Raw genomic sequence first — 144,179 nt, 5'->3', positions numbered from 1 at the left:
AAATTCCATGACTTCTAATAATATATACACTGAGCAAACTTTGGTGATAAAAATGTTTATTATGTTGTAGCATGAGGAACGAGCATAAAAGAATTTCAATTCAATCATAACTGTATTCCAAGCTGAAGTGTGATGGTAAATTCAGAGACGAAATGAAAGATTAATTCATGGAGATGGCAGTTTGGCAGCCACATATTATTGCCGTATTGTTCATCTTGCAGCTTTCAGAATAGTGTTTTTTTTTTCTTTTTCCCTTCATGCCTTTTATACATATAAATTTGGGGGGTGCTTTCCAAAAATAGAAATTAACTTTTTCTTTTCTTAAATTTTGTGATGAGCTTGAGGTTGAGATTAGGTGGAATTAATTAAGCAACCTATTAATAAATAGTTACTGAGCCTCGACAATGTGCAGGATATTGTTTAAGTCATTCTGCAGGGGGGAGGGTTCAAAGAAACATAAATTCAGGCCTGACCCTTAAACAATTTATAATATTTACAATAAATGTAGTGCTTCCTCTAATCATGTTTAATAATTCTCAGTGACTAATATTGGAACCTGAAATATAGTAGGTGTTAACAAAAGTTTCCTTTTGGGTTGAATTTACTTGCCAAAAAGGTGGTGACAAATTAGTCGAACATTAAATAAATTCCCTAAGGTAAGAAGAAGAAGAGAACCCCAAAGGCTGGAATGATTAGGTAAAGCTTTGAGTAGAAGGGAACAACCTTTTACATGTTATATATGGAAATTGCTGTGATCACCTGGACATTTTTCACTCCTTGAGGCCTATGACTCACTATTAAAAACATCTTCTAGGGAAACTGAGGAGAGAGTTGAAGGTACTTTAGAAATGTATACTTTTACTACATGAACTCTGAAGGTCAGAGACAACCTTCCCTTCTGTTTTCAGAAAGCATAGTTCTTCATTCCCCTCAATTTCTGTCTTAAGAAAATAATTACAATAATACTTGAAAAGTCTTTAGTAGAATATAACTCCTTATATGGTCTTGGTTTAAAATAAAACTTAAAATACAAATAAACCTGAACCAGGAAATCTTGAAAATTTTCTACTAGAGGTCAAAATGACTTCTTATCAGGTCCTTTCGTTAGCTAGGGTCTCGATGGTAGTGAAGGCAGTATGTGCCTGAAAAGACTGTGGTAGGGGAGGTGGGGAAAGCGGAAACTTCATCAGAAAGCAGAACATGGGGTACTTTGCAAAATATAAAACATTGTACAAATGTGGGCTGAATTTGTACATGACCAAAGGTACACAGCTCAGAATATGGGTATGCAGATGAAAAGTTTCATAGAAGGTTTTCAGGGATAATATTCAAGATTTATTTTACTTTTAAATATTTTATCACATGGCCACATGAACATATATTCTGATTGAGGGTAGCATGGCTTTTGCCTGGAATAGACTATTGGGGAATTATAAGGTAATAGGAGACATTGCTCAAGAAATTAGATTTGAATGGTTTCCAGTTTTGTAATGTATATGTGGTCCCAGGTCTATACCTTTGCACCATAGAGAGTTTGGCTCAATGCTTTATTTTGGAACAATTTTGGAATAGGATCTATCAGTTAGCCAATATTAGCACAATAAAATTTCAATATTGTTCCCATTTGACTCAGTAATGCCCCATGAAGCCTTCAGTTCTTCCTACAAGCTAAGTTCCTCTCACATACATCAGAAGCATACAAGATTACATGTTAGACAGGACTACAGAGATAACTTTGTTCAAAAGTCAATTGAGTATTGATACTAAACAAGTTGTTATTCAGGGAGACATGATAGATAGTATATACTTACCAGTGTCACTAAAGCTGTCTTATTCCAAGCCAACAGAAAGGCTTGGGCTACTTATTTTATACTGCATTCCACTCAATTTGACATATCTTTGTGCTCCTAATCATATAAGAGAAAAGGAAGAGGAGGAAGAAGAGGAGGAGGAAGAGGAGAAGAAGGAGAAGGAAGGAGAAGGAAGGAAGGAAGGAAGGAGGAGGAGGAGGAGGAGGAGGAGGAGGAGGAGGAGGAGGAGGAGAAGGAGAAGAAGGAGGAGAAGAAGGAGGAGAAGAAGGAGAAGGAGAAGAAGGAGAAGAAGGAGAAGAAGGAGAAGGAGGAGGAGGAGGAGGAGGAGGAGGAGGAGAAGAAGAAGAAGAAGAAGAAGAAGAAGAAGAAGAAGAAGAAGAAGAAGAAGAAGAAGAAGAAGAAGAAGAAGAAGAAGAAGAAGAAGGAAGAGAAGGACAAAGCAGAGGAAGATGAGGAGGAGGATGAAGAGGAAAAGGAGAAGAAGAAGATGAAGAAGAATTATATAGCATTATATAGCACTTTGAAGTTTGTAAAAGCACTGCATATGTTATCTCATTTTAGTCTCATGACAACTCTATGAGGGAGTTGTTGTTATTATATCCATTTAACAGATGAAGAAGCAAAGGCAGATAAAGGTTAAGTGACTTGCCCAGGATCACACAGCTAGTAAATGTCTGATGTAGCATTTAATCCCAGATCTTCCTTTCTTTGAGTCCCATGCTCTTATTTATATTCTACAGGGAGAAAGGGAGATACAACATTGAGTCATACATTTAGAGCCATTAGAAGTCATCTAGTCTAACTGCTTCATTTTATGGATAAGAAACCTAAAGCTCAGATTAAGTGACTTTCCCAAGGCAGCACCTATAATAAAGAACAGAGCTGAGATTTGAACCCAGATGCTCCGTTGCCAAATCCAGCATTCTTTCCACTGTAGGATAATGCTTCCAAGCAAAAAAGTAAATCAAAAGCACATTTAAAGTAATACAGAGTATTTTCAAAAAGAAAAATAGGGCTAATAGTGGGGGACATAGGGAAATCAGGAATGACCTTTTATATGAGTTGCCACCTGGGCTCCACTTTGAAGGTAGCTAGGGAATATGGGAGATTTCTGGGAAATTGCATATAATATAGGAATCATATAAAGTTCCAGAGGGAGTACCCATCGAAATGAAATTGTGTATCCTCCCTAGTATGATTCCCATGTCTTTAGGGATTATGGCCTATGTTATATAGTGAATAACAGTGTTTGCGAGTAGGGGTGAGAGGGCATGAATGGAGAAAGGTTAAATGTCCTCTGCCAGGCCACCTTGCTTCTGTGTAACTGCCCAAGGCAAAATACTTGTGCTTTAGCTAAGTGGACCTATTATTTTTCCTCCTGTTGCCATAACCTGTTACAGGAACAGAAGGGCTAAATTTAACCAGGACATTGGGGTTAACAACTCCTTTCTCTCAAAAGAATGTCTATGATATATTTAGCTAGGCCATGCCTATCTACGATCTCAATTTCTGAAATATAACCCTTGCTGCAGTACAAAACTAGTGAAGTGTCATTTCCCAGGGCTACTCTTACTAACGTAAGGCTCCAATGGGATTACCTTTTTGGCTGTCTCAATCCAAACAGAGCTTCTTCCCTGGGAACTTGCACCCAAGTTATCACAAGGTTGGGGGGAAGTAAGTATCCCTACATAACTGACAAGTCTGAGGAAAACTAGTCCCAGAGCTCCAAATTGTACCCTCCTCCTTAATCTGTCAATATCAATGTCAGAAAGGCTGCTTTGAATTTATATAAATATCTCTCATGAGCTTCCCAGAGGTGAAATACCCAAAGCATCAAATCTTGTTTTAGGTTGTTGCTAGCTAAATACTGGGGAGGGGAGGGGTTCAATAGACCAAAGAGAAATGGGCCCCTGTGAAGTAAATGAAAGCAGATGGGACTTGTGGAGAATTTTGGAATGGCTTCTCTAAATATTATTGCAAATCCCCCAGCCCTGTTTCTGCATCACAGAATACCAAATGTGATTACTAGTAAGTGATATATACATTAGATAGATAAATAGATAGATAGATATAAACACACACACACACACACACACACACACACACACACACACACAAACATATATTTGAAAGATCCCAATGATCGTTTCTTTAATATTTGGATTCAAAACAATAACAATTATGTTCCATTATCTGTGGCTGTCCAGGAACAGGTACCAGCTTTGACAGCCTCACTCTGCAGGACTTCGTTTTCTTGATCAGAAACATACTTCAGTTCTTTAGTTCTTTAATCATTTTTATGGTAGCTCAGGGCCTGGTTTGGCGGCACTTTCAAATTTCAGCATTCTCACCTTGTGGCTACAAAACAGACCCCTTTTATTGGCAGAAGCTGTTTTCTTCAGAGCCATTTTTTATGCTTCTGAAGTGTTTGAGAAAGGTAGTGGATTTGATGATTAACATACTTTTGAATAAACCTTGACAAGTGCCAGTCTTCACAATGCACAAATAACCCTTTCTTCCAGGACGTGGATTACTTCAGAGTTGAAATTTGACCCCTTTTTTAATGCCAAAAGTTGGAATGGACTGGAGATAGTTTTCCTTCACAAATTTGGCCTTTCCTACCAAACTGAAAGATTTTGTTTGTTTGTTTCCTTTTCACATTAATGGCATTCTGAAGCTGGGAGAGTACTAAGAAATGGCAAGCAAGGATCTGAATTTTTTTTGGATTTGAAGAAGTTTGAAATGATTATTTGAATTCTGTTATGATTAGCCCTTCTGCCTCTATTGGGAAGCAATGTTCTTCTGTACTAAAAATAATCCTTTTACTCATTTGCCTTTGGATGTTTTTCTCTTGAATTCAGATCAGGTATGAATCTGTGTTATAAGTAGTAATAGGAATAATCTGTTGCATTTATATAGGGTTTTTAATACTTGCAAAATGCTGTCTATCTGTTTTTTAATAGTCACAACAATTCTGATAGGTCCTATTGTTATCTATATTTTATAGATGAGGAAACTGATTGTGTATAAGTGACTCCCAAGGTCATAGAGCTAGAGTCTGAAGCAGGACTTGAACTCTAATTTTCTTAACTCCAACTCTAGCATTTCAAGCCCTGTGCCATCTCTTGAAATTCTGGAGTCATAAGACTGAGGTCTTGAAGATGATGGAGTCCAAATAGAGCTGCCCCAGCCCCAATATTCTAACTTCATTATAGGCCCCACTATACCTACCTAGCCACCCCCCACCCCAGTGTCCTAACTTATGCCTCACTGCTCCCTGGAACAACAGGTGTATCCCTGAACTCTTAGTTCCCACAGAAACAGCAGGCATGTCCATGTGTTGGGAACCCAGCCACTGCCTGTACCTAGCTACTTCCCCCAGACCCATTCCCACATATGGGGAGGGGTGTGTTTTTGTATTCAATCACAATCATGTCCTCCATCTAGCCCAAGACAGGACCACAATACCTAACTATCTTGACCAGAGAAGACCACAATAGGTAGCCAACTGGAGGGCAGCATGACCAGAATATTTAACCACCGAACCATAGACAGGACCCTTCCACTATTACCAAATCCTTTAACAAACTCTTCCTGCTTTTTTAATATTAATCATATTCCTGTATTCTGTGTAAATTTTGGTTGTGTAATTACAACTTTATCCTATAAAAATCCATCTTGTTTTCTCTGAAATTTCTGGTTCTTCTTGGAACTTAGCCCACTCCATGAGAGGCATCGATCTCAATAAATGCCTATACTTGGATTAGAGGTGGTTGGACTCTGAATTCTTAGAGATGGTTCCACCATAACACATCAGGAAACTGCAACAGTTTTTGGCTTTGGGTGGGCAGAGACTGAACCTCACCAAAGGGACTTAAGACATAAACTAATCTTCCTCATAGACTCCATTTTATAGATGAAGAAATTCAGGCTCAAGAAGGTTAAATAATTTACCTAGAATTATTAAGGGAGTGACAGTCACAAGTGGAACATATGCCCTTTAGCACCAAATCCTGTGCTTTTTCCACTATCTGGCCATGCTTCCCAAGCCCTTCAAGGAAAAGTAGTAACTTTTGTTGAGGATAAGAGGAATAATAACATTATTTTTCATTTGCATTTTAAGTTTTTCAAATTGTTTTCATATCCAATATCTAATTTTTTCTTCACAGTATCCACTAATATTTTCATTTGGCATAAAAGTAAACAAAGACACAGAAGTTAAAGAAGTCACAGTTTTTTGTTGTTGTTGCTGCTACTCTTGTTGGGGTTTTTTTGTGTTGTTTGTTTTGATACAGACCCACTATGAGAGGGACCACAGCATGGTGAATGGCAAGCCATCTCAGACTTAAGAGGACTTGGACTGCAGTTCTCCCTTTGGATATGTGAGCCCGAGCAAGTCTAGGATCTCTTAATGCTCCAGGAAAATTTCTAAGCTATAAACTATAGAGCAGGTGTTGATTTCTATTGGTAGAGGGAATCCTCATACTGGGATTTCCCTATACAAATAAAATTCTTTTCATTGTTAATGACTCTATTCCATTCTCAACAGCACTGATCTCAAGCTTTCTTTTCTCTTCAGCCTGACCTCCATCCCCTCCCTCCATACTTTCAGCAAATATCAAAACTTCATAATTTCCTAAGAAGACTGAAGCCATCTGAAGGGAACTCTTTCTGTCACCACCTCCATTTATCTAAATATCTCTGAAGTCTCATCAAGTCTCCAGGAGAAAGTCAAGAACCTTTTCGTCTTATCTTCTCCCCATCAATCATCCCATTGAATGAATTTTTAGCCTCACATTCTCAGTCTGTTCACATTTTCCACCCACAAAAATAAATGAACAGAAAAACAAAAGCAAGAATAACCTTAGATATGTTCTATTTAACAATAGCAACAGCAACAATAACAAGAAAACCTCTTGCCCTTGACCTTCTAATCTCCTGACCTATCTGATGGGATCTTTCTTCTTTCTTACTGCCCAGCTTCTAAAAAGAGAACTCTACAAGTCATTCTTCCACCTGCTGAACACCACAGTCTTCCAGCTTTTAAATCTAGTGTCTTTTCCCAACACCTTGCAAAAAACTCCTTTATCCAAGAGTCAGTGAAGTAAGTGAAGAAAACTAATTCTAGAATGGGATTGTTATTTAGTCACTTTCAGTCATATCTGACTCTGTGTGACCCACTTTGGTTTGTTGTTGTTGTTTGTTTTGTCAAAGATACTGGAGTGGTTTGCCATTTCCTTCTCTAAATCATTTTAAGAGATGAGGAAACTGAGATATATAGGCTTAAGTCACTTCCCTAAGGTCACACAGCTAGTCAGTGCCTGAGGCTGACTTTGAACTAAGGCTTTCTCGACTCCAGGCCCTGCACTCTTTCCGCTGTGCCACTGAGCTCCCTGTGTCTAAATCACAACTGTGCTATGTAGTGCCAGTCTTGTCTTGTGTAAGCCACTTCACCTCTGTATTCCTCAGTCACTTTCTCTGTAAAGATAATTGTTTCCAGAATCAATGCTATAGTTCTCTAAGATTTTTGTTGATGGTGTTGAGTCTTTTCAGTCATGTCCAACTCTTTGTGACTGGCAAGACAATGGAATGATTTGCTGTTTTCTTCTTCAGCTATTTTTTTAGAGATGAGGAACTAAGGCAAACAGAGTTAAATGGCTTGCCCAAGGTAACATAGCTATAAGTGTCTGAGGCCAGATTTGAATTCATTAAGACGAGTCTTTCTGATTCTGATGTTCTGTCTACTGTACCATCTACCTGCCCTCCTATATGTTTATTAATGATCATAACAAACATCACCGATCTCTTTCAGTCCTCATCTTCCTTGACATCTTTGCAGCATTTAATCTTCCTGTCCACCACTCTTTATTATTTTATCTTGGCTTGGCTTCTTCAAAACACTGTTCTTCTGGTGCTAATCCAATCTATTTGATTCTTTGTCTCTCCCTACTTCACGCCCCGGCCCCCAGTTGCTTTGCTTATATCTTAGTGGCTACATAGGTTCTTTCTTTGCTTCATCATCCTAACCTTTCTGTTAGCGTTCTAGTTTTCATTTCAAATGGTATCCCTATCTGGAGATCCTGATAAGCCTTCAAACTTTGCATATCACAACTGAATTCCTCATCATTTCTGCTTTTCTAAAACCTAGTCTTTCCTTGAATTTCTGTCTCTGATGGCAAAATTAATATCCCTCCACAATCACCCAAGCTAGAAACCTCTGAGTCCTCTGACTTTTCTATCTTCTCTCCTATACCCACCCATTCAGTTACTTAGTCCTATTGATCCTTTCCTTATGATATCTCTAGCATTGTCCCATCTTTTCTCTCCCAATTTCTACTATGACCACCCTAGTAATATTCTTATCACTTCTCCCCTATACTACTGCAAAACCTTGCTAAAAAATCTCCTCACCTCGGCCTGATTTTTCTCTCCTTTATCCTCCCAAATGTTTCATCCCTCTGATCATGTCATTCAGAGCTCTAAAATACCAGAGGAAGGAAAGGAGGAGACAGAAGAAGAGGAGAAGGAAGAGGAGGAAGAGAAGGAAGAGCAATAACAGCATCAGCAGCTGCAGCAAAAACACTTTTATATCTTGATAACCAAAGTATGTATTCCTCACTGTGGACTTCAAAGCCTTCAAACACTTGTCTTCAACCTACCAGCAATGGGAGGAAAATCTATGAGTCTACTACCATTTGGGCTGGGAGTTATTTTCCTTAAAAGAAATCATCAATATCCTTGAAACTTAATTAGCCCAGAGAATAAAGGCTTACACCACTGATATAGTTTCATGGATTAAAAGTGCCAGGAAATGGAGGTTCCAACTACTCCCTAAGGCTTCTGACCAGTAGACTATCATGGGCAAATCAGAGGCAGGAAAGCTGTACTTAACTGAATCAAACTGTTTCTTCACTGAATATCCTTCTCTTGCTATGGCTAAGTGAATTTCATTTTATTAACCATTATGTGGTCTATGAGTCTGTCATTTTGCTACAGTCTCAAATATGAGGTCCTAGCCCATTTGTGCAAGCCTAGCCAACTTCAATACCTTTTTAGCATTATTTCAAATTACTCTCTTTTATGCAATATATGTGCCGACCAAACTAAATCAGCAGCATGTACCATCACCATTTGACCTCTGACTCGCTATGCAGTTAAGATCAAAATTAGCAAAAAACTATAAGAAAAACAACGAGAAAAAAGATGCAGCATAAAATTCAAACAACTTAATGACCTTACAAATGAATGGAAGAAAGGTATAGACAGAATTATAGATATAAACCATAGGAATGTTATATGGAATTTTAACTAAAGTAAATCAATTGCCACAACAAAGACACTGAAAAAGTTCAAGAAGTGCCTTAGTCAACAAACATTTGACTAATTTGTCAAGTAGAGAGGGGTGACAGCCAATGACAATAGTAGTTAAGAATATACTCATATATAAAATTGTATGGAGGAGAAAGATGAAATATTATATGTGGTATTGCCCTGGAATGTAGAAAAAACAAACTTTAAATAAAATTAGATGAGACCCAATTCAGCAAAGTTATCCTAAGAGCATTTAAGCCTGAAAATGGAAATACAACAAACAGAAGAAAAATGCAAAAGAAACGCAATTTTTTGTTGTTGTTTTGTTTAATAATAAACTGTCTTCACCATCAATGACATAGAGTCACTACAATTGGATTTATCATTACAGTTCCAACTGTGCTTCTAGAGGAGGCAAAAATGTCGCTAAAGAGTGAAAATAGAGGGAAAACACCTAGCTTAGTGGAAATATAAAAATAGGAGAACCAAGCTAGATGGAACCCAATTATGAGTGTAAAGGGACTCATTCACAAGTTATCCAAAAGATAAAATACAAACAAAGACATGGGGTGGGGGGAGGAATCTCAGACATTTTGAATAGCCATAAAAGATAAGAGAACATCACCAAATTCCAACCTATGTGACTAATTTCCCATCTAATTAGAATTTTTATGAGAATCATCTATTCACACATTGAAAGCATCCTTGATGAGAATATCAGTAGGAAACAGACATCCATTTACAGCAATATTACATGGTAGGATATGTTTCTACCATCACACAATTGATTAAAAAATATAGACTATACAAGTTTACACTAGCCAGATTATTTCATGATTATCTTTTAAATGACTTCGTAAAGAAAAACACAGCCTTAATGGTTCTCTCAAAAAGGTACCACCAATCTAAATATCAACATTATTTAAAATTCCCTACAAGATTTAACAAAAGAGACAAACTTGTTCACTGACCTTCTTTCTGATTATAAACATTAACCTAGTAATAAAAAAAAAGCAGATATATGAGTTTTCTGTTAAAAGTCAACAGTGGGAGGAGATCCTTATAGGGGCAGGTAATAGGGTTCTTCTTTCCATCCTTGCTTTCCACCAATAGGTTAACAGTGCCAAGTGCACCCATGTTAGGTGTGGCTGTGGTCAAATTAAGTCCCAGCTCAGGTTTCAGGTTTATGCTTTAAGGAAAAGGAGCACAAATGAGTTCCCATTTGGATCAGGGAGAATGAAATGGATTTTTGGATTCTTATCAGAGAAGATCATGCTAGCAGCAAGAGGGGAGTATTACATCAATCATGCTTTAATAAGGCACAGAGAGTACAGAGGCAGACAACAAATGGTTGTCCAGGGACTAGGGTGGGTGAGAGAGGCAGATCGCAAGAGAGAGAAATGGGGAAAGGAGAGAGGCACATAGTCACTTATGTAATTCCAGATGGAGTTGGGAGTACTCAAAGGGTAGGGTTTTAGATCCCATTCTTATAGACTTTTAGTGAGGGGGCATGACCTTCCTCTTATCCATACAACTTTGGGGTTAACTCATCAGCATGCCAATATCATCTCAATCAATAATAACTTATGTTTACCTAATTAACATAACATTTTGTTAGTTTTACTGCATGTCTGGAGCTTATCTGTAGTTTACAGACCTAGGGCCTATAATTAGTGCCTACCTGGCTTCTCATAATTTAGCACATAGTGTCTAGATGTGGGGCAGCTGGGTGGGGCAGTGAATAGAATTTTAAGCCCGGAGTTAGGAAGACTCTCATCCTCTTGGGTTCAAACCTGGCCTCAGACACTCAGTAGCTATGTAACCCTGGGTAAGTCACTCAATCCTTTTTGCCTCCGTTTCCTTATATGTTAAATAAAAAAAAAAGCTGCAGAGGGAAATAACAGGCCACTTCAGTATTTTTGCCAAGACAACCCAAAACGGGGTCGCAAAGAGAGTTGAACACGACTGGAATGACTGAACAACAGCTCTGGATGTGGCTTTAAGTAATTTAGGAGGCAGCTTTTGGAAGTGTGCTCTATGTTCCCCGTTATACTGTTGGTTCCTGTTCCCTGTTTACCGTTACCTTACATTGGCTACTTAGATACACACTTACTATACTGACTGGTAGGGTGGGGGCAGGGGGTGGAATGGACCATAAGAAGAGATGATTTTAATGCACATGCTCAACTCATTCCTATAGCTAGTATCTGTTTGCGATAGTAATTGAATCCAGATCATCTTCACCTCTTGGCCTAGTCTGTGTATATTATTCCATGATGCTTATCATTAATCCTCTCTTACTAATAGAGCTAGGAGAAACTTTAGAAATAACATAGTCTAAACCCCTTCATTTTGCAGATAAGGATGTTGAGGCAGGCAAGCTAAATGATTTGCCACCAATTTTAACTAATAACAAGTATGTTGTTTCATAGTGGAGGGATGATTGGATTGAAAATTACAAAGTCTGGGCTGACTTTTCAGTTTAAAAACTGCACTTAATAGCCATATGACACACTGAGCAAGTAACTAGACTTCTCTCTTAACCATAGTTTCCTTATTTATAAAGCAAAAAGGGCTGCCTTTGATAACTTTCTTTAAGCTCTAATTTTCCATCATTCTAAATAGAAGATCTGAGTCCCAAATACAGATCTCCTGACTTCCAAACTCAGGACATTTTCCATTACACTGCACAGGATACATCCAATTGATGAACAGTGATATTGTTCATGAAGGAAGGGCCCAAATATTCTCCATTAACAAAAGGATGAAAGAAACCCCTACTCAGCATGAGATCTTAGCTCGGTTTGGTTTGGTTGCATGAAGCACATGCCATCTTTTCCCTCAGAGGGCCATATTTCTCCCCGTTGGCTCATTTTAACCGTGCACTTTTCCTTTAATCCCCGGGAGGGTCTCAGGTCGTCAGCAACACATGAATCCATTTTGCTATTTAATCACGCAGTCTCCTCTGAAAATCATTAATACAAAACATTGAATGACATGCTCTGGAATGTTTAAAAAGAGCACAAAGCCAAAGAAAAAGCCTATTCACATCATGTTTTAAACATATGCAGAATATGTTGAGTTTTCAGGTCAAAGCTGTATTCTACACATTAAAAGAAACATCTGTGTCTCTTTCTTTTATGAGTGGAATCCCATAGGTAACTTAACATTAAAGACATCTCCAAGTCAAAAATCTTCAGCACAAGAAATGGAAAGGCTGGATAACTTCAAACCAAAAGTCTTGACCTTGTTCTTTTGAAATCTCAATAGGAATCTGGGTACTTCATCCTAAATCAAATGAGTTTGATGGTCTTTGCCGCATTCCATATGGAAGCCAGTGCACTTCTTATGTGTCATAATGTTATTTCAATGGGAAATTCATTCCAGAAAAGAGGCAGCCCCAGTAGGTCAAGTCCATAGACATAATTTTTCACTTGCTAATCTGAAGCCAGGAAGGTAATTTCTAACTGGTACTTCCTTGCATCCCTAATGGCAAACGTCACACAGTGCAACAATAAGGAAGGCTTTCTAAAATATACTGTCAGATTCCATAAACTGAGATGCAGTGGCCCAGCAATTGCTAAAGACCTTCAGCAATAAAGATGTGCTTCTTCATTTCCTGAGATGGCCTGTCCTTTGACAGGTTGATGATATCCTCCAAGCCCTTCAGACTATTTCTTACTCTTCTTATAAGCAAGTCTGTTTCCTGATATTAGAAGGCCCCTCTGAAAGTCCAGGCCAAGATATCTACACACAATTTTTTGAGCTTAGAATGCCATCCCCATTGGTTTCATTGGCTCCCTACTTATTCTTTCTAAGCAGGGGACACAAGGAAAAAAAATAACAAACTTTTAGTTTTATTAGTGCCTCTCTATTTTGCTTTTAAAAAATATGGTTCTTTTTATGATGTATGGTATTTATTTGCTTTAGTTTCCTGCCTGTAAAAGGATAAAATGCATTAAGTTGGTCTATTCCCTTTGTTGCTACAGCAATAACATTCCTTGCATTTCATGTGGCAGTCTACTGCATTTATGATAGAGAAGAAAAATTTTCATGATAATGAAAAAAGAAATAAATCACCACTTGTATCTTCCTGACATTCAGATTCCTTAATCTCAAATTTGCAAATGCTTTAGAAGCCAAAGGCCCAGAAGCTTTTGGGCCTGGAGCAATACATGAGAGTTAATGAGTAGGAATGAGAGGTTGAAGTGGAAAGATATCAATGTCAAGATAAAGCCAGTCATTCTTTGAAGTTTTAGATCAATAGAAAAGGAATTTATTTATGTATGTTAAATATCTATTTTTTTAAAGTATCCACCATAGTAAGACAATTGAAATGTAGCTGTTTCCTCAGTATTTTAATTTGAATTCCTCCTTGAAATCCCCTTGCCCCACCCTCACATAAACATTCCAACAGTTTGTGGACAGCTTTTTTTTTTTTTAATGTATTCTTGTTTAATGTAAGGGAAACGATATTTAAACTTGGTATAAATTGAAATTGGAATGTTTAACATCCAACGGGTGTTCAGTTTGGCTTCATGGTTATACATATTTATTACAAGGGTTGTATTTTTCTTTTCTTCCCCCCAGGACAAAGATGGGAGGAATAGAAAATAAATGTTTTTTTAATTAAAATAATAATACTTTATAAATAATTGGTGAAAATCCCTCATGCATTTGTTGGGGGTGGGCAGAATGGAGTGACTTTAGCTACAGGGAAAGTTTAAGATTTAGATAATAAGTTATCTTAGACATAGAATAAACTCTAGGCATCTAGGTATCACAGTTGATAGACTGCTGGGACTGGAGTACTGTAGACCTGAATTTAAATAAAGCCTCAGGCACCCGCTAGCTGTGTAACCCAGGGCAAGTCATTTAACTTCTGTTTGCTTGTTTCCCTGACTATAAAATCAAGATAATAATTGTTGTGAAGATCAAATGAGATAATATTTATAAAGTTCTTAGCACTGTGCAGGGCACATAGTAGGTACAATGTAAGTGCTAGTTGTTGTTTTTGCAATTCCAGGGTCAAGTGAAACTGAAGTAATGCCTGGAAAGAGAAGTAACCTTTATATGTGTAATACCTTAATATATCGAAATTCTGTGATTTCATATGTGTGAGTAATCCTTCCATTTATACAGAATACAAGACACTTATATGGTAGAAAACCATCTGTATGCATTGATGTGGCTAAAATAAAACTCATCATCGACCTTCCTTTGTCCCTATTCCTATTCTTCTTCTTCTGCACCAGAATTTAGGCTAGTTATTCCTTCCTTTGGCAGCCTGAGGCCCTTTGTTTTCCCAGCTCCTCATGTTGAAAGCAGACATTGCAGACATCTGATTAACTTGGCTTAGTACTCCTAAGCTCAAGCTATCCAACTTCAGGTTCCCCAGTGGCTTGGGTTACCACCCTGTGCCAGTATGTCTTCCATTTGTGTCTCTTTGAAATTAGATAAGATGGTCTTTTGATGACAGTCCCTCATGAGGTTCATATTTGAAAGCTTTCTAGCTTGATAGGACCTGTTAGGCTTTTTACTCTGTTTATCTAGCTTTTAAGAACATCCTTATACTGATGAGATAAAGTCATAACTAACAATTTAGATGTCTGGGCTAATCAGCATGAGCCATTTCCTGAAACAGACTTTTAAAGCCAAAATTAGATCTTAAATTCAGCAGGAGTCAGAGACACAATGCACTAGTCTCCACCAACAGTGAGCCTGGGGGATATTGTGCTTGCTAGAAAGATCATGGGTCAGGGGGAGGTAGGATTGGACTGGAGAGGAAAGTTGAAGGGAATGAAGTTGGCCAGCTTCTTTAAAAAAATAACACAAACTTATACTTGTTGATATCTTCTGTTTTTAAATCAGCTTCATTTCCATATCTATCCTTTCTTCCTTCCCTACTCAGAAAAAAGATCCCTTGTCACAAAGATTTTTTTTTTTGGAAAGGGGGAAAAAAAGCAGTTCAGCAAACCAATAAAGATTATTATATTATATTATATTATATTATATTATATTATATTATATTATATTATATTATATTATATCATATATATATATTATTATATTACTCATTTGTAGTAGTATAAGTAACATTCCGAACCTATAGTCCCCTATCTTTTCAAAGTATGAGGGGGAATATATTTTCTCAGCTGTTTTCTAGGTCCCATGCTTAGCCAAAATTAGCTTATTATTTTCTCTATATTTCTTTTTTTGTTGATTAGGTGTTAAGCTCAGTAGTTACTACGTTGAAAGAGCAACATAAGATAAACCATCAGCACTTTCTAAATTTCTGTCACTATGCCCCAGATTATAGCTCCTTGATGAGACAACAGAGAACTACTCTATCAGGTACAAAAGAGTCATTGTTGGCACAAATAAACACACGAATGAATGATCAAGTGAGTGAATGGATGAATGAATGAATGGACAAAAATGAATAAATTAATAAATAAACAAATGATATAAGTGACAGAAAACTATTAATAGCTAACATTTATGTGGCTCTTACTATGTGCTAGGCACATACTAAGTGGTTTATAATTATTATCTCATTTGATCCTCACAACAACCCTGGGAAGTAACACTACTATTATTCCCATTTATAGATGAGGAAACCAAAGCAAATCTCCATTTAAGTGACTTGCCCAGTCACACATCTAGTAAATGCCTGAAGCCAGATTTGAGCTCACATCTTCCTAATTCCTGATCCAGCACTATATCCACTGTGTCAGCTGTCTAGATAGATCGATGGATGATAGATGAATAGAGATAGATAAATAGGTAAATGATAGGTAGTAGGTATATAAACTAATTCATGATTCTTTTACAAGCTTCAGAAGTCAAATGAGTGATGAAAAGAGTCAAGGGCTTAAACTTTGTCTTGTGGCAGTTACTGCTCTGAAAATGTTTGTCATTGGTATTTGCTTTTATTAATTAACAGAGATGTCATCATTAGCAGATCCAGGAAAACAATTATTTCACTGTAGGATGGAATTAGAAGGAGGGGCTGAATCATTAGATGGGCACAAATTAAACGCAGAAGAACACAACTCTTTGCAAATAGAGAAGGGAAAAACAATCTCCCAGGTGGAGTTTTCAAAATTCTGAAATCCCTGTAGGAATTAGATGGGATCATTGTTGTATTACAAACAGATGGACAGGGAATGGATAGCTGAACCCACTCATAATGATATTTTACCAGAAATTGGCAAGGTAAGCACCAACCATATTCTGTGTGGGCTGACCAAAAGAGAAGCCAAGAGTTGTGCTGCTTGTTAAACAGTCTACTATCAAGTTATGCTTTTCTACTTTACCCTAATGTAACCAATTAGATACCTATAGAGGAAGGACAATAAGGTGGACAGAAAATAAAAAAAAATACTGAAGTGGGAATTGTTAGATCACATATTTGTAGCTAGAAGGTATCTTAGAGGTCAACCAGTACTAGTCTCTCATTACATAGGAGGGACAATTAGGACCTGAGAATTTAAGTAACTTGTCCTAAATCACACAAGTAGCAAAGGATAGAGCCAAGACTACAGTTCAAACCACCTCAGTAAAATCAGCACTTTTGGGAGCAGAACCAAGATGGAGGAATTAAGGTATTCCCCTCCTAAAAACTTTAAAACAATTCCTCAAATCAAATTCTGGAGTAGCAGAGCCAACAAAAGGTCAAGGTAATACATTTTTTTTCTAGCCTAAGATAGCTTAAAGGTGGGCAGACAAGAGCTACAACAGTAGACTGACAACAAGCCAAGACTACTCACTGTGGCAACACCAGCTATGGGACTTGGAGACCATGACAGCTACAGGTGTGGGAGTTCTGAGCTCAAAGATGGTAGGTGGCTTGGATAACTGGTAAGGAAAAGATTATATGTGGCCCTTTGCTGACACTTCATGTAGGGCCTAGTGCACTTTGGCTACTATTTGCACATATATAGTTCTGGGTCGCAGTTCCAGGGTAGAGAGTCATATTTCTGATCAGTCACAAGGAAGCAAGGGCCATGGACGTAGGTCCAAGGCAAAGAAGATCTCTAGTACTTGTGGCTGCAGGGTAAAGGAGCACCTGTTCACAGTTCCATGGCTCAGGGACCACTAGTGCTTGTGACTACAAGGGAGTAGGGCCCTTCTTGGGTAAAGAGTAGTGCATGAACCCAGATAGCAGTGAACACAACTCTTCCTTGATCATACCATGTTGGGAGAATCCAAATTCTTACAGAGCCCAAGAACTAGCACTGAAAACTGCAGCATGAAAAATCCTGAAGCTTGGGACAGTGCCTCTCAACCCCCAAGTGATCAGAGACCAATTTTAACATACAGATCAAAGTCAAGAAATAGGCTGGAAAAAAAATTAGCAAACAACAAAAATAGAACTTGAAGATAAAAAGCTAGTATGAGGTCAGGGAAAACCAAGACACAAACTTAGAAGAAGACAACAATCTTAAAGTAAATCATACCATCCTGGAAAAACCAAAAGCTTAGAGAGTCTCCAGAATTATCTTTGAAAATAGCACCACAAAAAATCTGAAGCTTGGCACAGAGCCTCTCCACTCTGGAAACAGAGCTCCACTTTAGCATAGAGTTAGAAGTCAAGAAAAAGCCTGGAAAAATGACCAAAAAGCATAAAAAAAGATCTTGATCATAGAAAGTTAATATGATGACAAGGAAGATGAAAACAATAATTCAGAAGAAGACAATTAAGTCAAAACTGTCACACTGAAATAGAAAGGAAAATATGAGTTGGTCTCAGGCCATGGAAGAACTCAAAAAGGATTTTTAAAATCCAGTAAGAGTGGTAGAGGAAAAAAAATGGGAAGAGAAATGAGAGTGATGCAAGAAAATCATGAAAAAATGAGTCAACAGCTTGGTAAAGGAGACACAAAAAATATTGAAGAAAATTACACCTTAAAAATGGATTAGGAGGGACAGAACCATTTTGGCAAAGTAAAAGTAAGGACTTCCTTGAACTCTCTCTGAAATCCCTCCAAATACCTGTAACCAAATGACTGCAAACAAATTCTAGAGCAGCAGAACCCACAAAATGACAAAGTGAAACAAATTTCAAGCACAATACAGCCTGAAAAGTCAACAGGAAAGGTGTATTGCACCAGGCTGGGAGAAGAGTATAGTCCAGTGTGAGCCACACCTGCACAGACCAGAATGCAGCAACACCCTGAGTAGGCCTTAGGGGACTGAATCACTGACAGCTGTGGTGGTTTTTGGCCTTCTCAACTTGCAAACACCAAAGACAACACAGAAGGTCAGTGGGAAAAGTCTGTACAGCCCTGAGAGGAGCATGGTCTGTTTCTAGCCCCAGGATGGTGGTCATGGTGGTGGAAGCAGCAGCTGCTTCTGGAGCTCCAGGCACACAGACAGCGGCCGGGGATCAAGTGACTGATCAGAGGGGCTTTACAGGGATCATTTTGCTGGTGCTGAGGCAGGATTCTCTTGCTTTGCCCTTGCTTGGATGTGGGACTCAGTGCAAGGTGGTAGACCTATGGCTAGCAGAAGAGCTGACATGGAATGGGTGGTGGTGGTAGAGAGGAAATCCTCCACACAGTTCCAAGGCAGGAAAGAGTGCTTTTGGTCACACACAGACCAGAGCACAGGCCAGGAGAGGAATAAACACCTCTCCTTTGATCATCCTACCTTGGAAGAACAAATATTTTACAGATCCCTAGAAATATCTCTGAAAATAGCTGCACAAAACCCCCAAAGCTTGGGACACTACACTCTCCATTCTGGAAGCAGAGTCCTACCTTAACAAAGTGCTAAAAAGTCAAGTAATTGACTGGGAAAATGAGCAAACAGTGTAAAAAACTCAGACTGAAGAGTCTGACTTTGGTGACAAGGAAGATCAAAACTACAACCAGAAGAAGACAACAAAGTTAAAGCTCCTATATCCAAAGCTCTCAAGAAAAATATGAATTAATTGCAGGTCAGAGCAAGTAAGAGCTCAAAAGGATTTTGAAAATAAAGTAAGAGAAGGAGAGGAAAAATTGGGAAGAGAAATGAGATGATTGATGCCACAAAATCATGAAAAATGAGTCAACAGCTTGCTAAAGGAGACCCCCAAAATGCTGAACAAAATAACACCCTAAAAATAGACTAACCCAAATGGCAAAAGAGCTTCAAAAAGCCAATGAGGATAAGAATACCTTAAAAAGCAAAATTGGCCAAATAGAAAAGGAGATCCAAAATTTAATTGAAGGAAATAATTCCTTAAAATTAGAATGCAGCGAATGGAAGTTATTGACTTTATGAGAAATAAAGGAATAATAAAACAAAGCAAAAAGAATGAAAAAATGGGAGACCATGTTAAATATCTCATTGGAAAAACCACTGACCTAGAAAATAGATCCAGGAGAGATAATTTAAAAAATATTGGACTACCTAAAAGCCATTATCAAAAGAGCCTGGACATCATCTTTCAAGAAATTATCAAGGAAAACTGCTCTGACATGCTAGAACCAGAGGGAAAAGTGAAAATTGAGGGAGTCCACTGATCACCTCCTGAAAGAGATGCCAAAAGGAAAACTTCTAAGAATAATGTAGCAAATTCCAGAGTTCCCATGTCAAGGAGAAAATATTGTAGTCAGCCAGAAAGAAACAATTCAAGTATTGTGGAAACACAGTTAGGATAAAACAAGATTTAGCAACTTCTTCATTAAGGGATTGGAGGGCTTGGAATATGATATTCTAGAAGTCAAAGGAGCTAGGTTTAAAATCAAGAATCACCTACCCAGCAAAAACCGAGTATAATACATGCAGGGAAAAAATGGATATTCAGTGAAATAGGGTACTTTCAAGCATTCTTGATGAAAATACCAGAGCTGAATAGAAAAATTTGACTTTCAAATACAAGATTCAAGATCTGGCTGAAAGAGAGAATAACATACACACTCAACTGATTATCAAAATCTATCTTACCCTACAGAAAAGTAGGTGGGAAGAGTATAAGAGGTGGGGGTGGGGGTGATAGAAAAGAGGGCAAATGAGGGCAGGGGTAATCAGAAACAAATACTTTTGAGGTGGGACAGAGTCAAAGAAGAGAATAGAATAAGTCGGGGGCAGGATAGGATGCAAGGAAATGTACTTAGTCTTTCACAACGTGACTATTGTGGAAGTATTTTGCACAACTACACATGTATTGCCTACATCAATTGGTGGGTGGGGAGGGAGGAAGGGAGAGAATGTGGAACTCAAAGTTTTAAAAACAAATGTTAAAATTGCATTTACATGGAACTGGGAAATGAGATATACAGACAATGGGGTATAGAGATTTATCTTACCACACAGGAAAATAGAAGGGAAGGGGATAAGAGAAGGGGGGGGGGGTGGGATGATAGAATGGAGAGCAGATTGGGAGAAGGGATAATCAGAATGCATATTGTCTTGGGGTGGGGGGAGGGGAGAGATGGGGAGAAAATTTGGAACTCAAAATCTTGTGAAAGTGAGTCCTGAAAACTAAAATAAATTAATAAAAAAAACAACAGATGAGGCCAAATAGTTGAAGAGGCACAAAATCCAATGAAGAGAATACCTTGAAAAGCAAAATAGGCCAAATGGGAAAAAATCTTCAAAAATACACTAATGAGAAGTACTCCTTTAAAAGCAGAAATTGAAAAATGGAAAAAAAAAAGTGGTACAAAAACTTCCCTGAAGAAAAAAAAAAACTACATGAAGGACAATTGGCCAAACGGAAAAGGAGATAAAAAAGCCAAACAAAGAAAATAATTCCTTAAAATTTTGAATTGAGCAAGTAGAAGCTAATGACTTTATGAAACATCAAGAAATAATAAAACAAAATTAAAAGAATGAAAAAAAAATGAAAAATATTACATATCTCATTGGAAAAACAATTGACCTGGAAAACAGGTCCAGGAGAGATAACTGAAAAATTATTGCATTACCTAAAAGCATGATTAAAAAAAAGCCTTGACATCATCTTTCAAGAAATTATCAAGGAAAATTATCCTGTTCTAGAACCAGAGGGTAAAATAGAAATGGAAAGAATCTATCAATAACCTCCTGAAAGAGATCTTCAAATGAGAACTCCCAGGAACAGTAGAGTCAAATTTCAGAACTCCAAGGTCAAGATGAAAATGTTGCAAGCCGCCAGAAAGAAACAATTCAAATACCATGGAGCCACAGTAAGGATTACACAGAACTTAAAAGTTTTTACATTAAAGTATTGGAAGGCTTAGAATATGATACTCAGGAGGACAAAACAGCCAGGATTACAACCAAGAATTACCCACACAGCAAAACTAAGTATAATCCTTCAGGAGGGAAATTGGATATTCAATGAAATAGGGGGATTTCAATCATTCTTGATGAAAAGACCAGAGATGAATAGAAAATTTGACTTTCAAATACAGGAATTCATTAAACTAAAACAGTATTCATTCCTCCATGAGAAAATACTTTTAAGTACTAAAATTTTTGTCATATTAGGAAAATTAGAAGGAGTATACATAGGCAGAGGACATAGATGTGAGTTGAATATGATGGGATAATTATATAAAAAATAAATTAAATTAAGTGTTGGGAAAGAGGGATGCACTGGGAGAAAAGGAAAGGAATTGAAAAAAAATGTCTTACATAAAAGAGGCACAAAAGACATTTTACAGTGGAGGTGAATATAGGGGAGGTGGCAGGGAATGCTTGAAGTTTACTCTCACTGAAATTGTCTCAAAGAGGAAACAACACACACACTCAGTTGGGTATAGAGATCTATCTTATCCTACAGGCAAATAAAAGAGAAAGAAAATAAGAAAGAAGGATAGAAGGGAGGGTGGATTGAAGGAGTAAAAGTCATAAGCAAACACTTTTGAAAATGGACAGAGTAAAGGAGAGGAAGTAGGATAAACAGGGGAAATAGGATGGAGGGAAATATGTAGTAATCGCAACTGTAGAAAAAATGCATCAAGTTTCTCTGATAAAGACCTCATTTCTCAAATACATACAATTAGGACCAGAATTTTTTTTCAGAAACCTTCAGGTTGCCCAATCTCTGAAGGGGATGATTGATGAATAATATTGCCCAAATCCCAAGGGCGCATACTTTTTTTTATTTATATTTTTACTTTTCAGCATTGATTTTCACAAGAGTTTGGATTACAAATTTTCTCCCCATTTCCTACCCTCCTCCCCCACTCCAAGATGGCATTATTATGATTGCCCCGTTACCCAGTCAGGCCTCCCTTCTGTCATCCCACTACCCCCCAACCCCATTTCCCTTACTTTCTTGTAGGGCAAGATAGATTTCTATGCCCCATTGCCTGTATATCTTATTTCCTAGTTGCATGCAAACCTTTTTTTTGAACATCTGCTTTTAAAACTTGGAGTTCCAAATTCTCTCCCCTGTTCCCTCCCTAAAAAGACCAGCAATTCAACACAGGCCACATGTGTATCATTATGTAAACCCTTCCACAATATTCATGTTGTGAAAGACTAAATATATTTTGGTCCTTCCTATCCTACACCCCTTTGTTCAATTTTCTCCCTTGACCCTGTCCCTTTTCAAAAGTGTTTGCTTTGATTACCTTCTCCCCCTATCTGCCCTCCCTTCTATTGTACCCCCTTTTAATCTCCTTCCTCCTTCTTTCCTGTGGGGTAAGATACCAATTGAGTGTGTATGGTATTCCCTCCTTGGGTCAAATCCAATGAGAGCAAGATTCACTCATTCCCCTCACCTGCCTTCTCTTTTCTTCCTACGGAACTGCTTTTCTTGACACTTTTATGGGAGATAATTTGCCCCATTCTATCTCTCCCTTTCTCCCTCTCTCAGTATATTCCTTTCTCATCCCTTAATTTGATTTTATTTTTTTAGATATCCCTTTATATTCAAGTCACCCTGTGCCCTCTGTCTATATATATATATATATATATATATATATATATATATATATGTGTGTGTGTGTGTGTGTGTGTGTATATATATGTGAGTGTGTGTGTGTGTATATACGTATATACACATACATATGTATATATGTATATATATATATGTGCATATATATACATATATGTATGTGTATATTCCCTTCAGCTACCTTAATACTGAGGTCACATGAATTATACACATCATCTTTCCATGTAGGAATCTATACAAAACAGTTCAACTTTAGTAAGTCCCTTTTGATTTCTCTTTCTTGTTTGCTTTTTCATGCTTCTCTTGATTCTTGTGTTTGAAAGTCAAATTTTCTATTCAGTTCTGGTCTTTTCACTGAGAAAGTTTGAAAGTCCTCTATTTTATTGAAAATCCATATTTTGCGTTGGAGCATGATACTCAGTTTTGCTGGGTAGGTGATTCTAGGTTTTAATCCTAGCTCCATTGACCTCTGGAATATCATATTCCCAGCCCTTCAATCCCTTAATGTAGAAGCTGCTAGATCTTGTATTATCCTGATTGTGTTTCTACAATACTCAAATTGTTTCTTTCTGGCTGCTTGCAATATTTCTCCTTGATCTGGGAGCTCTGGAACTTGGCAACAATGTTCCTAAGAGTCTTCTTTTTGGATCTTGTTCAGGAGGTGATTGGTGGATTCTTTCAATTTCTTTTTTACCCTGTGGCTCCAGAATATCAGAGCAGTTCTTGATAATTTCTTGAAAGATGATATCTAGGCTCTTTTTTTCTGATCATGGCTTCAGGTAGTCCAACACATTTAAATTCTCTCTCTTGAATCTATTTCCCAGGTCAGGGATTTTTCCAACGAGATAGTTCACATTGTCTTCCATTTTTTCATTCCTTCAGTTCTGTTTTATAATACCTTTATTTCTCATAAAGTCACTAGCTTCCACTAGCTCAATCTCATTTTTAAGGTAGTATTTTCTTCAGTGGTCTTTTCGACCTCCTTTCCATTGGCTAATTCTGCCTTTCAAGGCATTCTTCTCATTGGCTTTTTGGAGCTCTTTGCCATGTGAGTTAGTCTATGTTTTAAGGTGTTATTTTCTTCAGTATTTTTGGGTCTCCTTTAGCAAGTCATTAACTTGTTTTTCATGGTTTTCTTGCATCACTCTCATTTCTCTTCCCATTTTTCCCCTACCACTCTAACTTGCTTTTCCAAATCCTTTGTGAGCTCTTCCATGGCCTGAGACCACTTTATGTTTTCTTTGAAGAATTTGATGTAGGCTGTTTGACTTTGTTGACTTCTTCTCCTTGTATGTTTTGGTCTTCTTTGTCACTAAAGAAAGATTCCAAAGTCTGAGTCTGAATCTGAGTCTGTTTTTGCTGCCTGGCTATGTTCCCAGCCAAACTACTTGACCCTTGAGTTTTTCATCAGGGTATGACTGCTTGTAGAGTAGAAAGTACTTTGTACCAAGCTTGAGGGGCTGGGGCTCCTTTTTTCAGACCTTTTTCTACACAGCAAGTTCTGCCACAGCAGCACTCCTCCCCCGCCAAGAACCACCAACCTGGACTGCAACTCAGATCCGAGCAGGCTCTGCACACCTGCTCTGATCCGCACTTAATTCCTCCCACCAGGTGGGCCTGGGGCAGGAAGCAAGTGCAGCTGTAGTTCTGAAGCTGCCCCACCCTCCGCTGTCCCCCGGGGTGGTGGCTGAACCTTGAACTCCTTTCACTCTCTCCTGGAAGTTTTTTTCCCACTAACCTTTTCTGTTGTCTTTGTTGCTTGTGGGTTGAGAAGTCTGGTAACTCCCACAGCTCAATGATTCAGGGTGCTAGGACCTGTTCCACCAGGCTCCTGGTCTGGTTGGTCTGGGCACAGCTCATGCTGGGCTCTGCTCCTCTCTGCTCCCAGCTACTTGCGATAGACCCATGCATTCTGCAGTTCTAGAATTTGTTTGGAGCCATTTTTATACGTGTTTGAAGGGTCCTGGGCGAGAGCCCTAGGCAGTCCCTGCTTTCCAGCTGCCATCTTGGCTCCACCCCCCTGGGTGCATGTTTTTGATCCCAGTAGGAGACCCTACCCAAATAGACAAATCTTACAAATAATTTAATCTATGGTGTATATCAGACTAGTTGTGTTTTATTCAGCCAGGTTGGAGTAGTGGTAGACCTCCTTCTGTCTAGATTGTCCTAGTGGGTGTAAGTCCTGGATAAGAGATAAGTCTTTTTTAAATCAAGAATGAATGATAGTGTCATGGCCCCCAGACCCTCATTAGAAAATGAACCCACTTCTCATTATAATTGTATTCTTCCTATTAATTGTTACCAATCAGAATTGATTGCTACCATCTTGAACACTCACTCTTCAAAGGGTATGAAAACATTGAGTATTTCCACGAGGTGTCTTGGCATTACAGAGTGTGATTCATCCTTTTATTAATTATTTGTTTACGTGATTAATAAAATGGTTAATTTCCTAGAAAATGTTTCTCAAGCTTTTTATATGTCACAATGGTTTCAGAAAAATCTGGAGAGACTTACGTGAACTGATGCAAATGAAGTGAGTATACCCAGGAGAACATTGAATCCAGTAACAGCAATATTGTGAGGGTAATCATCTGTGAAAGACTTAGTAACTCTGATCAAGACAATGATTCATATAATTCTGAAAGACTTGTGATGAAAAATGTTATCCCTCTGCAGAAAAGGAACTGATGTAACCTAAAGTAGAGTAAGGCACACTTTTTTTAGCTTTCTTTGTTTTTATTGGATTTTCTTTGTGTCTTATTTCACAACATGACTAACATGGAAATATGTTTTCTAGGACTACACGTGTATAATCTACATCAAATTGCTTGCTTTTTAATGTGAGGGACAGGGATGGAGGAGAAAAGGGAGATAAATTAGAACTCAAAATAAAAAACACACACCAGAAATATCGGAAGTAAAATAGCTTTTAGAGGAGGCATGAATAATATATATATATATATTATATATATACAGAGAGAGAGAGAGAGAGAGAGAGAGAGAGAGAGAGCCAAATAGGAGAAAATAGGATAGTGGGAAATACACCCTCAGTAATTACAATTGTGAATCAGAAGGAATGAACTCACCATAAAACAAAAGTGGAAAGTAGAATAGATGAGAAACTAGAATCCAACAATATGTTGTGTTACAAAAGGACACACTTGAAACAGAAAGCTATATACAAAGTTTTAGAATGGGGCTGGAGTAGAATCTACTATGCTTCAGTTTTAAGTAAAAAGGCAGAGGTTTATCATGATGTCCTGACAAGCAAAAGCAAAAATAAACCCAATTAAAAGAGATAATGAAGATAGTTTGGTAAAAGGCACCATAGATAATGAAGTAAATGTCAAAAATTTATCCAACAAAGTTCTCTCTGAAAAAGGCCCATTTCTCACTATGTAGGGAACTGAATCAAATTTATAAAAATAGAGCCATTCCCAGTTGATTAAATGGTCAAATATTTGAACAGGCAGTTTTCAGAAGAAATCCAAACTTTCTCTAGCTATATATATATATATAGATATATATATATATATAGTGTGTGTGTGTGTGTGTTTGTGTGTATGTGTATGTATATGTATTTATATATGTATATACACACACATATACATACATATATACATACATATCGATATCTATCTATCTTTCTATCGATCTATACCCTGGTCATCCCCAGTCATCCTGACAAATATCTGGTCACCACATCCAGATGGCTCTGGAGGAGAAAGTGAGACTGTTGACCTTGGCAGCCCTCAGTCACTGAAATCAAGTCAACTGCAAGTCATGTCATCATTTCCCTCTCCCTCTCCCCTCTCTTCTCCCTCTCCTTCTCCTTCCCTTTCTCCTCTCCAAAGGAAGGTAATTTGATGGCCAGGAGCTGCCCACTTAACTTGCAGTTTACTGGCTAGATTTCTCTCTCTCTCTTCTTGTCTTTCTTTCTGAAAACCTTGAACCCAGTTCACTCTGAAGCCCATGGAGTGGACTATAATTAGTTCCTGCCCAAGCTCCACTCAACCCTCCTGCCTTAGAGCAAAATGTCAATGGTAACTGTTTCTCTTTGAAACAGCAACCCTGAGGGTCTTCCCCACCCAGCTTGATTTTTTTTCTAATTAAAGGGGCCATCCCTTGACTCACATTCTTAAAGAGGCCTATTCACTGAATGGGTGTTACCTTACTCTAGTTAGTACATTAAATACATCTTACCCTAAGAGGGCAAGGGTCTCCCCTTGCATCCTGGGTCATCTCCAGTCATCTTGATGAATATCTGGTTACTGATCCAGATATCTCCAGAGGAGAAAGTGAGACTGGTGACCTTGGCAGCCCTCAGTCACTCAAATCAAAGTCAACTGCAAGTCACCTCATCATTTCCCTGATGTCAGGTCCTCTTCGAAAATGAATGACAAACAACAACAAATGCATTTAATCACTACTGGTTAAGAAATTAAATTAAAAGTACCACTTCTGAACTGCTGCCAAAGTTGTGAACTGCAGCTCTTTGTGTGTTGACAAAGAATTGGAAAAGGAGAAAAATGACCATCAATTGGGAACGGCTGAACAGTTATGGTATATGATTCTGATCGAACACTATGAAACACTATGATGCATGGAACACTAAGATATGATGAGGGAAATGGTTTCAGAAAAGCATGAGAAATCCTGTATGAACTAATGCAAACTGAAATGAGTAGACCAGGAGATCACTGTGTGCACATTAACAGCAATATTATAATGAATTGACTGTGAAAGACTACTCTGATCAATAAATACAATGATACAAGACAATTCAGAAGGATTCCTGATTAAAATAGTGATCCACCTCCAGGAAGAGAACTGATGAAGTCTGAGTTCAAATTGAAGCATATTTTTCTCACTTGATTTTCTTGTTTTTTGTGACATGGCTAAGATGGAAATAGTTTTGCATGATTTCACAGGTATACTGATTATCATATTGCTTGCCTTCTCAGTGGGCGGAGGTGGGGGCAGGCTAGAAGGAGGCAAAGAATCTGAATCTCAAAAAAAGTGTTAGATAAATAATACATTTTTTAAAAAAGAAAGAGAAGAAGGGAAAGCATTACAGGTGCAAGGAAACCTTTAAACAAAGGAAGGGAGCTGAGTCATTACAGGGAATAATTGAGAGGCAAAATTTGTCTTTTTTTTTTCCAATCCCAACTCACATACCACCTTGTCTCTGAAGCATTCTTTTATTGGTATCCATCTTCCTCCAAGATATCCCATAGCATTTTGTTTTGTAATGCCATGCAATGATGTGTATAGTTATCTGTATTTGTGTTTTATCCCTCTGTTAGGACAAAAAGAGGAAGTGTGTTTTATTTAAACTTTGTAGGTCCCACTGGCCCTAGCATAGAACCCTTACATGATCAATGTTTAATGACATTATTTTATTCTTTTCCAGACTTTGAGTGAGGGAGAGATGTGAAAAGTTAGACAACCATAACCTCTGTTCTTCTCCTATCTCCTTCCACTTCCATGCCCTTGTTCATGCAATAGACATACTTAGAATGAAATAGGTCCATCTCCACTTATTTTATTCCTTTTCCTTCAAGCTCCATTTAAGGTACAAATCTTTCATGAAATATTCTCCAATCACCATCCCCCAATTAAAATTAATCTCCCATTCCTCACATTTCTCATAGCACTTTTCTTCTAACTCTCTCTTAAACTTAACATGTCTCTGACCCTTCCCATCTCCAATCTTTGTTGCACCTCCCAACCATTGGATTGTAAACTCCTCAAGGTCAGAAAATGGCATTTCTTTGTCTGCATCTCCAGCACAATATGTAAGCAGGTTAGACTCCCAGTAAATGTTGTAGAATTAAGTTTGAAAAAATTTATGCCATAGCCTCAGTATACATATTAATTTTCTTTCTTCGGCTTTTTCCAAAATAGCAGATTTTGAAACTGTTCTAGAAAGCTTTAATATCATTTCTACTTCAATTTCTTATAACTGCAAGTAGAAAATCAATCTAGCCCTAATATTGTACTGAATTTGCCATTCAAACAATTCAAAATTGTTAACCTGTTAGGTTCAATAAACATTTGTTGAATTGAAAGAACAACAAGAATATCACTCTTCCCAGTGTTCCGTGACTCAAAGGTCTTATATTTCACTCTACCAATAGCTTAAAAGAGCCAAGGTCTCCCATTACATCCTGGGCCATCTCCAGTCATTCTGATGGATATCTGTCCATTGGACCCAGATGGCTGTGGAGGAGAAAATGAGGCTGGTGACTTTGCACATCCTCCCTCACTCAAAGTAAAGTCAATTGCAAGTCATGTCATCATCTTCCTGATGTCATAGTCCTCTTTGAGAACAAAGGACAAACCACACACAATACCAATACCTAGTTTTATGCCTTTGGACAAATCATTTTTTCTCTTTGCCTTGTTTTCCTTCTTTGTAAATAGTGGATTGGATGAATATCCCTAGTATTTTGTTCTGGCTCTAAAACTGTATGAGATAAGGAGAAAGGAAAATATTCATCCTCTTCTTTTACACACAATTAGCTGGAACATGTCTAAAGACTGTTAAAAATATCTCTTTTCAATAGATATAGAGAGGTATCTGAGCTAAATGGACTGGAAAACATCAGATTTACTCATTCGTTCAGCCTGCCACTGAATTGCTATTTGATAATATAATTGCTGAACTTTTTTCTGTCTTTTCCCCTTTGCAAAAGGAAAAGCTCTAAAATACCAGGATAAACTATGGAATCCAAAATGGAGAATCAACTTTATCTGGACAATGATGAGAAACAAAAGGAAAAACAATTCCATGGATATTTAGTAAACCAATGAAATGCTCCATGTGTCTTTATGTTTGGGGTATATAACAGAGAACTCATTATTTGGTTGCCTTAGCTAGTCTCTAAATCTACTTTGGGTGAGGAAGTATCATCCAATTCCTCTAAGTATTTTATGTGGATTTTCCAGATCATAGGGTGCCATGACCCTAACTCCCCACAATGTGGAAAGGATAACTGTACTAGTGTGTGGCCTCAGATTGGATAACAAGCCTACAGAACTCCATAAATAGCAATCATTTTGCTACTGGAAAATGTAGATTTTCAATTTTTTCAGGTTCCTAGCTGCTGCCATTTTCTTTCTATTGCCAGAGTGGGTCAATTTCCACCTCCCATGGAGAAGAACAGAGCTTTCTTCTTGATTCCTTTGTATATGCAAATACAGCTGGATTCTTTGTCTAAAAAGGGTGTAGCATTAAACAGGAAAGGGATAAATAATAACAAAAAAGGGGGAAAAACTATCAGTTAATCTTGCTTCTACTTAGAAATACTTTGGGAGATAGGCCTTACTCTCTCTTAGTTCCTTCCCTGTCTCATTTGATCTAATTGTGAACTCAAATCTTGCTGTTCCATTTATCTCTTAGACTGGACTTTCTGGAATCTGTTTAAACTCCCAAAGCAGGACAACAGGTGTAAATTGGATCAGACCATGGAATAAATTATTTACAGCCTGGAGGGTCACATAGACAGCATCACCCAGCTCAGTAGAAAGAAATATCTTAGCCCGTTTCTCTAGAAACCTTGAATTAGACAACTAGTGACTGATGTTAAGGTTAGGCCTGGCTGAATTGTAAGGTTCAGAAAGGGTATCTTATTTGTCATTCTCCTGTCTTTTCTGTGTTTCTACCTTACCTCCTTCTTTGAGAAACTCTTATGCACTTAATTTCTTTTCTTTGGAATCTGTATGAAGTTATGACTATGATTTTTTGAAATATGAAAAAATATGAAAAAATATGAAATATGAATAAATCTCCAAAGGCAGAATTACACACATTGTGACCTGACTGGGGAGTCATACTGGGGAATAATATTTTCCTAATTCTCTAAAAAGGAATCAACTCTAAGTTCAGTAGTAAAAAGTAAAATGCAGTTATCAAAAGAAGGAACAACTTAGAGAAGCTGTTCATAAAGTAAAAATGCTCCTGCCCATTGCTATTAATGTTTTTATCATAATTTATATTATAATTTATATATATATGTATAAATTATAAAATTATAAAATTCAATTTGCAAGGTTTTTTGAAATTCTATCCACCTTAGATTCATCTAGGTGAGCTGGCATCTACTTTTAAAATGAAATTTCAGGAGAGTATGGTGGACATACTGTGGTTAGTGTGGAGGCTATCTGTGGTCAGTCTCTTGAATTTCAGTTCTGAATTGAAGCAGGAATAAAATTTATCAAGTATCCAACATGGTAAAGCCCTAAGAAGCTGGGAGCAAACGAGATACCCAAGAAGGGACAAAGGGAGTCAGAACACAAATATGGAGCAAGTCGAAGCTTCCATGCCAATCAGCCAATCAGCTTGTGGTCTGATCCATGAGTGGTTGCAAGACAGAGAGGCAAGAGAGAGACAAAGAGAGAGAGAGAGAGAGAGAGAGAGAGAGACAGAGAGACAGAGAGACAGAGAGAGAGACAGAGCCAGAGAAAGAAAGAGAGACAGAGAGACAGAGACAGAGACAGAGAGGGGCAGACAGACAGAGACAGAGACAGAGTGACACAGAGAGAAACAGAGACAGAGAGAGGGAGTGAAAGAGGGAAAAGGAAGGAAGGAAGGAAGGAAAATTCTTGGAATTTTGGAATTGAGAAATTAAAAAGAGAATCTGAGGATACGAGTTTGAGTCATGACTAGTTGTACTAGTTGTAGGATTCAGAGTATATCACTGAAACTTTTTTGATCCTAAATTTCCTCATGTAGTAATGATAATAACTTTTCATTTTGTCTCTCAGAGAACAGTGAGGATAAGATGACATAATGGATGTAAAAATACTGTGTAAATATGGACTTACCTGATTATTCAATTCGGTTCCTTTTCTAATGCCAACTCTAGCCTAGGACATCTTTGGAGCATACTCAGGCCTTTCCTGGCTACTATGCAAGGTTTTTTTTGGCCATACTTCTTTTTGTGTATATGACTATTGCTGAAGAGTTTGTACTTTGAGGTGAGCAAGCAGGAGTCTTTGACTCAGTGGACCTTTGAAAAAGAGAGAGATTGTAGCTCAGGCTTTCTTCCTTTGGCCCTCCAAATGTCATTAAGTAAATCTGAACTTCCAGTTCAGTATGGACAAAGCTGGTCTTTTTCCACCGCATCATCACGTTGATTTCAACAATGTGGTAGCAAATGCAGGGAGATTCAATAGGTAAGTTTAGGCATGGGGCCCTGGATGCCTTTTTTTTTAAAATTGTTATTTCTTAGTCTAGATACATGAGTTTCTATCAGAGGTGAACATATCAGTATTTAAAGGATGAATTCTTATCTATGAGTCCAAAGAGCTGGAGCTCCCAGGTCCTTTAAGTCAGAGCAGAGACTAAGTCAATTAATAAATATTTATTAAGGACCAACCACCTCCCAGGCCCTGTACTCACTAATGGAGATACAACTAAAAAAAAAAAAAAAAGGTCAGCCTCCTAGCCTCCAAGGAGTTTAAAATATAATGGAAGAAGACAGCACACAAAAGGAACTGAAAAAGAAATAAAAAGAGGGTCAGGAGGGAGACTAACCAGATCTGGGACTGAGTTGTGAAATATGGCAAATGAGGAGATACATGACCTGGATACCTTCTTTAAATGGAGATTTTGATAGGAGATCCCCTCTCAGACTTTCAATTAGAGGCTACTAATGAGGTGTAAGTACCAAGGTTTATGTGATCTGGCCGGGTGAGGAGGTTCTTGGTAGCCTGAATACAAAGGTGGTAAAGGGAATAGTATTCAGCCAACTATTCTTATGCGTGGGAAAAGATGGCTACAAGAGAATTAGCACCCATCTCATTTTATTGTATGTGTACTAGATAGAGCCAAGGAAAGGCAAAATTATAGTAGTTAGAACAGTGCCACAAACTACGTTATATTCAAAAGATTTTTGTTTCTTTTTTTTCCCAGCCTCCTAGAAGGTGGATAATAGTAGACATAAATTATTAATCCTGCTTTGTTTATTTTTGTCTCTGGACTATGTCAGGAACCATGGTTAGAGTCCATCCCTTACAAAATGCAGTGACATCAGTATCAAAAATACTATGGTCATTAGTACTAATAATTTGTTCAATAGCCCTTGAAAGCATGTTGTCTATCAGAATGTATGCTTATCAGCTCCCTACTAAAAGAACAACCTTTTTGACCAATTCAGTTCTCTTCCTCCTGTGCTCCTGACTCCCCAGAATTTTCCCACCATTTCATTCCCCTTCAAGCCCTGGAAGATCTTCCACTTCTGTGACCCCTCTGTCTAATATCGCTGAATTCCTTCCTGTCACCTCCATTCCAAGAAAGTGCCCAGGATAGCTACCCTTTATGAGGTCAAATGAGAAAATATTTATCAGATTTTGTGTGAAAAGTATCAGAGGTTTCTAGCAGACTACAAATTCAATATGAGTCAACAGCAAGATGGCATAAACTACCAAAAGTTAACATAGTCCTAGACTTCTTTAATAGAGGTCTAGTGTCCAAAGGAGACTGATCATAGTTCTGTCGTACTCTTCCCTATTCTGTCCATAGTTTGGAATATGCTTCTCAATTCTGAGTAATACATTTTAGGAAAGATATTGGCAAACTGGAGGGTCTGCAACTTACTTGCTATAACCATTCTGGATAAATCATTGAACCTCTGCCTGCCTCATTTCCTCAATTGTAAAATAGGGATAATAATAGCAACCAATTTTCAGTTGTTAAAAAGATTCATACATATCCATATCCATAGTATATATACACACACATATACATACACACATACATATATATGAACACATGTATGTATATGTTGTGTGTATCTTAACATAGTGCCTGATACATAGTAGGTGCTTAATGTTTCCTTTGTCATCATTAAATTTTTACTTATTGGGGGGGGTGGAGCCAAGATGGCAGCGAGTAAACAGGGACTAGAGTGAGCTCCATACCGAGTCCCTCCAAAAACCTATAAAAAATGGGCTCTGAACCAATTCTAGAATGGCAGAACCCACAGAACAGCAGAGGGAAGCAGGGCTCCAGCCCAGGACACCCTGGATGATCTCTGGGTGAGGTCTATTCCACACGGAGCTGGGAGCTGGGAGCTGGGAATGGAGTGGAACAGAGCCCAGCCTGAGCGGCGTGGACGATCCAGAACAGAAGCTGGGCGGAGGGGGCCCTAGCGCCCTGAATATGTGAGCTGCGGCAGTTACCAACCCCTTGACCCACAAACACCAAAGACTGTGGAGAAGGTTAGTGGAAAAAGCTGCGGGAGTGGAAGGAGTTCTCGGTTTGGCTTCCAGCCCCGGGGGCAGTGGAGGTGGGGCAGCTACAGCTGTTGTTACTTCCGGCTCCAGGCCCACCCTGGTGGGAGGAATTAAGTGGTGGATCAGAGCAGGAGTGCAAACAGCCTGCCGAAGATCTGAGCCCAGTCCGGGTTGGGGGTTGGGGAAGGAGCAGTGGCTCGTGTGGCAGAGCTGGCACCTCCCCCCAAAACGTGGAACATAGAATTCGTTAGTCTACAAGCAGTCATACCCTACTGAAAAACTCAAGGGTCAAGTTAGTTGGTTGGGAATATGGCCAGGCAGCGAAAGCACCCAGATTCAGTCTCAGATTTTGGATTCTTTCTTTGGTGACAAAGAGACCAAAACATACAGCCTAAAGAAGACAAGCAAAGTCATAGAGCCTACAATAAAAGACTCCACGAAAAACATGAACTGGCCCCAGGCATAGAAGAACTCAAAAAGGATTTGGAAAAGCAAGTTAGAGAAGTAGAGGAAAAATTGGGAAGAGAAATGAGAAGGATGCGAGAAAACCATGAAAAACAAGTCAATGACTTGCTAAAGGAGACCCAAAAAAATACTGAAAAATACACTGAAGAAAACAACACCTTAAAAACAGACTAACTCAAATAGGCAAAAGAGCTCCAAAAAGCCAATGAGGAGAAGAATGCCTTGAAAGGCAGAATTAGCCAAATGGAAAAGGAGGTCAAAAAGACCACTGAAGAAAATACTACTTTAAAAATTAGATTGGAGCAAGTGGAAGCTAGTGACTTTATGAGAAATCAGTATATTATAAAACAGAACCAAAGGAATGAAAAAATGGAAGACAATGTGAATATCTCATTGGAAAAACCACTGACCTGGAAAATAGATCCAGGAGAGATAATTTAAAAAATTATTGGACTACCTGAAAGCCATGATCAAAAAAAGAGCCTAGATACCATCTTCAAGGAAATTATCAAGGAGAACTGCCCTGATATTCTAGAGCCACAGGGCAAAATAGAAATTGAAAGAATCCATCGATTGCCTCCTCAATAGATCCCAAAAAGAAATCTCCTAGGAATATTGTCCCCAAATTCCAGAGCTCCCAGATCAAGGAGAAAATACTGCAAGCAGCCAGAAAGAAACAATTTGAGTATTGTGGAAACCCAATCAGAGTAACCCAAGACCTGGCAGCTTCTACATTAAGAGATCGAAGGCTTGGAATGCGATATTGCGGAGGTCAATGGAGCTAGGATTAAAACCTAGAATCACCTACCCAGCAAAACTGAGTATCATGCTCCAAGGCAAAATATGGATTTTCAATAAAATAGGAGGACTTTCAAAGCTTTCTCAGTGAAAAGACCAGAACTGAATAGAAAATTTGACTTTCAAACACAGAATCAAGAGAAGCATGAAAAGGTAATCAAGACAATGGAAGTTGCAAGGGACTTACTAAAGTTGAACTGTTTTGTTTACATTCCTACATGGAAAGATGATGTGTATGATTCATGAGACCTCAGTATTAGGTAGTTGAAGGGAATATGCATATATATATAATATGTTATGGTATGATAGTAAGTGAATGTGTAGGTATGTATATTATCTATGTGCTATATGTATGTAAGTGTATGTATGTCATACATATACTAGGTGTTATATATATGTATATATATATGTAAAAGAGAGAGAGCAGACACGGGTGAGTTGAAGATGAAGGGAATATATCTAAAGAAATAAAATGAAATTAAGGGATGAGAGAGCAACATTACTGAGAGAGGGAGATAGGAGAGATAGAATGGGGTGGATTATCTCCCATAAAGGTGGCAAGAGGAAGCAGTTCTGTGGGAGGAGGGGAGAGAGGCAGAGGTGAGGGGGGAATGAGTGAACCTTGCTCTCATCAGATTTGGCCTGAGGGGGAATACCCTACATACTCAGTTGGGTGTCTTACCCCACAGGAAAGAAGAGGGAGGAAGATAAAAAAAAAAATAAAAGGGAGGGGGATGATTGAGGGGAGGGAAGATGGGGGTGGAGGTAATCAAAACAAACACTTTGGAAGGGGACAAGGTCAAGGGAGAAAATTCAATAAAGCTCGATGGGTTGGGAGGGAGCAAAATGTCGTAGCCGTTCACAACATGAGTATTGTGGAAGGGTTATACATAATGATACATGTGTGGCCTAGGTTGAATTGCTAGACTTCTTGGGGGATGGTGGGTGGGAAGGGAAGAGGGGAGAGAATTATGGAACTCAAAGTTTTAAAAACAGATGTTCAAAAACAAAAAAAAAAAGTTTTTGCATGCAACTAAAAAATAAGATACATAAGCAATGGGGCGTAGAAATTTATCTAGCCCTACAAGAAAGGAAGGGAAAAGGGGATGAGAGGGGAGGGGGGTGATAGAGGGGAGGGCTGACTGGGAACAGAGCAACCAGAATATATGCCACCGTTGGAGTGGAAGGGAAGGTGGAAATGGGGAGAAAATTTGTAATTCAAACTGTTGTGAAAATCAAGGCTGAAAACCAAATATGTTAAATAAATAAATATTTAAATAGAAAGTTAAAAAAAGTAAATAAATAAAAATGTTTGTAAAAAATTAAAAAAAAAAATGTTACTTATTTATTCAACTCATTGCTCTAGTTTGTCAAGATTTTATTGTTATCATTATTTTCATTTTATCTGTCATTGTGCTTATCCTTCTCAGCTCCATGTCATGTAAAGGGTTGGATAATATACCATCCATGTTTTTGTGAAAATCATTGAAGAAAACAAGATCAGTTGATGAATACCCGGATACTGCCCAAGCCAAGACCTTCTCCCCTTACCCCAAAACATTGTCTTATGGGCCCTGGGATCCCCTCACCTTGAGTTCTGCCTGAATATTCCCATTTGAACTGGCTTTTTCAAGCCCAAAATGTGTTAATTTAGTTAGCACTCCATTGTCTGATTACCTCCTGATTGCCTCTGGCCACTCCCCACTCTTAATCCTATCAAAATATCTATGCCTCAATCTGTTACCCTTAAAATAGCCTAGCCATTGTCTCTTATCTCCAGGTAGCCTTCAGCTACTTCCCACCCTTAATCTCATTGTCTTGGCTCCTGGAGTCTGACCTCTAGTTCCATCAAGATCCTCCTTAGACTCCTCCTCGAGCCCCTCCCTAAACCTCTCCTCTAGTCACCCCAAACTACTTGGACAACACTACATGCTCCCATAATCTTTCTGTATATGTCTCACCTTGCTTCCACGAAGGTGCTCAGATTACTTAAAAGTCTAGCCCAGGGCTGTCCAATCATAGGTTTTATTGAAAAAATTGACAATATATTTTGATTTTCCATTTTAGTGAGAGCTCTGCAGTAGCTTGCCTTCATTTACTAAAGCATTTATGTACATTTCTATGCTGCCACATAAAACACCTCTGGCCAGCATGCAGTCGCATTTTGGACAGCCAGTGGTGAGATTTCTTAACAGTCTGGCCAATATGGTGGATCTTTAATAAACTTTGTTTTTTTCTTTGGCTGTAAGAAGGCCAAATGGTTGAATTCATTTAGACAGGACCTGGCATGTGAGTATCATGGGGCCCCTAGAGCTCTCCCTCTAGGTAAAACAAAAAAAAAGGCCAATCCATTTGATTCTTTGGATGGAATCATTGATCTGATCCCAAAAGGCATAGTATTCTTCTCCATCCCTCCTCTCAAAATGCATATATATGTATATGTTTACAGATATACATGTAGGTGTATATCTATAAACACCCTCATATGTAGGGCGTAATAGAAAGTATGGGCACTCTTACTATCACCTAGTAACTACATAATTTTAGGCAACTCCTGGTGTTTAGGAAGTTATCTTTCAGTCTCTCTATGTCCTTGCAGTTGATGATCTGCAATGTTTTGTAACTTGTTTTTGTTCCCATGTCTTCCACATATATACACTTTAATACTGTAATAAAAAAATAATTATATATATATATATATGTACATTTGTGTGTAAATATTTAAATTATATATTATTACATATTGATGTTAGAAAAATAGTTAAGTTTAATAGGAATTTCAGTCATGTGAAAATTACATGTACATATGATATGATATGTGTATATACATATATATAGTTTAAGACACTGTAAAAAGATCTATAATTGTTCTCCTCTGTGTGTGTGTGTGTACAGAGAGAGAAAGAAAGGGAGATACATACATATATGAATTTTCATTTACTACATCTGAGTTTCTCAAACTCATTTGTTCACATATCATTTTGGGATCTTAAAAATGTATACTAAACCCTTAATTAGTAGTTCAATATTTTAGGATGGAGGGAGAAAGTACCCTAAGAATAAAGAAGTGGGTAAATTTTAGAATAATCAATAAACATGATAATTAGCTTAAAGGGAGAGTGATTTTTATCTCTATTCCTTAAAATCCCCGGAAGTGACTGGCAAATAGGGTATATTAGACACAAGGTATTAGGTAAGACTATAAAGGGTTTTCTAGTAAGCACTACGTGAAGAAGTGGTTGTAGTGATTCTAGTAGCCTCTGTGTGAATGTTGTGCATGAGAGTTCATATACATATCACAGACACAGGTATAAGCCAAGTAAAAGGAATATGTTTTACGAGAATAGGATGAGAAGGGAAAAGGAAGACTGAAAAGTAAAATGCTGGGTGATGAGGAAGACTAGCTGTATTATAGTAAGAAAAGGCAATGAGGGGGAAGTATGGGCCTGCAGTGTGGTAGTAAATGGGTATGAAACTACGTGAAGATGGAGAAAGCATCATTCCAGTTCAGCAGATTGATGTCATATGGCCCAAAACAGTTTGTCTTGATTTCTTGGTGGTCTCTCCCCTTGTTTTATGTTTTTTTTAATTGATTTTCTGGGAGGTAGCTAGGTGGTGCAGTGAGTAGAGCTCTGGCCCTGAGTCAGGAGGACTCGAGTTCAAATCCATCCTTAGACACTGGACACACTTACTTGCTGTGTGACCTTGGGTAAATCACTTAAACCCCAATGTCCTGCCTTCCTCCCTCCAAAAAAAAAATCGATTTTTTGTGGCATAGAGCCTTTGTTCCACACTCTAAAACAAAAAGTTCTCACAGAATGCATTTTGGGATATGCTATGCTAGGATTCTATGGTCCTGTAGGAATATTGGAATGAATTGGAATGAAAATTCAAGTATAACCTGCCTAATATCATTAATTGGTTCCAAGAAAATGGTTATAGATAAACATTCGGAGAGGCTATACATTTCATGGAAATTGTGTGATAAAAAGAAGATACCTTCTTTGATAATCAAAATTATATTATCAAAGCTTAATCACTCAGATACCTGAGATAATAACATCAGATGGCCTATAGGCCGGGGCTATTTAAATGTGCTAAAAGAATGGAGCGGAAACTCAGAGAGGTTTGTGCCTAAAATACAGGGGAGATGGTGGAGGGACAACATTCTACAGAATAACATGTGCAGTATGCCAGGGTAGTCTGTAAAATCATACTTTTTACCAGATCCTGGTGGTATAGACATCATTTCTCCTAAAGGAGGGAGCAGATGCTGTTGCTACTCTGCTAGCCTTTCCTCCCACATCCTCACACTCTCTACACCCGGGGAAAATCTGCACAGTTTGAGATATACAAATAAATGGGTCCTCTTCATCCTTATAACTTCCCGTTCTCCTTAATTGTTTTGACCAGCATAGTTCCCCAGTCACACGTATCATTTATTCTCCCCTAAAGAGGAGGGGTTGCTCTCTTTTACTCTCAAATCCGTGACCAGCATAAATACCACTACCAAAAAAAAATGACCTGCTAATTAGGAATGATTGGCTTTCTCATCCCTGGGTGACTGAAAAATAATTTCAACTAAGAATTCATAGTCAGGGATCATCAAGTGATTGCTCTCTGGATTAATTTCCCCTAGCAAAAGTGTACCCTGCCTGTATTCTGAACATGGAGCTGCATTCTATCTGTCCCTTCCACTCAATAAGGAGACCTTATTTTCTCACCATTCTAATTCATTCAATGCAATTTAATTATGCTTCTTTGTAAAACCCCCTGTGACCTTGCATTTGGTAATGAAATCTACTCCCCAGCCCCACATTGCAGATAGCAGCCTGTTTGGGGAACAGCAGTGGGAAACAAGAACTATGACCTTTGCTAACAAGTGGTGGAAAGAGCTACCCCCCACACACTCATCCCCACATATATACTCTGTCTCTCCTCTTTGGTATGTGCATTTGACTCTTTTTTGAAGTACATCAGAACTGTGAACTGTCCCTTTAAATGAAATGAGAAGTTCCTGCTATTGGGGAAATAGAAAAGGGACCAAAATAACAGTTGTTTCTGGAAGAGAATAAATGAAACATACCTTTTCTCTATGAACTGTACAGAAGGGGCCTTTTAAGGCTGTTTCTTTAAAATATAAGTAAAAGTCCATCCTTGTACCATTTTCTAAAAATGAATATGAAATGAAATAATATGGCATGTAATTAAATGCTATTTTTGTGTATATCTGGGTCATTTGATATTCAGTCACTAATTGGAACCTTTATTCAGAATGTAGTGGAAGTCTCGTCAGTTTTTTTTTTTTTTTTAATTTCAGTTTCTGTTCAATCAAGGTAAGGGAGACGTTGTGAGAGAATTGTTACCAGATAGTTTGGGATGCGAACAACACACACACACACACACACACACACACACACACACACACACAACACACCTGACATCCTTTGATAGATCTTAATGGCCATAAGCCTCAGAAATCAGTTACCAATGTATTCGTTTTAGTATGGAAACAAACAGAGATGTGTGCTGCCTCAGTACTTTCTAATCTTGTTCATAGCATTTGGAACTGAAAAGGACTTGGAGAATGTCTAATCCAACTCAGTCAATCAATAAAATATCTTTACTAAGTTCCAGGCACCATGCTAAGTGGTGTGTATATAAAGAAAAGGTAAAAGACAATACCTCCTCTCAGGGACTTAAATCTATGGGAGAGACTAGATACAAACAGCATATACAATAACACTACCTAAAGTATAAGTCTGAAATAAGCACTAGATGAATGGTTTTAATCAATTGAGGAAAACTCCACTTTATACCAATGCTTTCAAGTGATATTTAAATAGAAATGAATGTAAAATTTATCAAAAGTCTTTCTGCATCTCTTGAATAAAATCATACATTTTTAAAACTTTTATTATGATGTAATCAATTATGTTAATAGCTTTCTTATGTTAAAACATTTCTACATTCATGGCATAAATACCACTTTATCATAAGTATAATTTTTGTAATATATACTTGTAATCTTTTAGCTAACATTTTACTTAAGATTTTTGCATCCAAAATGAAATTGTCTATATTTTATTTTTCTGTTTGATTCTTCCTGGTTTAGGTATCAGTATCATATTTGTTTTATAAAAGGTGTTCAGTAGTAGTTCAGTTCATAAAAGGAGTTCCCTTCTTTACCTTTCAAATAATTTATTTAATAATGAAATTGATTGATCTTAAATGATCAATAGAATTCATTTATTAATTGATCTAATGCTATTGTTTTTCTCTTAGGAAACTCATTTGTGGCCTGTTCAATCCTTTTTTTTTTGTTCCTAAAATAGGTCTGTTTAGATACTCTATTTTCTCTTCTGCTAATCTAAGCAATTTATATTTTTGCAAATATTCTTCCATTTCATTTAAATTGTTAAATTTATTGGCATACAATTGGGCAAAATATCTACTTATAATTGCTTTAATTTCATCTTCATTAGTGGTATATTCTCTTTTTTTTTTCATTTTTGATGCTATTGAGTTGGTTTTCTTCTCTCTCTCTTTAAATCAAATTAACCAATTGTTTATGCAAATTTTTTCATAAGACCAACTCTTATTTTATTTATCAATTCAATGTTTTAACTCTCAATTTTATTAACCTCATTTTAATTGTTAGGACTTCCAATATAGTTTTTAATTGGGGATTTCACACACACACACACACACACACACACACACACACATAGATAGATAGATAGATAGATAGATAGATAGATATACACACCTATTTGTGTCTAATGGTAGCCATCTCAAGGGGGAGGAGAGGGAAGAATGAAAAGAAAAAAAATAATTTTACACAATAATTTTGTTGTATACTTGAAAGGAATAGCAAGTTGTGCATGATAGATTCGCAGTTTCATGTGCAATCATCTCTTTTTTTATTGTATTATGTTATGGAAATGCTTGTTTATTCCATAAATTAAAGTGAAATAAATAAATAAAAAACAAAGATAAACAAGTAATGGAGAATAGACACCAGAATTAAAGAGGGTCAGGAATGATTCCCATTAGAAGAGGTCTTAGTTAGGATTTGAAAGAAGACAGGGAAAGGAGAAGGTAAAAAATAAGGAGGACAGAACATTCCAGGCACTGACAATGGCCATTGCTAATGTTGGAGATGTTGTTCTAGGAAGTGGCAAGGGGGCAAGTGTCACTGGATGAGAGAGTATATGGGTTTTGGGTGGTAAGGTTCATTTTGTAGCTGGGGAAATGGACTGTAGGAAACCTTTTTGTGATTTGACAAGTTGTATTTCAAATCCAGGTTATCTAAGTCTTAAATCCAAGATACCTCTAGATTATGTTCCCTCCATTTTTTGATAGTTCAGTTGATTTCCATATTCAAAGTTACCTTAAATTTTACTTCTTCCATGAAATCTTTGCTATATCAGAGTCAAGTTTTCTTAAACTAGCCAAGGTATGTACTTATTGTTAGTACCACTCGTGTACTCATCTTGTTTTGGCTAAATCAGTGGTCATACTGACAAAAAAAAGACAACTTACATACGCGAGACTAAATTTATGGGGTGGAATAGCATTTAGAATGGGCCCATGAGTACTTTATTTAGGGAGTGTTTCTGTAGGACTGTATTCATGATGCAGAAGAGGCAGTGATTAAACTGATTTTGGGTGCACAGCTGTTCCTGAACATTGTAAGAGTTAACAGGATGGACATAGGTCCTCAAGTTCAGAATGGCTAGAATGTGGGACAATTGATGAAGTGATAGAATCATCAAATATGAAAATTTTAGACAAATAATTGGAGAAAATGTATTACAGATATCAACATGGTCTAAATCAAGTAAGATAAAATGTCAAGAAGAGTGGTGCTGACAGAATATTGACTAGGAAAACTTGGCTTTGTCATTGTAGGTCAGGCTGGAAAGATTCCACAAAGAAATATGGTGGAAGAGTGAGGTCAATTATGTTGGGATGGTGTTTAAGAAAGGATAGGTAAGAAAGAGGGATGTCCTGGGAAAAGAGAAAAGGGAAAAAGAAGAACGAGGATACCTATCTCACATAAAGGAAGTTCAGAAGGAAGAACATTTACAGTAGAGGGGAAAATGGTTGGGAAGGTAGGCAAAGCTTGTACCTCACTCACATTTTAAATTATATACATATATATAAATATATATATATATATATATATATATATATATATATATATAATACACACACACACACACACACACATATATATATATACACGCATATACGCACACGCACTATATATGCAATTGGTAATATAAATCTATCTTATATAACAGGGAAATAGGAGGGGAAGGGGAAAAAAGAAAGGAGAGAGTGATAAAAAGGAAGGCAGATAAAAGAAAGCAGTGGTCAGAAGCAAATTGGCCCTTAGAGGAGGGACAGAATAAAAGAGAGAGCTGGATAAATATAAGAAAATAGGATGGAGGAAAAAGCACAGTTAGTAGTCATAACTGTGAATGTGAATCAATAAACTCATCTATAAAACAGAAGTGGATAAGAGAATGGATTAGAAAAATAGAAACCATAATGCATTGTTTACAAGAAATACACACAAAACAAGAAGACCATACACAGTGTTAAAACAAGGAGCTGTAGAAGAACCTATTATGCTTTAGCTGAAGTAAAAAAGGCAGAAGTAGCAATCACGATTTCAGACAAAGCAAAAGCAAAAATAGATCTAATTCAAAGGAATAATCAGGAAAAGTATATCTACTAGAAGGAATCATAGACAATGAAAGTAATATGAATACCCAAACATATATGCACCAAATGACAAAGCACCCAAATTCTTAAAGGAAAAGTTAAAGGAATTAAAGGAGTGAATAGACAGTAAAAATTATAGTAGTGGGAGAACTCAACTTTCACCTTTCAGAGCTAGATAAATATGACCAAAAATATACAATAGAGAAGTCAAAGAGATGAGTAGATTCTTAGAAAAGTAAGATATGGCACAACTTTTGGGAAAAAACTGAATAGAAGTTGAAAGAAGTATACTTTCTCTTAGCTGTACATGACACCTTCTCCAAAATTGACTATGTACTAGAATATAAAAAACTCACAACCAAATGCAGAAAAGCTAGAAATATAAAATGAATTATTTCCAGACCATAATTCAATAAAAATGACATTAATAAAGGGCCATGGAAACATAGATTAAAAACTATTTAGAAACTAATAATCTATTTCCAAAGAATGAGTGGGTTAAAGAACAACTCATAGAAAAAATGAAAAAAATTTCATTAAAGAAAATGACAACAATGGAAACATATTCCAAATTTTCTGGGATGCAGAGAAGGTAGACTTAGAGAAAATTGTATATTTCTAAATGTGTACATCAATGAAAGAAAAAAAAAGAGATCATTGAATTGGGCATTTAAATCATAAAAATTTGGAAAAGAACAAATTAAAAAAATCAAATTAAACACCAAATGCAAATCCTAAAAATGAAAGGAGAGGTGAATAAATTGATTTTAAATGAACTAGATAAATTAAATTAGGAGCTGGTTTTTGAAAAAACCTAATAAAATAGATAGCCCACTGACTGATTTGATAAAAATAAAAAAGAAAGAAGAAAGACAACTTCTCAGAATCAAAAATGAAAATGGTCCATACACCCCCCACGCATTATGAAAAAAAATATTTGGGATTATTTTGCCCAATTATATCCAGTAAAATTGACAATCTCAGTAAAATCAATAAATATTTACCAAAAAATTAAAGTGCCCAGATTAACCAGAAGAAGAAAGAAAATATTTAAGACGTCTGTAATAAGAAATTGAAAGAGCTGCCAATGAATTCCCTAAGAAATCTCCAGCACCAGATGGATTTCCAAGTGAATGCTCTCAAACATTTAAGGAGCAATTAATCCCAGTGCTTTATAAAGTATTTGAAAAAATAGTTAAGTAAAGGAGAATCCTTACCTCCTAGGTAAAGGAGGATCCATACAAAATTTCTTTATGACACAAATATGGTTTTGATATCTAAATCAGGGAGAGAGAAAAACAGAGAAAGAAAACTACAGACCAATGTTCTTCATGAATATTGATGCAAAAAAGTTAAATAAAATACAAGCAAAGAGATTGCAACAATATGTCACAAAGATTATACACTATGACCAGGTGGAATTTATACCAGGAATACAGAACTGGTGTGATTTTAGGAGAACTATCAGTATAATTGACCATGGCAATAACAAAAACAACAAAAATCACATGATTACATTAATAGATTAAACCAATATACTGTATGAGCTATGTATGGCTTACTAGCTTTCCTTTCCATTAGTTGTACACAACATGGATAGGAAGTTTAAAAAAAAAAACAGTAAGTCAAACCTTGATTTGTAGCATTTGCTAATTTCTGAGGTATAATGTTCATAAGGAAAATTTCATTTGACTTTAACGAGCTGGTAAAGCTGGGTCCAGCACACCTCTAATCCCACATAATTCAGGCTTTAAGTTTCAGAGAAAGGGCCAATCTGTGTTATAGAGGAAATCCTTCACTTGAGGTTGCCTGTACCAGTGAAACCACAGGTCCATTAAAAAAAGAACACAAGTTGCTTGAGTGCAGGGATAATTATTACTCATCTTTTAAACCACTCAAAATCCAGCAGAGTTACTGTGCATTGGATGAAGGGACAACAACAGCAACAAACTGTTAGATAGCTCTACTAGAGTGTAAGCTTTTGAAGCCAGTGACACGATCTCATTCATCTTTTAAAACACTTAGGACCTAGAATGAAACTATATCCAGTATATATTCAGTATATGGTAGGTGGTGCAGTAGAGTTTTGAGCTTAGAATCATGAAAATCTGAGTTAAAATCTGGTCTCAGATACTTACTAGCTTTGCGACCAGGGGCAAGTCACTTAACCTCTATTTCCTCCATTTCATCATCTGTAAAATGGGATAATTATGGCACCTAACCCCCAACATTGTGTGAGAATCAAATAAAGTAATAAAGTGTTTAGCACAGTTCCTGCCACCATTGAAAGAGCTATATAAATGTTAGCTATTATTATACTGAATGTTTAAAATTGTATTCTCTTTGCGGAAGCAGTGTGGAGGAGGAGAAAAAGAATACTGAACTTAGAGGCTGGCAAATCAGAATTCCTAGTCCTGGCTCTGCCACTAAACTACTTATGGCAATTTATTCAAGCCATTTCTGTTCTCTAGGTCCTCAGTTTATTCGCCTGCAAAATAAAATGTCGAACTAGATGGTCTCTGATACAAATCTGTTGCTAAGCCCAGAACCCTCTGAGTTTAGGTTTGATGTTGGGATGAAATGAGGCACTAATAAGTCATTGAACATCTGACAAAAGAAAAGGTTTATTTTGACCTAACACAGCAACAATAGCACTTAACATTTTGGGACCTGGTCCTCATCATCTCCATCTGGAGACATATTTGTCAGTAAGTTTAGGCCATGGTGACTCATGTGCGTTTACTAGGAGCCACTAGGCACTTGGTGCCACTAGGATTTTTATACCCTTGATGAGACCTGGAAGCTGAGTCAAGGAAGTTGCTGTCAATCAGGCCCTGGTATAATTTTTTTTTTCTTTCAGGTAAATCCTGATCATACTGTGAGGGGGAGGAAAGGAGTTAAGTCAAAGAAATATTACTCCTATAATAATCTCTAATATCAATTCTAGTTATATGTTGCTTTCTTTATATGTTAAGAGACATATTAAGACTTGTAACACCTACCCAAAAAGGCTAATTTTGAGGAAAGCACTTGGTAAACCTTAAGATGATATACAATTGTGAATAACTGGACTTATTGTTTGGAGGGAGACATAATTCTTCCACTTTACTATGGAACCTCATGCCCTTCTACAGGGCATAGAGTTCAGAAGATTTTGAGCTGAGTTAAAACTGCTGAGATTGTCTTTTGAAGGAACCAACTTCCAACTTCGAGGTTGTTATTGTTCCCCAGAAAACCCTGGTACTTGCAGTCATTGTTCTAATACTCCAGTTTTGTGAAGTCAACCATTCAACTTAGTGCCAAAGCCTGAAGAGACAACCTCTCATAAATTAATCACTTCAGTTTACATGACCCTAGCGCCAGAGTCAGGGTTCAGAAGTAAAACTAATGCCATGTTCTGTTCTGGAGGAAATTCAAGAGCTACAGACAGTCAGAAAAAGTTTAATTATATTCATTAACTTGTTATAAATCCACTAGGGTCTAAATAAAGAATGTTCAAGGACACATCCTTAAACTTTGGACGTTGACTCCTGAAAGACAACTCTGTGAGAGCAGAAAACATCCCTTGGTTCCACTATCAGAGACCAATTCCTTGGTGGGATGTCCATCAGTCAGAAGCAGGTGACCTTTCTTATATTATAGAAGTATGTTCAGGTGACAGAAGGAAGATGGGAACATGCAATAGCCAGTGACTGATGAATCTTTAGGGGAGCCACTGAACACATAAGGAATTGTATCAACCCCTGTGTGTATCCTTAACAAACTTACTTTTGATTCATGTATTTAAAGGTGCCTGGGAATTGCTTACTCCAGATTTTAAAGGGCATTGATTTTATTTATTTACTCTTAATTAAAAATTGGTGTCAGCTCCAGTACTAAGGAGTCATAGAGATGATTCTGCTGTCTTGGCAGAACCCAGATCATTACCATTTTTCACCTTCAAGATTTCAACGTCAAACAAATAGGACTCCTGCCTTCTATTCTCTGCTGTCTTTGATGCACCACCCCATACTCCATCATACTAACAAAATACTCTTGGCAAAGCACAAGTTCGATCAAATTTCACCCCTCAAGAATTTTCAGGGACTCTTTATGTCTTCTAGAATAAAATAAAATCTTCGCAGATTTATTTACATTGAAGTCTTTACAATGTGGCACACTATCTACCTTTCCAGACTCAGAATCAATGAAAGATCAAACATTATTAAGCATGTTTAATTAAGCTCACATATAACAGTCCAGGGTCCCAGGGACCATGTCCAAATTACACTGAGAGGATAAAGATGATGGGCAAAGGGTATGCTTGGAATGGCTTTGAGATGTAATGTAATCAGGGCAAGATTTTTTGCTATCAGTGCCTTCAATGAGTCTGGCCTTTGTTTGAATGGGGCAGGTAAAGTGGGATCTTGTTGCTTAGAATGCTTCGAGAGGTCATTGATTTATATATGTATGGTGGCTTCCCACACCCTAGTTTCCCACAGGAATGATACTAAGTTTGTCTTCAGAGTCCTGAACAGGGGTATTGTTGGAAGATTATCAGTCACTTTTGGGGTACACTAATTGAAAGAATATGGGTAACAAGACTCTGGGCAAGACTTTGAAATCACCCGCCTTCCCTGGCTTTGTAATCCAAAATGTTGATGCTTGTCTAGTAACTATGAATTATGATTTGATCAGAGAAGGTCTGTGATGTTTTGTAATTTCCGTATTTGCCCTGAATTTCTGGGGGCTGGTTTTTCTCCTCAAACTAAGCAAATTATACACACACACACAACACACCACACTCCCACACACACTTATATATATATATATATATATATATATATATATATATATAATAATATATATATATCTCTGTGTGTGTGGGAGTGTGTGTGTGTGTTTATGTTTAATCAAATTGAATTATTAACCCCTAAAAGTTGCTTTCCTTAGAAAAACTCATCAAAGAACTTGTGTTGGCAGCCCTTCCTGAGTGCTGTTGTTGTTGGTCTACACAGCCACAGTAGCTGCTAACAACATTGTTGTTACAGAGACATATACTATGTCTGTCTTCTCTAAAGGTCCAAATATTTAAGATATCTAACTTAAGACATCCTAAATCCATTTGACCTACATGTTCTTGATGAAATAAGCACTGTAGTCATTCATTAGTAGGTATACGGCTTTTTTTCCTGAGTATTATTTCTACATTGTCTAAGCAATAGGAAGTGTATACCTCGAGTTTAAGCATATACTTGTTAGAGGCCTACCATGAATGTCCCTTTTCTTAACTTTGGGTGGTGTCCATAGTTATCATGTCATACTCAAGAAATTGTGGGTCTCTCTACTGTACAAAATTATCTTGAATGTCTAACAATAAAAATAGTCCATTGTAAAACATCTTTTAATTTGAAGACTGTGAGAAAACTAAAGTAAGCATTATGAATGTATACCCAAATGTATTATATGTCCAAATTGACAGGTGGAGATGTAGGTAAGTAAGTAAAATCACTTCACAAAATAATATAGTGTGAATTTGCTTCAAAAATTAGCATGGCAGATGTTAACGGCACAGTGCACACATTTGATCAAGTTTCCTACTAAAAACAGATGCCATTCAGTTGTGAAATTCAAGGGGTGGCATGATTGTTCTTGTTCAGATCCACTTTTTTTCAGTCGTGTCCTGACTCTTCACGACCATATTGGGGGTTTTCTTGGAAAAAGATACTGGAGTAATGTGCTATTTCCTTGTCCGGTTCATTTTACAGATGAGGAAATTGAGGCAGACAGGGTTAAGTGATTTGCCCAGGGTCACAAAACTGGTAAGTAGGTGAGTGCCAGGTTTTGGTGAAAGAAGGTGCATCTCCTAATGCCAGGCCTTCATCATCCTTCCACGGCTTCACCTAGCTGGTCTTTCTGTATAAACAGCCATCATTATTACCTGATGATATTTATCAAACCATTTTACATATACTGGTTTTCATTTTCCTCATTTGAAAAAATGATGTTATAACAGGAAGATTACATTTTTGGTGAAATATAATGCTAAATTCAGGGCAAATTCTTCTTTGATATCCTTCCACTATCTTCTCTAACACCCTTTTTCTCTTATTGTACCTCCCCTTCTTCCTGGTACTCGAGTCCCCTCATGAGAATCTTTGTTTTCCTCAGGCTCTCGTATTCTAGTTCTCTTCATTGGAGACAACCCTACAGTCATTTAGAGAATGTTTTAATCATTCTTGGCTTAGCAAACCTAACTTGTAGGGATCGATCTCTCCATCATCCTAGGGCCCACTAGAGTTAAAATTAAGATGTTCACAGCTGAAATTTCACTTGTTATCTTCTTGGTAACATGAGACAGTAGGTAGTACACAGGGATAGAATGCTGGATTTGGAGTCAGAAAGACGTGAGTTCAAAACCTGATGCAATAGTGTATTGGTATTATAAAACCACAATCATCAAAATTATTTGTTACTGGCTAGGAAGTAGAGTGGTAGATCATGGAATAGGTTAGTACAGAAGACACAGTAATCAATGACTATAGGAATCACGGTTCCGTAATCCGAAGACCCGGCTTCTGGGGATAAGAGCTCACTATTTGGAAAAAACATTGCTGAGAAAACTGAAACATCAGTATTGGCAGAAACTAAGCAGAGAACAACCTTTCACACCGTATACCAAGATAAGATCAAAGTGGGTACATGATTTAGACGGAAAGGGTGATACCACAAGCAAATTAGGAGAGCATGAAAGTGAAGCTGATGACTTTGTGCAACTCTGCCTTACTTAAATTCAATTACCCGTGAGTCAGACATTATCCTTTGATGTCATTGGTCCTCTTCACAAATGAAAGACAAACAACAATAATGCTGGTGCCCAAACTGTTCTCTTTGGATCCTATGTCCCTGGGGAATTGAGACCAAGTTTGTTTAATTTTTTTCTCTATGTAGTGACCAGACACATATCACGGATGTATTTGATTACTGTTTTCCATTTGTCATAAGAATATTTCACCAAGACTCTCTAGAGATTCTAAAGACACTTCTGAGGACCTTTCACAGAAGGACTAACTCGATGTGGTTGAAGACACACACAACACTTTGCAGCATTTGACAACCTAGACATTTCTATAATGTGCTTAAAGAAATAATGAATATGTAAATCAGAACACAAATTCGCAGGGTTAGGGGGTTCATTTTTCTTTTGGTTACATAAATAATCCTTAATTATTCCACCTATGACATTTGCATACATTAATTAAGCACAAGATTACAGCTCAGCCTATAAGTATAGTTTAATATGCAAGGGTTATTGTTAGTCCTAAATTCTGCAGGGGGGGGCTGGGGGGAAGAATTATCTCCACAAATTTCGTTTTTGACACAGATCACTTGGGGACAGGAGGGAGAGAACTTCATAAAGGTGACATATTGGTAGTGTGAATCAGGAAAATGCACAGTTTTCAGAAAGATAGGGGTCCAGCTGCTTCAGGGCAGAAACAAAGCAACAGTGCAGATTACTATGATAATGATGATGAATCCTTAGAAGGAGACTACAGAACTCCACCGTCCTTAACTAAGACACCTTTGTTTGCCATGTGGCAAGAGGACATGTGCAAGTTACGGCAGAAGCAAAATTGGTCTTTGGTATTGTTGCCCCATTCCTTACTTACTCCACCCAGGGACAGGAAGATTCGCCTGTTACCATCTGCGAGGCTGGCCGTGAGGGGAAGACAACGAAGAAACGTGATTAACTCAGAATTGAAAAAAGTATCATCTCTCGCTAGAAATAGCTCTAAATTCCTACAAAATAAATACAGGAAGCAGAGGCAACCGGTGAGAGAAAAGTTATTGCAACACAGAAGAAGCAAGTTGCTCCCCACCACCCTCCAATGACACCTGGTAGTAGCTACCTACTTTCCATAGGCAGAGGCCTATACGAACCTAGTAAACATTAGTTCTGGAAAAGAAAGTCATTTGATTCTTCCTCAACACCAAATCATTTGGAGTGTAGTAGCGGAGCCTTCTTCCACAAATTCTTGCTCTGTTTTCTTATTGTTGGCATGGAGGGCATACTGTGTTCTCAAAAGGTTATGCCAGCATAGCTACAGCTCTGACAATTTGCCACCATATTTTGGAAGTCTTCCACCTCTTTTCTAAAACAAGCCTAGCTCAGTATGGATGGACAGGACAGGCTTATCATTATTGGCTGGTTACTTTGGTGATGAATTCCTTAGACACTGGTTCATCACCACATTTCTGTCACCCAGACCCACAGCATGAGCCCCATTTCTTGACTTCTTACTGTTTCTCACCTCTCTATCTAATTAGCCATTAAATCTTGCTTCAGTTTCATATTAACAATTGCCTAGTTGCTGTTTTAAACTACATGCCCTAGTAGATATCTCAAACTCAATATTCCCAAGCTAGAAATCTTTATCCTATTCCCCCCAAAATACGTCCTTCTATCAAATTTCCCTGATCAATCTAGGCTGCAACAATTGTCCAGTCTCCAAAGTTTAACCTTTGTAACCTCAGCCTTATACTGAATTCCTCATTCTTCTTCACCCTCCTATCTGACCATTTGAGAAGTATTAGCACTCCTATTTCTACAGACTTTTTAATATTTAGATTCATCTTTAGACAAGCAATCACTATCTTAGTTTGGACAGTTACCATCTCTCTTCCAGGACTGTTGCAAAGTTCCTCGTACCATCCTCTGTTTAAAATCCCTCCCTGTCCAGTCTATTTCTCCATACCTCCTCCAAGTGCTTTCCCTCTCGCATCAGGTTGACCATGTCAACTCAATAAGTCCTTTGGCTTCTGTTGCCTCTAAGATAAATACATCACTTTTCTTCCATACTTTCCTAATCCAAGAAAAATAAAAACAACATAACAAACACACTAACAACACAGCATATGCACCAACAATCCTAAGAAACAAACAAAATATGGTCTCCCTGTAACTCACATATACCCTCAGTCTCCTAATTCAATAATGGTTTTTCTTTGGTCCTCCTGATTTCTTGGAATATTCTTGTTCCTCACTTCTTCCTCCTAGAATCTTTTCTTCTTCAAAACTCCTATCAAGAAGCATTTCCCACATAAAACCTTTCCTGACCCCCACAATTACAGTGAATCTTTCTTTTAAGCTATTTTTGATCTAACTACCAGGTTTTTTATCATATTTGTTCTGGATATATTTATTCTATATATATATTTACCTATGTTCATTTTACCACCCACAATAGAATCTAAGTTAGTTGAGGGGCAGAGATTGTTTAATTTTTTTGTCTTTTGTGTCCTTAGTGACTAGCACATCGTAGGTGTTCAATATCACTTGTTGGTTGATTAGTGACAAATCAAAGAAATTTTTAAAATGGTCCTTTGTCTTTTGTAACTCCTTTGCATTTCTGCAATGGCTGCGACAGTTCAGAATTGTGGCAAAGGAGGGACTAGTTGCTTAGAATCAGTCAATGTTTAGACCAGGCCTGCACAACCTGCAGCCAGTAGCGACTTCACTGCCCTAGGCTTGCCTGTAGCACACCAAAGTATTTTGGGTGTCCACTGAAAAATATAGAGGAAAACATCCTATGTATGTAGAAGAAGTCCTTTGGCAGGACACAGTTTGTATAGCCCTGGTTTAGAAAAAAAAACTGTGTAAAACTTTAGCTTAGCTGTTGATATTTTGAATTGACATTCTCTCTTTAAATGGAACCAGAAAAAAGAAAAAAAAATGCAATAAATGGAAACAAAGCTCACAGACTTTCTTTCATCAAACTCTTGAAGACAAGAAGAAACATTATTTCATGGAGGGAATTTGGGCACATGTTGCACTGTATCTTGTGATCTGTAAAAAAGAGTTTCATTAAAATCATTACAGTTTATATACCGTTTGTCTCACAGAGCAGAGAAATAGAGAATTCTATTGAGAATCAAACAAAAATTTCCAAATTCAATTAATATATACTTCGGTACCCAGCGATGTCTATACAAAGACAGGAATAGGAAACAAAGGCTAGAAATAAGTGCAAAAGCCTCGAATATGACTATAGAGACTTGTACATATAGAAATTTCATGCCTTTATAGGTGAATGTTTCTTCCAGAATGAATTGGTAGGGTTGGAGATGATCAGCAACGAATGATACGACATAAATTCAATTGATTTTACTTAAACAGACCAGCAGACTTATTATTATTGTCCTTGTACATCAGATCACTGCTAGCTAGAATGAAAAAATAGAATTAAAGCCAGAAGAAATAATAATAATGAGGAAAATATGCCAGGCAACTGAAGCAATTCAATTGTGAACTGTTAAAATCAGCAATTTACATTAAAATAGGAGAAATGTCATCAATAATGATTTTAATAATTTTATAAAAAAAGGTGTCCAATGTAAATAAATTTCATTGTAATGGCATGAAGAGTGTAAATGATACATTAGTCAGAAAATGCATGGCTTACTTACCAAGTCAAATAATGTATAAGCCAAAGGCATGGCAGTGCCACCTTAGACTATAAACGTATTTGTAAAATCTTATGAAGAAGGATGATGGATGATTATGAGCAATATCACTCATCATCTAACACAATCTAAAGGCATAGTGAAGTGACACAGATAAAATCAGCTTAAAGTTGGCAAAAGATCCAACTAAGGCAAATATGCTCTAAGGCATTTAAAAGTAAAAATGGAATAAGCAAACAGAGATTAAATATGGAAATATATGCAAAGATCCACATGTTTCAATATTAAAAAGAGTAAAGCCATAAACTTAGGGCACTATAATCATAATCTTAGACTTCTCCTAAAGGAGATAGGGTTAGCCCTAAGGAGAAAGGGAAATATCAGATGGATTTTGCTAAGTGTGCATAAGACAATGCTATAATTCACTTTAATTCAATGACCATTTATTAAGTGCCTGCTATTTACCAGGCACTGAGCCGAACCCTGGTGATATAAATAAGAAAAGGGTATACTGTACTTGCCCCTCAAGAAGCTTATAATCTAATGGGATAAGACAATATATAAAAGAAACTGGAAAGCAATCGGTTAAGGGGACTACCAGACCATCTTGTTGCAAGCAGTTGAAACAGGTAGAGCAGCAAATACAAAATGGAGCATTTATTGAATTAAATTAAAAATTATGGCAGACCTTTTGTCTTTCAGAAGACAACATTTTGTTCAGAAGACAATTTTCTTTGTCAACATCATAACAACCTGGGGGGGCAGAGCCAAGACAGCAGCTGGAAAGCAGGGATTCACCTAAAGCTCTCCCACAAGACCCTCCAAACACCTATGGAAAATGGCTCTGAACAAATTCTAGAACTACAGAACCCACAAAATGGCAGAAGGAAGCAGGGCTCCAGCCCAGGAAAGCCTGGATGGTCACTGGATAAGGTCTATCGCACAGAGCTGGGAGCGGAGAGGAGCAGAGCCCAGCACAAGCCACGCCCAGACCAACCAGACCAGGAGCGGGGCAAAACAGCCCTAGCACCCTGAATCAGTGAGCTGTGGCAGTTACCAGATTTCTCAACCCCCAAACAACAAAGACAACAGAGAAGGTTAGTAGAAAAAGGTGCTGAGACAGAGTGAAAGGAGTTCCTGGTTCGGCCACCACCCCAGAGGCAGCGGAGGTTGTGCAGCTCTGAGGACAGAACTACAGCTCCAGTTGCTTCTGGCCATGGGCACACCTGGTGGGAGGAATTAAGTGGCAGATCAGAGCAGGAGTGCAGAGCCTGCTTAAGATCTGAGTAGCAGTCTGTGTGGTTCTTGGGGGAGGAGGAGTGCTGCTGTGGCAGAGCTTGATGTGTAGAAAAAACTCTGAAAACAACAGCACAGCCCCTCAAGCTTGGGACAAAGTACTCTCTACTCTACAAACAGTCATACCCTGATGAAAAACTCAGGGGTCAAGTAGTTGGCTGGGAACATGGCCAGGCAGCAAAAACAGACTCAGATTCAGAATCACACTTTGGAATCTTTCTTTGGTGACCAAAAGATACAGTCAGAAAAAGTCAACATATCAAAGAACCTACATCAAAAGCCTCCAAGAAAAACATGAACTGGTCTCAGGCCATGGAAGAATCAAAAAGGAGTTGGAAAAGCAAGTTAGAGAAGTAGAGGAAATATTGGGAAGAGACATGAGAGTGATGTGAGAAAACCATGAAAAATAAGTCAATGACTTGCTAAAGGAGACCCCAAAAATACTGAAGAAAATAACATCTTAAAAAATACACTAACTCAAATGGCAAAAGAGCTTCAAAAAGCCAATGAGGAGAAGAATGCCTTGAAAGGCAGAATTAGCCAAGTGAGGTCCAAAAGATCACTGAGGAAAATACTACCTTAAAAATGAGATTGGAGCAAGTGGAAGCTAGTGACTTGATGAGAAATCAAGATATTATAAAACAGAACCAAAGGAATGAAAAAATGGAAGACAATGTGAACTATCTCATTGGAAAAACTACTGACCTGGAAAATAGATCCTGGAGAGGCAATTTAAAAATTGTTGGACTACCTGAAAGCCATGATCAAAAAAGTGCCTAGATATCATCTTTCAAGAATTATCAAGGAGAACTGCCTTATATTCTAGAGCCAGAGAGTAAAATAGAAATTGAAAGAATCTGCCAATCACTTCCTGAGCAACATCCCAAAAAGAAAACTCCTAGGAATATTGTCACCAAATTCCAGAGCTCCCAGATCAAGGAGAAAATATTGCAAGCAGCCAGAAAGAAACAATTTGAGTATTGTGGAAACACATCAGGATAATACAAGATCTAGCAGCTTCTACATTAAGGGATTGAAGGGCTTGGAATATGATATTCCGGAGGTCAATGGAGCTAGGATTAAAACCAAGAATCACCTACCCAACAAAACTGAGTATCATGAGATTTTGGCATGGGTAAGCTCCATGTTGTGATATTATGTATGGAATGTTTTACTGCTCTGATAGATTGGATAAATGGCTTGTGGGATATGGCTCCCTGGTGTCTGAATAAATGGTTTACATCTTCTACCTTCTATGTGGAGGGTCTTGTATGCTTTGTGATACAGAACTTTACCGGCATTTTGAAAATTATCATCTACATTGTTATTACTGCCTTACTGATACACTTGATTCTGTTTTGGAATTGTACCACTCCACTCAATTCCCTACATGATAACCCAACATAACAATATAATCTCCTGGGATCATCATTTATTCCTCCACCAGTGAAAATGGGTTTGGGGGTGGGAGAAGCCAATTTCAAAAATGTTTATGTTATACTGTTGGAGCCATAGGGAAGGCTGGAAAGTTACTAGGGACCTTCAGAGTTCTCTCTCAGGATGACTGAACAACTTTGGCAAACTGCCCTCTATCCCAAAGAAAGCTGATACTTTGTGAATTCTCTCCCAAATGAAAGTTAAATGACCAAAAGCAGTTTAACTGATTATCTTTCTCTAAAGTGGCTTAAAATTTGCATATAAACTTAATTTCTTTTCTAATTACCCTGAGTAAAATGCCCTCATTTTCACTTTGATTATCTGCCTGGTCTTTCCAAACACCTGTGACTGCCACAAATCCTAATGTGATATTTATTTACTTCAAAGCAATCTTATTATCTAAATGGTAGGAGCATCAAAGGCCTTTAATTATTGATAGTCAATTTGATAGGGTTACACTTCCCCTGTCCCTTGGCTTGGAGATTGTTTTTATTTCTCCTCCCTTCCTAAGTATGCTCTCATCCCAGTAAGTGGCCAGAGGATCCTGCTATCGAGAGTATTGCAAATCACATTCTTAACTAATTAGAATTAGATTTCCACAATATGGAAGAACAGAGATTGACAGCTGCAATCTACAGGCTACAGTCATGCTATTTTTTTGTCAGTGAATTCTTTTTCCCCCCCCTGTAAATCTCAAGATAGGTAAAGTGTCTATAAGAGTGGTGTTTAAGCTATCCTTAAGCTCTGAGATTTTGGGTGTGCCCCTCCCCCCTTTTGTGCATTCAGTTCTTGTGAAACTTGCTTTCAGATTCTTTATTTATGAAAGAGTAAATGATTGGTGATAACTTAATGCGTTACCCTTTTCAGAGCTATTTTCATTCTTATCAATGCTCAAACCCTTAAATCAATGGGTTGAAAATCAATCATTTATTAAGCCCCACCTACTATATGTGTCTGCCACTATGCTAATCCCAGCGGATGCAAATACAGGAACAAAAGTCTCTCCCCTCCAGAAACTTACAGTCAAATGGAGGCGACAATATATAAACAAATATATACAAAGCAAGCTATATACAGGATGAATAGGAAATAATTAACAGAGGGCAGGCACTAGGAGTTAGAGAGGTTGAGGAAAGCTTCCTATAGAAGGAGGGATTGTAGTTGAGATTTAGAGGACACCTGGGAGGTCAGTAGAGAGGGTCGAGTAGGGAGAGCATTCCAGGCATTAAAGATAGCCAGAGCTGCGAAGAGCTGAGAGATGGGATGTCTTGTCCTTTGAACAGCCAGGAGGCCAGTTTGAATTGAAGAGTACATATTGTGGAGTAAGGTGTAAGAAAACTTAAAAGATAGGAGGGGGCTGGGTTATAGAGGACTTTAAGTTTTGTTTAGCTAACAAAAGAACATATTAAGTTTTTGACAATTTTTTATGGAGGAAGTTTATAGACTGAGAGTTCCTTAGATTAACAAAAATTATATTTTATTCACACAGATCACTGTGGGAAGAGTCTGGAAACTTCCTTCACAGGAGCAGATCACAACTGATCTATACCCCATAGTCAGAGCTGAGTGAGACCCAGAGGAGGTTAAATTATTTGCTCCTGCTTCCAGAGGCACTATGTCCTACAGCTAATGTGCATCAGAAGTGTGAGGAGAGCCTCACCCTTCCTAATTCAAAGTCAAAGGCTTATCATGTTGCCTCTCCAGTACTGTGGAAATAATTTTACTATTATATTGTTCTGTGCTCAGAGAATGTAGTGCCATTTTTTTATTCGAAAAAAAAAATATTGATACATTTCATTTTCACATCACATTCATTTCACATCACATCCCCCACATCCCAGCACTCAAACTCCCAGAGTGCCACCGTACATAACAAATAATCATGTTAATAAAGAAAAAGAAGAAGGAAAGGAGTAAAAATTATATCATTTCATAGAAAAATCCTCACACTGTATTTAATGTTACACCCCTTTGGACCACCCTACCCCTCAGCCTCACCTCCTCCCTCCACCTCTGCAAAGGGTTGGGAAAGAAGAATTAAAAAAAAAAATGTTTTCTTTGAGTCCATGTGTTTGGTTTTGTTTTGGGTTTTTTTTGCAACTTTGTAATATTTAAAAAATGCTTCGTAGTGACTATTCTTTTAATCTTTGTTGTGGTAGTCATTGTGTATATTGTTTTTTTGGTTGTACTTATTTCATTTTTCATCAGTTCATGTAAGTCTTTCCATGCTTCTCCATGTAGTAACAATTAGATTTGAAGATCTTTCCCACCCATTAATAGGCCATGTGAACTGCTTATGTCACAGGAAGCCTAAGACACATGTGGTAGGAGGAGCTTCCTGACAGGAAAAGGCAGTTATGTCACAGGAAATGCTGAGAGAGAGAAAGATGTCATGGCTACTAATGGCTGCTAATGGCTGCCCTCATGATTCTTAGAGCTGAACAGGATGACTCAGCTGTACTGCGAGTTTGTTTTGCGAAAGACCCCAGCAGGGGGTCTGAGAGGTTTTGGGATGGTGTTGCAACAATTGGGGTAGCAGCTGCTGTGGGGGTGAAAGATCAAAACAAGCCCAACAACAAGGACGCTGCCAGCACAGGTTCTTTTGATCTGCTTTACTAAGGAAAGTAATGTTAGGGGGTTAAAAATCTTATTTCAATCCAACATACAAATATCATCACTTATTTCAGGGGAAAAAGCCAGTACCCTTAACTTCAGAGCAAATACAAACAAATTACAAACATACATTATAAACAGACTAAGTATAATTCATAATTTACCAAGAAAGCAGCTGCCCAGAGTCCCATACCAACACTCCTCCAGGAGTGAGAGCTTCACATGAATAGCTCTGTTCTCTCTTCTTATACAGTCTTTGGATGTCATCAAACATCATCTGAGTGACCAGAACCTATGCCCTACTATTGGCTCTGGTCTTAGCAGCTCCCCTCAGGGCCCTGAGGGCTTCATGCCCACATAGGCTTAACACCTAGTAGATAAGGGCTTGGGCTGGGGGCTTTGTACCTAGTAAGGCTCAATCAAAGATAATTCATTTAGCATTCTAAAACAGTAAGAAAGTCCCAGCTTAGTTGCCAAAGCAGATGGCCAGATTCCAGGTTGTTATATTGTGTATTGAATGTTTTGTGCTCCTTGCGGTTATGATGAAGTGGATTGACTGGATAAATGGTTTGTGGGATATGGTTCTCTGGTGTCTGAATGAATGATTTATTTCTTCTGCCTTCTATGTGGAGAGTCTCTTATACTTTGCAATATAGAACTACATAGGCATTTTGACAATTATCATCTACATTGTTATTATTGCCTTACGGATGCACTCCATATTTATCACATTTGTTATTTCTCAAAGCGCAGCAACATTCCATTATATTTATGTTCTGCAACTTATTTAGCCATTCCCCAATTGATAAGCATTAACTTTGTTTTCAGTTATTTATTATGACAAAATATGCTGCTATGAATACTCTGATCAAAATGGCACTTTTCTTTTTATCAATGACCTCCTTGCTTAGCAGTGGAATGTCTGGGTAAATGTGTATTGGATATTTTCCCCCAATTCAACAAACATTTTTTTCTAAATATAAATTTATTTAACTTCAGTTTTCAACATTTATTTCCACAAGGTTCTGAATTCCAAATTTTCTTGCCATTTCTCCCCTCCCCCCACCCCATGACTGGGTGCATTTTGATTACTCCTTCCTCCAATCTGCCCTCCCTTCTATTATGCCCCAACCTGTTCTCTTATCCTTTCCCTTCTATTTTCCTTTAGGGCAAGATAGAGTTCTATACCCCCATTAGCTGTGTATTGTATTTCCAAGTTGCATGTAAAAACAATTTTTAACATTCATATTTAAAGTCTTAAGTTCCACATTATCTCCTTTCCTCCCTCCCCACCCACCCTCATTAAGAAATCAGCAATATGATATAGGTTATACTGTGTAGTCATGCAGAAGACTTCCATAACAGTCATGTTGTGAAAAAATAACTATACTACCTTCTATCCTGTCCCACCCTCCATTTATTCTGTTCTCTCCTTTGACCTGTCCTTCCACAAATGTGTATGCTTCTGGTTGCCCCTTCTCCCAATCTGCCATCCCTTCTATTATCTCTCCTCTCTTATCCCCTTCCCACCTGCTTTCCTGTAGGGTAAGATAGATTTCCAAACCCAATTGAGTGTGTGTGTTATTGCCTCCTTAAGCCAAATCTGATGAGATTAAAGCACACTTATTCCCTCTCACCTCCCCCCTTACCCCTCCATTGTAAAAGCTCTTTCTTGAATCTTTTACATGACATGATTTACTACATTCTACTTCTCCCTTTCTTTTTTTTTTCCCCAGTACATTCCTGTGAACACTTAAATTTTATTTTTAGGCATAATCTCTTCATATTCAACTCACCCTGTGCCCTCTGCCTACACACACACACACACACACACACACACACACACACACATACATGTATACATATATGTACACACATATACATATACACATGTATATTCCCTCTAACTACCCTAATACTCAGAAAGGTCTCTTGAATTGCAAATATCATCTTTCCATATAGGAATATGAACAGTTCAACTTTAATAAGTCCCTTATGGCTTCTCCTTCCTGTTTACTTTTTCATGTTTTTTCTTGATTCTTTCATCTGAAAGTCAAATTTTCTATTCAGCTCTGGTCTTTTCAACCAGTATGCTTGGAAGTCCTCTTCATCGAAATTCCATTTTCCCTTGAAATATTATACTCAGTTTTGGAGGGTAGGTGATTCTTGTTTTTAATCCTATCTCCTTTGAACTCTGGAATATAATATTACAAACCCTATGATCCCTTAGTGTAGAAGCTGCTAAATCTTTTACTATCCTGATTATATTTCCACAGTACTTGAATTGTTTCTTTCTGGCTGCTTGTAATATTTTCTCCTTGACCTATGAGCTCTGGAATTTGGCTACAATATTCCTAGGAGCTTTCCTTTTGGTATCTCTTTCAGGAGGTGATCAGTGAATTCTTTCCATTTGTATTTTACCCTCTGGTTCTAGAATATCAGGGCAATTGTCCTTGATAATTTCTTGAAAGATGATGTCTAGGTTCTCTTTTTATCACCATTTTCAGGTAGTCCAATAATTTTTAAATTATCTCTCCTGGATCTATTTTCCAGGTCAGTTGTTTTTTCCAATGAGATATTTCACATTGCCTTCTATTTTTTTCATTCTTTTGGTTTTGTTTTATAATTTCTTCATTTCTCATAAAGTCATTAGTTTCCATTTGCAAAATTCTAATGTCTAAGGAATTATTTTCTTCAGTGAGCGTTTGGACTTCCCATTTGGCCAATTCTGCTTTTCAAGGCATTCTTCACCTCATTGCCTTCCTTTTTGGAGCTCTTTTGCCATTTGGGTTAGTCTTTTTTTAAAGGTGTTACTTTCTTCAGCATTTTTTGGGTCTCCTTCAGCAAGTCATTGACTTGTTTTTCATGATTTTATTGCACTACTCTCATTTCTCTTCCCAATTTTTCCTCTACTTCTCTTATTTGATTTTCAAAATCCTCCGGCTGCCATGCCAGCACTCCTCTTCACCCTAGGACTGCCACCCAGGACTGCAACTCAGATCAGCCACTTTGTTTTCTTACTTTCTGTAGCCTGAGAGCTCCAGAGCTGGGCTGGGGCTGTGGATGGACCATGTTTCTCTCTCATGCAGGTGGGAGAGCTTTTCCACTGATCTTTGAAGCTGTCTTTGGTGTTTGTGGGGTGAGAAGTCTGGAAACCAATGCAGCTGCCAGTGATTAAGTGCTCTGAGGCCTACTCCAGTCCTGCCCATGCTGGCAGGGCCCAGGCTGGGCTGTGCTCTGTTCTGAACATGGTGCAACAGACTGTTCCTGTCAGCCTTTCACATTGTCTTGGGCTGAAAATCTGCTTCACTCTGTCATTTTGTGGCTTCTGCTCCTCCATAATTTTTTAAGAATCATTTTACCAGTATTTGGAGGGGGTTGGGGGGAGAGCTCAATCAGGTCCCTGCTTCTACTCTGCCATCTTCTGTATTGGATATTTCAGTAGCTTAATTTGCATACTTGCAAGTTCCTTTCCGAAATGATTGTACTATTTGAAGCTCCATCCAAAATGCTTTATCATGCCCCTATTTCTGCAGCCCTTTCAACATTGAGTTCAAATATGTCTTCAGACATTTACTATCTGTGTGATCCCAAGCAAGCAACTTAACCCTTTTTTTCCTCAATTTCATCATCTTTAAAATGGGGACAATAATGGCACTTAGCTACTACGGATGTTTTTAGTAACCCATGAAATAATAATTGTAAAGTGCTTGGCACAGTGCCTGACACATAATATGTTCTCCATAAAAGCTACCTAAAATTATTGTTGTTGTTGGTAATAGTAGTATTAGTAATAGGAGGAGGAGGAGGAGGAAAAGAAAAAAAAAGGAGGAAGGGAGAAGGAGAGGGAAGAGCCATATTAATAGAAGTAGTAGTAGTAGTAGTAGTAGTAGTACTTCGGTAGTTGTCGTATTATCTACCGAGGATAATTTTCAACAGCTATTTCATTTGTGAATTTGTCCTAAGCTAGCAATTTTCACCAAGTCCTTTAGCAAGTAATGGGTGAGTGGCCTCTCATGGGATGATAAGCCTCGAGCAGAGCTAAAGTGGAAACCAGAGGCCAACTAGTCTAACTCTACTTCATTTTCCAAATGAAGAAACTAAGACCAAGAAAGGCTAAATGGTTTGACCAATGAAACAAAGGTAATGTAAGAGGCAGGATTTGAAACTAGGTCCTCTGACTCCAAAGCCAGCACTTTTTCTCCTTTAACATATTGCTTTCATTTGCTACTCTCCTACCAGTCACAAAAGTGATCCCAACTCCCTGCAGAACAACAAAGATTTAATGTCTTGTCAGAAGAAGTTGAACCCTACCTTTCACTTGCAATTTTAAGCCCAAAGCATTGCGGTGGGTCCAAAACCAATCTCTTAAACTGTCCGAGTGGTAAAAATTGAATTGGAATGGAAAGAAGAACCAAGGAATTACACAGCTGCTCTGATTTTCAATGGTTTTGTGCCTCACATGCCAGGGTTCTACCTGCAGCTATCTCCAGATCAATGGAAGGCTTTATTTATGCTCAGTCAGTGCTATCACTTGTCAAGGATGATCTCTTGTTGTGTGCTACAGAACAGAGATAACATGAATGCGATGTGGCACTCAATTAACCACAGGTGTCAATCTAGAGACAACCAATGGATACCACTTTGTCAGCAGCCCTGCTCTCGGTGTGAGACAAAGCCCTTTCATTACTGATGCTTCCCGGAGGCCTCCTGTTTCCAGGCATCACTAGGATTGATTCTGCAGACCTGAACTAATGTCAGAAAACAGCAATCAGAAAGGTGAAGTTACAGGATTATATTTAACCCCCTCTTGAGGTTACATCATGCACACTACTCTAGTCAGGCTGCTATTCAGCCTATAAGTATTTGTCATAAAACTTGAGCCTTGTTGCTCTTTTCTGTGTCCCAGGCGAATTTCCAACCAGGCCACATAATGGAGAGAAGAGAGACTGCTTGGGAATGTAACATTAAGTTATCTAGTGGATTGCTAATCCTGGGTTTAGTCACCTTAACCCTTGCACAGAAATGACACAGGCTATGATGAGGAACTGTAGTTCTATATTTACATGACAAGTTCGGACCACTGTGCTTTTATTTACTTCAGAGCAAATCTTTAGAATCATTCTTGAATCTTTCTTTTATTTATTCACTTCTGTCACTGCACCTTATTAGCCATTAAGTCTTCTTAATTTACTACTACTGCTACTACTACTACTACTACTATTACTACTGCTGCTGCTGCTGCTCCTATTGTAAAATGAAGTCAAATGGAAACAAGATGAGATAGTCATCATTACCATTGTCCTGTCTGCTACCAGATTTTTATTAAGGATACTATCAGTGAGTATACGTAGAATTAGTTTTGATCTTAATGTTGTTGTTGTTCAATCATGTCTGACTCTTCATGACTCCATGAACAATAGCATATCAATACTGCCCATGGAATTTTCTTGGCAAAGATATCATTTCTCCCCATTTCTTTCTACAGATCATTTTACAAATGATGAAACTAAGGCAAACAGATTTAAGTGACTTGCCCAAGGTCACACAGCTAGTAAGTGTCTGAGAACAGATTTGAACTTAGGTCTTCCTGACTCCAGGCCCAGTGTTCTATCCAGTGAGCCATCCAGTTGCCTCCAATCTCACTGCCTTTATCCTACTACTTTTGTTCAACAGTCCACAGAACATTAAATATAAAAGAATTGTAGCAGGACAGTGATTTGATTTCTCAATTCTATTTCCCAGGACCTTTTCTATCATTATCATGTGAAAAATACAAGAAGAATGAGATTAATAATAATGCTTGAATGAAAAATCATTTATGTTTATTTAAGCTTATATGAAACTCACTAAGAACCCAGCATTGTGCTAAGTTATAGGGATACAAGTGCAATCAGGCAACATGGTCTCTGCTCTCAAGGAACTTAAATCTGATAAGACAACAGATATAAGGGATAAGACTAAGAGAAGAGGGATTGGAGAGAGGAACTGTTTGGTGGAGTGATTTGGAGATGAATGGGAAGTGATTTGAAGCCTTGGTTCTAAGAAAAGCAAGATGGAAGTTCACCTACTCCTGCCCAGTTTTCTAGGAATAAGAATCCAAATTTATGTGCCAGATAGAGAACAGAGTGGCTATGACATAATTAGGAGCTTGATAAGGCCAATCAGTAAGTGAGAGATCTTTCTGGCCCATTGAATAGGTCTCAGGTTGGGCCAACAAAGTGAGGCCTGATTAGAGGCAGGCCCACACCCTTTCACTAAGTAGATGTGAGGCCCAGATCCACATCCTTTTGTGAGTTAAGCTGATGTGGGTGTGAAGCCCTTGAACCCTAAGGGGAATTGCTAAGACCAGAGCTAAAGGTACGTGCAGTGAGTTCTGGTCAATCAGATGCAGGCTAAAACTGTATAAAAATAGAGCCCAGAACTGAGAGCAGCAGAACTGAGAGTGGCAGGATTCAGAAGCAGACATCAAGAGGATATTGGGGCAGGGAGAGCTACAGGAATTGGAATTCAGCCCAAGGAGAAGCAGCAGGAGCTCAGAGTCTACAGAACTGTAGAAGAGAGTGCTGAGAGGAGAGCTGGGATTCATGAGTGATTGTTTACAGGAAGGGCCTAGCATGGGGGAAGGTACAGGATGACTTGGCTCCTTGCTGTAATATTATGTCACAATTTCCTTGTTGCTACATTGAGGTGGGCTTACTGGCTTTGGAATATTATTGCTACTATATGAAATTGGAATTACTGGTCCTGGGATTGGATTTTCTGGTGTCTAAATAAATGTTATACTTCCTCTGCCTTCTACCTAGAGAATTTCTTATAATTCAAAATTCTGAACCATTCAGGCATTTGATGGTCATCCTCAAGTTCATGAATCTTGTCTTACAGGTATAGGGCTGTTCCAGGAAGTGTCATTCATGGTAGACTTATTTTAGAAGCAAAAAAGGAAGAGCTTACTTATCAGAGCACAAGGTACCAGAGGACGTGTTCTAGTGTCTAAGTTCAGCTGGGAGATTTTGGAGGGACAGAGTGCTGGTAGCATGATTTCAAACTGGTCAAAATGACAATGACCACAACAATGATGATTAAAAACAGGTACATGGGTGAAGATTCTGGGAAGATGGCATAGTAGGTTAGAAAATTCCAGGCTCTCAAGATTTTTCCCCCAGAAAAGAGAAAAAAAAAATAGAATCTCAGAGCAAACATAGCAAAGGCAAAAATAAATAAGAATAGGGGCACAATACAAGGTCCTCTTGTGACCATCCATGAAGATATGAAGGAAAATCCCAGGAGAGGGTTGGTCCCTGTGAAAAGTCAACACCTCCAGACTAGGGTCTGCTTAAATAATAAGTGACTTAAACAACAAAAAGCAAGCCCTTGGGTTAGCTGGGTTGGGAGGCTGCTTTGTACATGCTGGGTGTGTGCAGAAGCAGTGGGGCAGGATGACCCTCACTGTGGGTACTTATAGGAGGCTAGAAGTTTGGCTTTGGTCTAGAGAAGAGAATTGAAATCTGAGGCCAGAGACACCATCCCTCATACACTAGGACTAGAGATGATTAAAAACATTATGCTATTACTACAAAAAATGCACAGGCAAAGGAGAAAGAATCAAACCACAGAAAGTTATCATGAGTATAGAGAAGACTGGGGTTCACCTTCAGAGAAGGATACTGAAGCAAAGAAACCTTCTTCTACCCTAAAGAATAACATCACATGGTCACTTTCCCAAAAAGAATTTATAGAACTCAATAAAGACCTTAAAAAATCAAATGATAGAGATTTAGGAAAAAACTAAAAAAAATAAGAACAATCCAAGAAAAACAAGAAGATTATGAAAAGAAAGTCAATCAATTAGAAAAAAGACATCCAGAACCCTAAGGAAGAAAATGACACTTGAAAATTAGAATTAAGCAAGGGACGCCAGTGATCAAGAGATCAATAAATAAACAAAATATAAAAATAAAACAAAGAAAGAAGAGAATGTGAAGCATCTTATAAGGAAAAAACTTATCTGGAAAACAGATCAAGAAGAGAAAACATAAGAATAATTGGACTACCTGAAAATTATGATCAAAAAATTGATGCAATAATGCAAGAAATGATGAAAGAAAAATTGTCCTGAAGAATTAGAATAAAGGGGGAAAGTAGAAACAGAAAAAAAAATCCATCAATCACCACTTGAAAGAATTCCTATGAGGAAAACTCATATGGATATTATAGTCAAATTCTTAAACCCCCAGCTGAAGGAAAAAAAACTTTAAGAGCAACACGAAAAAAAATAACAATTTAAATATGGTGGTACCACAATTAGAATCACACAAGACCTAGCAGTGGAGACACTGAAGGACCACAGGTCTTGGCACAGTATATGTCAAAGAGCAGAAGAACTGGGGTTCCAGCCAAAAATATCATACCCAGCAAAGTTAAGCATAATCCTGAATGGAAAAAAATGGACATTTGATCAATGGTCAGACTTCCAGGACTTTGTTTAAAAAAACAATAATCTGAACTTAATAGAAGATGTGACATAAAAGAGCCAAGAGAAACACAAGGTACTTACTGAAGACTGATTACAAGGGATTTAATAAGGACAGACTGTTTATCTTTTATGTATGTAAAATGTAAAATGTATGTCTAAGATTGTCATTAGCAATTGGGTAGTTCATAAGAAGTATGATATGATTTTAAAAAGTAAAATCATCTAAGAACAGTTAAAAAGAGTAATTATCTTATACAAATGAGGTGTGAGAAGAGGAACCAACAGAGGAATTAGATGGGAGAGGAGGGCTGGTAGTTATTGCAACCTACTTTCATCAGGAATGGATTCAAGAGGGAACAATACATATGTATCTAGGAGAATATAAAGGTGTCCTAAATTCAGAAGTAATGGTAAAGGGATAAAGGAGGGATCTTTAGAAGAGAAAGTGAGGAAATAGGTGAAAGGAGGGTGTTTAGATTTATGGGAATGGAAGGAAATTGGAGGGATCCTTGGAGCAGGTGTAGGCTAAGTAATAGGAGGACAAGGTAAAAGGTAAAAGTAAACTAGAGGAGTAAGGAGGGAGAGAAAATAAGATACACACAAACATAAAAAAAAAGATCAGGCATAGAATTAAAGTATAGTTATATATGTATATATACATATGTATACATGTATCTATAAATATTTGCACTTAATTGTAGCCTTCTTGGTGGAGGGGGGGCAGGGAAGAGGGAAAATAACCAAGTAAAAAGTGCACATCAGAGAAGAAAAAAAAAAACAAGGAAGAATAGAAAAGATGGACAGCTCTCAACACAATGGGTAGTATTTATCATACAAGCTTTCTTGAAAGGAATATTTATTGCTAGATATTTTGAATCTTCTCTTATGTTCTGCTGTGCACATGGCACATTTTTTTTCTTTGTACTTAAGTTTCAGTATTTAGGTTTATGATATGTTTCTGTTTTCTTTTCTCTATTCTGTGTTTGAGTCTCTTATTATGTATTTAAGTGTTAGTATTTGCCTAAAATTAAAAAAAAACAGGTACATGTCAAATACATATCGTTGTATTTTTGAATATGAACAAGAATAGCTTAATGATGGATAAATCCATGAAATGGCTAAGGTCCAAGAGTACAATCAAAAGACTAGGGCTATCATCTCTATGAATTCAGCCAACAATATGTCAACACAGAAGCAGTAAACAAATGGCTGGGTCATGCCAATTTGTCTATAGAAATTAAAAGGATTGTGACAGCAAATCATAACCATGTATTGCCACTAGAAACTGAAAAGAGAGTAGTCCTTTAGTTAGGTAGGTAGCATAGTAGACAAATCCATGGCCTGGGAGTAAAAAAGACCTGAGTTCAAATCTAGTCTCAGACACTTAATAGCTACATGACCCTGGGCAAGTCACTTAAACTCTGATTGCCTCAGCTTCTTTGGTACAAATTGGGGTATATCACAGAGTAAAATGAAATTGATTGAAATAAAATAATATTTGTAAAGCACATAGCACAGTTCTTTGCAGATAGAAAACAAATGCTTGTTTTCTTTGTGCCTTTCAGGACTCAGTGATTAATGTCACTTGTATAGACAGTGTAAAACATTGTAGGGCAGTCTATAAAATTTTAGTACCTACCAAATACCTAGCAAGTTACAATGTGTTAGCCATCATTATACATAAGAAGCTTAAAAAAATCCTTTATGTAGTAATAGATTATACTTCTCATGGTCCAAATGCAAACCTCAAAATATCCTAAAGATTGCAACCAATAAACCATCCTGGAAGAAGGGCATTCTCAAAGACTTACATCTTGCCCACCTAGATATAGCATTGATTTTTTTGTTGGGAGAGGGTAAAAATAAAAGCAGTTCATTTGTTAGATTAATGGGAGTTATACTAACTGTAAATTTTTTTGTATCTCTAAATCTCTAAAAAGCATAATGTTGGTCATCAATTTTTAAATTTATTTTACTTTGAATATATAATTTGACTAAAATATGAATCTAGGCCCTAAGGAATTATGAAGACACATCTTTCCTTTTACACTGGTTCATAATAAAATGCTAAAGACTCATGATGAATTACAATGAATGGTATGCTTACTATGCTTTTGTGCCAAACATTCGCTTGGAATAAAGGATAGCTAAATTTTATGTCACTGTGAAATAAATATCAAATTTAAATTTTAAAATACTTTGTCAAGTTTTGAATGAATTTCATAGCTGAACTTTTGCCAAAGGTTGACACAGAATCTTAATAGAATTGTCATTTTCAATACCCTATCAACATGAAACAATTCCCAGTCTCAAATATGATATTTTAAAATAGAATCTAGAAAATAAAAGCCATATTGTATTTCTAAAGAAATGAGAACTTTGTATGGGCATATGTTCACCAAAATATAATAAACTATTTTAAATATTTTAATATAATGTGATAAATTAATTTTTAAAAATCTTATAGTTTGAGCAAAAATTATGCAAGTGAATTATCTCTTAGGCAATAGGTATACTAACTTTTCATTGAAGAATAGACATAGATGTACTGAATATGCTGTAGTTTTAGAGAAAAAAAAAACTTTTTTTGTCTTTTCCTATTGTTTATTTAAAGGTAAATAGTGTAACCAAAGTAGAAAATAACCACAGGAATGGCGTACTTTTGCTGAAATGGTATTTACAATTGTATTGCATAAGCATGCATATGAATTTGTTTGTTTTCATTTCTTCTTATGGTTTTGATTATGCTAAAACTCATTTTCCCCACGACTAAGTATAAACCCTAAGAAAAAGGTTCACACAAACAGATAACATTAATTCTTTAAAACTTATAATCAACATTTTAAAAAGATATCACTATCCCAAATGGCCATAATCCCCCAGCAGTTAAAATGAAAAGCTTTCAAAAAAGAGAATCAGACCAAGGAGATCAACATTGTGGGAACAAGCTAAAGTATCCTTTTGGTCTCCTCTGCTGCTGGAGTTGCACTAAGTATGCTTATAATAAATGAGCATTCAGAAGATGCATTCCCATCTGAACACTTTTATTCAACTACAAAAAGCAGTCACAACAGCTTAAATAATATTGAAAATAAAGGAATAATGAAAGGGTAAAATTGTGCCCCAGGATTGTTTTTATCTAAACTACTTTAAAAGTCAGAAGACTGTAATAATGAAAGTAATGATTGCATTGCCAAAAAAATGAAAATGAAATAATAATAATAAAACCACCTATGTCTAACCCATTGAATAAATCCTGGTGTAGGCAAACAAGATAAAAGTGGTAGCCAGACAGTCAGGGTGATGCCATGCACAATTAGTATGTCCAGTGATCACTACAATAACTATGAAGACCTGACGGGGAACCTAAAATGCTTATGTTTTGACTCTAGCAATGCCACTGTTTGCATTAATGTACCCTGGCTGGTGTGATGTAATTGATCTTAAGTGTCAAAGAATGGCAGCAAATGGTTGTAGTCTGGCCTTACCTTGAATGATCATGCTGACAAGCTTGACAAGATACAGAAGTATGAGTATTCATCCTTTTTGTTTTGGCACCAAAAGAGGTTGAGTTGTATCAAAACAAATAAGAAACATATATACTTCACTTACTAGAAATGTGTCTTAATGGATTGGGCTGATCACTTAAATGAACAAACCACAGGTGTGTATGAAATCAACTGAGTATATAAGTGCTTTCATTATTTCCTCATACTGTACTATAACAAAATAAGAGACAATATAGAGGATATAAGTAAGGGCTTCATTTTAATTTTAATCAATGGCACCCTCAGCTTAGACCATCTAGTTTGACTGATAAGTATGAGATTATAATTAGAAATCTGATCATTCTGAAGTCTAAATTAAATTAAATAGGAGTTAAAAATCAAGGACTTAATTCATTCTTTTTTTTAAATTTAACAGTTTATTGTCAAACGTTATTTCTAAATTTTGTGACACTTATTTTTAATTTTTTTTCCTTTTTCATATTTTTATTATTTAATATTTTTAGTTTTCAACATTGATTTCCACAAGATTTTGGGTTACAGATTTTCTCCCCATTTCTGTCCTCCCCCCCCACTATAAGATGGCATATGTGCTGATTACCCATTTCTCCAGTGTGCCCTCCCTTCTGATACCCCACTGCCCCCATCTCCTTTCCCCTTACTTTCTTGTACGGCAAGACAGATTTCTATACCCTATTTACTATATATCTTATTTCCCAGTTGCATGTAAAAAAGACCCTTCTATTTTGAACATTTGTTTTTAGAACTTCGAATTCCAAATACTCTCCCTTCTTCCCTCCCTCCCTATCCACCCTCCTTGAGAAGGCAAGAAATTCAACATAGGCCACATACGTATCATTATGCAAAACACTTCCATATTAGTCATGTTATTAACGACTAACTATATTTTCCTCCATCCTATCCTGTCCCCCTTTATTCAATTTTTTCCCTTGACCCTGTCGCTTTTCAAAAGTGTTTACTTTTGATTACCTCCTCCCCCAATCTGACCTCCCTTCTCTCACTCCCCACCTCTTATCCCCTTTCCACTATGTTCCTGTGGGGTAGGATCCCCAACTGAGTGTATGTTATTCCCTTCTTAAGTCAAATCCGATGAGAGCAAGATTCACTCATTCCCTTTCACCTGCCCCCTCATCCCTTCTAATAGAACTGCTTTTTTCTTGCCACTTTTGTGTGAGGAAATTTATTCTATTCTGTCTCTCCCTTTCTCCTTCTCCCAATATATTCCTCTCTCATCCCTTAATTTGATTTATTTTTTTAGATATCATCCCTTCGTATTCAACTCACCCTGCGCCCTCCAACTATATGTGTGTATATATATATATATATATATATATATATATATATATATATATATATATATATATATATATATATATGTAAGCAAAATAGTTCAACTTTAGTAAGTCCCTTATGATTTCTCTTTCTTGTTTACCTTTTCATTCTTCTCTTGATTTTTGTGTTTGAAAGTTAAATTTTCTATTCAGCTCTGGTCTTTCCACTGAGAAAGTTTGAAAGTCCTCTATTTTGTTGAAAATCCATATTTTGCCTTGGAGCATTATACTCATTTTTCTGAGTAGGTGATTCTTGCTTTTAATCCTAGCTCTACCACTGCTGCTCCAATTGAAAAAGGATCTTCAAACTGTCTTCTCTCCTCTTATAGAGCTTTTGACATCATCAAGCGTCATCTGACTGACCAGAGCCCAGGCTCTGGTGATTGGTTCTTGAGTTGGCCCCTCCCCCCAGGACCCTAGGAGACTCACATCCACATAGATTAGGTCAACACCCAATAGGGCATGGCTCTGGAGTAAATACCTCCCCCTAGCCAGCCCCATCCTGGGCCCACCCCAGTCACCAATCCGACCACCCACATAGGTTCCACACCTAATAGGGCTCTTGGCCTGGGGCCCAGCACCCAGCAAGGCTCAATGAAATATGCCAAGTCACTCAAAGAAAACAAAGGCCATTTTGCTTGCCAACACAGGTCTGCATCCTAGCTTTTCACCATGCATTTCCAGACTTGCCTTTTCTCCTACTCTATTCAGTAAGTGAAACAACTCAAGTTCTTTTGATGGAGTACCTCACATTGAGCAATTTATTTCATCTGTCAACTCCGTTACCCCTATCTGTGGCTATCAAAATATGACATCTTGCTACTCTCAATATTCTTATACTCTATGAGGACTGGTTGCCCAGAGGCCAATATACGGTCTCAGACACTTGACACACTTACTAGCTGTGTGACCTTGGACAAGTCACTTAACCTCAATTGCCCTGTCTTCCCCCCTCCAAAATAAAATTCAACTGTCCAAAATACAACTTAGCATCTTATCTCAGAACCCACCCCTCTACCAAACTTCACCATTTCTGTCTAGGAGACAGCCATTATCCAGTCTCCAAGATTCACAACCTTCACAATATTCTCATAGCTTTGCTCTTACTGACACCACATACCCAATGAGTTGTCAAACCTTGCCATTTCTATCTCTACAACATCTCTTTATCTGACATTTTGTCTCTACTCACATACTCACCATCTTAATTCAGCTCCTCATCACCTATTACCTAGATTATTACAACAGCATCCTGATTGGTCTCTCTGCCCCACATCTTTCCCCAATCTAATACATTCTAAAGACAGAAATGATTTTCCTTAAGCAAAGATCCAAACCCTACTTAAATTCCAGTGCTTGCCTATTATCTCTAGGATCAAATATAAACTCCTCTGACTTTTAAAGCCCTTCACAATTTGGCCCCCAATTTATATTTTTAATCACATTATGTAACAATTTAGGGTTAAAATTTCGTATTTTACCTTAAACCAGCATGGAGAGGAAGAGGAAAAGATTATTATTTCCTCCATGAGTCACTGTAAGAGCAAATTGACAGTGGTTAAAAATACAGATACAATCATGGGTCTTTAAGATGACTTTTTTCCCCTTTGTGTTGTTTCCCAAATTTTGTTATGGGAGACCATGGAACATCAATGGGAAGCACTGGATAGGCAGAAGCAAATATAGAATCAATAAACAGCAGCTGAGTAAGAAAAATAGGAGGTTAAAGGAAAGGGTGAATGGAAATGTAGGGTTTACAAAGATAGATGGGATGTGGGGAACAATGAAATGAAGGGATATTAGCAATAGAGATGAAAGAGTTAATGCATAGCATAGAGCTCATGGAAGCAATTTGTGATTTTTATCCTTATTGTTCAATGATGTAAAATGTGACACAGGAAGAAGGCAAGGGCAGCTCACTCTCTTTAATATTCTTGATATTCTGTTTCTCATCACAACCCATGAGATTACACTGGCAAAAGGTCTTGACTAGAATGGGAACTTAGGAATAAGGGGAGTTTATGCAACTGACATTGATACTACCAGCTATGGAACCCACAGTTTGGCCCATGCAAAGTAGCTCCTCACTCCTACAAAAGTTGCAAACTGAACACCTACAAGAGTTGCAAAATAACACTGGATCCACAAGAAGGTAATATGTTCTCACTCACTACAATCCCCAGCACATGTTGTTCTCAGAAATGGTTTTAGCTTGAGCGAAATGGAGGTTGACTAGGAGGGCAAGCAGATTTAGTGGATGTGGTAGGAGTGCTATTGCTTTAACTTCAGAGAATCCCTTGATTGGCTTCATGGAATCTCAAATTCCTACAGAAAACATTCATAAAAACTGGAATGCTCAATTTCTCTTGCAGCTTATATATCTATGATGATGTGATTTCAATATTTTAGCATTTAACTTGATTTCAGGGGTCCTCATCAGGATCCTCCAGAATATTGAAGGAGACTTATTTTCAAGAATTACCTTGTTGCTTTAATTGTAGGTGTCAAGACATCTTCTGCAGGTACTATGTTTTAATGATAAACCTTAAAATAGAGTCTCTGAAAAGAGTAATACAAATAAGGAACTTCTAATTTTAAAAATCTCTGTGTAATTGGAGACTTTGAACTTCACAGTTTTTTAAATTTTCAATGAATTTATTTTATTCCAAATGCCAAAAAATATTTATGACTATTCATCTATGAAAGGACTATGTTAAAGCATTAAAATAGGGAATTTAATGGAATGAGACTGCAATCTTTTTCATTCTGTGGTTTAGAAATCATATGTCCAGGTTTCATCTTATCTACTTTGTCTCATTAGATCATAGATTTAGGCTGCAAGAAACATCAAAGTTAATCTCACCTAATCTCCTTATTCTACTGTTTTACAAATGAATACATACACATACACACACACATACAGCAGTGTAAAGATGGGGCTTAAATGTAATAGGGACAGTTTTTTAGTGTTTTCTAGGAAGTAGAGGTATCCTATATTTTTCAATTTAACTCACATGTTCCAACTTTGCTACATAAATAAGAACCCCTTAGGTCAAAACTACTGTAGTACTGAATAAAAGCAAATTAGATTGTGTCCATTACCCTTTGAATTAAATTTTCCTGTAAGTTCAAGAAGTCAGCTGTTTTCACTGAATTCTTTGACCAGACAAGAAAACTGCTTCACTGAACTTACTGAAACAGCTGTTGGGTTAGGAATTTCAGACACTGGGAAATCAGAAGGCCTCAGAATAATTGACCAATGAAGATATTTGCAACATGATCAGCAAACAGCTCTGAGGGGAGGAGTGTAATGTCTTTTTCTCAAATGAATTTATTCCAAATAGTCCTCAACATATTTTTCCCAGATAATGAAAATGAAAACTAGCCTTTCTCCATCACTGATATTTTCTTGACCACCTTATACTTACTCCCCTCACTTATGAGAAGATATATTGAAATAGAACTAATTGCAGCAGCACTTACTTTTTATTCATTAGATCCAGATTGGTTCACTGCATAAGTACAAACAAAAATGTCTAATAACTACTCTGACATGCCAAACAGTTTTTTTACACAGTTTGGGGGGTATCCAACAGAATTTTTAGAAGTCTGTTTTTTACATATTCTAAGGAACACATCTTAAACAAGCTCTCTTTGCCTCTCTAAAAGGAATTCTCCCTTCCTTCTCACTCATTATGTACACTAAGGAAGGATTTGTGTCTACATTTGGTTTTCCTCTGGGAATTACAGGGTACATCATTTAACTTTCCTGACACTTTCCCCCTTTCACATGATGCATTCCCCCTAAGCAACCCAGGCTTGTATTTGCATCTTTGACAGCAAAGGAGAGATTGACTGATGAAAATGATGCTTGCTTTGAATAATGCAGAATGTTGTGACACTGACGATAACAAAGAATCCTAAATAATAGTTCCTACTCGATGCAATTTAAAAATATGCAGACGATTGTCTTAGCCACAAATATGTTAGATTCTACTTCTGCTTCCTCCATGCAGCTGAATATAATCCATCTCAATGACAGTTGACAGAAAGAGACTAATTTCTCTTAAAAGTACTTCCCAATCACTTTTTTTGACTGAAATTAATTCAGTACACTAAAGTGTTCAGCTGATCATGAAGCAGTAGAATGGAGATTCCTGCTTTTTGGCATTTGGAGGGCAGAATAGTTGCCAAATCATTCCTTTGATGTAATGTCAGGAAAACTGACTGGCTACACTTCAGGCTGTGAGTGAGAATAACAGGTTTCCAAAGGCTGGTGAAATAGAATGAACCCTGGATATGGATTCAGAAGACTTAGGTTAAAATCTATTTGTGTGTCTTTGTGAAAGTCACTTGATCATTCTGTGTCTTGGTTTCCTTTCCTTTATAAGTTGATGTCTAAAGTCATTTTCAGCTTTAAGTCATGTTATCTTTCAAGTCCCTTCACTTTGTAAATTGTCTAAAAAACTCTTAGTCATGATCAAACTCTGAGGCAACTGTGTCTTGTAAAAGTATGAACAAACTTTGAGGGAATTTTATGGAGAAGTACCTGCCCTTGTAAAATGATGACTGATAGATGGCCAGCATGTCAAATACCTGGACTGTGTCAGGATTCAGTAAAAATTGGAGAACTAAATATCTTTACATTAGTTGTTATCTTTACGGTTTGCTAAAACATATCAATGGGGCATCATGGGAAAATCTTAATTGCCATTGAACATACATTGCCTAAATTAAGAAATGTAGGTTATTGATATAAAAATTTCTGAAGGTCACAGAAATTAAAATTGGAAGTGACCTATTAGGGGATCCTAAGACTGTGGGCCTTACTTTGGGAGCTGGCATGTGCTTCATTTTCATATTTATTTGGTTAAAATATTAATCTTTCATAGTTTGGATATTTCCAGAAAATCAAATAGATTAAATGTTCCCCAATAGCATGCTAATAGGATTTCAATTTATATATTCACCTCAATTTATATTAACCTAATTTCAACAAATTATTTTTAAATCTGTAACTTGTCTCTAGAAATCACATGAACTTTTTATTCATTCACAGTGATTTAGCATTAAAGATGAGATTGATGGAATTTTAATAAAGAGAACACCAAATACCCTTAAAAGAAAATAATTTCTTTGGATAATGAGACAGGCTTATTTTTTTCATGAAGAGAAAGGGTGTCTGAGTCCACTTGAAATAGCAAATAAAGCAGAAAACATAAAGATATTGATGTCCATATCAGTAGGTAGATGTGATAATGATGCTAAAACTTATCATAATTTGTATATATATATATACACATATACATGTATGTGTGTGAGTGTGTGCGCATATAATAATAATAATAATAGCTAGCATTTTTTAATGATTTAAAGTTTGAAAAATGCTTTACAAATGTTATGTCATTTTATGCTCACAACTACCCAGGAGGTATTTAATAATATTACCCCTCTTTTATGGACAAGGAAACTGAGTTAGACAGAGGTTAAGTGATTTTTCTAAGGTCACATGACTAGTGTCTGAGGCTGGATTTGAACTCAGTTCTTTTTTTTTAATTATTAAATATTTTTAGTTTTCAACATTGATTTCCACAAGATTTTGAGTTACAATTTTTCCCCATTTCTACCCTCCACCACCCCAAGATGGCATATATTCTGATTGCTCCATTCCCTAGTCAGCCCTCCCTTCTGTCACCCTACTCCCCCTCCCCATCCTTTTCCCCTTCACTTTCTTGTAGGGCAAGATAGATTTCTATACCCCATTGCCTATATATTTTATTTCCCAGTTGCATGTAAAAAAACAACATTTTTTGAGCATTTGTTTTTAGAACTTTGAGTTTCAAATTTTCTCTCTTCTTCCCTCCAAACTCACCCTCCTTGAGAAGGCAAGCAATTCAACATAGACCACATATATATCATTCATGCAAAACACTTCCATAAGTCATGTTGTGAAAGACTAACTGTATTTCCCTCTATCCTATCCTGTCCCCCTTTATTCAATTTTCTCCCTTGACCCTGTCCCTTTTCAAAAGTGTTTGCTTTTGATTACCTCCCCCCCCCCATCCGCCCTCCATTCCATCACACCACCCCCCTTTCTTCCCTACTTTCCTGTAGGGTAAGATACCCAATTGAGTGTGTATGTTGTTCTCTTGTTAAGTCAAATCCGATGAGAGCAAGATTCACTCATTCCCTTTCACGTGTCCCCTCTTTCCTTCCATTATAACTGCTTTTTCTTGCCACTCTTATGTGAGATAATTTTCCCCATTCTATCTCTCCCTTTCTCCTCCCAATATATTCCTCTCTTACCCCTTAATTTTGCTTTTAGATATCATCCCTTCATATTCAACTGACCCTGTGCCATCTATCTATAAATCTATCTATCTATCTATCTATCTATCTATATATCTATCTATCTATATATCTATCTGTCTATCTATCGATCTATCACCTATCTATCTATGTATATTCTCTTCAACTACCCTAATACTGAGAAAGGTTTCATGAGTTACAAATATCATCTTTCCATGTAGGAATGTAAACAAAATGGTTCAACTTTAGTAAGACCCTTATGATTTCTCTTTCCTGTTTACCTTTTCATGCATCTCTTGATACTTGTGTTTGATAGTCAAATCTTCTATTCAGCTCTGGTCTTTTCATCAAGAAAACTTGAAAGTCCTCTATTTTATTGAAAATCCATATTTTACCCAGGACTATTACACTCAGTTTTTCTGGGTAGGTGATTCTTGTTTTAATCCTAGCTCCATTGATCTCTGGAATATCATGTTCCAAGCCCTTTGATCCCTTGATATAGACACTGCTAGATCTTGTGTTATCCAGATTGTGTTTCCACAATACTTGAATTGTTTCTTTCTGGCTGCTTGCAATATTTTCTCCTTGACTCTGGAATTTACTACAATATTCCTAGGAGTTTTCCTTTTGTGATCTTTTTCAAGAGATGATAGGTAGATTCTTTCAATTTCTATTTTACCCTCTGGCTCTAGAATATCAGGAAAGTTTTCTTTGATAATTTCTTGAGACATGATGTCTAGGATCTTTTTTTGATCATGACTTTTAGGTAATCCGATAATTTTTAAATTATCTCTCCTGGATCTATTCTACAGGTCAGTGGTTTTTCTAATGAGGTGTTTCACTTTGTCTTCCATTTTTTCTTTATTTTGGTTCTGTTTTATAATTTCTTGTTTTTTTATAAAGTCACTAGTTTCCACTTGCTCCATTCTAATTTTTAAGGTAGTATTTTCTTCGGTGGTCTTTTGGATCACCTTTTCTATTTGGCTAATTCTGCCTTTTATGGCATTCTTCTCTTCATTGGGTTTTTGCAGCTCTTTTGCCATTTGGGTTAGTCTATTTTTTAAGGTGTTATTTTCTTCAGTATTTTTTGGTCTCCTTTAGCAAATCGTTTACTTGTTTTTCATGATTTTCTTGTATCACTCTCATTTCTCTTCCCAGTTTTTCCTCTACATCTCTTACTTGATTTTCCAAATCCTCTTTGAACTCTTCCATGGCCTGAGACAAATTCATATTTTTCTTGGAGGCTTTTGATGTAGGATCTTTGACTTCGCTGACTTCTTCTGAACTCAGGTCTTCTTAACTCCAGTTCCAGTACTCTATCCTTTTTGCCACTTAGTTGTCTATATATTGAGTCTTTCCTACCATTTGTTCTCCTTGAATCTCCACAAAAGTTTGGTGGATAGAGAGGAGTAGAGTTTGCAACACAGGAGCATAGATTGTGAGCCAGAGGCTGGTTTAGGCAGATTTTAGACCTGACATTCAGTGCGATATTGCCTCCTTCTCTCTTTCTGTTTCTTTTTCCTTAGCACAGTTTAACTAACGACTCTAAGAAATTAATGTTAATAGCCTTGATGGTTGCCTTACATATCAAACATTTTATGGTCCAAGATTCAGAACTCAGATGATTAAAACATGATTTCAAGAAGTGTGTGTTTTTCAGGAGAGAAGGTAACTGCCACCAAGAATATCTAAAGGATGCTAAAGCTCAGCTAACTGTGAGATAAGGATCTGTCAGTTGCTCAGAGACCACAAGTCTGAAGTGAATGTGAAATATCTGCCATTACATTTGTTCTCTTTACTTCCCAGAGGGATAGAGAGAATAGTAAGTATGTTTAATGTTATCTATTTTTTGACATGCATATGTGTGGCATGTGATTTCCATGGTAGAGGAAATGATCAGCTATACCATGATGGATATCTATATTATGTACTTAGTAAATTTCCTAGAAGAGACCTTTTACTCACATTTTAGGAATATCCAAGATATGAATCAGATCTAATTTTTATTTTGGAAATTTCTCTACAGTTATGCTGTGTTTAGGGTAGTACCAGAGAGAGATAGAAATTGACCCTCTTTTGGGATCAGGAACACCAGGATTGTACCTGTGTTTGTGGGATCCTGTTGCCAGAGTTTATTGGTGCTTCCTTTGGCCCCAAAGTAAAAAAAAAAATAAGAGGTCATAAGCCCAAATCAATCTAAACTTTCAGATAATATATTTGGTTCTCAAAAATTTGTATAATAAAAGAAAAGGGCCACAAAATAACAGAGCATCACCCTCCTCCAATACTGATTTCATGTTTGCATGAATAGACACGATCATTCAGTAGAAAGAGAAAGTCTCTATATGGAGTACATTCAAACCTATGTGTCCGGAACACTGTAACATCAATGTTGCTTGCAGCTGCTGCGGAGTTGTAAGACCTATAACATGAGCACACAGGAGGGCTGCTAGCATAGGTTCTTTGATCTGCCTTTCCAAGAAAAGAAACCTTAAGGGGTTTACAATCTTACTTGAATTAAACATACATTATATAAACAGAGCAAATAAACACAAACCAGTAGACAGGCTTCTAACTGCCTAACTATAGCAATACATTTGGTTACCAGAGAGAGAAGCAATACATTCAGTTACCAGAAAGAGGAGCATCAAAGCTGGGGGGCTCTGTGATGGTTACGGAGAGTCTCGTCTGGTCAAATCACAGGATACTCTTCCAGTGAGTGACAGCCCCAAAACAGAATACCAACCTCAGATCTTATATACCCTTCTCAGGGTTAGAGGGCATCACAACCATGGGACTCAAACCCGTGTGAACTAGGCTTTCTTGTTTCTTAAGCAGGTCATCAAAGACTCTTGATTCAAAGAAACAAAGGCAAGACTCATCAAAAGCACTTGATTACCTCAGTGCTGAGAAGCACTCAAACAAAAAATGGCAAAATGTCCCACTTTGCTTGCCATTATATTTGAAAGGCAAGACTCAATGGTACTTGACTTCCTTAGCATTCCAAAAGAGAAAACAGTAAAAAATCCCACCCTGATTTTATTACAAATGCTTATAAAGAAATGCTTCATCAGTAGGAGAATGTTTGATTGGGCCACATGCATGGAGATATAATTCATGCTTATGATTTGGAAAGCTGCAAATGTCTCCTCTTGATAACATTCAATTCAGTTCAGTAAACACTTATTAAGGTCCTTCCATGTGCCACACAAATAGTATGGACAAAGTTAGCTTCTTCCCTCAAGAAGCTCACAATATCAGGAAGCCACAGGAAAAGAAAGTGGAAGGGGGTACCCCATTTGGAAGCATTGTGTTCCCTAGAGTTCCAACCAAGCAGAGCTACAAATAGAAAGTGGAGAATTAGCTGGATTAGATGCCTGCTTACGGACATTGTGTGTAAGCTTCCCTAAGCAGTGTCCTATTTTTTCCCATTAGGCATTCTATCTTTGTATCACCTAGGCTTCTGCTCTGCGTGTTCTTCACTATCATCTAATACCTTGTCCAAAATCTGTTAAGGATTACTTCCCTAATAAATAGGAAGACTCTCCCCTGAATTGAAGTTCCACCATTGTGGTTTATAAGTTTCTTCCCTACAGAAAAAACACACAATCTTTTTTAGCCTAATTTTTTAAACATTTTTTCAAATTCACTTTTTTTGCAGGGGGAAGGCAGGGCAATTGGGGTTAAGTGGCTTGACCAAGGTCACACAGCTAGTGTGTTAAGTGTCTGAGGTCAAATTTGAACTCAGGTTCTCCTGACTCCAGGGCCAGTGCTCTACTCACTGCACCACCTAGCCAGCCCTTTAGCTTAATTTTTACCTTCCTTCTGTACCTTCAGTATAGGGCTTGGCCACATATTGGTAGTTTAATTGGTATGGCACTAAATTAGTAAAATAATTTAGGTGGAATTATCATTTATAGTATGTTGATTCAGCCTTCACACAAGCAATTAATATTTCACTAGTTGTTTAGATGTGTCTTTATTTGTCCCTATGTGTGTCTTGGCAGATAGATTTGCAAGTATTTTATACTGTATGCAGTAAATTTAAATGGGATTTATCTTTCTATCTCTTCCTGTTGAATTTTTGTTGTTAATATTAAGAAAAGCTACTGATTTATTTAGACTGATTTAATATCCTCAAACATTGCTATAGTAGTTTTAATTATTTTGTTAATTATCAAGGGTTCTTTATACTCTCATGTCATCTGTAAAAAAAAAATTCCTAATTGTTTCCAATTATTTCCTAATTGCCTATTCTTATTCCTTTATTATTTTTTTATTTTATGCATAGTATTTCTAGTTCAACATTGAATAATTATGTTGATATTGATTATAATCCTGTGATTTTTGTTGCTTTTGTTTCTGTTGTTATCAATTATGCTTATAATTTTCTTAATATTAAACCAGCCCTACATCCCTGATATAAATCCCACCTGGTCATAATGTATTGTCTATTTCTTTATGATATATTTCTCTTGTCTTCTTAATAGTATTTTATTCAAAATTTCTTCATAATATTCATTAAGGAAATTGTTCTATCATTTTTTCTCTCCCTGGTTTAGGTACTAAAAAGGATATTGTATCATATAAGGAATTTGATAGGACTTATTTACCAATTTCTTTCAAATAGTTTCTATCACACTGAGTTTTTTTTTTCTTTAAACATTTCATAGAATACACTTCAAAATCAATCTGGTCCTGGTAATATTTTTTAAAGAGAACTCATTTATGGATTGTTCAATTTATTTTTCTGAGATAGATTTATTTAAGCATTTTATTATTTCTTCTGTTCATCTGAACAAATTATATTTTTTTGCAAATATTCATCCATTTTATTTAAATTGTCAGTTTTATTGGAATAAAATTGGAAAAAAATAGCTCCCAACAATGGCTTTAATTTCATCTTCATTGATGGTGCATTCATCCTATTCATTTTTGATCCTGGTAAGTTGGTTTTCTTACTTCTTTTTTCCCCATCAAATTAAGCAATGGTTAATCCATTTTTTTTTAATAAAACAAGTTCCTAGTTTTATTTTTCAATTTTTAAAAATACTAATTTTTTAATTTTCCCATTGATTTTTTTTTCAAATTTTTTATTTTGATATTTAGTTGAGGATTTCTAATATGTTCTTTCTCAATTTATTAACATGCTCTTTCTCTCTTTTATTGATCCAAGAGTTTAGAAATACAAATTTTCCCCCTAAGTATTGCTCTTGTTGTAATAAATTCTGGTATGTTGTCTCATTGTTGTCATTTTCTTTAATGAAAGTATTGATTGTTTCTATGATTTGTTCTTTGACCTGCCCATTCCTTAGTTTACAAGATATATATAATTTTTTTTAGTCCATGCTTCCAAAGCCCTTTATTGAATGTAATTTTTATTGTGTTATGGTCTGAAAAAGGTGGCTCCCTTCCTGTAATTACTTCTCCTATCTTCTATCATTCTTCTTTAGTCTATCTTATCCTTTCTGATTTCTTGAAATAGGATGTTTAGGCTTTTTGGTTTTTAATCATAGCTTTCAGGTAGCTGAATTCTTAAATTATTTGTCCTCAATCTATTTCCTACATCCATTTTTTTTCTGGTGAGATATTTTATATTTTTCTAATGCTCTTCATTTTTATTTCATTCAGTGTTTCTTACTATCCTAAGAAAATATTTTTCTCAGTGAGATTTTGTACATATTTTTTATTTAGTCAATTCTGCTTTCTAAGGAGTTTTTTTTTTCAGTGAAATGTGTACTTCTTTTATAATTTGGCCAATTCTGTTTCTAAGGAATTACTTATTCCTGTTTTTTACCTTTTTTTAAAACCAAGTGTTAAATATCTTTTATAGTTCTTTGCATTGCTCTCATTTTTTCCCTCTATGGCTATGATTTCATTTTTAAATTGCTTTTGGTATATTAAAAAAGTATTTTTAGCTCTTCTAGAAATTCTTATTGGGCTTGTGTCCAATTAGAATTTGTTTGTTCATTTGTTTTGAGGCTTTGCTTTTATGTTTTATGTTATAATCTTCTAAATTTGTTTCTTGGCTTCCCTGTCACCATAGTAGATTTTTGTGGTCAGGTCTTTTTGTTTTTTGTTTACTCATTTTTTCTATCCTATTTCTTGCTTCGACTTTAATGTTAGAGTTAGTTTTTCTCTCTTCTGGGGAAGCGTAAAGGAGGGGTCCAAAGAGTGAGGGAGTGGGTTACTGTCCCACAGGCTTTTTCACCCTGCTGTTTTCACATTGCTCTGGAGGCCTGCAATTTTTTAATGCTTCCAAGGTAATATGATCCAGGGAGAAGTATGGTCACGTCTCTCCTGGTCTGCACTGTGGTCCTTACCCAGGCCACAACTCTTATCTTCTCTGTAACTGCCACCTGCAACTAGGCCTAATCTCTGCAGTTGCAAGCACTCCTCTCTGCCCTGGAACTGTGACCCTGAAGAGGCTCATGAGCAATGTAGTTGCCAAATTGTGCTTGTTCCTGCACTCAGTGGTGACCTATGAGAGCCATGGAATCTCTTTTTGACCAGGTGATCAATTCTCTTACCATCTCTGGGTGGTTAGAGCCCCCAGTACTACTGCTCTGCTGCTGCCCCACCACCTCTAAGGCCTACAGCTGGTTTTGTTGCATCACTAGGGCCCTGATCAACCCCACCCGACCCCAGGGCCATAGACCTCTCTTTCTGACTTCCTAAGTTGTCCCGGGCTGAAAAAAAAATGTCTTACCCTGATTATTTGTTGGTTATGCCACTTTAGAATTTGATTAATGCAGTATTTTAGAGTTGTTTAGAGGAGAATGTTTGCAGAGTTTGGCTCATGTGCTCCCTTTACTCCATCATCTTGGATACTCCATTTTTCATTAAATATCTAGATACTTAAATACCTAGTTACTTACAGGATCTTTGAACATAAAAACAATAGGATGAACCTAATAGGAATTAGAAGTCAACTAAAGATCAAGTAAGATATTCAAGAAGTGTTGAAATAGATCTCTATTCTTAAACAAGAAAAATCTTATAAAATGCATATGAAATTAACTTAGGAACTGCAAATAGCTTGGGTGATAATTCCTCAACCATATCCAATATCCATCTCAAGAATAAAACAAGAGAGTAGGTTTGAGAATCTAGAAATATTAAGAAGGAAAGGGGAAAATAATTAACTGCTTTAAAAAAATTGGTGAAAGAACATCTCCAAAATTAGACTGTTTGTAAAAAGAAAAAAAAAACCCTAAACAACGACAACAAAAGCTATTGCCTTTGAAGATAGAATTTAACCAGAACCATTGAGCAAAGATTTTTTGTTTATCATGTTCTCCAAATGTATATATCATAATCTCCAAATGTGTGTGTATGCATGCACACATACATTCACATAAAGGCCCCCAACAAGTGATATATTATGTATCTTTCTTTAGAAGATAGAGTTTCTATTAAATTGAATTACTTCAGCTGTGGCTTTAAATCAAAGGAGACTTCAGAATGAAGGTAGCTTCCACTAAATCGAATTATTGCCCTTGAGAGGTTTTCTGGTAAAGGTGTGGTGAGATAACTTAAGCATGACTCCAAATAAAGTGGTTGCAAGAGGAAAATTTGGAATATTTATTTGTTTTGATTATATTTCCTTGGTTTTTTCCCCTACTTTCAATTCTGAATTGAAACAGAAAGTCATAATTTTATTTAGCTTCTGAAAGGATAGTGGGAGGAAAAACCCAGGTGTATTCTGTTGATCCATAATCTATCAATTGCAAGGAACTGAAAATGGAATATCCAATTGTAAGTAAGCATCTCTCCTACTCAGTGTAAGAGTCCCAGACTTGAGTTTTGTATTCATAGTCATCATCATCTCTGCAATACTAATAGATAAATAAATGAATAAAAATAAACAAAACTCAATAAAAACCACTGCACTGAAATGAAACTTTTGTAAGAGTGGAGATCAATTGAATAAATAAATAAAATCACCACATTCCACCTATTTCCAGGTATTTTAATTAGGTGGAAATGGGTCTTGGTATTCCAACTAAGTGTGAAAAGGACTTAATCAATCTAGGTATTTCTAATAGGCTACTGGATGAACTGGAAATGATTTACAGAAAGAATGTTTGGAAAGTCTAAGGAAACTTAGTCACACCCTAGAGGTCATTTATAAAAAAAGTCAGCCTGGCCCAATAGAGATACAGAGTTAATCAAATCTCATTTGATAGGCTATTGCCTCTTGGAAAGAATTAATTGGGATGTTGGGGGTAGAAAGTGACTCAGTTAATCTCTTCTGTCTTGGACAAAATAGAACCTTGAAAACTGGAAAGGTACAGAAGATGTCCCATCTTTATCGTGTTTTCCAAACACATACTGGACACAGACTCACAGATCTACAAGGAACCAAGAACAAAACTACATCATATCTAAAAGGACCCTTTAGAGGACTCCAGAAAAAAGACTGCCAGTAGGTGTGAGTTACCCCTTTGCCTCATGTGCTCTCTAAGCTTTATTTGACTTCCCTCTCAACCTTCTAGGACCATTCAACTATAGAAGTGAAAGCAAAGTATTTGTGGTATCTATATTACAAGACTATATTGAAGAACACATAAGAAATACATGCAAAGGAATTTGTAGACTTTAAATGGGTATATAAATATATAATATTGCCCCAAACTCATCTAAGACTTTAGAATGGCATCTGTGTGTAAGAAGGCCTAGAATTCAATTAACTGGGGGGGAAACAAAGGTGACCTTGCAACTAAGAGTTAAGTCTCTATGCTTGTGGTGGCCTAATGATGGGGGAACATAAGGGGAGTAGGGAAAAAAAAAAAACATGCACACACAACAGCAAGAACAACGAAAAAAGAAAAAAAGAAAACAAACAAAACTAAGGCCAAAACCCAGATGATACTAGATTATTTTGGTAGTTACTGCACAAATAACCACTACCTGGATTATGAGTTAGCCTTCAGGAATTAAAATAGGAAAATATGTAGAGTTTACATTATAAGGATGGGTGATGTTACCTACTAAGACCCCAAGAGCAGGGACCAAGAGTTTGTGTTCAAACAAAAGGCTAAGGACGTTTAGATACCTGTGATAGCCCTGTTCTTTATTCTAACAAGCTTAACCTATGGATCATAGAATTTCCAGCTAGAGAGATAAGAAACTTAAGACCCACCAATCTAGGACAGTAAGACAGAAAAACCTGAAGGGCAGGAATTTTGCTGGCCCTAGGAACATTTTATGCTTTCTTCTCGAAAAAAAAGATTAAAATATTGAATTTATCTAGTTTGTATTTGCTTATTTTGTCAAATGGGGCTATAATGTGAGTTTTAAGCTAAAAAGAGTATGATAACACCTATTCCTTTAAAAATGAAATAGCTAAGAATTTTACCAGAGTCAGAAGGTAGAGGCACCTACTCCAGAAACATCTAGCCAAGCTATATCTAGCCAAAAGTACACAGTGGCATCCACCAGAGGAATATTTGATGGAACATCTGGTAGAACAATGGCATCCAGCTAAGTAGTGTCTAGTAGAGCAGCATTCAATGTAGTACTATTAAGTGGAGAGGTGTCAGGCAAAGACCTGCCTATCTGAACAGTGTCAGAAACATGAGTTGCCCCTCTCCATATGGGTATATACACTTACACAAATACGTATATGCATATGCACACATGCACACATATGTACATACACATACCATGACACGCATATACACATGTATGTGTGTATATCTCTAGGTCATTATATAAATATACACATGTGTATATATGTGTATAAAACTGTGCATGTGTATATTTACATATATTGTGCATATATGTATATGTATATCTGTATATATGTGTGCATATATAGTGTGTATATAGTATATATGTATGCATATGTGTATACGTGTATGTGTATATACACATAGATATGGGCTCTCTCTATATATAGACACAATGCATATATGTGTGTATAGCATATGTACATCTATATGTATGTATACACACACACACACACACATATATATATATATATTATATGTATATGTATGCGAATCTTTCCATAGATGCTTCGGTCTCATATGTTCCTTGTATGTGTGTCCCCCCCATGCTTACACATACTTGTTCTTGTCTACTATTTCTACTGATATTTTGATCACTTGTGGTAACATTTACCTCAGATGTGTGTGGGAAATGTTGTGTTGCTATGTTTTATGCCTTTTTGTTTAATGCTTGTCTGTGAATTAGATGACTCCTCTGGCTGACCACACACACAAAAAAAATGAAACATGGGAGGGAACTTGTGTGTAATGTGGTAGGTAATGTAGATGAACAAGTTCACTTGAACTTGGGGCAGATAATTTTGTGGGCTACCGAATTAGAAGTTATGATAAGGGTGAAGAATAGGTATACTCTGAATGAAGGGAGGTGGGGATTCACTTAAACTCCCTAAATCTCCATTTGTCCATCTGTGGAGTAGAAACGAACTAACTACCAACCTCCCAGTACTGTTGTTAGGATCAAATGAGCTCTTATACGAAAAGCACTTTGTAACCATGATGCCAATTTCCATGTTAGCTAAAACAGGGTGAAGGAAGGTTGCTGCCAGATAAGCGGCCACCATTCCTTCCAGTTTGCCTTGGTGATGGTGAGAGGGAGCAAGTATACATCAATATCTCAGATTTTTATTTATCAATTGCTAGTTGTAATATTTTTTTTTTCCTTCTCTGCCTGCCTCAGACCTCTTTGAGTCACTCTGAAGCTTTCTTGTCTTGGCCTGTACCTGTAGCAGTGTTTACTTTTCCAAAGTGTTTAACCCAAGACAAAGTTCTTAAGGATAACTTTAAAGATAGAAGGGTTCTCCTGGTTATTTCCCATCCCATTCTCACCCCTGCCTATCATAAGAATAAATTTCAAATTGAAAAAAAAGGGGAAAAGAGGAAAATAAAGGAGAGGAAAGAAGGGGAGAGGGGAGAAGGAGAAAGGAGAGGAAAGAAGAGAGGAGGAAAGGACAGCAGAGGAGAGAAGACAGGGGAGGTGAGGATGGGGGAGGAGAGAGAGAATTGACTGAAAGAAAAGAAATAAAATTAAATACTAAGACATTGGTGTTTAAGGAAAATAAAGAATCCATTTTCCTTTAGAACAAGAAGCAGGCATCTGTCTTTGATTTTTCAATGTGGACTAAATGCTAATATCCACATTACACTCAAAGTGACCCTGACAGATGTTTGATAATGAAGCTGCTTTGAGATTCATCAAGATAAGTGAAGTCTATTGAGGGAATCCAATGCTCTTACACATTGGGGATGGCTTTAAATCCTCCTGTAGCCCAGTAATACAATTACACTTGTGGAGTCCTTTACATGAACTAAGTACTAAAAATATGAGTATAATAATAATGATAATAATAAACCTGTGCATATGAATGGAGAGTATAATGCCTTTTACATTTCAATTTGGCAAGAAAAAGTGCCAATGTAACCTGAAAAGTTTTCACTCCTAGAATATCTATATGTGTTTATATATCCACACATACATACATGTATACATATATGTGTATATAAACGTGTATGCACATACATATAGAAGCAATACATATATGTTCTCCATATTGTATTAAATTGTGTGTAGAATACAAAATTTTACATTTAAAATTTTCATAATTTATATTGCCTTGAACTGCACTAAGAATTTTGAGACACTATGTGTCTGTATCTAGATATCTGCCAAGTTGCATTTTTCTAAAAAAAAAAAGCTTTAAAACTTTTTTTTTTTACTGAATTAAAATTTTTCCTTTATTTAAGTCAATGGGGCAGGGGAGTAGGGAATTAGGGAATAGATAGCCATAAATAACTCCAGAGCATCAGTATTATACACACGTCTGAGAAATGGAGAAGTGTAATGAACTAAAAGCAGAAATAATGATACTTAGCACTTGGATGGAGTTTTATATGCTCTAAAGTGTTTTAGAAACTATTACCTCTTTTGAATTTAATCATAATACTGTAAAGTAGGAAGAACAGGTATTATTATCCCATTTTTATACTTGAGAAAAGTGAGATGCAGAAGTTAAATGATTTTCCCAGGGTCACTGTCAGTTAATGATGATGATAGAGGGATTCGAACCTATGTCTCCTCTGGGTAATGTTCTTTCCACTTTAGTGATTCTACACAGACCTTGCCTGTACAAGGGACAGATTGAGATCACTAGTTAAATGACACAAACATGAAGAAAAACTTTGGGAAGAGAGGTCAATATACAAGATGGGGAAGATAAAATTCTTGATTTCTTGTTTAAATGATACTTTCTGAGAACTTATTGTCTTGAACTTTTGTAGTGCACATGTAACATGCCCAGCATCTATAAAGCCACAGACTCTTAAAATTATAGTGAATCTTAGAGACAATTTAGCCCGTATCCCCTATTTTACAGAGTAAACTGGGGTCCAGAGAAGGGAAATGGCTTGGTTAAGGTCATATGACTTTTTAGTAGCAGAATTGAGACAAGAACCCAGGGCTCCAGGGAACTTAGTATTATTCTGCCTAATTTTGTAACATTAATGATTCAGCAAAAAACAAACATTAATAGTAAATAATAATGAAAATAGCTAGGATTTATATAATATATTGACGTTAGTAAAGTGACTTACAAATATGTCAATTTATCTGGAAAATTATGCTGTGAGGTAGGTGCTATTATCATTATCTTCATTTTACAGGTCAGAAAACTGAGACAAAGAGAGATTAAGTGAGTTGTCAAGGGTTTCATAGCTAGTCAATGTCTGAAATCAGGTTTGAATTTGGGTCAAAACATCAAAAGTATCGGATACAGCATTTGAAACTCTATACGTATTTCAATGTTAACCTTGACAAAATCTCAGATCCTTAATTCCTTTGTCTCTGCGTATTTTGGGGGTGGTGTTGTTCTTTTCTTTTTTAATTGTTTTAGGAAAAATCATTCCTCTTGTCTATTATTTTGAAGTCTACTTTTCTGGTCATCAATATAGCATCTTTAACGTTGACTAACCAATATGTCTCTTTCTCCTCTAATGCTGAATTAAGCCTCTGAGTTTTGTTTCTGGGTAATATGTGCGTCCCTTCCGTCCACCTGAGGAAATTCTGTATACAGCTCCCTTGTCTGTGTCACTCTTCCTCTTTTGCAAATAAGACTAAAGTTAAGGATTAGTTACACCATTGTTGCAGATTTAAGGGTAAAAATCTGGAACACTGCATATTTCTATTGTCAAGGACCTGTATTTGTTTAGTGTCCAGAATGATGAAAGAATCATGTTCTACGTACTTTCTGTTACTTTAGCTTTCCCTAAAGCACTATGTATTTTTTAACAGGGTCCTTTTTCAATTTGTATGCCTGAACACGTGCTGTTATCTTTCTCACATTAAAGAGCGTAGGAGGGAAGAAGGAAGGGAGGAAGGAAGGAAGAAAGAATGGAAGGAAGGGAGGAGGGAAGGAAGGAAGAAAGGAAGGAAGGGAAGGAGGGAGGGAGAAAGGAAAGAAGGAAGGAAGGAAGGAAGGGAGGGAGAGAGGAAAGAAGGAAGGAAGGATGGAAAGAAGGAAGGAAGGAAGGGAGGAAGGGTGAGCAGGAGGGAGGGAGAGAGGAAGGAAGGAAGGGAGGGAGAGAAGGAGGAAGGAAGGAAGGGAGGAAGTGAGACAGGGAGGAAGGGAGGAAGGAAGGAAGGAAGGAAGGAAGGAAGGAAGGAAGGAAGGAAGGAAGGATAGTCCTTCCGAGCAGGAAGCAGAAAGACTAGCCAGGAGTGTACATTTCATTTTCCAAAGTTGATGCCTAAATCACAATGTTGGTTTTTTTTTTTAGATTTTTTGGAATGATATGACATGGGTTCTAGATAGATTCATAGACTTGCTTCCAAGCCCCATAACCAAATACATGAACCCTTACAACCCAGTTCACTGTCACCTGAAGGCACAGGTGCCAGTATTCTATTATTCTAAAAGAGCCAATGGCAAATTTGAATTTTTTTTAAATACCATGGATCTTAAAAATATGATACTGTTTCAGAGGGCAGAGCTGCAGCTTCTGCCAGGTCAGACCTCATCTATTTGCTAGGCTTTAGGCAATTGCAACAATTTCATCAAACTGTCTGGCATGCCATGGTAAGCAAATAAATTCCTAGAGTGAACTGGAGGCAGATGTCCCCGATGATCAGAATGCTGAAAGGAAAGTCCATCAGCCACTACATCCTCAGTCAGTTCTCCAATGACCATCTCTTAAGGATGAAGGTTCGACTTAATTTCCAGGACCCAGCTGTACATAGGTAATGTTGCGTATCTGTCTCTATTATTGCCTGAGCTGCAGAAAAGTGGATGGACACATGGGTTTGAAAGATCCAGAGCATAAGCCTACTCATCTAGCATGCCAACTTGGACCCTACCACATGTCACTCCACATCAGGCAGAAAGCGATACAGAATTAAACCCGGCTGTCAAGATGTCCAGATTGCAAGGGAGAAGAGACACTCTTTACTTGAGAGCTGTGATTGAAAAGACAAAACGAATTTAATCAGGCACTCAACTCATAGTGCACTGGTAATTGCAAAGTTTTTGACTAACCTTCCTCCCTATTCCCCCTCCCTGCTTCTTTTTAATGTCAGTGTGAATTGCTATGTTTGGGATAAACCCTCATGGCTCAGCTCCAACAATTAGATTACTCAGAAACTGTGTGAGCAGCCTTTACAAGTCAGCAATTCACCCAGACCAATAGGCAGGTGCTAGACTGGAAAGGGTATACTTTCCGAGGACTGTCTTTGGCTCCTCTCTTTGAGGCCCCAGGTCTCCTTACACTTTGTAGGACTAAAGTGAAAATGGTGCTAAGTACTGGAAAAATAGTTTAAAAAATAGAAGTAAAAACTAGATAATGAGGGCTAGCACAGGCAGCTCAGTAACCTCAGGCATAGGGAGTCTACAAGATGGAGGAATAGGCTTTTGAAGTAATTATAGATTTTTTTTTTAGCACAAATCCCACTTTTTAAACACTCAGTAGGATTCTGTCTATGAGATTATGAAAAATCTTCCTGTAGGCAAAGCAGACTGCTCCCTGGAAAAGTGTTCTAAAAGTTATAGGACAACATTTACTGACCTCCCAAAATACCAAGAACGGAAATAAATATAACTCATAATCATGTAGTCTAGGAAATGGAAGTGGTAGCCGTTGATTCATAACCAGATCTCCTCTGTACTGGATCAGAGAAGGGATTCTCTACCATATGAAGGATTATCTTAGTTTTTGAGCAAAAAAAAAGGAATGTCAGAAGTCATCTAGTCTAACCTCTTCCTTTTTCATTTGAGGAAACTGAGTTCTGGGTATAGGAAATTATATGCTAGCAGTCATAGAGGTAGGAAGTGGTAGAAATCAGATTTGCAGCCAGATGCCTTGACTCCATAACCCGCACTTTTTCTAGAGTGCACAATTGTCTCATATAATAAAATGAATCAATATACTGTTAAAATTTATTGATCTGGTCAAACTACAGTAATTGAACCACAAAGACATCTAAAAGGGGTGGAGGAGAGTGTCTTAAAGTATAATCTTAGTATCCAGATACCATTGTAAATTGGTAAATAGGGCATTTAAAAAAAAAACTTGGCTACTGTGTTACTGGTTAAAAAAAGAACCTTATTGTATAGGTAACAGTTACTATGATGGAAGGAAAAGAATGAGCTTGGGTTCTAATACCTTATCTCTTCCCCGTTCTACCCCCAAATAACTTGTATGACCTTGTGGATGTGGGTAAGTTATTTAGTCTCCTCAGGCCTTATTTTCCTCACATTGTAAAATTGAGATGGATATCTAAATATAACCTTAGGGTCTTTAGGACATGAAAATGCATGATGGGAATTGAAGTGGAACAAAATCTCTTGGATTGCAGTTTTGACAATGAGCATAGAGGCTCTGAAGGGATGTGCTGAGATGAGGTGATTAGGCATAAATTTTAGTTTAGATTTTTAGGGAAGAGCACTGCTACCCACAGCAGTAGCAGGGGTGACTCTGATATCTGCATGCAGATTGATACAGAAACACAAACTAGTACATAGAGAGAGGCACATTGATTGTCTGATGAAAAAGAAGCTTAAGGTGACAGTGTTCGTAAAAGTTTGTCCTGAATTTAGCAAGCTGAGAAGCAACAACCCACTCCCTAATATCTGAAATCAAAAAGGTTCAGGGTCTGTAATAGGGATCAGAAAAAAAGAGACTAATGACAGTGTTGGGTGGCAAGCAGCCCCAGGGAATATCTCCATTTTATGGAACAAATGATACAAGCTGAGCATTTTGGATAATTGTCCCTTTTAAAAACTGTGAAAAGTTGGGGAAATTTTTTTTTCTCATTTTTCTATTATTCCATTTTAAAAGGCAGAGTTTTTAACTTCTAAGTCTATATTTCTCCTCAGCTATTTCCTTACTATTTCAAGAGCACTTTAAAATTTTCTTGATCTAGAAAAAATGTATGATCTGTTTTTAATTGTTTTGAGTGTATAATATAGAAATAGAAAAATGAGTGGCTATTTCAACATACAGGATTTAACAGATTAGCAATCCTCATCTCTGGCCTGACAATTAGAAATTGCTCTGCTTTGGGGGCCCTAGGCTTTTATGATATTCAAAACTAATAATCTATATAGTAATATCTCTAAATTCATACAGAAAAAGACCTATGCACATGCAAGAAAAGTTTGTCTCTAAATAAAAACCAACATGGAGAAGCTAGGAGGCAGAGTGGATAGAGTGCCAGTCCTGCAGTCAGAAAGACATCTCCCTAAGTTCAAATCCAGTCTCAGACACATTACTTTTATAACCCTGAGCAAGCCACTTAACCCTGTTTGCCTCAGTTTCCTTATCTGTAAATGAGCTGGAGAAGGAAATGACAAAGCACTCCAGTATCTTTGCCAAGAAAACCCCAAATTGGGTCATAAAGAGTTGGACATGATGGAATGATTCAACAACAATAATAAGAAAACAACATGAAAAGAGGAACTATTAAAGATAATCTGATGACCATTGTCTTAGTGATAGCAATGATTAAATTGCAAGTGACAAGAAGAAAACATGGCTACAAGCACGCATAGGGATTTTCTTAAATGATAGAACATTTTTCCATGATGAAACCATTGTGTAATTTTGTCTAAAAATATGCTTTTGTTTGAAACCTTCAGTGAACCAAAAAGACTTGGTTCCTTTAAGAAGAAACCATTTTTGCCAAAGACCTTGGGCAAAATTGCTAAGAATACATTTTTTGTAGAGAATATATTTTTGATGGTTAATTAGACATTGATAAATATAAGAGGAGATGGAAATAAGCAAATTTGGATGACATTTTAAAATGTTGCCTATGTAACCTTTTTCAGACTAAAAATAACATAAAAGTATGACATGGAAAGATGAAATATTTTCCTTCCATATTTTGATGACTCTATTCAGTTACTCCAGAGAGCAGAAAGTATAGAAAAACTTTTCTGTTCCATTAAAGGAAACAGAGAGTTATCATGATAAATGTTGTTAATGATGACTGTTCTGTGTATCCCTACTAACTACATGTTCTCATCATCTATTGTCTCCTTAAAACCAAATAATCTGGCTTCTACTAAGACTGTCAACAGACTAAGGGGATGGCTTTTAAAGGGCCCCCTCAATCTTAAGCAAAGTCAATGAAGAACAAGGCTTGGGGAATTTCTGACAAAAACAAAAACTATATATCTGTTATATATCTGTGTCTCTGTCTACATAGATCTCTCTCTATATGCACACATATATAGAGAAATGTATGTGTCTATTTATATATGTGTGTGTATACATATATAAATGTAGACATTGATATAAAGATGTAAAGTAAATGAATAATTTCAAGAATGTGCAAAAACTTCTTTGGAGTGATGGAAGAAAAATGTATAGCCTAAAGGAGAGTATGCATTTTGACTATTACAGTATAAATGGAGACAGATTCAAAATGTGTAATGTGTGGTTATTATATATATATATATATATATATATATATATATGTATATATACATACATATATGTATATATAAGCATATATATATCTTCTAATATAAATGTTTTCCTAACTAAAATCATAACAGAGTAGAGAATGGAAGCATACAGCACTTTAAGTGAAATACAAGAGAAAATAGAATCAATTTTCAGTGGGGGATGGGGGGAAATCCTTGCAGCTTGTATTTCTAATGAAGGTCTGATGTCTAAATAAATGGGAAGTTACACAAATTTGTGACTGAGATCCATTCCTTACTAGATATATGGCCAAAGAATATGGAGAAAGAGATCTCAAAAGAATTGCAAACTATTTTAAAGCATGTGGAAAATTGTTCCATATCACTGATAATAAGAGAAATACAAGTCAAAATAAATCTAAGATTTCATCTTACACTCAGCAAATTGGCAAAAATGACAAAAGATTGAAATAGTCAATGTTGGAGAGACTGTGAAAAGACAGGCACAATAACATGTTTGTGGAACTATGTTTCAAGTATTCTGTAAAACAATTTTGAACTATGTGAAAAAGTGACTTAAATGTTCATACCCTTTTACTAAGAGATGGTACTCTGAGACTTATGCTAAAGAGGTCACAGACAGAAAGAAAGAATCAATGTATACCAAGATTTTCATAACACCACTCTTTGTGGGTAGCAAAGAAGTAGATAAAAAAGTACATGTCCATTGACTGAGGATGGATAAGTAATTGTGGAACATAAATGTAATGGAATATTATTGTCTTGTAAAAACGATGGTTAGGAATGCAAAGTAACTTTGGAACATTTGTCTGAACAAATGCAGAATGGAGTAAGTAGAGCCAAGAAAACAGATAGAACTACAACAATGCAAATGGCAAAAGCAATTGAAAATGGAATGCTTTGTTTAATTATAATGACCAATCTTTGCCCCTAGAGAAAAGAAGAGGAAATAAATATTCCTCCTTTCATTGGGAAGATAGATAATGGGCATGGGATGTTGAATATACTATTAGATGTGGTTAATGTAATGAGTGGGTTTGTTCAATTTTCTTTTTTCTTGGAAGGCTCACTGGATAGAGGAGGAGAAAGGGGAATTGTTAAGAAATGACTTGTGATACAAAAACAAAAGGCATCAATAAAATTTTCTTTAAAAGTAAAAGAATAAATGTCTGGCTTCTACAAAGACCAGACCTGCATGACCTGAGCCCTGAAGAACCTCTACATTTTTCATAGCATTTCAACACTCTGGCTAGCAGCTGTTGTGGGGGTGAAAGACCAACATAAGCCCAACAACAAGAACACTGCCAAAGCCCTGAAAAAGCCCAAGTTCTTTTGATCTGCTTTACTAAGGAAAGCAATGTTAAGGGGTTGACAATCTTACTTTAATCCAATATACAAAGATCATTCACATATTTCAGGTGAAAAAGGCAGCACCCTGAAATTCAGAGCAAATACAAACAAATTACAAACATCAACAGACAGACCTCGTCTGATTCAAATCCGAAAACATAGTTACCAGAGTTTAAGAAAGTCCCAACATCCGGGTTACGAGCTGGAGGGCTCTTAGCTACAGCTGCCTGGAGTTTCCACATCAGTGCACCACCATGAGTGAGAATCCTGCACAAATTGCTCTGTCTTCTCTTCTTATAGCATTTCAGATGTCATCAAACGTCATCTGAATGACCAGACCTTAGGCTGCTATGATTGGCTCTTGAGTTAGCACCTCCCCTTAGTACCCTGGGAGCTTCACACCCACATAGGCTTAGCAGCTAATAGGGGTTTGGGCCTGGGGCTTAGCACCTAGTAAGAATCATTGAAATGCACTGAATTAATCGAAGGAAACAAAAGCCAAACTCTTCAAGGGCACTTGGTTGAACTGAATGCTAAGAGTCCATTTTGCTTACCAACACACATAGGTGGCCCAAAATCCTTTGGTGGGCCTGACTTAGACTCTTCCTTTCCAGGGAAATAAAGTAAACTTGCAATTCCCAAATCTAATATCTTCTTTTCAGTTGTTAGACTACAAGTAACTGGGATATTTCCCCTAGATCTCTCTTTCATTGTCTCTCATAATCTGCTGATAATGCCATATATCCCTAAAAACATATTCCATGTCAAAACACTCCATTCAATGTTGTTTTCTATAAATTTACTAATGCATTATAACTACAACCCACAGTGAAGACATAAAATTCTGCTTTCACATGGTTAGAGTTAAGGAACACTTTAAACATCATTCCTGTAGAACTAGGTGGTACAATAAGCATACCATCCACCCTAGTGTAAGGAGGATCTGAGTTCAAATCTGGATTCAGACACCTTCTGGTTTTGTGACTCTGGGTAAATAACTTAATCCTCTGTTTGCCTCAGTTTCCTCATCTGTAAAATGAGAATAACAATCACACCTACCTTCCAAGGTTGCTGTGAGAATAAAATTCATTGATAATTATAAAGCCCTGACACCAATACCTGGCACAGAGTAAGTGCATTATAAATGCAAGCCATTATATTGTTTTCCTTTTATCTACTATATTTTTTTATTGGAACCAATGTACAATTTTAGTTGAGAAATACCTGTGAAGCAATGCAATACCTCAAAAGTCACTCTCAGATGTATGTTAATCAGCAAAGATTGGGGTGAAATACAATTGCATAGTCAATGCTCATGGTAATCTTTACCCACTTTAGACATGTTTGAAGCTCACTTCTGCAACTTGCAGAAGGCAAGGGTGAAGGAAAACAAGCAGTTATTAAACACTGCTATGTACCAGGCAGTATGCTAAGCATTTAAAAAAAGTCATCTCATTTGACCTCACAACTACCATGTGATTATCATTCTCATTTTACAGTCATGGAAACTGAAGCAGATAGTTAAGTCACTTGCCCAGGGCCATATAACTTACAAGTGTCTGAGGATGAATTTGAATGCTATTTTATCTTTACCCTATGCCCAACACTATCCACTTGGCCAACTAGACAGAGAAGGCCAATGGGAGATTTTAGAACTCAGGAGGAGTTATAGACCTCACCTAAGGGACAAAAACAGGAGGGAAACCCAATAATACCATGGCTACAGAATATATGCTGAATAATCCTCATAGCGATAAAATACAGGATCACAGATTTAAAACTGGAAACTCATATAGTACATGCTACCAACCCTCTCATTTGAAAATTGAGGCCCAGAAAGTAAAACATGGGTAGTAAGTAGCAGAGCCAGGACTTAAACAGATTTTCTTATTCCAAATATAGCAATCTTTTCAATGAATGATGTTGACTGGCCAACTCATCATTCCTTAATTACTCTCTTAATTACAATCAATAAATATTTATTAAATATCTACTATGATATGGCAGACACTTTGCTAAGTACTGAAAATACAAAGAAAGACAAATATCAATCCCTTTTTTTGAGAAGCACCTGTAACAACAATGTTGCTTGCAGCTGCTGCTGAAGTGTAAGACCCAACAAACAAGACTAGCAACAAGAGCTGCTAGCACAGGTTCTTTGATCTGCTTTTCTAAGGACAGCAACTTTAAGGAGTTAACAATTTCACTTTAACTAAACATACATATATCATTCACTTGGTTCAGGGGAAAAAGTCAGCACCCTAAACTTCAGAGCAAATACAAATAGAAAATACCAACAGAGCAAATAACACAATTCAGCAGACAGGCTTTGTTTGATCAAGACATCACATACTTAGTTACCAAAAAGAAAAGCAAGAACATCTGGATTTTCTTCAAAGCCAGGGGGCACTTAACAATGGCTACCCAGAGTCTCCACACCAACACTCTTCCAGTGAGTGAGCACCTCAAACAAAATGCTGACCTCTGAGTTTATATACCCTTCTTAGGGCCTGAAGGCTTCACACCTAATCAGCAAAAGGGCGTGGGCCTGGGGCTTAGCACCTAGCAAGACTTAATCAAAGGCACTTGATTACTTTAGCATCCTAAAAGAGAAAGCAGTAAAAAAAATATCCCACCCTGCTTAACATTATAGCACCATATCTAATGGGGGAGACAGTATAAAAGCAAAGCAAATACACAGTTCACACACATACACATACACACACACACATATATATATATATATATATATATGCTAAATTGGATATAATTAAGACAAGGAGAGCACTAGCATTAAAGGGGTTAGGGAAAGGCTTGTTGTAGCAGGTGAAATTTTAGCTAGTACTTGAAGGAAGCCAGGAGATAGAACAGAGGCTAATATAATAAACATCAGCATCATTAAGTTCTGATATTATCTTTTTTCTGTCCACCCTCAATCATATCTTTGATGTTATAATTTCAGACAGCTAACTTCAGGTTTTTGGAAAACATTTCCCTCAAACCTCCCTGAAAATTCACTTTCAGCTGTATAAACTCCAGCATCAATGGAGGTGGAGGTAAATTTATTCCAGCTTCCAAGTAGTCCTATATACCTGCCTTCTTCATATGATTCAATTTCACTCCATGCCATCTATTTCTTCTCTTCTGGCTCTTCTTCCCCCTCCCAAAATATATGTATTCTATAGTCTAAACATTCTTTCCATCAGGCATTTCACCCACTCAATTATTTGGCATCTTTTAATTTTTTTTTCCTGTCATAGATCTCACCTACTCCCAGTGCTACAACTGTCATCTTTGCAGATAGTTTGAAAATGATTTTTGTCCTATACTATCATCTCTAACCTACTACCTTTTAGACATTTCTACCTAGCAATTTCTCCCTCTAGGTGGTTGATGTTGCATTGAATAAATTACTGGGCCAGGAGTCAGGAAGAGCTGAGTTCAAATCTAGTCTCTGACATTAGCCATGTCCCCCTGGGCAAGTTGCTTAATCTTTATTTGCCTTAGTTTCCTTGACTGTAAAATGGGGATATTAATAGCACTTGCCACATAAGGTTATTGTGAGGATCAAATGAGATAACATTTGTAAAAATTAAATTGCTTAGCATATTGCATGTGATATAGTAGGTGCTATTATAGATGTTTATTCCCTTTCCCATTTCACTTAAAGTGAAAGCATGTCACACCAAACCACCACCTTTCCTTCCCCAAAAGATCCTTCCTTTGAATTCCCTAGTTCTATTAATGATATCAATGTTTTCTCAATTATCCAGACTTGACAATTGAGAACATAAATTTTTAACTTGTTGTCCATGGACATTCAAAATATTCATGGATAGATTTAGTGGTCAGATTCAAATAAATTAACAACTGGTTCTTCACGGAACCAAGCAGAGACCCCACCTCCACTAGCAATTGTTTCCAGGAACTCAGCCTAAAATTAGGTACCACTTCTATGGAACCAGTGCAAACTGGCTGAATCCCACCACTAGACAGATTTCAAGTGGTCCATGAACTTGGAAAGGGAAAAAAATCTTTGTAGATTATTGGTATCTTACAATGCATATTAACCACTTTCTTAAATTGTGTTTAAAAAACAAAATAAAACGAAAAGTTAATGTGAAAAGAGGTCAACTGACTTGACCAAACTGTCAAAGGGGTATGTAAAATGCAAAAGATTAAGAAACCCTGCTTTAGAGTTGTCTTTAAGTGCCCCCATTCCTTTTGTTTGATGTCAATCAATCACAAACTAATTTCTACTTTTGTTTCACAATATATCTGTAATTTAGTGTCCTCTTTTCTTGTACTTCATTGTTCCCCACCCTAGTTCAGACACTAGTTCAGACACTCTCAATAGGACTATTGCACCTGGAGACCTCCTAAATAATCTCCCTTCAGTTTCTTCTCCTTTTGATATATCCTGAATATCCACACCAAGAGAACTTTAATCGTGTCAAGAGTATAAGCATATCCTGGACTAAATGAGAGTTATTTCCTGGAACGAGGGGAAGAATTTCTCTACAAAGCTATCACAAAGCTAGGCGAAAAAGCTCTGATGTCTTCAGTATTTCACATCTCAAAGCAAATAGATCATTCTTCTTCTTCCTCCACTTTGCATCAAGGAAGAGATGGCCCCTTCCTTTGTTAAGGTTAACCTGGATACTTGAACCTTTAATGTCACTCCTTTCAAACTCAGGGACCTTACCACTCTTTCATCTTCACTGTGTATCCTGGCTCCTTCTCCCTTGCTTATAAACATATCTCAGTCTCTCCGATCTTCAAGAAAGCGTACACGTGACCTTGCCATTCCCTCACGTTATTACCTTCTATCCCTTCTTCCTCCTAGTTCCAAACCCTGTAGAGATTTGTCTACTGTCACTTTCCTACTTTACCACTCTACTGCAACTGTTCTCTGTAGGCATTTGGTGTTTCTAGGCAATGGATAGAACACAAGGCCTGGAGTTAGGAAGATCAGAGTTCAAATCTAACTATGTGACTTTGGGTAAATCTGTTTGCCTCAGTTTCTTCAATTGTAAAGTGGGGGTAACAATAGCAAAAAGCAATTAATAACCACAGTCCCTGGCACATACTAGTCTCTCTCTCTCTCTCTCTCTCTCTCTCTCTCTCTCTCTCTCTCTCTCTCTCTCTCTCTCTCTGCCTGTGTGTACACACACACCCACACCCACACCCACACTCACTTCCTTCCCTTCACCAAAGTTTAGCAATAATGTCCTTGTGGTTTTAAATCAATACTTTTTTATTTTGAGTAAACTCTCTACCAATACTCTCCTCTCCCTAACTCCTCTTTCCCGTTAGTCTATCTTTACCTAGTTTTATTTTACTTAAATTCATTTTTTTTCTTTCTTTTATTCATTTAGTTATTTATTTTTTCCCCTTTTTGCCCTGATGTTTCCCCCTCAATAGTTAATTCTCAGTTTCCTTTCTTCTCCTGTTCTAATCTTTTACATTTACTGCTTTTTTAAATGTGCCTTTTAAAAATCATTTTAGTGTTATTAACTTGTTATACATGAATGCCCATGAACATATATGTGTATATATAAAATGCAGAAAGATGATTGCATGTAAAACTATGAATCTCAACTATACAAAACCTTGTTGGTAGTTGTTTGTTTGTTTGTTCTGAAGTATATTTCCAATAAAAATTGGTTTCTTTTTTGAATTGCCTTCTGCCCTTTTCATTCATTAATGTTCTTTTATTCTCCCCCTCCCCCTTTTGGGGGATAGAAATCATTCTCTTTTCTATATGATTTCCTTCTGGAAAAGGATCAGGAAACAAAAAGAAATCCATACACTGGCCATATCTAAAGTACATGTGTCTCATTTTACAGCTTTAATCCACCGTCTCTGCCAAGAAGTGAGCAGCATGATTTCTCTTCAAATTTCTGGAGCCTTTATTGGTTATTTCATTGATCGTTGCTCCTATATCTATCACAGTTATTTACTTTATAAAGTTTAATTCAATTACTTATTTTTTCTTCTGTTTCTGCTTACTTCATCCTGTATCAATTTATACAAATCTTTTCAGTTTTATTTTTTGTCATAACAAAATTTCTATATATTCAAAATATTTTTTCAGCCTTTCTTGTTTAGCATTTTATTTTCCAAAATACAATTTTTGACATTCAGTTTTAAAACTTTGAGTTCCAAATTCTCTCCCTTCCTCCCTCCCCACCCCCTCATTCAGAAGGCAAGCAATTCAATATAGGTTATACAAGTATAGTCATGAAAAACATTTCCATATTAGTCACATTGTGAAAGAAGACAGAAAAAAAACTCAAGAAAAATAAAGCAAACAAAAGTATTCTTCAATCTGTATTCAGACACCATCAGTTCTGTCTCTGGGGATGGATAGCATTTTTCATCATAAGTCCTCCAGAGTTGTTTTGGATCATTGTGTTGCTGAGAATAGTTAAGTCATTCACAGCTGATCATCGCACAATATTGCTGTACATATCACTTTGCATCAGCTCCTCTAAATATTTCCATGTTTTTCTAAGAGCATCCTGTTCATCATTTCTTATAGCATGATAGTATTCCATGACAATTATATAGCACAATTTGTTAAGTCAATCCCCAGTTGATGGCCATCCCCTTGATTTCCAATTCTTTGCCACCAGAAAAGAGCTGCTATGAATATTTTTGTACAAATAAGTCCTTTTCTTTTCTTTTTTTTTTAATCTCTTTCATGATACAGACCTAGTAGTAGTATTGCTAGGTCAAAGAGTATACATGGTTTTGTAGCCCTTTGGGCATACTTCCAAATTACTCTAGAGAATGATTGAATCAGGTCACAACTCAGCAACAGCGCATTAATGTCTCCTTTTTACCTCATCCCTTCCAACATTTGTCATTTTCCTTTTCTGTCCTATTAGCCAATCCAATAGGTATGAGGTAGTACTCAGAACTGTTTTGGTTTACATTTCTCCAATCAATAGTGATTTAGAGCAATTTTTCTCATATGTTATAGATAGCTTTGATTTCTTCATGTGAAAACTGTTCATACATTTTGATCATTTATCAATTGGGGAATGGCTCTTATTTTCATAAATTTAACTCAGTTCTCTGTATGTTTGAGAAATGAGGCCTTTATCAGAGAAACTTGCCTCAATTTTTTTTGAGCTACAGTTACTAACTGTATTTCCTCCTCTGTTTAGTCTATTCTCTCTCTCTCCTTTCATCCTGTCCCTCCTCAAAAGTCTTTTGCTTCTGACTACCCCCTCCCTCAATCTTCCCTCCCTTCTATCACCTCTACCTTCTCTTATCCCTTTCCCCTCCTACTTTCCTGTAGGGAAAGACAGATTTCCATACCCGAATGTTTGTGTATGTTGTTCCCTCCTTAAGTGGAATCTGGTGAGAGTAAGATTCACTCATGCTCTCTCACCTCCCCCATCTTCCCCAACACTATAAAAGCTTTTTCTTGCCTTTTTTATGAGATAATTTGCCCCAGTCTACCTTTTCCCTTTCTTTTTCTCCCAGAATCCTGCCTGCTTCTATTGGCAAGACAATAAACCTTTTCTTTGAATGAAAGAAGGCAGGAGTGGTCTAATTCTTTTGAGGCAGACCCACAGCCTGTACCCTTGCATTTCAGGGTTCCCAGAATCACTGGACTGCATCAACATGGTGATTATGGTAGAATTCAACAACAAAGAAATGAAAAGGCATTCTATGGGACTTTGCTAAATGAGATGATCTGGACAGCAATTGGTGGTTCATGCTCTTTCTGAAGAGCTAATTCCAACTCTAAAGAATAGAACAGTAGGTTTAGGGAATAGATGTAAATCAAGAGTTACCTCATAGACACAGCAGGAGATTAAAATATAATCATATCAATTTGTATATAATCCTGAGAATACAATATTGAGTCAGAACACATACAAATACCTCCACTAATGTATACTACCAACTGTTCTGTTGTCTTAGAAATTATTTGAGTCACTTAGGGGTTAAAAGATTTACTCAGAGTCACATATCCTGTATGTGTCAGTGGCAGGACTTGAATCAAAGCCTTCCCAACTCCGAAGGCCAGATCCCTATATCCTTTGCCATGTTCCTTTTCCTGCACTGAATTCTCATAGATCTTAATGATCTGTGTTACTTAGGTCTCTCTTGAGATACTTTACTTAGAACCTGGGGAGTAAAGACTAGCCGTATCAATCTATGACTGATCAAAGAATTAAATAATTGCTGATGTGGAAGAAACTTCATGGGTGGTCCTATCCAATTCTCACCCAAATATCAGTCTTGTGTACAACATGACCGAGTGATCTTCTTTGCTCCATTTGAAGTCTTCCAGTGATAGGAAACTCATGGCCTTACAAGTATCTAAATGTGCATTTGTACAGTTCCAAATGTTGTGTTATCTAGCTGATTGCTTAAGCTGTTCAGGTACTATAGTTACATAGGCAAAAGAACTGAATAGATGAGTAATGGTGCTTGACCACTGTAGATGATAGTTAAAACAGAAAAAAAGCCCTCGATTTATTCCTCTCTAAAAAAATCACTTTTGCTTGAGTGAATTTCAAAAATATTTATTAAAATTATAATTATATTTTGTTATGAATTACTATTTTGTGTTGTATTCTATCATTTCATATCATATTGTATTATATCATATCAAATCTTATAATACTATTAACTTACCCTATATCATATTACATTATATTCTATCATATGGTCATAGGATGTATACTATTACTAGAAGCATGTAGGCACTCCAGTGGATACAGCACTGGATTTGGAATCAAGAAGACCTGAGTTCAAATATTGCTTCAGGTACTACTTATCAGTGGTTAAGTCACTTACCTTTTCTCTTCTGCAGTTTCTTTATCTGTAATATGGAAATAATAATAGCACCTGCCTCACAGGGTTGTCCTGATGGCCAAAAGAGATATTTGTAAACCATTTTCCATAGTATCTGGCATGTATTAGGTGTGTAATAAATGTTTATTTCCTCCCTTCTGATTTAAATTAGCTCTAACTTGCGTTGCCTATGTAGATAGACATCACCATCATCACATGATTACAGATTTACGGTGGGAAGAGACCTTTCTAGTTAGCTAGTAGTAAGGCCTCATTTTTCAGATAAGAAAAGTGAGCCCTAGAGAAGTGAAATTACTTTTCTAGTGACAATTGATAACAGAACCAAGCTGCTTTGGAGGTAAAGGAGGATAGTTGATGGGGTGTTGGACCTCAGTTGGGACGATCAGCATTCAATTTCTACTTTAGACATTGACTAGTGCTTTGCTCTGGGAAAGCAATGCACTTAACCCAATCTCAGTCAAAGTTTCTACATCTGTAAAATAGAGATTGAAATAGCAGTGCAGTTATGGACTTGGTGTGCGGGTCACATGAGATAATGTATATAGAACTCTCTATAAACTTGCAAGTACTATGTAAATATTAGCTCTTTTTAAGTAGAAATCAAACTTGCATCCTCTGCCTCCAGAAAGTTTGTTTAGTTTTCCTAGAAAGACAACTAGAAACCTGACAAGAGAACCTGATGTGATCTTCCATGCCTAGCCTGATGAGCCAGAAGAGATTATCAATTTCCCTCAAATGCCTAGTATTTATTAATAGGCTGGCCCCTTTTAGGATGGTCATCAGGATGAGGAGCCCTGCATAATTAAAAACAAAGAAAAAACGAAAACACTTTGTTGCTAAGGAGTTGAATAACCTAAGAAACCAGTCTTGATCAACAAAGGAATATACAGGGCCTTTAGGCAATAATGATTTTGTTTTAAAGGCTATAACTCCCGAGGACATATTTGCTTTTCCTCCAACAAATACTGGCCTAGACATGAAGATAAGTATGAAGAATTTACCATGCTATAAAATGTTTTCAGTAATATGCTCTGCCCCTTCCTTTAGGCAGCAAAGCAAATAAAAACCATTTTTAAAAAAATAGGGTGTGTGTATATGTGTGTGGAGGGAAATAGATACAGTGTGCTTGTGCATACATGTGAATGTGTGCATGTGCATGTGTGTGTAATATATTATATTATTGCTCTTGTGCCCAGGTGATTTGGTAAGAGATTATCTCCAAAAAAATTATTAACCCTTGTAAACCATCCCCCTTGCCTGTCCTTCCACTATCAACCTATCTCCCATCACAATCTCTTTTCAGACCAGTCAGTTTGATGAAGCTGTGGCAGGTTCCTGTTGTGTCTATGTACCTTCCCCGATTATACATGACAGAGGCATCAGAAAGATCTTAACTTGAACTAACTCATCCCTCTATGCCTCCTCCTCATAGCTCATTATGAAATTAGGTCTTTGAAAGGATCATACAAGCATGCGTGCACGCACGTGTGCACACACACACACACACACACACACACACACACACACACCCGTATACAACCACGTACAGTATCGTTGTTGCTTTTCAGTCATGGCCAACTCTTTCTGATCCTTTTTTTTTTTTTTAGCAAGGAGACTGGGGTGGTTCACCATTTCCTTCTCGAGATCATTTTATAGATGAGGAAACTGAGGCAAACAGGGTTAAGTGACTTACCCAAGGTTTGAATTCAGACTTGAATTTTAATTCAGATTTGAATGCAGGAAGATGAATCTTCCTGACTTTAAGCCTGCACTACCTAGCTGCCCCACGTACACTATACGTAAAGATAAATTCACATGCATGATATATGTATATATATATATGTGCATATATAGGTACATGTACATATAGGTCTATACACACAAACATGCATATAGATAAATACATATGTGCGTGTGTGCATGGGTATGTACACATACAACATGTATACATGCAAGCTTGGAAAATATATGCACAGTGTGATATATGCATATATTTTATTGTGCCATGTATGCATTCATGTACCATGTGTATAGATATGCACAGATGCATACATATGTTATATGCATGTATGTGTACACTGTGCATGTGTACACATAAATACAGCTATATGTGTTTATATATACAGCAAATACACTTTCATGAATTTATGTATGTTTATTTACATTTATATATATTTATTTACATATAGACAGGGACAGACAGACAGACAGATAGTATGTGTGTGTGCATGTATGTGTATGTGTGTATACATGCATGTCTGCACTTACAAAAATCCTTTGGACTTCATAAGCAGCTCTCTAGGGATATAGATTTCCCATTGCAGACTTTGTCAGGCATGGTCAAAACCCACAAATCTAGACAACACTCCTTGCAGAAGTTTGTTCTAATGTGGGGTTTGTAAATAAAAGTTAGGGGAGAGTGAGAAAACTGAGAGCAAAGATACAAATTGCTATACATATGAAACTAATCCATGCTTGATAAACACAACATGACAGCAGGAAAATAAACACTCAAATGCCAAAGCCCAGGTCCTTCATCAAGACAGATCAGGTTAAATTGCCATTTTCTTCCTCGCTTTTGGCTGTGTTTGTGTGACCCGGATACTCATGAGTGGGGAGGACTCTTGGCAGGCAACAGAGGCAAAGCTGGTGAGCCTAGGAATAATTTCCTTTCCGCAAGGGGGAGTGGGGTAGTACACTTGATCATTTCAATACAGAACTCTGGTTAATCTAGTCCCTGGCTTGAAATGCCTGTTATTGAAGCTCAGTCCTCAGCTGTAGCTTTCATTACTCTTCATTTCCCAAACTCTATAAAATATTCAGGAAGTTTCTGACAAGACCATCAAACATGTTGCTCTCCTAGGTACTCATTAAAACAATTCCTGGGGAAATGGACATAATGCCCATTCTTCAGTGGGCCTGAAACTAGAAGTAAGGTGGCAAACCTCTGCAAGAAGTAGGGCTGACGCAGAAACTCTTTCAAATAAAGTCAACACATATTTATAAATCATATGTAACGAGCCCAGGAAGGTGTTCCTATCCATAACCAGGGTGAGGTGACCAGGCTTTTGACTCAAGGTACCTACTTTAAAAGGCACAGAATTTAGATGGAAACATCACTTGCAGGCTTTTTATCAAAATAGAAAAAAAATAGAATTTAGAATCTTGCTAGCTTGTATTATCAATTAAAATAGGAAGTTACCAGGGAGCAGATTGGTGTCAATTCCCAATAACCTTCTGCTCCCTCCCCTTACCATCATTTCTATCAATTGTCTCTAATCAGTGTTATGGATATTTGTCTCCCTCAGTGAGGCACCTCAACTGATGGTAAACATGTTCATGCTTCATCCTTTTTGGGTAAAGGGGAATGGAAAGGGGGAGGGAGAAAAGAAGATGAAGGAAAGGTGAAAAGAAGGGGAGGAAAGGGAGGGCAGAACAGGGGAGGGAGGGAAGGGAATAAGCATTTATAGTGCTTAATATGTTCCAGGCACTGTGTTAAATATTTACAAATATTATTTTATTTGAGTCTAATAACAACTCTTCAAAGTATGTGCTTATTGTTAACTTCATTTCACAATCAATGAAACTGAGGCACACCAAGTTTAGTGACTTCTCCAAGTTCACACAGATGACAAATGTCTGAGGTTGGATTTGAACTCAGGACTTCCTGCATCTGGATCCAGCACTCCATTCACAGTACCACCTAGCTGCCTTTAAACTTAGCCATGTACAAAATGATTTATTGTACATGCCTTGGGTATACAAAATGCAATTCCAGATCCTGCCGAATCTGATGCTACAAAAGACAGAGGAAAAAATGACATTGTTCCTATCCCCACAGAGCTTAAGGTTTAGTTGGGACAATCATAAATATATACCTGTAAACACAAAAAAGTCATAAAAATATGTAATTGAGTACTACAGTGGGTAGCATTGAAAATAGGGACCATAGCAATTTAAAGAGAAAATTTGAAAATTTTAAAATTTAAATTAAATTGATTTAAGTTAAATTTAATTTAAATTAGCTTAATTAAAATAATTTATTTTAAATTAATTTAAATTAATTTAATTAAATTAAAAATAATTTAAATTTAATTTTAGTTTAAAGAGAAAAAAAATCAATGTGGATGGGAATAAAGAAGGAAGCATAGTGACAAGAGGGACAGCTCGGTGGCATAGTGGATAGACCACAGGGTCCGGAATCAGGAAAACATGAGTTCAAATTTGACCTCAGACAAGGACTATGTGACCCTGTCACGTAACTGTTTGCCTCAGTTTCCTCATCTGTATGGCAAACCACCCTAGTATCTTTGCCAACACAATCTCAAAATGGGATCATAGAGTCAGACATGACTAAAATGCCTGAACAATAACAAAATTTGAAATCTAAAGACTTAGGTTCTAGTTTTGGTTCAGTCATTATCCTCAGTGTCACCTTAGGCAATGAGGCTGTATATCATATGTGCTGGTAAGCAAAATGGGCTCCTTAGCACTTAATTCAACCAAGTGCCCTTGAATAGTTTGGCTTTTGTTCCCTTTGAGTAATTCAGTGTATTTCATTGAGACTTACTAGGTGCTAAGCCCTAGGCCCAAACTCCTATTAGGTGTAAAATCTTAGTGGGTATGGATTGGCAACTAAGGTGGGGCCCAAGGTGGGGCTAACTCCAGGGAGGGCCTAGTTTACATGGCTGGGACAGCAGAGGCTTTTAGACCACGTGGGTTTAAGTCCGCCTCTCTGTGACGATGAGTCGCATGTGTGACTCACCCCTGACCCTGAAAAAGATGTAAAACCAGGGGTTGGCTGTCTCTTCTTTGGAGCTCTTACCCACAGCTGTGGTGGTGCGTGTGACTCTGGGCTAGCCGGATTGTTGAAACATCATAATAGAAAAAGCAGTACCACAGGAGTTGAGATCAAGATTTTTGCCCCAATACCCCCTCCCCCATTGTTTATCCTTGGCTACATCACTATGCTAAGCCTCAGTTTCCTCATCATTAAAATGAAGGCTTTAGGCTGAATGAACTCCAATATCCATTCGAATCCTAAAGCCATATTATCTGGATTAATACATCAACAAGTATTTATCAAGCATTTACTGTACGCCAAATACTTAGACCTTAGGGATAAAAATGGAATAAATTTTGATCTTAAGAAACTTAAATTACCTTGGGGGAAGAATATATTGTCATAATTAATTATATACAAAATAAGTCCAACGTAATTTGATATGGGGAGGCACTAGCAGCTGGGGAAATCAGGGAAAGCCTCGCATTGAATGTAACATTTTTAATGTTTTTGGAAGAAAACTCAGGATGCTAATCCATAATGACTTCATGGAGGAGGTAGGTCTTGCTTTAGGGATGGGTATTTGGGGCAATGAGCAATAGCAGAAAGACAAAAATGAGTTCAATACAACAAGAACAAGGTCCCAAGCTCTGCAACACATTTTCTTACTAAGACGATATGAGGTATGGGGTCATGTATGGTCATAAGTTGAGGGAATAATTCTCTGGAAAAGGGAAGCTCCTGAGCAGGGAAAAGCTTAGCATCACTGACACCATATGTGAATCAAGTTTGGGCAAGTAAAGAAAGAATTTGTAATGCAACTCATGACTCATGCTTTCACCATGGAAAACATTTACCATAGCATGAATGTATGAATGTTAAGCTTACTTCAGGGACTTATTCTGATATAACCAACAAACCAGTCATAACCATGTTGTCTTGGGTAATGGGCTTGTGGTGAAATGAATACACAGAATTTTTCCTTACATTTCTCTGGTAAAGTTGATGTTGCAGAAAGTTGATAAATATAAACCTATGGAGCCTTGAACTTTTCTCTATAGACTAGAAGAAGTAAAATTGGAAAAAAAGCTCATTTGGATCTTGCCATTTTTAAAATGTATTCATGGTATACGTGTATGTCTCCAAAATGAGCCAATGACCAGTTGGGGGAAGTTAGAGGGACAGATTTCAGCTTAAAATTAGAAAGAGTTATTTAACAATTAGAACTGTTCAGAACTACAAGAGACTCTCTTTGAAGCAGTGAGTTTCCTGTCACTTTAGATATTTAAGATACTCCCAAAGGCTACTTATCTAGGACATTCTAGAAATGATCCTTATTAGAATATATTGTTTTTCCAGTTCATGACCATATACTCTAACTTTTGACAGCTCATTCTTCCTGTGTCATTTTACTGATTGTAGATACTTGGTATTTCAAGTTTCTGTTTTCTCATTCAGTGAGTTTGAGATCTGGACTCAAGAAATTCTGGGTTTGAAACCTATTTCATCAAAAGATCATGGATTTAGAACTGGAAGGGATCTTATGAGACAGTAATCTCACCCCATTTTATTTTACATATTAGGAAATTGTGTCTTTCTCATAAAGCTAGTAAATATCTGAAGCAGGATTCAAACCCAAACCTTCTGACTCCAAGTCTAGTGTATCTGCTATACAATACTGTCTCAAACATAATTCATGGAAAGTGTTCTGAAAACATTAAGACACTGTTTAAGGTATGTTGCTATGATTATGATTGTTGTTATTAATATTATAATTTAATCAATCCACAGGCATTTATTAAGTACCCACTATGTTCCAGAACCCATGCTAGCTGCTATATCTGCAAAGACCAAAATGAAACAGTTACAGTTCTCCTTGATAGGGAGGAGGAGCATGATGAGGATGACGATGAGAACATTGATCTTCCTCTTTTCAAAAGAACTCAGAAAGAAATGTTTCCAGGACTGTTCAATACCTAGTGTTATTGTATGATTAATGTGCCACAGTTTATTAGAATTATAGACTAAATAACTGCTTTTAAAAATTGAATAAAATTATTGAAATATAAACTGCTCTTTTGTAGGCTCAAATCCAGGAGAAGATAAGACAGCAAGAATGATGGTTACCTCATCTTATAAACGTAATTTTGATTTCTTCTGCTATGTCTCAGTAATTTGAAAGATTTTCATTCAGCATAAGTTGGGGATCATGAGGATTTCTGATTGGGGAACTAGGTGGTACACCAGATTGAGGGCTGGGTATAGAGTCAGGATGACCCTGGTTTAAATCTGGCTTCAGACACATCCTAGTTCTGTAAGCCTTGGCAAGTTATTTAACTTCTCCTGGTCTTAGTTTCCTCATCTGTAAAATGGGGGTGATAACAGCACCTCTCTCCCAGGGTTGTAAGGATCAAATAAGATGATTATTGTAAAGTACTTAGCACAATGCCTAATATATAATAAGTGCTATATAAATGCTAGCTATTATTAGTAGTATTCCATATGGTGTCCTCTATTAAAATGCTTTTTCTATATTTTTAATAGATCAGTGTTATGTACAGGTGATTGTTAGCAACATTTTAATCTTCATAATGCTAATAACGCAGTTCTAGTACAGCCTGTCGAATCATCATGAATATTTGAAAGTCTCTATTTTGAGAATTTGGCATGTTAGTTTATGAAAACTGGAGAGCTCCTGATTTATAATTCTGGCCACTGTTTCAAATTTTGCTATGTATTTGGTAGATGCTAACTTTTTTCAGTTTACAATGTTGTGTTGCAGTCTTTTCCTTTCACTTGTATAACGGCCACTAATCAATAAGTCATGACGCCTTAAGAATATTCTTTCCTTAAGTTCTGGTGCTAATGACTAAATTCTAACCTGCTTACTTCTCTATGTCTGGAAATGAGTCCACATATTGCAGTGATTTTTCTGCTAATTCTTTGTTAACATATTTGAGTTTGTTAATGTGTTAACACGTTAGCAACTTTGAGTTTCTGTTGTCATCATCTATGCAAAGCCTTTTGATTCCACTCTTGGATCTAGCTATTTTGTAGATTCTATCTAGAAGCAAATCATTTCTCGTCATAATGGGAAAAATTCAGTGGTTGTGCCTATTTTTTATCAGCCTTTACTGTTGTTCTGTGTACTATTGTCGGTGCACTCCGTATATATATATAGATAGGTAGATATAGATATATAATATAGATATATAATATATATATTTTTCAAATTTTGAACCTGTTGATTTTGTACTCTGAGACAACTTATGAGAACCTCCTTAGGATTATTATTTTGTCTCTCACTACCATCACCACTATCACCATCACTGCCATCCCTGCCATCATCACCATCATTTTCATCATGCAGGCTAACAACACTTCTTCACAGGACAGAATATTCAGTGAACTGACATGGTGATTGTTCTTCGTTGCCCACTTAATTCTTGGTAATGGAAGAGATTTAAAAAAAGAAATGTGTTTGTAGAAAAAAAAAAGGCCAGACTCCTAGAAAGTTGTCCATAGAATTTCTTTAAGGAATGGATTTTTCATAAACGTGCATATCACTTTCATTATGGAAACAATTTGTGCCTGTATATCCACAGTCACATTACATCTGTCAGAAGTGAAAACTTGCGGAACCATCTGCAAATGAATGTTGCCCATTTCCGAATGAATTACAAGTCAACCAGAGCCAAGGCATGGAACAGGGCAGAGAGAGTGAGACTAGGAGCAGAAGTGAGAGCCAATGAGGGAAAGCAAGAGAAGAAATAAAGAGACCACAAAGGCATTTTGTGTAGAGGATTAACTTTCTCACTTGATCATGTGTATACTTGGAATGATTTTACTCCTCTGCACTGACGCATTTTGACAAGAGATTTTATTCTGCCTATAGGGCTTTTAGGTAAAATGGACTCCCAAGATATTATGTTCAAATGAAGAATATGCCTGGGATGATTTCCCTTATTTCTGTTAGCTATATATTACCCAGATGGCCTGTTCAGTGTGGCTTGCCACCCAGTTCAAGTTCTTCCTATGTTAAGTTCTCAGTCTATTGTGATAAGTTTAATAAGTATCTTAGAAATGGGTAAAGGAAGTCATTATTATCAATAAGCTTAACATTGCAGCAAGATGATGATGTTGCTAACATTTTAGAAATATTGAAGGTCAAAAAGCTGTTCCTTGGTTTACTGTGTTATTCAGTGCACAGAAACTCTCATTAATTATTTTATGTCACTGGTATTACATAGCACATTTGCCAAATGTTAATATCTACTTTTAACACTGGTCCTGCACAATCATTCAAAAAACATATTGAAGGAATTATTTCAGTGGTTTTTACAAAAATTTGACTGCTGACATCTTTCTTTCTTGCAAATATTAGAGACTTCTTGTACTCCATACTGTTAGATGGGTCACTTCCAATACTCCTTCCCTGAAAGATCCCTGTTTTCCTTCTTCTCTGTCCTAAGCCCTCCTAGTTAAATGCTTGTTATTTTCAAGGTTCTGTGCTAGGTTCTAGAGATGCACAAAGACAAAATAAAAAAAAATAGTCTCCACCTAGGAGGACCTTCTGGAGAGGCTACATAGGTAGAGGTAATGCTCCCCTACTGTTTGCTTAGTAAGGGAATATAGTAGCATGAAGTAGCGGATGTAGAGCTAGACCTGAAGTCAGGGAGAGTTAGATTCTGGCTTTACTTCTGAAATATACTGATTTTTGACCCTGTATTAGTCACTTAGCCTCTCAGTATTCCAGGCAACCTTGTAACAGTATAAATTGCAGAGCTGACTTACATTGATAGAGGGAAATTCCTTATTTTGAAGTTCCCCATACCAATGAAGTCACAGTTCCAGTTCCCATCTCTAATCTAAATAAACACCAATGTCATTATCACATCTGAACAAATCCTTTTTTTCCACCTTTGCATTCACAAAGAGGTCTTTGCCAACTACTTCTAATACAATTCATTCAGTCAATAGCCTCATTCTAGTAGTGGCTAGTTTCTGATGCTTTGGAGTGAGGTAAAGACAATTCATTATGGAATTCATACTTGCAAGATGCTACTTTTCCTATCTTGCTTGAGCCTGACTTACACAGAGACAGCAAGGTTGATGCAAGAAAATTTTCCCAATTTTAAGATCTGGGCTAAAGTCCCAGAGCTGAGTTGGCAAAGTAATGAAAGATTGTTCCATGGCAAACTGTCTTACGAATGTTAACAGTGGTCTTCACAGTCATCCTGGACTATTTAAAGTTCCAATCTGAGTATCTATTGACAGAGATTTTTTTGTAGTCTTTGTAGTTGAATTTATATTGTGGAAGAGTTGATATAGTGATAGTGATGTTGGCACTAAATTAGAAACAATCTTTTCCCTTTCTACTCTTTCCCTATATGTTGCAGAACATCAGGTGGTAAATTAGAGAAGAAAAAAATGACAATATTAAATTAAACTTAGTCTGATTTCAGTTACTTGTAATTTTTGGAATTCAATCCATACTACTTCACTAGTAAAATATGATTTGATCTACATGAGTACCACATTAATAGATATAAATTGAAACCCTTCCACTTCTAAATCAAGGGTATGATATTATCATCATTTTTTTTTCCTTACCTGGTACCTAATCTAATGTGTAGTATTGAGCCAGTAATGAAGCAGGATGACATAGACTTTATATAAATTAACTGGATTAAAAGTCTTGTTCTCAAGCTTATAAGTTGTATGACCCTGGGAAAGTCATGCATTCTTTCTATGCATCAATTTCTTTATCTGTAAGATGATGATAACAATGCTCTATTTCCTGCCTTGCAAGGTTATTATTGGGATAGAAGGGGGCAACAGGGCATCATAGTATGTACAATACTGAACTTGAAGACAGGAAGACATGAGTTTGAACATGACCTCTGATTTGAGATCACACTGACAGTGTGATCCTAGACAGCTCCCTTAATTTCAGTTTCAGTTACCTTACCAGTAAAATGAAGCTAATAATAAAACCTACCTCTCAGGGTTGGTATGGTGATACAAATTATATAACATCTATAAAGGACTTTACAATTCTTAAAGCATTATATAAATGCTAGTAATGATTAACTGATAAACAGTAAGTTTGTATATAAATAAGGTATAGAAATAATCTACCTCCCCCATGGCTTAAAGTATCACAGTTATGTAAATGACTTCCAAATAATTATCTACAGATCTCCATTCCTAACTCCAAAAGTGCATGTTCAGCTTCCTATAAAGTATTTCCAATTGAATATCACAATAATACATCAAGTTCCACATACTTATGTAACAATAATAGCAGCTGCTGTGGAGGCGTGAGGCCAACAACACCAGCACACAGGAGGGCTGCTAGCACAGGTTCTTTGATCTGCTCTTCTAGGGAAAGCAACTTTAAGGAGTTTACAATCTCATTTTAATTAAACATACATACATACATCATTCACTTAGTTCAGGGGAAAAAGTCAGCACCCTGAACCTCAGAGAAAACACAAACAGGAATTACAAGCAGAAATTATATAAACAGAGCAGATAACACAAATCAACAGACAAGGGTTCTAACTATTTGTCCATAGCAATATATACATACATATTAGAGAGAGAAGCACCAACATATAGGTTTTCAAAGCTGGGCGGCTCCTTAACGGCTACCCAGAGTCTCATCTGGCCAAATCACACTAACTCTCTTCCAATGAGTAAGACTGCAAAGCAAAATGCTAATCTCAGAGTATATATATATATATATATATACATACATACTTCTTCAGGGTCAGAGGGCATCACAAACATGTGACTTAAACTCATGTGACTTAGGTTTTCTTAACTTGACTTACTTAAGCAGGTCATCAAAGACACTTGATTCAATCAAAGACTCTTGTCTGAAACTAAAGCAAGACTCAATCAAAGGTACTTGATTGCCTTAGTGACAAAAAGCACCACAAAAGAAAAAAAAATAGCAAAAAGTCCCATTTTGCTTGCCATTACATTCCACCCCTCCAGGATCCTTGGTCTTACAATCTAAATGGCCATGAATACTGGAACAAATAGAGGCACTGCACTTTGCAATCATATTCAAGGAACTAAAGCATAACATTCACGACATAACAAAACATATAATAACTTCAGTGGTGGGATTCACCTGGCTCGCACCAGTTCAGCAGAACTGGTAACTAATTTTAGGTTGTATTCAGTAAACCAGTTGTTAGTGGGGGACCCACATCAGTGGCAGCAGTGGCACCTCAACTGTGTTCCGTGGAGAACCAGTCGTCAATTTATTTGAATCCTACCACTGAATAACTTATTATTAAGGTGTCCACATAGTCTTAAATAAAACATATCATTCAGTATATCTTATAGCATTTCTCAGAATACCCACACAGCACATATCATTGTTCCATGAACTAAACCATAACTTTCATAGCAACATCCTTAAACAAAACATCATTCAGTAGCATTCCCCAAAATACTTGTTTATACAAGCACAGGGTCCCAGGCCAGGGTCTTCCCTAGTACAATATTTCTTTAAAGGTATTAGAAAATACAAACATCATCCTGCCCTAGGTCACAGCAAGTTACAATCTCCTCAGTCAATACAGAGTGTCCAAGTAAAGTCCTTTTTTATCTTGACTTGAGGTTGACTTCCAAACCCCATTGTTCCTTTGCTGAGGGCCCACTGCTCTCAGCTCTTGCCTGGGTTCACATGCAGTCAGCTTTCTATTCCTGCTGGGTCAGTATGCAGGCAGCTCTCTGCTTTTTCTCTCATCTCACCAACCACTCCTGCTGAGTTTATGAGCAGGCAGGTCTCTGTTCCTGCTCCAGGGCTACATTGACTCAGGTCCAGGTTTTGAATACCCTTTCAGGGTATTCACCCTTCCAGCACAGTCAGGAGCTGGGCTAATCCACTTGAGCCCTGGCTCTGTCCATCCCCACTTCTCATAAGCTTGTTTTCACTCCCACAGCTGTTGCTCCCACCTCTCCACTCAGGAGTGCTAGTGGGGTAGGGAGGGGGAAGGAGAGGTTATCTCCCAGGGGCCTTGCTCTTGGCACTAGGGAAACCACTCCAGTCACTTCTACTCTCCTGTTTCCCCTCAGGCTGCTGCTGCTCCTGAATCTCCACAGAACCACAGACACTAAAACTGGGAAAAAATGAATAAGCATCCCAGTCCCAATACTTTACTTTTAGTTTATACCAATCCTGTCTGACTACAACCTATAATCCTACTCATTATCTCCATGAACCAATTCCTTTTCCTAGTTTTGCTATTTCTGTTGTTCAATGTTGTATTGTATTGTATCAACGTTTTTTCAGGGGCCTAGGCTAGAACTTAGCTGTGATTTTCTTCTTTCCAATGCCCTGTATCAAAGTAGCAAAAAAGTCCTATTGATTCTGCCTCCATATCTCTTCCAGCTCTTTCCTTTCTTCTGTTTCCATTGCCACCACTGTTTCAGCCTCTCCTCTCCCTTTTACCAGTACTGTAACCTGTTCATTGTTCCTCCAGTCTCTCTCACTCCAGTCTTTCTGGGGCATTCTTCTCATTTTACCTCTTATTATATATTTTACTGATGAAAAAGCCTAACCTCCTTATCCAAATATTCAAAGTCCTCACAACATTGTACTGACACAGATTTTATTGATGCATTTTTGCAAACCATGGTGATTCCCCAATCCCCAATTAAACCCTCCCTTGCAACAAAGAAATACAATTAAGCAAAAGTGACTAAGAAACTGAAAACATCTATCAGCATATTGCAGTATTCTACATTCATAGTCACTGCTTCACTTCTGAGAGGAATAGAATATGTTTTATCATTGGCTTTGTTCTTTGGACTCAAGATTGGATATTGCAATTAATTTCAGATCAATAACTTTTCCGTGTAGTTTTCACTTATATTATTTTAGTCATTATGTGTACATTGTTCTCTTTTACTTTCTATTGGTTCATATAGGTCTTATGTGCTTCTGAATTTTTCATATTCATAGTTCCTTATAGCACAATGGTATTTAATTATATCTATATACCATAATTTCTGTAACTTCTCAGACTAATTGGTATGTCTTTGTTTCTTTAGAAAAATAGTGATAATTTCTTGTATCACCATCAGTTTCTCAATATCAAATCCCCAACATAGCTTTCCATTCTGGAAAAATGAATTACAGCTAAGAAAAACAACTTGACACATCAGCATTAGTCTACATATGCCTCATTCAAACACACCTAACTAGGGAAGCATATTTTCTCCTATTCTACAATCATTGGCACCAATTTTGTTTCTAGGTTTGTTTGGTGTTTATTATAGATATATATGAATATGTATACACATACATATACATACACACCTGTGTATTTGATTTATATATGTGTTGTATATATTTATGCCTATGTTTTTATGTGTGCCTATGACTTTTTTGACTTATGTGAGTTCTTTTTTATTTTTCCTTTGAACTCTTTCTGAGTATAAATTCAGTATTAGGCAAGATCAAAAAGTATAAACAGTTTAGTGACTTGACAACTTGATAGGAAAGAACCACAGTTAATGCTTCAGAAATGTCTTGGCTCTCAGAGCCATCATCCATAAAAGGAGCCCTTGAGAACATGTGATCTGGTAAATCCCTCTGTAAGTGCTACAGCTTGATCTACTGAAGACCTGAAAAAGAATATTCTTACCACCAAGCACTCTCAAATGGCTCAGTATCAGAAATTTATATGGTTTTATTTCTAAAAATGGCATTAAAATATACATTATCATTTTCTTTGCTTGCCAAACCAGAATAACCATAAGGTCCATTTCATATCTAAATTGCAGCTGAAACCTCCTATTAGAATATGAATGCCTTGAGAGCAGGGATGGATAGCTCACATTTCTGTTTATATACTTGGTGCTTATCATAAGGCTTTGCACAGAGTAAGTGGCTAATAACTGTTATTTTATTCATATATTTTTAATTAATTCATCATTCCATATAGTTTTATGTAACTGTTAGACTAATTTAAAACTGTATTAGCAGCATATGATGAGCCTGTCTTCCCAAAGCCACTCTGACATTTGCTACATATCTTCTGCCTCTTGCCATTTTGATAGGTGTGACATAAAAACTTTTAGTTGTTTTAATTTTTTAATCACCTTTTTAGTTATAGTTTAAACTACCAGTCTTTTGTTAGTTCTGTCATCTGGTTGGGGAAATGTAATTACTATATGAAAAAAGAAGCATGGATGTTTGTGTGTCAGGCAAGACTAAGAGCCAGAAGCAATTCAAACAGGTATACTCCAGGATAACTAACTGTATAGCCATACAATCTCCTCTCCATTTCTGCTCACATGCTTTGCTTCTTAGGCATTCTCTTTCTGGATTCAATAGCAATCCAGCAGATATGATTTGGAATATTTTTTTTAATTATCCAAAATGTGGAAACTCTTTTTGTTTGGCTGCTCTCCGCTTAAGGTAAAGCTGAGGAAATTCTTTCTTTAATGGGTTCATTTTACCCTCTCTCAGTCTTCAACCAGAAATTCACAGGATTAGAAAAAAATCACTGTTAATGACTAGGTGATTTATTAGCAATATCAAATGGCATAGAAAATGAAGATAGACATTGCAATAAATTATAGCAGTCTATGATATGATTTGCTGCCTGCATTGCATTTTTCCTCTATTTCCATTCCCCTGCCTCTCCTTTTCATCTTTAGAGATATAATCAGGAAGTAAAATAGTCAGATAGGTAAAGGTTGTGAGAAATTCCCTAAGCAGCATTCCAGTGAACCAGAGGGGAACAAAGGAACTGTGGACAGGACTTTGTTTTCTCATCAACCGTAGTCTTGTAGCTTACCCTAATCTTCTCTCTACTCTGAAGTCTCTGTGATTATAGGGAAATCCTCCTGTACTTTCCTGGGTATTAGAATTTCAATGTCATATTTCAAATACACATTTCTCACTTTCCCAACTCCATGCCTTTGTTCACTATTTCTATTTTTCATGAAAGTAGCAAATTTCTACTGTTATGCTTATGGACAAGATGGAGACAGATGGGACTAGATGGCCATAAAGCAACATGGATTTAGTATTGTTTGAGTGATCAAGCCCACATAGTGATCATCAGAAGTCAAAGGAATATGACATGGTTTTTGTTCTATTTAACATTTTAAGCATTAGTTTTATTGAATATGTGAATAATAGGCTTTTCACATTTGGAGATAACAGAAACCTGAGATAACTAACATGCCAGATTCAGGATTTCAGGATCTCATTGCCTAACAAAATATGCTAAATATAATGAAACATTTTTGTTTGTTTAATTGTTTTTGTTTTGTGTTTTGGACAAGAACTTTGTATAGAGAATTCTCAGAGAGGAAACTAACTGTCTCTGCTAATGCAGATAGGAACTACTATGCAAATTATAATTAGGAATTTCCTGGGGCACTAAAAGTTGCAATGATCCTTGGGCCATTTAACCAGTATGTGTCAGAGAAAAAAAGCAATTAGCAAACATGTATTACTTACTTATTAACATATTAGATGCTGTGCTGGTCACTGGGAAATAAATGCAAAAACAATATAGTTCCTTCCAAAAACAAAACAAAACAAAAAAATCCATGTTCTAATGGAGGAGAGAACATGCGCATATATAGATACATAGAAACAAGTATATACAAGGTAACATGGAGTTGAGAAGGCGCAAGCGTTTGGGGAAAACTGCAAAAGACATATACATTACATTTGAACTAGTCTCATTTTGAAGGAATCCAAGCATTTCAAGAGTTGGAAGTATAGATATGGGGGCAACTGGAGAAAAAACATGGAAACATGAGGAACTTTGTGTCTTAGGAACAATAAGAAGGTGTAATAGTAATTAAGGTGGGACTTTTTGCTGTTGACCTTTACTGATTCTGGCCTTTGTTTGAATGGGGCAGATAAAGTGGGATATTTTTGTATTTCTCAGCACTGAGATAATTGGGAGTCATTGATTTGTATCTGGTATGATATTGGGGGTGGGGAACTTTTCCAAGGCCAGGCTGGGTGAGGTCTGCACCCTCAGGGTCCTGAACAGGATATATATGTGCAGAGGTTAGCATTCTATGTGGGAGCTCTGAGCCATAGCAGGAGTGGTGCATGACTCTGGGCCAACCCTTGTGAGCTCACCGGCTGAATACTCAGATGTTGATAACTGCTTTGGTCTGTAATTCAGGGTGCTGGTTTTTTCCCCTGCACTCAGTAAATGATATTTGTATGCTGGATTAAAGTAAGATTGTTAATCCCTTAATGTTGCTTTCCTTTGTAAAGCAGATGAAAAGGACCTGGGCTTGCAGCGTTCTGTGAGCTGGTTGTTGTTGGCTTTACACCCCCACAGAAACTGCTATCTGGATTGTTGATACAGAAGGCCGGTATGACTGGACTACAGAACATTCAGTGGGGAACAGAGTATAATATAACTAGAAACGTAAGATATAGATAGGTAGTAAAGGGCTTAAAATTCCAAATAGATGAGTTAATGTTTAATCTTGAATGTAATAGCAGCCATTTGTACTTTTGTGTATTTGTATGTATGTGTGTGTATATGTACACATGTGTATGTATATGTACATTGTATGTATATGTATATATATGTGAATATATGTATTCATATTGGGAGGAAGGAACGACATGGAAAGATCATTGCTTTAAAAAGCAAACAAATCACACTTTGGTGGCTTTATCAAAGGTGGATTGAAATAGGGAGGAACTTCAAACATCAGACCAATTAGAAGACTATTGTACTAGTCAAGGCAAGAGGTGATGAGAGTGAGGTTGATATGAGTGGAAATAAGAATAATTTTTCAAGAGAAATATTAAGATTTGGCAATTGATTGGCTCTAGAGAGAGGGAAAGAATCAAAGAAACCCCTAAGATTATGGAAAAGAGTCACTGGAATGATGATGGTATTGTCAAAAAAAATATTGCAATTCAGAAGAGGGCTGCCTGAAGTTAGTGTGTTTTCTTTTGATCATGTTGAATTTGAGAAGCCTGTGTGATACCCAGTTAGAAGTGCCCAACAGGAAGGTGGTTACGCAAAACTGAAGGTGATAGAGGAAGACTATTACTGAATATATAGATCTGGAAGACATGTTCATGTAGAAAGTCTTGAAATCTTGAACTCAGGGATTCTTGATTCTGAGATCTCTCTAACCACTCCATTCTGCATGTTGGTCTGTTTAATTGAGATAAATGTAAATTTCTAAATTCTAGTTTGAAAATCAATTCCAAATTACTATATAAGTGAAGCATCATTAGACACCAATTCCCCTGAAAATTATCTTTGGATTTTAGTGGATTCTAAGCTCATCCTGAAATGACAGTATGGCAGGAAGCTAAGAAGACCAATGTAGGCAACATTTAGAGAGTGTACTGTCAATACTGTGAGAGACATTAGTCTTTTTATGTTTTGCCATTATTAGAACACATCTGGAGTACTGGGTTCAGTTCTGGGTGCCAAATATTTGAAGTACATTTACAAACTGGTTAGTGTCCAGAAAACAATATGAATGATCAGGAAAAACACGAGGCAAACATGCCTAAACAGCATCAGTTGAATAACCTAGTCATGTTTAGTCTCCTTACTCAGGCAGTAATGTGATATTTCTTCATATGTTTGGAGGGTAGACATGTAGAAAAAAGATTAGATTTACTCTACTACGTCCCAGAAAGTATATCTAGAAGCGATGATTGATCCTGGTAGGCAGTCAGATTTAATCTCCATGTAAGGAAAATTTCCAACTTATCTGTAAGTTGAATGTTCTACCTATGTAGGATTTTTTTTACCCTTACTGGAGGTATTTCATCAGAGGTTAGATGATCACATATCTAGAATGTTGCATATATATTTGCCCTTCAATAACAACTTACCTTGAAAAGCTGAGTATCATACTACAATAAACCTTTAATTGAACAAAAGACTTTCAAGCATTTCTGATCGAACACAGAGTTGAGCAGGAACATAAGAAAACAAACACTTCAAACAATGTTCAGAGAAACTTTAATTTATTTAACCTATTTGAAGGAGTTGTATAATGTAATGCTAATATTCTAATGGGAGGAAATGTGTCCTTTTAGAACCTTAATGTCTTCAAAGAGTATTGAAGGAGCTAAATTAAAAAAAAAAACTTACATCTCATGAGGTATTGGCTCTGTTTTGAGGTTTTTAAGAGAAAGAAGAGAGTGGCAGAATACAGTACATTAATGTACCTGTCTTTTCACAGGGAAGAGAAAGTTGGAAGAATTGGGTGAAACTTCTTATTTATTATAATTGGGGCATGTGAAAAGTATGTATACTTGGAGGAAGTGGAGAGGGTGTAGATATCTGAAGACCATCTTTCCTATCTGAAACAAAGATGAGTTCAACACAAACACACAGAGTTTGGTGTAGAAATACATCAAATTCAACAGGAAAAAGCCATCAGAGATGGAGGGAGTGCTAAGAGGAAGGGTAATATTAGGGAGGGAAAAGCAAAACAAACTTACTGATCTTGAAAGGGAGTTTAAAAGGGAGGAGAGGAGAAAAATGAATTTAGATGATTAGGACATGGTTGAACAAGTTATATATGGATTCTGTAGAATATTATTGCAATGTAGGAAGTGACAAAAGAGAAAATAACAAAAGATTCCATTTCATAGAATCCTGCATAGGACAAAGTGAAGTAAGCCAAGATAGGAAAACCAACAGGGACAACATGAGAAGGAAAACAATTTTGGAATAAGAGAATAAGAGAATTTTGATCAAAGCACTGACCAGCTATGCCTCAAGAGAACTTATGATGAAATAAGCTATCCATTTACTGACAGAGAGATGATGGACACAAAATACAGATAAATACATTTCAGATATGGCCACTCTGTAGATTTGTTTTACTTTACTATACCTGTTTGTTACAGTGTATCCCCAATACCACCCCTTTCCTTCTCTCCATTAATTGCAAGTACTTATAGGCAATTGGACAGAGTTCATAATACTGATGCCCAAAAAGGAAGAGGAAGTACTGGAACAATACATAACTGCATATAATTTATATAAAAACATAGAAGACAGCAAAAGGAAATTCAGAAAGAAGTTTAGATAAGTAACATAGTTTCAGAAGCAAGGTAGAATTAAGCACTTTTTTTTGAATTTTAAGTTTTAATTTTATTTATAAAAATCTTACAAAGCAGTAGAAATCTTTTAACAAGGATTAAGCACTTTTTAAAAAGAAAGTATTATAAAAGGAAGATTTATGGTTTCATGTAGACTTCTCTTTTTTGTGCTGTGTGCATAGAAATTCTCTTTTTTAGTTTTTAAATTTAGAAAATATTAAAAGCTACAAAAACATGAATAAAAACTTCCTATTCATTCTTCAAGATACAACTCACATACTTCCTTTTTCATGAAACCTTTCCTGATCACTCAAATCTTGGAGTTCTTATGTATTTGTCTGATGAACTCTTTTTTCAGAATAATGTTAGTAAATGCACAAATAAACTATATAATATTACACTGGAAACAAATTATATTGAAAGGTAATTATCAATTAACAAAAAGTTCACAGAAACCAAGTTAATAATAAGACCCTTGCCTGACCATAAGCGACTAATCCCTCCTATAGATTGGTGAGCAGAGAGGTGACTCTAGTAGTAATTGTTTAATATATAGAGAAAGTGGATGCTGGTGGATATAAAGCAAATCATCCTAATAATCAGAAATCTTGAAAACTGTCAGGAGCTAATTAATGAGCTTCCTATCACTGGAGTCCTTCCAGCAATGGCCTGGGTGACTACTTAGCTAGAAGGCTTTCAAGGAGCTTCCTCTTCCAAAGTTGAGTCACTTTATCATTTCAGATTCCTTTCAAATTGGAAATGGAAATTTGTAACAAAAGTCTAGTCCTCTCATTTTATAGGTGAGGGACCCAAGGCCCAGAAAGCTCCAAAGTTCTCACAGATGAATACATATGGGAATGCGCATGTAAACACAAAAATCGCAAAGCCAGGATTCACATCCCACTTTGCTGCCACAAAATTATTGTTCTTTTCACTGCATATCAGTGCCTATCACAGAGTCCTCTATATGAGAGATTCTCCATAAGTATTTATTGAATTTAATTTTGAGTTGACTGAAAGGTCAGGGTATCATTACTGCTCCAAATCCCCACAAGTCCTTCTAATTTGACTATCAATAAGTGGCTAAACTTATTAGCCGCTTATTAGGGCTTAATTCAGGTCCCTCAGGAAATGGAGGTAAAGAAGATAAAAGTAAGAATGCAAGCAATAAAGAACTATATGGACATATAATATATTATCATTATAGTGCAATATGGTTTGTTCATAATGCTTATTGAATTTAGTGGAATTGAATTCATTCCTATCCTATCCTATCATATATACGAGTTTTAACAGAGCAAATATTGCAGTGTGGGTTTTAAATATATGCTGCAAAAAGATCCAAAGAGTTTTATTATGAAGAAGAGTCTTCATTTGCATAGAAAAATTAGTGGATAGGTGACTTTCACACATATCAAACAGAATGTCCAGCATAAACCTTAAACTCTATATATCCAAAACTGAGCTTGTCATCTGTCCACCTAAAACCTTCCCCCTTTAAGCTTCCCGGGTAACACAATCCTTCCAGTCCCTTAGACTCACATCCTAGTACCATTCTCGACTCTTCACTATCTCCCTTTCTCCATGTCCAATTTGTTGGCAAGGTCTGTCAATTTCAACTTTGTAAGATCTCTCAAATAAGTCCCCTTCTCTCCTCTGAAACTGCCACAAGCCCTCATCAACTCATTTCTGGAATCTTGTGATAGCCTTCGGATGGGTCTCCCTATTTCAAGTCTCTTTCTCCTCCAAACTATCCTATGTTTAGGCACCAAAGTGATTCTCCTAAATTACAGGCCTAATCATGTCACTCCCCTACTCAATAAACTCCAGTGGCTCACTATTCTCTAGTTGTTCAAAGACCTTCATAACTTAGCCCATGTCTATCTTTCTGGTATTTTTGTATCTTACTCCTCACCATGTACTCTTTGAGCCAGTGACATTGACCTCTTGCCTGTTCCACCAAAATGAAACTCCATATCTTGGCTCCTCGCATTTTCTCTGGCTGTCTCCCATGCCTGAAACATTCTTCCTCCTTATCTCCACTTATTGGTTTCCCTGTCTTCCTTTAAGTCCCAAATAAAAACCCATCTTCTATAGGAAGCCTTTACCAAGACTTAATTCTAATGTCCTCCCTTTTAAAATTATTTCTTATTTATCCTGCATAATGCTTGTTTGGTCATATCTGTTAACTTGTTACCTTCCCCATTAGATTGTAAGCTCCTAAAGCACAGAGCCTATCTTTGTCTCTTTTAGTATCTTAGTATGGTGCCTGATACATAGTAGGTACTTAATAAATATGAATCAACTGACTAGATACTTTACTATTTATTAGCAAAGGGGGACATACAAGGGAAGGCTTATTGCAAATGACAGTGGGCATCTTGGTAATTAGGTCCTCTCCCAAGCATTACAGCCTTGTCAAAAATCATCTACCCAGGAATTCAGATCCTAAGAAACTTTATAGTAGGCCAGGAAAATCACATTGGTTATATTTACCTAAAGATAATAAACAGTATAAGTCATTGTCTCTCTCTTGTGGGCATTCTGTTAAAACCATGAACTGTCAACTGCATTCTGACAACCAAGCTTCATTCCTAGAATATCTAATGACAGCTTCTGTATTGGGTACAAAGAAGGGGTTAGAAGTTACAAAAAAATGTCGTTTCAAGGCTCTACAAGGGGCCCTTCAGAAAAAGTTGTGCCATATCTCAGAAGAACTTCTTAAGAGTACAGCAAAAAGAATTCCAGGAGCTGTGTTACCCATATTGCTCCATGTGCTTTTAGTTTGAGCATAATTTCCACAAAAATCTGCACATAATTCTGGGAAATGGTGTCTAACACCTTTTTCTGTTTGTTTGTTTTGTTTGGTTTGGTTTTGGATGGGTTCTTTGGTACCAATGATAAAACCATAGTAAATACCCGTTTCTAAAATCAAAATAAACCTGACTGTTATTGCTTGATAATCAATGGGATGAAAGTATAAGTACATTTTAATTACTTTCTAATAAATTCCAAATTGCTTTCCAACATGACTGGATCAATTAACAGATCCCCAAATAGTATATCGATATATTTCTCTTTGCACAGTCCCTCCAACATTGATTATTCCTGTCTTTTGTCATCTTTGTTAAATTATTATGTGTGAGGTAGAATCTTGAAGTTGTTTTGGTTTTCCTTTATTTTTCTACAATATTAGTGATTTAGAACCAAGTTTCCTATGGTTGCTAATGTTTCTTTTGTCGATTGTTTGTTCTTACCCTTTGAACTTTTATCCACTGATGTCTTAAATGCAAAACATGAGGCACTGTTCTCATTCTCCTTGACGTCTCTTTAGTATTTGATAGTAGTGACCACCTTCTTCTCCTGGATACTTTTTCCTCTCCATTTCAAAAATAGCATTTTCTTCTCTTGGTTCTCCAATCTATCTGATAGTTCCTCCTCAGTCTTATATATTGAATCATTCCTATTGCTCTCCCTAGCTATGATTATGTGCCTAAAATTCTATTCTCAGCCCTCTGTCTCTCTTTCCCTCCATCTCTGTTTCCTTTGCTCTCTCTCTCTCTCTCTCTCTCTCTCTCTCTCTCTCTCTCTTTCTCTCTCTCTGAATGTCTGTCTCTTCCCCTCTTTCTCTTTTTCTCATATTATGGGTTTAATGAACACATGTATGCAGACGATTCCTTTATCTATATTTCCAGCCCTAGTTTCTTTCCTGAGCTCCAGTCCTACATCACAAACTTCCTACTGGAGATTTTGAACTGGTCTCCACACAGAAACTTGATTCCACGTTCCAACTAAAGAGATTCAAAATAACTCATTTTCTTTGTCCAGTATTCTCTCTCAATCCCACCAAACCCATCCCTCTTACAAACTTCACTAATTCTTTGAGTGGAGCACCATGTCCCTTCCAATCTTGCTCTAGTCTTGTGTTCATCCTCAAATGCTCACTCCCATTCTTCCCATTAATCTAGTCAGTTGCTTAATCTGGTTAATTCTAGCTCCTGTAACAACAATTTGGCTAGCAACTACTGTAGGGGTGTAACACCCAACAAGACCAGCAACAAGAGCTGCCAGCACAGGTTCTTTGATCTGTTTTTTTCTAAACAAACAACTTTAAGGGATTTACAATCTCATTTTAATCAAACATACATATATCATTCACTTAGTCCTGGGGGAAAAGGCCAGCAGCCTGAACTTCAGGGCAAATACAAACAGAAATTAGAAACATATAAACAGAGCAAATAACACGAACCAGTCTATCCATAACAATACATAGTTACCAGAGAGGCATCAACATCCAGGTTTTTCCAAAGCTGGCAGGGGGATCTTAACAATGGCTGCCCAGAGTCTCCACAACAACACTCTTGCCATGAGTGAGCCACAAACAAAATGCTAACTTCTGAGTTTATATACCTTCTTCAAGGTCAAAGGGCATCACAACCATGCAACTCAAACTCATGTAAACTAAGCTTTCCCTTGAGGTAAGGAGGTCATCAAAGACTCCCAATTTAATCAAAGAAAAAAAGGCCAGACTCATAAAAGGCGCTTGATTACATAAGTGCTCCAAAAGAAAAAAACAGTAAAAAATGCCCTACCCTGCTTAACATTATAGCTCCATAGTGTCTCTCTGATCTGTTACCTTCTCTCTATTTTCTCCCCCAATCTTAGATTGGTTTCTTATTACCTCCAGTCTAGACTATTGTAATAGGCTCCTAACTGAGTTCCCTGTCTTGTCTCTACCCTTTCCAGTACATTTTTTCACACAGTTGCCAAATTTTCCTAAAGTGGATGTGTGACTCTGTCACTTCACTCAAATATCCCTGCTATATGGAGGGTCAATTATTATCTCTTTTACTTGACACTTAAAGCTCTTCATATCTTGTCTGTAATTGATCTTTTTAGCCCCATTATACATTATTGCCTTTCATGCATTTTTTGGTCCATGCTAACTGGCCGTTCATATGCTACTTCCATGCTAACTATTTTTCATGTGTGAAATTCTATTCCTTGTCTGTGCTTTTGTGTTGGCCAGCTCCAATAACAGGAACACACACATGTCTTACTTCTATCTCATAGTTTTCTTTAAATAACAGTTCAAATGTCATCTATTAAATGTCATCTTTCATACTTGGCTAGTTTTATCCACACTTAAATTATTTTTTATTTGTTTTGTATATTTTTTTATAATCCTATTTTATATGCAGATTATCTATCCCATTAGAACATAAGCTTCATGAGGAAAAGGAATATTTCATATAACCTACTACAGTTTCTACTAGGAACAGTTACTGTCACTTTTACAGCACAGAACCAAGTATAGTCCCTGGCATATATCAGATGTTTAAATGGCCTGTTGATAGATTGCCACACATTTTTCTAAAGCACACATTTCTCTAAGGTGGCATATATGACTAACAAAGATCCATTCCAATCTTTGTCTCCACTGAGGCTACATTGTGGAGATCATTTGTGATGAAGGTCAAATCTGCCCCTTTACTCACTGGGAAATGGATTGGAGAAAATGATCATTGTTCTGTGTGTCAGGTGATTTCAAGAAAACTTTTCACATAATGGATTTAATATATGTGGAGCTCAGTGTCTCAAGGATAAATGAGCCATTTTTCTAGGGTTTAAAATTTTAGTAAATGCCCTGAACTATTGTGACAGGTGGAAAAATAGTCATATTCTATCTAGTGAAACCGGTCCTTTCTCCTCCAATCTTACTTTATTCCCTATCTCCACACTTTACCATAAATGCTATTACACTCTCCCTATTTCTCACTTCCCCAAACAAAGCTAAAAAATAGGTTTGGTCATCTTAAAATCAAACAAGGATTTTAACTGAAAGTAAAGGGATATATCTATGCTTGTATTTCAAAAATTATTGCCTTCTGCATAGCATCAGAAGAACAAGGTTCAAGTAATGGCTCTAATCATTCAATAGAATTTATTTAGCACTCTTACAATGTACCAGGTACTGTGATAATCTCCAGTGGTAAAGATAAAACATAACCCCCCAAAAGTAACTTGCACATGCACACATACACACATATGTACGGACATACTACACATATGTATGTATATACAGGCATTTGCATATGTATGTGCATATGTATATGTATGTGTGTATACACATATATGTATACATATTCAAGGTAGATAGAAAGCATCCTTCCAAGGAAAGGCATTAATATCTGGGATGGGGCCATAATAATGGCTATGTGACAGAAGATAAAATCTCACCTTTCTGAGCCTATTTCCATGTCTATATTTCTCACTTGCTTTTAGGCTGCTTTCCCAACCACCCAACCGCAATGTGAGCAAGATGGGTTGAGGGAAGGTGGTGCTACCTTTCCCCTTAGGGATCTAAGGATAGTCTGGAAGGATTGTTTGGTGTCTTTCTGATGTTACAGTTCATGAGGCCCCACTAGTGTGCTTCCTTTATTGATTATCAAAAAAAAAAAAACAGTCAGGCTCATTTTTATTTTAGAAATGGATAAATTTAAATAGCAAATTGTGGTGGTATTGTTGGTACCAAAGAGCCCTTTCCCCAAAAAAGGCGTTAGACACAATCTCCCAGAAGTATGTGCAGACTTTATTAGAAACCATGCTCAAAGCACATGTGGCAATCAGTGTAACTAACAACTCCAGGAATTCCCTTTGCTGTAGTCTTAAGAAGTTTTTCTTTGATATGGTGCAACTCTTTTCTGAAGGGCTCCTTGTAGAGCCTTAAAATTACCTTTCCTCATAACTTCTAATTTCTTCTTTGTGCCCAATACAGACACTGTCATTAGGTATTCTAGAAATGATGCTTGGTTGCCTAGGGGAATTACAAAAAGCTCCCAACCCTTCAAAGTTCACAAGATTTTCCTCCAGTCAAGGTAGGGATGGGGAAAAAGACTGAGGCTGAGACCAGAGATCATATCTTTTACCCCATCACCAATAAATTATTTGGTGGTGGGGGGTTGTTTGGAAGGCTAAGACCCTAAACATATTGGCAGCTGTCTGAGAGGGGCCTGGTGGCAAAGTGAATAGTGGGATTGGAGTCAGGAAGTCCTGAGTTGAAATCTAGCCTCTCAGGCCCTTACTTACTGTGTGACCATGAAAACTCATTTAACTTATTTGTTTCCATTTCCTCTACTGTAAAATGGTGATAATAATGGGAACTAGGGATAAATATTTATATAAGTACTTAGCCCAATGCTTGGCACATGCGGAGACTTTAGGCTAACTCCCTTCCCTTCCTAGCCCCTTCTTAAAGGAAAAAAAAAAGTTTGAATTTTGGGTTCCAAATTAGCTTCTTATTTTATAGATATTTTATAGATATTTTATATCTATTTTATAGATAGCCCGCAGATCATGATAACAATTCTTTAACTAGTATGAATGCATTTCTTGTTCAATATTATTAGCTTTCTTCTAATTAATTTCAAGGACATTTAAATAGATCAAAGTATTTTTGAATGTTGTCTAAAACTTGATTGAACAGAGATATCTAAGCTTGCCTCTCACTCTCTTATTGATGGATTGTTCTTACCTGACAAAGGTACCAAAACATTGTATTTTGTCATTTATTTTAAGTGTAGTGGGGTAATTGATTTATTTAATCAATACATTCCCACCTTTATATATAAAATTAAGGACACTTTTCCAACTTACGCCATAGACTAATTGTCAGAAAAATGTTTTGTGAACTATCAAGTGATGTATTAAGGTGAGCCACTATTATTTGTATTATTAATTTTTAAAGGAAATATGTTAAGAGAAAAAAGACTTATAAAGGAGAAAGATCTAATTTCTTTGACATAAGATCCAACATAATTAATTAGCATGGAAAGCTTCTAAAAGTAGTTTGTATAAATAGGACCCCCAAATGACTGAAAAGTAGATAGCTTAAAAACAACTGATGCTTATGTTAGCCAAGGAGACTTTTTTGTACCATTTCAACACTTTCTTTGCTGTACTTGAAATGCTGGTACATCCACAGTATATAATTTTATTTTACATTAGAATATGACACTAGGCACAAAGATTAATTGTTATGTGTCCTTGGCCTAGTCTTTAACCACCTTGGACTTTAATTTTCTCCTTTGTAACAATTGGAATAGATAATCACTAAAGTCCCTTCAATTTCTAAAATTTACACAACAATATTTATATTTTTGCTCAACAAACCTGCTTATATTGCTTGTATCCACAACAATAATCATAGACAGACAAAAGGATCTATCGTTACTAGAATAGGATTTGTGAAGAATGAGGAAGGCTTGCCTGCCTCACTATTATTGCCTGCCTGCTATTAAGAACTACTTTAAGGATAGATTTCTTTGCCCATATAGAGTTCTGGATCATAGTCCCAGGGCTTGGAGGAATGCTATCACTGGTAGCATCGGGGTACAATGTCCCTTCCTGGGTTTCCTGGTTGTGGGACTGTGACCCAGAACTCTGTATGAGCAAAGAAGTATATTCTTAAAGTAGTTATCAATAGCAGGTAAGTCAGGTGGGCAATCCTTTCTCATTCTTACCAAATCTTATTGTAGTAATGATAGGGCCTTTTGCTTGTGTATGATTCTTGTTGTGGATCCAAGAAATATAAGCTCATTAATTGGGCAAAAATATAAACATTGTTGTATAAATTTTAGAATTTGAAGGGACTTTAATGATTATCTAGTCCAGTTATTACAGAGGAGAAAACTAGAGCCCAAGGTAAGGACCAGAGAAAAGGCCAAGAATAATAACCACACCTCTTATTAGATCATACCACCTCAGAAGCTCCAAAAACCTTATAGATACCCTGCCCCCAGCTAATTCTGAAAACATCAACAAGAAAGACCTGAAGTTTGGGGAAATGTCCTCTCTGCTTTGGGAGTGGAAAACAACTTTAACATAAAGTTAAGTCAAGAAATAATATGCAAAATGAGCAACCACCATGACCAACAACAACAAAAAAACCTAACCATAATAAGTTATTATGGTGACAGGGAAAAGCTAGGAACAAGCAACCAACATAGAAGAAAACAACGATGTCAAAGCAACTATAAGCAAAGCCTCAAAAACTGTGAATTGGATAGGAACCCCACACAAATTCCTAAAAACTTCGAAAAGGATTTAAAAATCACACGAGAGTTAGAAGAAAAGTTGGAAAAAAAGAAATTAGAGTGATGCAAGGGATTTATGAAAATAGAGTAAACAGCTTGGTAAAAGAGGCACAAAAAAATGCTGAAGAAAATAACATCTTAAGGAATAAAATTGACCTAATGATAAAAGAGGCACAAAAATCCTCTGAAGAGAACACCTTAAAAATCAGAATTGTCCAACAGGAAAAATAGTACAAAAATTGTGTGAAGAAAAGATTTCCTTAAGAAATATAAGTGACTTTTTTAAAAAAAAAAGTAATATAAATATAATAATGTAATATAAATAATATAAATATATATATTTATATATAAATAATATAAATATATAAATAATAATGTAATAAAAAGCTCACTGAAGAAAATAATTGCTTAAAAATTAGAGTTGAGAAAGTGGAAACTAATAACTCCATGAGGCATCATGAAATACAATGAAAACAAAAGACTGAAAAAAATAGGAGAAAATGTGGAATATCTCATTGGAAGAACAACTGACCTGGAAAATATATCAATGAAAGACAGTTTAAGAATTATTGGACTACCTAAAAACCGTGATCAAAAAAAGATTGAAGACGTCATGTTTCAAAAATTTGCCAAAGAAGGCTATTCTGATATTCTAGAATGGGAGAAATTAAAAGAATCCACCAAACACCTCCTGAAAGAGTTCTCAAAATTAAAACTTCCAGAAACAGTATAGCCAAATTCCAGGGCTCCCAGGTGAAGAATAATATATTGAAAGCAGCCAGAAAGAAATCATTCAAATACTATGGAACCACATCAGTACCACACACGATTTAGCAGCTTCTCAATTAAAGGACTGGAAAATTTGGAATATGATATTGTGGAAGGCAAAGGAGCTGGGAATACAACCAAGCACAATCTACCCAGAAAAAACTGAATATAATTCTTCAAGGGAAAAATGGAAATTTAATGAAATAGAGGATTTTTAAGCATTCTCGATGAAAAAAACAGAGCTGAATAGAAAATATGACTTTCAAATACAAGAATCCAGATAAGCATAAAAAGGTAAACAGGAAAGAGAAGTAATAAGTTATGTTTGGGTTTTGGTACCTTAAATGTAAATAGCAATTGTCGCTGTTCTGACCAGAAACTCTGAGAGTCTTCCTTCCCAGACTGATTTTTTGTTGTTTGTTGTTTTTTGACTCAGTAAAAGATGCCTTTTTTTTGCCTCGTTTCTTACCTCTCCTTAATCACTGAATGGGTGTTGCCTCAGAAAAACAGACCTGAGAAAGACCTCGCCTTAAAAAGATCAAGGTCTTCCACTGCATCCAGGGCCATCTCCTATAATCTTGATCTATGTCTTGCCACAGGACCCAGATAGCTTTGGAGGAGAGAGTGAGCCTGGTGGCTTTACACAGCCTTGCATCACTTAAATCCAGTTCACTTGCAAGTCAAGACATCACCCTCCTAATACCATTGTTCCTCTTAAAGAACAAAGGACAAACAAACAACAACAAGAACAATATAGACAGAGGACATGGGTATGAGATGATTATGAAATGACTTTTAAAAAAAGGATGAGAAAGAGGAAGCGGTGGGATTCAGCCAGTTCACACCAGTTTAGTAGAACCAGTACCTAATGTTATGTTTAGTTCTCCAAACTGGTTGTTAACAGTGGTGGGGCCTTGGCTCGGTTCCATGGAGAACTGGTTGTTTATTCATTTCTTTCCCATCACTGGAAAGAGGGGTACACTAGGAGACAGGGAAAGGAGAAAAAGAATAGGAAAATTTATCTCACATAAAAGAGCTGTGAAAGGAATAGCTTTTATAATGAAAGAGAATTTGGGAGGGCAGTGATTGAGAATGTTTGAACTTTACTTTCATTGGAATTGGCTCAAAGAGAGAATAGCATTCTCCACTTAAGTGGATACAGAAACCTATCTTTTAAAAAATTATTTATTTATAGTTTTCAACATTCATTTCCACAAGATTTTGAGTTCTAAAAATTTTTCCCCATCTCCTCCCTGCCCCCACCCCAAGATGTCTTGCAGGCTGATTACCCCCATCCACCAGTCTGTCCTCCCATCTATCACCTCCCCCATCCACTTCCCCCTTACATTCTTGTAGGGCAAGATAGATTTCTATACCCCATTGCCTATATATCTTATTTCCCAGTTGCATGTAAAAACATTTTTTAGTATTTATTTTTAAAACTTTGAGTTCCAGATTCTCTCCCTTCTTCTCTTCCCATCCACCCTCATTGAGAAAGCAAGCAATTCATTATAGCTTATACGTGTGTATTTATGCCAAACATTTCCAAAATAGTCATGAAGTGAAAGACTAACTGTATTTTCCTCCATCCTATCCCACCCCCATTTATTCTACTTTCTCCTTTGACCCTGTTCCTTTTCAAAAGTGTGTGCTTCTGACTACCTCCTCCTCCAATTTGCCCTCTTTTCTATTATCCCCCCTCTCAACCCCTTCTCCCCTACTTTTGTGTAGTGTAAGATACCCAATTGAGTGTGTATCTTATTACTTCTTAAGCCAAATCAGATAAGAGTAAGGTGCACTCATTTCCTTTCATCTCCCTTCTCCCCTCCATTGTAACAGCCTTTTCCTGCCTCTTTCATGTGAGATAATTTACCACATTCCATCTATCCCTTTGTCCTTCTCCCAATATATTCCTCTCTCACCTCTTAATTTTAGTTTTTAGATATTGTCACTTCATATTCAACTCACCCTGTGCCCTCTCTCTCTCTCTCTCTCTCTCTCTCTCTCTCTCTCTCTCTCTCTGTCTCTCTCTCTCTCTATCTGTCTATCTATCTATCTATCTATCTATATATATATATATAATGTGTGTCTGTGTGTGTGTGCGTGTGTGTGTCTCTGTGTGTGTCTGTGTGTGTGTGTGTGTGTCTGTATTCCCTTCAAAAACCCTAATACTGAGAAAGGTCTCATGAGTTACAAATATTGTATTTCCGTGTAGGAATGTAAACAGTTAAACTTTAATAAGTCCCTTACAATTTCTCTTTCCTGTCTACCTTTTGATTCTCCTATTGATTCTTGCATTGGAAAGTCAAATTTTCTATTCAGTTCTGGTCTTTTCATCAAGAATGCTTGAAAGTCCTCTATTTCACTTAATATCCATTTTTCCCCTAAAGTATTATACTCAGTTTTTCTGAGTAAGCAATTCTTGGATTTAATCCAGGCTCCTTTGTCCTCTGGAATATCATATTACAAATCCTTCAATCCCTTAATGTCAAAGCTGCCAGATCTTTTGGTATCCTGATTGTGTTTCCACAATATTTGATTTTTTTTTTCTTTCTGGCTTCTTAAAATATTGTCTCCTTGACTTCAGAACTCTGAAATTTGGGTAAAATATTCTTAGGATTTTTCATTTTGGGATCTTTTTCAAAAGGTGATCACTAGATTCTTTCAATTTCTATTTACCCTCTAGGCATAGAATATCAGGGAAGTTTTCCTGGATAATTTCTTGAAAGATGATGTCTATGCTCTTTTTCTGATCATGGCTTTCAGGTAGCCCAATAATTTTTAAACTCTCTCTCATGCATCTATTTTGTAGGTCAGTGGTTTTTCAATGAGATATTCCACATGAGCTTCTATTTTTTCATTATTTTGATTCTGTTTTATAATTCCTTCATTTCTCATAAAGTCATTAGTTTCCATTTGCTCGATTCTAATTTTTAAGGAATGATTTCCTTCAGGGGTCTTTTGGACTTCCTTTTCCCTTTGGCCAATTCTGCTTTTTAAGGCATTCTTCTCCTCATTAGCTCTTTTGCCATTTGGGTTAGTCTATTTTTTAAGGTGTTATTTTCTTTAGTATTATTTTGTGTCTCCTTTAGCAAGCTGTTAATTTGGTTTTCATGATTTTCTTGTATCACTCACATTTTTCTTCCCAATTTTTCCTCTACTTCTCTTACTTGATTTGCAAACTCCTCTTTGAGCATGGCTAGAGACAAATTCATATATTTCCTGGAGGCTTTGGATGCAGGCACTTTGACTTTGTTGTCTTCTGTTTTGATTTTCTCTTTGAAGAAGTTCTTTAATGTTCTCTTTTGATCTTATGTTCTGATTTGCTTGGTCATCAAAGTAAGATTCTATAATTTGATTATATTTTACTCTGTTTGCTCATTTTCCCAGTCAATTACTTGCAAGTAAGACTATGCTTCCAGAGTGGACAATTCTGTGCCCATATATATATATATGTATATATGTGTGTGTGTGTGTGTGTGTGTGTGTGTGTGTGTGTGTGTGTACCAAATGGTATGGCATCCAAATTCTTAAAGTTCAACTTAAATGATTTAAAGGAGGACATAAAAAAATAAAACTATGCTAGTGAAGGACCTCAACTTTCCCTTTTAACAACTCGATAAATGTAACCATAAAATAAACAAGAAAGAAGATAAGGAGATGAATAAAAATTTAGGAAAATTAGATATGGTAGACCTCTGGAAAAAATTGAATGGGAATAGAAAGAAATATAATTTTTTTTTCCTCAGATGCACATAGCACCTTCACAAAAAATTATCATGTATTAAGGCATAAATAACTCAAAACCAAATGAAGAAATTCAGAAATATTGCATACATTCTTTTCAGATTATAATACAATAAAATTACATTCAAGAAGGGCCTGTAGAAATAAGAAGGGAATATGTTCTATTTTTGGTGGGCAGCCTGTGTGAATGCTTGGAGATAGGAGGGTGAATAATTTGTAGAACCATTTGAAATTATTACTACTTTTCATCTATTGGTGGAGTTGTGAACTGGTCCAACAATTCTGGAGAACAATTTGCAACTGTGCCCAAGGGCGATAAAACTGCATAGCCTTTGACTCAGCAATACCACTAATAGGTCTGTATCCCAAAGAGATCAAAGGGAAAGGAAAAGGACCTATATCTACAAAAGCTTTAATTGTTTATTGTTAATTGTTAATGTTAATAGCAGCTATTTTGTAGTGGTACAGATTTGTAAATTGAGGGGATGCCCATCCATTGCAGAAGGTCTGAATAAATTGTGGTATATGATAAAGATGGAATACTATTGTGCTATAGTAAATGAGAAGCAGGATGGCTTCAGAAAACCTGGGGAGACAAATAGGTACTGAATCAAAGTGAAGTGAGCAGAACCAGAACATTGTTTACAGTAACAGCAATTGTGTAACAATGATCAACTATGAAAGACTTAGCTACTTTGATTAATACCATGATCCAAGGCAATTCAGAAGGACTCATGATGAAGAATGCTATCCTCCTCCAGAGAAAGAACTAATTAAGTCTGAGGGAAGATTGAAGCACAACTTTTTCCACTTATTTTATTTTTATAGCTTTTTTTGTAACATGGCTATTATGAAAATATATTTCCATAATTTCACATATATAATTGATGTAACATTTCTTCCCTTCTCAATCAGTGGTGGAAGAGCAGGAGAGAGGGACTGAATTCAGAACTCAGTTTTTTTTTTGTTGTTTATGAATGCTAAAATATAATATATTTTTTCCTTCTTTAAAACTTTAATTTATTTATTTTTAGTTTTCAACATTCACTTCCATAAGATTTTGAGTTCCAAATTTTCTACCCATCTCTCCCTCCCCTCACTGCAAGCCAGCATGTAATTTGATATAGGTTCTACATATACATTCATAATGAACTTATTTTCACATTAGCCATATTGTAAAGAAGAATTAGAATGAATGGGAGAAGCCATGAGAAAGAAGAAACAAGCAAACAAAAAGAACAGATAATATGCTTTAATTTGCATTCAGAATTAATAACTCGTTTTCTGGATGTGGACAGCATTTTCTGTCATGAGTCTTTTGGAGTTGTCTTGGATCCTTGCATTGCTAAGAAGAGCTAAATCTATCAAAGTTAGTTATTGCATATTGTGGCTTTTACTGTGCACAATGTTCTCCTGGTTCTTCTCACTTCACTCAGTATCAGTTCATCCAAGTCTTTCCAGGTTTTTTCTGAAGTCTATCTGCTCATCATTTCTTATAGCACAATAATATTCCATTCCATTAATATAACACAACTTGTTCAGCCATTCCCCAACTGATGGGAAACCCCTCAATTTCCAATTCTTTGCCACCACAATAAGAGCTGTTATAAAAATTTTATACATGTGGGTCCTTTTCCCACTTGTATTATTTCTTTGGATTACAGACCTAGTATTGCTGGGTCAAAGTGTATACACATTTTTATAGCCCTTTGGGCATAGTTCTGAATTGCTTTCCAGAATGGTTGGATCAGTTTACAACTCCACCGATAATACATTAGTGAAAATAATGTATTTTAAAAAGCTATACATTTCTGCCATTAATGATTTAGAAAGATGATTCATTGAAGCAGATAAGACATTGACACAATAGAGAGTGTTATTATATAAACATATTTTAACTATTTTATTAAATTTAGCTGACAACAGGGTACTTAGGGAACCTGAGGGCAAGGCAACCCATTTTTATGAAAGAAGAGTCATGTCTGGCTATGGATAATACTATGTGTTGGCAATCTTATTAACTGACTGATAAACATGTATTTATTAAACAACTAACTGCCAAGAACTTTGCTAAATATTATGAGTATGGAGGTAACAGAACATTGTAAGAAGAAGCACACACATATGTACGTATGGTCAGTTAACAAACATTTATTATGTGTCTGCTATGTGCCAGGGAATGTGCTAAGATTTGTGGATACAAACAAAGTAAAAAAAGATAGTCCCTTCTCTCAAGGAGCTCACTGTCTGAAAAGTTTTAAAATTTTTAATATATCACTTTTTTATCACTGGTTTTCACTCACAGAGAACAAACTAGATATTTGGTTTGGTGTATTCATTTCCAAAATAATAAAACATCACATATCTCTTCATATGCATAGAAACTTCCCCCACCCCACCTCGATATACATCCTTTCAGAATGTCCAGATGGACAGATCAAATCCAGGTTCTGATAACATTATAAGAATGAAGGCTGGATGAAAAACTAATTGTCTCTTTCTGTCTACCCACCCAATACTTCCAACAGTGAAGTTCCAAGGTCATATCTCTACTCTAATTCCAAATATTTTAATGATGATGAAACCTCCCATGGGGAAATCATTTGCTTCCCTGTGATTGAGAATATATTAAAGCTTTTTCTAATAATCAAGTGTTTAGACTAAATTTGCCTGAGTTCAATTTCATCATGTTACTGCATCTCATTCTCCTAAATAACTTCCCCTTGGGTGTTTATTCTTTTCTGATGCAACAATGATTATCTGTGATATATGAGAAGGGTAATGGAAGGCCCATGATTATTGTGAATAATTACATTGTGGATAATCAAGAGAATTCTCTAAAAAGAATTATTTATATGTTGCAGGCCAA

Source organism: Trichosurus vulpecula, chromosome 8, assembly GCF_011100635.1.
Source record: "Trichosurus vulpecula isolate mTriVul1 chromosome 8, mTriVul1.pri, whole genome shotgun sequence".
Taxonomy (NCBI): domain Eukaryota; kingdom Metazoa; phylum Chordata; class Mammalia; order Diprotodontia; family Phalangeridae; genus Trichosurus; species Trichosurus vulpecula.
Note: the sequence above shows the minus strand (reverse complement) of the source record.